The 144,179-nt window shown below is 39.0% G+C and overlaps 2 protein-coding genes across 12 annotated transcripts in view; both read left to right on the top strand.

Moving 5' to 3' along the window:
• Nucleotides 1-3,078, top strand: part of HINT3 (histidine triad nucleotide binding protein 3) — a 20,182-nt gene extending 17,104 nt beyond the window's left edge. The window contains exon 5 of the mRNA XM_014858308.3: nucleotides 795-3,078. Coding sequence (XP_014713794.2) covers nucleotides 795-827 — 33 coding nt within the window. The 3' untranslated portion in view covers nucleotides 828-3,078. The remainder of the gene's footprint in view (nucleotides 1-794) is intronic.
• An 8,940-nt stretch (nucleotides 3,079-12,018) lies between these two features.
• On the top strand, nucleotides 12,019-106,735 carry TRMT11 (tRNA methyltransferase 11 homolog). 11 transcript variants are annotated; one of them, XR_011497656.1, is made up of 16 exons: nucleotides 12,019-12,150; nucleotides 19,469-19,534; nucleotides 21,359-21,432; nucleotides 26,570-26,651; nucleotides 26,740-26,832; nucleotides 27,070-27,204; nucleotides 27,944-28,100; nucleotides 37,381-37,461; nucleotides 40,261-40,425; nucleotides 42,061-42,133; nucleotides 42,259-42,390; nucleotides 49,409-49,529; nucleotides 103,422-103,671; nucleotides 103,828-104,001; nucleotides 104,084-104,271; nucleotides 105,666-106,735. XR_011497656.1 is itself a non-coding variant. In XM_070496214.1 (13 exons), the coding sequence occupies exons 1-13, from the start codon at nucleotides 12,079-12,081 to the stop codon at nucleotides 93,858-93,860; spliced, it is 1,431 nt and encodes a 476-aa protein (XP_070352315.1). In that variant the 5' UTR covers nucleotides 12,019-12,078; the 3' UTR covers nucleotides 93,861-94,434. The 11 variants fall into 11 exon arrangements, 10 of the variants coding, with proteins under 10 accessions (XP_070352315.1, XP_014713790.1, XP_070352317.1 ...); XM_070496214.1 differs by lacking the exons at nucleotides 103,422-103,671; nucleotides 103,828-104,001; nucleotides 104,084-104,271; nucleotides 105,666-106,735 and adding an exon at nucleotides 93,681-94,434; XM_014858304.3 differs by lacking the exons at nucleotides 103,422-103,671; nucleotides 103,828-104,001; nucleotides 104,084-104,271; nucleotides 105,666-106,735 and adding an exon at nucleotides 69,614-70,167.
• Nucleotides 106,736-144,179: the final 37,444 nt, after the last annotated feature.

Here is a 144,179-nt window from a genome sequence, read left to right on the forward strand (position 1 = left end):
TTTTTATTTATTTAATAGATTTTATTTTTTAGAGTAGTTTTAGGTTCACAGCAGAACTGAATGGAAAGTACACAGAGTTCCCATACACCTCTGTCCCCACATACTTAAAATCTCTGTCACTGTCAACATTCTCCAGCACAGTGATACATTTGTCACAATCCATGAAACTACACTGACACATCATTATCACCCAAAGTCCATAGTTCACATTAGGGTTCATTCTTACTATTGTACATTCTATTATAGGTTTGGACAAAAGTATAATGTCATATATCCACCATTATAGTATCATACAGAATAGTTTCATTGCCCTAAAAATCCTGTGTTCTGCCTTTTCAAATATCCCTCCCACTTAATCCCTGGTACCCACTGATCTTTTTAATGTCTCTACAGTTTTTCCTTTTCCAGCATATCATATAGTTGGAATCATACAGTATATAGCCTTTCAGATTGGCTTCTTTCACTTAGTAATATGCATGTAAGGTTCCTCCGTGTCTAGTGTACTTTTTAAAGCTATAGTATTACATTTATTTTCCTTCTCTTATTGAAACTTTTTAATGAATATGCAATATGGATAAAAATCTGCTTATTTATATACAATCTAGAATAATACCTTTACTACAGTTTATAAAACTGTTACATTGAGAGTTTTTTTGCAAGATATTTTTAGGAACAAAATCCTTAGTATCTAGCTCTTCTGCTGTGGCTTATTATAATAGAAATGCCAGTAGAATTATTTCATACAGGTTATGATTACTAGAATAAAAAGTATGTTATATATTTTTTAATTACAGGCTGATTATTTGATTGAAAAATTAAGAACATGAAAATGTCAACAGTGGAAGATTTTCCTAATTTTGGCTCAACAGAAACTACTATTTTGGTCCCTTTGAAGTCTAATTATAGTTCTGAGGTTTCTTGGGTTTTATGAGAGGCTATCACTGGGTAGCCTTAAATCTTTTCTCAATGTCTATTTCTTGAGATCTGTAATATAGTTATGTGAATACTTTGTCATTGACTTCTTTGTTTTAATGGTTATTTGTCTAAGGTATAAGGTACTATAGATAAAATCCCTTTAAAACAAATTTTGTTAATCAGGAAGTGCTCTGAATTAAAAAAAAAGTACAAATATTTTCATTTCTCAGTAGTCAATTATAATCGTGATTTCTTTATGAATAATAAGCCAGTATAGAAAAATACTTTGTTGGAGGTTTTATTACTGTGAAGGAGAAAAAGAAATACTACTTCTTGACAGTTCCATAATTTTACACATAAAATTTCAAAATAAAGAGTTCCGTACTACACAGTGATCTCTGATCTTGTTGATGGAAAGAATTGTGTATGTGTCACTTTTTACTGAGATTTCAGATGCTTTTCACTTCTTGAAGCCTTGCATCTTTGTAATAAATTGATCCTGAAAGCTATATAATATATATAAAATAAATTCTAACAGTGAATTTGCAATAACAATCAATTTGGCTATTCAGGAGAATTCACTGCAATGGAGTTTTATTTGTAAGAACATAAATAGGAAGAAACATAAAGTGGTTATATTAATGTATTAAAACTGGTGGAAACTGTTGCTTTATGGCTTGTTTATTGTACCAAAGGAAAATTAGAATTAAAAATTGGTTAGACCTAGCTTTTCTAATAAAAAGGGCCTGATTTGGAAGTAGAGATAGATAGACTTGGATGAGAAAATTTGTTTTAATAACACAATGCTAATATTATTGATAGATCATTTCATGAGACATATTTCTTTAGGAATTGTCTTTTGATGCTAATTTACACTAACAATAGTGAATGCAAATGATGAGTAGGTGGTGAAAGCTAATTGTATATTGTGCCAGTGTGTAATAGTACCACGTACATGAATATAAATGAACCTAAGGATTAAAGTATTGATGTTGGAAACAGGCTGAGATGACTGGTTTTCTTTCTTTTTGGGGGGGCATGATATTAAACATAATTTTAAGTAATGAAATACTTATTACAATGTTTAGTTATAACATCTGGAATCACTATTGTTTAGTTTACTTGTTCATTTATTTATTCAGCAGACATTTACTGAGCATTTAGCATCTAACAGACACTGCCAGGATCAGGAAATACAGAAGTGAGAAAGGACAGCCTGCCTTCAATTGCTAATACAAGACGCAAACAAAACCGGTGAATACAGTTTAGTGTGTTAAGGGTTATAATGTCCAGAGAAGAGGCTGTGGAGAGGGAAACACTTGAGAGCAGGTGGCAGAAGAGCTGAGTATTCAAGACTCAGTGTTAGGCAGGTAGACAGTGGAAGATGGGGCAAGAAGAGACCCACATGTACTCTCCTCAAGTTCTGCTTCCGTTAGTTTTTACTTAACAATAGAAATGAATGTCCAAATTCCATTTTATTCACTGAAAGTGGAGAGAGGGATTTGGAAGTAGGGGTTATGGGCTCTCAAAATTAGATTTACAAGTTTTTCAGCACTGCTTTGTTAAGTAGATCACTGAGCACCTCCACAGATCAGCAGGTACAAGTTTTTATAAATCAGTTCAAATATGACCAGCTTCAGAAAAGGAATTTTCAGCATGAGCAACATGTTGTACTATGTGAACTTGCAATGATGTGATTGACAATATTATGGTAATAACATGTAAGGTATTTAAGGAATTCTCAATTGCTTGATGGACTTCTTAAAAAATGTGATTACCAATTGATTTAATTAATATAGGTTTATCCCTCTCATAGTAAGTTTTTCTTCTTGTTGGAAAATCGTTGGATCCTCACATTTTTAGTAGCAGTTCTTTTATATCTAAAGATTAATAATTAAACTACTACAATTGAAATTCACTCAGCCTTTTCAGTAGTTTAAGTATTTGGTAACTCTAGCTATCTATAACGTTAGTTCATCACAAAGCTAATTCATAGTCTGTCTTAAAAATGTTTAAAGTAGTATCGAGAGCATTATTTATGCATGTTGTGATACTATTTGTTTGTAATTGCAGAATTGTAAAATTATTAATAATGAGATATGTCAAACTATGCTTACTTAACTAAAAGAAAGCTAAATAAATATGGAAAAATACTGTGTCAAATTTTGCCTCTCCGGACTTTTTTTGTTTTTTTAAGACTATTTTTTTTAGAGCAGTTTTAGATTCACAGCAAAATTGAGAGGAAGGTACAGAGGTTTCCTATATATCCCCTGCCCTTATACATGCAGAGCCTCCCCATTATCAACATCCCCCACCAAAGTGATACATTTGTTATACTGATGAACCTATTACATCATTATCACCCAAAGTCCACAGTCTAAGTTCATTCTTGGTGTTGTGTTTTCTATTGGTTTGGACAAATATGTAATAATATATATCCATCGTTATAGTATCATAGAGTATTTTCACTGCCCTAAAAATCCTCTGTGCTCTGTGTATTCATCCCTCTGTCTCCAAACCCTGGCAACCACTGATCTTTTTATTGTCTGTATAGTTTTGCCTTTTCCACAATGTCATATGGTTGGAATCATACAGTTTATAGCCTTTGCAGATTGGCTCCTTTCACTTGGTAATATACATTTAAGGCTCCTCCATGTCTTTTCATGGCTTGATGGCTCATCTCTTTTTAGTGATGAATAATACTCCATTGTCTGGAGGTACCACAGTTCATCCATTCACCTACTGAAGGATCCTGGTTACTTCCAAGTTTTGGCAATTATGAATAAAGCTGCTATAAACTCTGTATGCAGGTTTTTGTGTAGACATAAGTTTTCACCTCCTTTGGGTAAATACCAAAGAGCACAATTCCTGGATCATATGGAAAGCGTATGTTTAGTTTTGTAAAAAACTGCCAAACTGTCTTCCAAAGTGGCTGTAGTATTTTTCATTCCCACCAGTAAAATGAATGAGAATTCCTGTTGCTCCACATCCTTGCTAGAATTTGGTGTTATCAGTGTTGGGGATTTTGGCCATTCTAATAGGTGTAGTGGTATCTTGTTTTAATTTGCATTTCCCTGATGACATATAATATAGAGCATCTTATCATATGCTTATAGAGCATCTTTTCATATGCTTATTTGCCATCTGTTGTAGTGTCTGTTAACATCATTGGCCATTTTTTAATAGACTTGTTTGTTTTTTTATTGTTGAGTTTTAAGAGCTTATTGTATATTTTGGATAACACTCCATTATCAGATGTGTCTTTTGCAGATACTTTCTCCTAGTCTGTGGCTTGTCTTCTCATTCTCTTGATATCGTCTTTCACAGAGCAGTAGTTTCTAATTTTAATGAGATCCAGCTTATCACTTATTTCCTTGATGGATTGTGCCTTTGGTGTTTTATCTAAAAAGTCATTGCCATACCCAAGGTCATAAAGGTTTTCCCCTATTATCTTCTAGGAGTTTTAAGTTTTGAATGTCACATTTAGGCCTATGATTCATTTTGAGTTAGTTTTTGTGACGGTTGTAAGGTCTGTGTGTAGATTCAAATCTTTGCAGGTGGATGTCCAATTGTTCCAGCACCATTGAAAAAGCTATATTGTGTTGCCTTTGCTCCTTTGTCAAAGATCAGTTGACTGTATTTATATGGGTTTATTTCTGGGCTCTCTATTCTGCTCCATTGATCTGTCTGTTCTTTTGCCACTACCGCTGTCTTGATTCCTGTAAGCTGTGTAGTAATAAGTCTTGGAGTCAGGTAGTGAGTCCTCCAACCTTGTTCTTCTACAGTGTTGTGTTGGCTATTCTGGATCTTTTGCCTTTGCATATAAATTTTAAGATCAATTTGTCAATAGCTACAAAATAACTTACTAGGCTTTTGATTGGGATTGCATTCAGTTTATAGATCAAGTTGGGAAGAACTGACATCTTAACAATATTGAGCTTTCCTATCTGTGAACATGGAATATCTCTCCATTAATTTAGTTATTTGATTTTTTTTAAATCAGAGTTTTGTAGTTTTCCTTGTGTAGATCTTATACATATTTTGTGAGATTTTTACTTAAGTATTTCATTTTGGGGTTTGCTAATGTAAATGCTATTGTGTTTTTTATTTCATATTCCACTTGTTCATTGCTGGTATATAGGAAAGCAATTGACTTCTGCATATTAACTTTGTATCCTGCAACCTGGCTATAATTGCTTATTAGTTTCAGTAGTTTTTTTAATTGATTCAGATTTTCTACGTAGATGATCATGTCATATGTGAACAAAGACAGATTCATGTCTTTCTTCCCAATTTGTGTATATTTTCTTTCCTTTTATTGTCTTATTGCATTAGCGAAACTTTCCAGTATAATGTTGAAAAGGAGTGGTGAGAGGGGACATCCTTGCCTTGTACCTAATCTTAGTGGAAAGCTTTGTGTTTCTCATCATTAAATATGTTAGCTATAGGTTTTCTTTTTTTTTTTTTTAAAGATTTTTTTTATTTTTTCCTTTTTCTCCCCAAAGCCCCCCGGTACATAGTTGTGTATTCTTCGTTGTGGGTTCTTCTAGTTGTGGCATGTGGGACGCTGCCTCAGCATGGTCTGATGGGCAGTGCCATGTCCGCGCCCAGGATTCGAACTAACGAAACACTGGGCCGCCTGCTGCGGAGTGCGCGAACTTAACCACTCAGCCACGGGGCCAGCCCCAGCTATAGGTTTTCTTTATCACAGTTGAGAAAGTTCCTTTCTAGTCCTAGTTTTCTGAGAATTTTTATCATAAATGGATTGTGGATTTGGTCAAATGCTTTTTCTGCATCTATTGATGATCACGTGATTTTTCTTTTTCAGCCTGTTGATGTTTACATTACCTTAATTGATTTTCAAATGTTGGACCAAGCTTGCATACTTGGGATAAATCCCAGTTGGTCATCTAGACTTTTTTAATATTACAGACATGCACCGCATAATGATGTTGGGGTCAATGATGGACTGCATATATGACGGTGGTCTCATAAGGTTAGTACCCTGTAGCCTAGGTGTGTAGTAGGCTATATCATTTAGGTTTGTGTAAGTACACTCAATGATGAAATTGCCTAATGGTGCATTTCTCAGAACGTATCCCTGTTGTAAAGTGATGCATTACTGTACTAAAAACAAAGTTTCAAATCAAAGATGTTTAGTAAATTGGCTGATCCTAATATATGAAAGGTTCGCTGTCAGAAATGGAGACATACCTCTTCTTTCATAAGAATCCAAAGTCAAGAGCACAGACTTTATTATTGCAACATCTTATACATTTCTAGGTACTGATGTCAAGAAGTCATCAATAAAAGTTGATGCCTACATTTTCATTAAGTGCCCACTACTCCAAGTCACTAAAATGAAGCTGATACCTGTTGACTTATCTGCCTATGGATCAGCTTGTATTCTAGCAATATAAATACAAAAAAGAGATCTCTGATTCAGCTTAAATAAACTTAATTAAAATGTCTAGGTCTACCTTTGATTAAGAAGAATCAGATCCTCATTGTATGATTAGTTATTTAAAGCCACAGAAGTAGAGATAGATCCACAGTCGACAATAATCCATTAATTAAACCAGTCCTGAAGTCAAATATCTTTCGGGTAAATGTATTGTATTTTCTGTTGACATAAAACAGGCGTCTCAGACTTAAAACATGTCCTCTTCTCTCCCCATTCCTCTCAGTCTTCCCGATCTTTGTTAATGGCAACTGTAAGCTTTGAATTGCTCAGGCTAAAAATCTTGCAGTCATCCTTGATTCCTGTCTCTCACACTTCATGTCTAACCCATTTGCAAACCCTATCAGTAGTACCTTGAAAATATATTCAGAATTTGACCACTTCCCACCACCTGAACTGTGATCTTGGCCATGTTCTCATCATCATGTGTCTAGATTACGGCAGTTAGCCTCCACACTATCTCCCACCTTTTGTCCTTACCCACTCTGCAGTCTATTCTCAATGCATGTATACATTCAATAAACAGAACACGGATGCCTGAGTGTTCTCTCAAGCTCACAGTTCCCAAGCACTTTGCCCTCAGACACAAAAAGTTTTGGCACCAGGATGTTTCCTTGAAGGGACCTGAAACAAAAATCAGTTCATTCCTCTCAGTACCCAGTGTCTCCGCCTTTTCAGACATATCCTCTCTTGCCTTGAATACTGCTAGAATCTCTTGCCTGGGCCCCATGCCTTCAGTTGCTTCCTTTCTCACACAGCCTCCATCAGAGTTCTTTCTAATTACTGACCTGATCATGCAATTTTCTTATGAAAACCTCACCATTTACCCTCAAAATTATTCATCAGTCTTTCCAGCTTTATTTCCTGCATTGATACCCCATATGTCAGCCATTTTTACTATTCCAACGCAACTGAGCACACCTTTGAAAATCTGTTTAGCTTTAAAGCCAGGTTAAAATGTTACTTCCTCTTGGAAGTTTTCTCTGACTTCCCATCCCTACCCATGGCAATATTTAGTGTTTCTTCAGCTCTGACCCATGACATTTTATTTTCCTAGCATAGGCCTTACACAGTCCAGCCAGGAAATAACGGGGTATCTCTTGCTACTGGATTTAGAATGCTTTAGAGCTGGAAGATCTCATTTTTTATTTAGCTTTGTATCCCCATTGCCTTTGCCCAATGACTCATTCATGTTACTGGTCAGTAAATATTGTATTAACTGAGCCCCTTCGAATGTTACGGTAACATAACAAAATTTGATTGAGCACTGCATGATAACCCTAATTTCAGGCAACTTTCAATCCCAAAATCAAAGAGTATAACTTAGATGTCAGCTGGATCCCCCTGATCTTATGTCCTTCATGGCAGTATCCATGACCAATATAACTCAGGTATGAAATCTCTTTGATTCCAAAAAATCCATCCACACCAAGCATTTCATAACTAAACTTTTGCAGGGCAATGGGAAAGTGTCATCTAGCTACTGCCACCTTGCTGACTTTCCCTCAACTTCTCTCCTTGCCTTTGGGACACATTTCTTTTTGCATTAGAATTTTCTACAATTTCTCTAAAGTCGTGGTTCTAACCAACATGCCTGACCCACAGGAAATCACCTTACTTAAGTTGGCTATTCTAGATATTTTCTCAGCTAATGAGATTCAAGATTCTCAATCTAGCTGGTTAGACAGGGTTGTTCTTGTTACATCTTCTGCTGAGAAAAATATTTGCAGCATTTTGCAAATTTATCACATAAATTTTCTCCCAAAAGCTGGGTAAGAAGGCAAAACATGCTATTTATTTGTGGTATCTGGGACTCAGAGCCCATCCATCCATCCCCCTCTCCCAGGTAGTGATTCTCAAACCTCAGTGTGCATCAGAACCACCTGGTGGGCTTGTTTAAAACACACTGCGGGGTCCCACACGTGAGTTTCTGATTCAGCAGGTTTGGGGGTGGGGCAGGATTTTGCATTTCTAAATGGTTCCCAGGTGATACTGATGCTGCTGGTGTCTGCACATTAAAATCAACAACTGAGGAGCTTTTAAAAACATCTATGTTCAGGTCACACCTCAGATAAATTAAATTTGAATCCCTGGGGATAGATTCCAGGCCTTGTATTTTTAAAAACTCCTCAGGTAATTCCAATGTGCAGCTCAATTTGAGAACCTATGCCCTATGGAATTGAATAAAACTCCTCTTTCAGGCCTCTTATAGTAGACTCTCAGGAAAATCCCTTTTATGGGACTTGAGATCATTGATACTATATATAATAATTTTCCTACTCATGGGGAACAAATAGGATCAAGAGATGGTAATTTCTTGGAACTGTGCTTAAACAAGAAGCTCTGTGTCCTTTCCTAGGAGGTAAGCTGCACACCTACTTTGAGACTTCATATTTGCAAATTACTTGCTAAAAGCCTTTCTTTGTTGAGAAATCATGTTTGCTTCTTATATTTTAGGACAGGGAGCAGGAAAGTGGGAAGGAGGCAGGGAGGAAGGACAAAAAGACCTGGCTAAAATGATGCAAATGTGCTATGAACTTATATCAACCCTGGTTCACAAGTTCTGCCCAAGACAAGTAAGTAATAAATGGGATCCCATCCAAACGTGTATAATGCTCCCTAAGATACAAAGCTGAAGCCTGGAACAGTGTGGATAATATCCAGGTTTTGTTTGGCCTTGTATTTGGAGTGGAGTAAAAGTAGAGTGAAACCTTTTTTGGTGTCTTGCAATCTCGATCTCATTGCAAACAAAAGAATCCAATTAAGGACTGGCCCAAGGAGAGAGGAAAGGCATCCCTAATTTTGGCATGCCCTAGGTTAGGCTCCTTTTGGAAACTGTTTCTATTTCAGCCAGTTGCTGAGAAATGGGGAAGAGTTGTTTTCCTCTAGCCTAGCTCAATCAGCCTACTGTCTTACATCTGCCTGGAAATGTATGGCCCTTGATTATTTGAATTGTGGCATCATTAGAGTTTAAGGATGACCAGGAGAGAAGGCTGAATCTCCATCCTGTTTTCCTTCACATTTTTTCTTTGCACAGAACCTGCTTCACAGGTGGCAACTTAGTGGGGCTAGTTTGCAACTAGGACTTCAGGTTCATTCTGGGTAGTCTTTTGACCAGAGGACAAGATCTTTTCTCCACTTTGGGAGACCTTGCTTTTTCAAAATTCGACCTCGAGGTATTGAGTAATACTTAAATTAACTGCAGCTGCTTAAATTTGAGCTGGTGCCTCAAAGTCCCAACTTGTTCAGTTTTGTTTCCAGAGGGCACCCTGTGTTAGTTCTCCCTTCGCTTCCTGAATTATCTTCATTAAGATTCAAGATACTGGAGACCCTTCTGGCTTTTCATGGAATTAGAACTCCCTCAGGAATGCTTCACTATAGTGAGGTTTCCATAGTTCTTATATAACTTGTCCCAATAAAACTTTATTCTCTGTTCAAAAGCCCCTAGTTCTTTACTCATTGCAAAAATCGTCTTAATACATATGAAGAGAACTTTTCTCCCTCTCATTGGTACACAAATCTCTATGGTTCTGGATGATACCCAATCCCTTTTCAAGTGTTGGATGCTCAGCCTGAGACACATGTATGGCAGTTTTGACATTACACATTCCCTCTGCTGCTGGGACCTGTTAACTCTCTACTCATTTCCTTTCTTCACTGATTCTATGTCCTACTAGTCTCAACACTGTAGTGGCCTATTATAACCAGAACTCAAAATTCTCCTCTCCAGTTCCTGGTCCTCACTTCCCAGGAATGCTTCTGGTTTTTTAATAATCAGCAGCCTATACCAGAGGCTCCAATGCTTGCACAATAGTAATCTCACAGGAGGAGCTGAGTCTCTAAGATGCCTGCCCTGGTGGATGAAGCACAGATGGAGCTTTGGGTCAGTTCCCAGAAGACAGACTGTGAATCTCCTTGCCCCTTCCAGTACAAATTAAAAAAAAAAAATTGCAAGTCTCTCGATGCTAATTTGAACACCAATTTCCAAAGTCTGTACTCTCTTGCTGCTCCTTAACTACTCTTGTAAGCTCAAAACATTGGACAGGTCTGGCTGTGAGTCCCTCAAAGGTTTAATTGAGCTGAGTAGTTCCACACTAACCTTAATGGCCGATGCAGGGTTACTTTCTACTTCCCCGGACCATGTATCCCCCGTTTGAGATTCATGACATAGATGTTGTCCTGTTCATTCCTGGAGCAGAGAATTAGTGGGGCTTTAGTCATGAACCTTAGCTCAAAGGATCCCATGTGAAAAATCAGTGAAACTTGAATTCATCTGGGTTCTCCTATGCCCTGTAATCTCATTTGCTGTCTCTGCACAGCATCATATTAACCCTAGCATGAAAATCAGCACCTCTTTGATATCCCCTAAAAAGTTGCCTGATCAAAATCTCAGGTGTTTGGTAATTCTGACAAGTTTTGGGGATGGGGCATATCATATGCTGCACATCCTTCCGCTACCATTCCATTGGTTCTCTGTCCCACCTGGGCCTCTCTGCTCAAGGAGGAAGCGATTTCGTTTTCACATGCCAGAGTACTTTTCTCCCCTTCTGTGAAGCCCTGGGGCCAAGAGACATCTATGCTCCTCAGATTCATTTACCGCAGGTAGAATTATCAAGACGTTTTCCCAAGAAAGGCAGATTGCTTGCTAGGAGGAATTCTCATATGTTTTAAGAGAAGAAAAGTCTCAAATGCCATTTATTGGCCCCACACAATATGCTAGGTGTTACATTAAACACTTTATGTACGTTATTCCACTTAATTGTAACGATCCCTTGAGGGAGGCGGAATTATTCCATTTTAGATAAAACAGGCTAAGGGAGGCTAAGAAATTGCTTAAGAGCATATAGGTGGTAAATAGTGGAACTGAAATTTGAATCAATACTACGCTGGAATGCAAAAGAAATAGCTTTCAATAATGCAAACGATTCAGTACTCTCAAAGCAGCAATACATATACACAGAATATGCAAATTAAAATTTACGAATACGCTACTTATTTTATGTGCCACTCTGAAATCTGTGCCAGGGTTAATAGTTAGAAGCAACTTTCATCATTGTTTTAGTATACACTCGGCTGAGGATTGGTCATGTGAGTCTAGCATCTCAACCTGATATTGAGTACTTTGAGGAGCACATGGTTTTGTTTTCTGTGAGGTAGAGTACGAATCAAGAGAGATGATCTCGGTCCTCAAGAGCTTATCCTAATTGGCTCATAAGGCGTGCATCCTTGAAAAGTTATTGGAAAAATACAAAAAGCATACTAAACGTTAAATGAGTGGCCCAGATAAGGCACTCCCCAAAGTCTGGAGCGGTCGGAGAAGTCTGCCCAGAAAAGGTGAAATTTCAGTCCAGTGCTGAAGAAGTGGGATTTTAAGAGTTGTAGAGAAAGGTGGGAGGACGTTCCAGGTGGGAGGACCACTAGGAAGGGCCCTGTCTTATCACAGCCTGCCCCTGAACACAGCGCGGCCCCTGACACCAGCCACTGGCACTTCAGAACCTCAACCAGAAAGCGCCGCGCAGCCCAGCCAACCCCTCCAAGAATGGCCGGGTTCAAAGTCCGCGCGCTAGGAAGCGCGGGACAGCGCCCACCTCGCCGCGCTCCCGCTTCCGGCCCTCAGGCTCCGCCTCAGCGGAAACGGCTTTGCGTGGGGAGAAGGGGCGGGTCGCAGCGCGGGCCGCGCAGGCGCACCGCGGGCGGCTGCTATGGCGCTGCCTGGCCCCCTGAACAGGTATCTGCTGCTCATGGCGCAAGAGCACCTGGAGTTCCGCCTGCCGGTGAGCGCGCCGCGCCCTCCTCAGCCTCCGACGAGGGAGAACGGTGCGGGGAGGGGGGTTCGTATGTGGTGGGGGCTTCCGCCCCGCCCGAGCACGCAGGGTTCCTGGGGGTGATATCGGGAGGTCAACCGTCCCCAGTCCTCGGCCCCCGGGACGGGTGGGAGCTCGGCGGACGGTGTGTGAGAGAGCAGTCGGAGACGGCCTCGCTCGGCCTTGCTAAGCTTTTTCATTCATTCCTCACCGTGAGCCAGGTGCTGAGGCAGGCAGGTGCATGTGACCGGTCCCCTCCCTCCAGGAGCCCTTCGTGTAGCGGAGAGTAGGGACAGCCGACAGAGATGCTCAGGCAGGGTTACAAGTGTCAGATATGCGGGACTGGTTCCGTGAGGGGGCGGGGCGGAGTGGTGGTGGGTGGTAGGGGTTACAGGATGGAGAAGCTGGGATAAGCGTTTTATTTATTCATTCAAGAAACATTTTCAGAGTACCTGATCGAATGTGCCAGACTCTGGGGATATAACGATGACAAAGATATTTTCTGTTTTCAAGGAGCTTACCATTTAGGCTAAGGGGTGAGCCGATGCAAAAACCAGCGTTATGAAATGACGTTAGTAAGTGCAGTGATAGATGCGCAGGGAAGTATCAGGGCCTATAGAGGAGAATCTAGTCCACCTGAGGGGTGGCGGGGATGCTGGCCTTAAGATGGCTTGCGTGAGGGTAACCCTTGAACTGTAACCTAAAGGATGAGTAGGAGTTAGCCAGGCCGAGGAGAGGGAAAGGGGGTAAATTAGAATTACAAGCAATTCATTATTACCGAATTACCAAGTATGTGGTGGAGAGTGACGAGAAGAGAGCAGGAGAGGTGGCTAGGGGCCAGCAAATGCAAAGCCTGGAATACCCTGGAGCTTGGAAGGGGAATTTATTGAAGAGCTAAGTAAGAAAGTGACAGAATCAGATTTAAGGAGAAAAAACCACTTTGGCAATATGGAGGATGAATTTGAGAGGAATAAGACTAGAGTCAGAGACCAGTTGGGGGTCTGTTGGAAGAGTCTTCTTAATAGATTAAGAAGGCCTGGACTAGGGCAAGGGGTAAATATGGGATAGACTGGGAAAATGTTTAGGTGGTAAAATCGTCAGGGCTTGATGACTGATTGAATGTCGGGGGAAGAGGGACCAGTCAAGGATGACTCCTGGGGTGGATATAAGGGTGTCTGCATTTAAAATACGGAGCACAGGCAGATGTAAGTAAGATTTAAATTTTGGTTATGCTGAATTTGGTGTGCTTGTGTGTCATCAAATGGAGATGACCAGGAGGCACTGAATTTATGAGTATGCATAGAGTGTGATGGAGTGGTCTGAGCTGGTAGTAAATGTTTGGAAGTCTTCTGCATATGAACACTAGGAGGGAAAATAAAATCATTCAGTGCAAGCATGCCATCGAAGAGCTGTGGGCCAAATATACATGCTTGGAAGCATTGATTTTAAGGAGAAGTGAGAAAAGAGGAGGTCATGAAGAAGATAGGCGAGTGTCAGAAGGGTGTGAGGAAGGATGTAAGGCCATAGAAATGAGGAAGGTAAAGGTTTAGGAATTGTACTACAATTGTTGTGTAGTTTTAGGGGGCAAGCCAGATTGCTTGGTTTAGTGGTCAGTGGAAAATGAGGAAGGGGAGATAGACTAGACTAGAACTTAAGAAGGGAAAGTAAGAGGTTGGTTAACAGTTTGGGGGGACCCAGGGTCAAGGGAGGGGATCTTTCCCCCTTGAAGAGAGTTTTCTGTTTATGGGCTGAAGGGAAGAGGAGAATGGATATAAGGCCACAATGGGAGGTGTTGGCCTTTCAATAGAAGGGGAGAATGGGCAAAGGAGAGTTAGGATGGGTTTGAGGTAGCTGCCTGAGGGCCTGTTTTCTAGGTAATTAATGAGTCAAGGTTATTTCTTGGGAGATGGAGGATCAAGGAGTTGAATGGAGAAATGCGGAAAATAGTAAAATTGGAAATGGTCATTGAGAACAAAAGAGGGAGCTGACAAATGAAATTGGGAACACAGGTGTTAGAGAAATGCTGAAACCCAGCTAAGGGTGAAGATCACGTCTTTGTGATTGTGCCAAGATTCTGTGATTTTCTTCAGTTGTACTCAACTCACTGGCCTTAGGAGTTATGAAGGAAGATTGTGGCGTTGATTCAGGATTAGTTTTGTTGGGCAGGTGCATTGGCAAAATAGGGGTGCAAGGGCATAGAGTTTCATGGAGGAAGTAGTATTTTAGTTGGATCTTAATTGATAAAGGAGATGTTCTGTGGTGAAGAGAACTGGAAAGCCCACTTCAGTGAGAAAGAAAGAAGAGCAAGTGTAAAGGCACAGAGGATGGTTGATTATGGTGGTGTGGGGTGTGTGGGGAGGCAGGATGAAATAGTGCACAGTGAGGCTAGAGAGGTGGGTAGGATCCAGATTTTGGAGTGTTTTGAAACCATTGCAAGTGTCGATCAAATCTGTAATTAATCTATAAATCAAAATTGGGGTGAGTTTATTATGAGCTAGATCTGAGGACTAGTCCAGGGCTTTCTTTCCCCAGGGAAGGAAGTGCACCGAAGAAGTAGGGTGTGTGGAGTGGTTATATACTGTCTTGGAACAAAAAGCATACATCACATATGATAGGAATGTCCGTTTTACAATTGTCATGAGATTGCTTTGCTGGCACACCATATTGGTGGTCACAAGGTGAGTGGTTACAAGGTGAGCACAGCAGGTCAGTAATTAATCCTTAGTTTAGGGAGAGATGCTCATCCTTAAAGAAACACTGATATGGGGAAGCTACATCCCTGTCTTTAGGGGCATCCTTCTTTGGGGCATAGTAAATATTTAAAGCAGATGTATAATGCATGATCAACGGGCCACATCAGGCGTTTTTGGAAAAAACAAGGTCAAGCAGATTTGGTTTTACATCAAATGACTTCCTCATATACTCCAATATATACTATTCCTTTTCATTTGTTTATCACAAGGAATTTGGATTTTATTTTAGATTTAATGGGGAGGGAGCCATCGATTCTTTTTCGCTTTTTTTTTTTTGGTATGCTTTTTGGTGACGAAGATTGGCCCTGAACTAACATCTGTTGCCAGTCTTCCTCTTTTTTTTTTCCTCTGCCTAAAGTCCCAGTACATAATTGTATATCCTAGTTGTAAATCATTCTAGTTCTCCTATGTGGCATGCCACCATAACATGGCTTGATGAGCGGTGTGTTGGTCCACGCCCAGCATCTGAACCTGTGAATTGCAGGCTGCTGAAGTGGAGCACATTAACTTCAACCACTCGACCATGGGGCCGGCCCCTCCTTATTCCTTTTTAAGCAAGGAAGTTGCAAGTGTTTTTTCTTTTTAAACCAGGAAATGACTAGTAATCATTTGTATTTTAGAAAGATAATTCTGGAGTACCAGAGAAGGGATACCACTTAGAGGATACTGGAGTGAAACCAGGAGAGGCCAAGGAGGCTGAGTGCCTATGGTCAGGCATGCAATAAGAATGGAGTAGTTAGGCTGCAGTCTTAAGAATAACATCCCTGGTACCTGGTGATTTTACCTGTTTCTTCTTCCTTAAGTTCTTCTTAGTCAGTGTCTTACCTTGGTGCCAGTTTAATCTCCCAAAAGCTCAGTTCTGTTTTGCGTCCTCGTTGTCCCAATGCTGAAACTCCTTAGTCTAGCATTCAGGGCCCCTCACTGCATGGTTCTCTCCTCTGTCTCCCTCCTCGCCCTCACTGCAGCCAAAACTCTGGACTCCCCATCATTCCCTGAATGATACGGGACCCCACCCCACCACGGTTTTCCTGCTTTGGCCTCTGCTCCCTGTGCTCCCTTTTTTCTGGTTTGGGTCTTTCCTATCACAGTATTCAATCTGTTAATTTTATAAGGTCAATTTCATTTAGATTTATGCACATAGTTATTTAGGTTTATATTTTTTACTTGATTCTTCTTTTTTTTTGGTGAGGAAGATTGGCCCTGAGCTAACATCTGCTGCCAATCTTCCTCTTTTTGCTTGAGGAAGATTGGCCCTGAGCTAACATCTGTACCAATCTTCCTCTGTTTTGTGTGGGATGCTGCCACAGTGTGGCTTGACAAGCAGAGCTAGGTCCATGCTTGGAGTTTGAACCTGTGAACCCTGGGCCACCAAAGTGGAGTGCTCGAACTTAACCACTGTGCCACCAGGCCAGCCCTCACTTGATTCTTTTCAAATCTGCAATTTCTTTTTAATAGTTTTTCATCCTCTGCCAATTCTTAATTGTCTTTTATCCCTTTCAATATCAAAAGCATAATTATGTTAAGTATGATAAAATACAGGCATATAGAAAGCACAGTTTATGTTAAATATGATAAAAGAGGTCCCGTGGGTCTGTTTCTTTTGCATATTATTTCTCTTGGTGCATTTTCATATATGTGCTGCGTTATTTCTTAAATATGTGCCAGATTACTTGAAAATTTATTTGAAGACATAATATGAAGCCTAGGATGATGTAAATCCTCTTGAGAAGATAGGAGCACATTGGAGCATTAACGGTCTAGGATCACTTGAACTCATTTTCAGGCATTAAGTTCTGTTTCTGTTCTGAGTCACACATACACATACTCCTAGGGTGTGTTGCTTTTTGGGATTCCCAGTCTAAACTGGGTGGTGTATCAAGCCTCCTTTCCCCCCCTTGGATGGTCCTATACTCTTTTTATCGCCCTCTCTCTACTGAGCTATCAAAAGGGCTGTCCACCCTCACCGCTGCTTTTGGAATTGGTAACTGTGCCAGGGAGCAAGTGGCTCCACCTTGGGATTTCTGTCCTCTCCTGGATATTGGTTTGGTAATTCTTGTGATCTCTCCATGTCTTCAAGCAGATGTCAGGATTTTCTGCTTCTTCTCAGCAGGAGGCATAATCTGAATTACCTAGTGTGCTGGTACTGGAAGTGGAAGTCCTCTTTCATCTATACACATTCTGTGTTTAGGGTTTAAGTCAGTTTCCGCTGAAACTTTTCTTCTACAGCTGAAGTAACCTTTTCCTCCCCTGTACTCTACTAGAATACTTTTTTGCTTCTTTAAGAGCACTCGCTGTTTTACACCTCACATTTCAGTTACTAGGTTAAGTGTTTTGTTAGTTCTACTGGACCTTAAGCTCCCTGAGGATAAATATATATTTCTCTTTACACAGCTCAGTGCCTTGCACTTATCAGTTGTTTAATAAATATTGACTTGAGTGAAAGGATCCCTTTGGGAAAGGTAATCAAAAGGATCAGCTACACTTTTGGACCCATCTATTGTATTAGAACTGCTAGGCAGAAAGTTGTAATGAGTAGCTGCCTTTATGATTAAAATAAGAGATTAGGAAGGTAAGTGTGGTCTGGTTTTACCTCTGTAGAGTTAATCAGGGCCAATTTTAGTTGGCAGCCGCCTTATTGTACTGAAAGTAAAGTTCAGCCACCTGGGTTTTATTGCTGGTTCTGAAGCAAACTAAACGGATGAAAAAGTGAGTGGCTGAAAGAACTGGAAAGCTCAGGTGAATTAATGCATCAGGCGTGCTGTAGATGGTGCCATAGTTTTGTATCCAATACAGATTCATTTGTTCCTAATGTAGAAAGATTCTCAACTAGGAAGTGAATTTACCATAAGATGAGTAAATATTTCGTTTTACTTTTTCAAAGTAGATTGATGGAGTAGTTTAATGTTTTGCTTTTAAATTTGGAGCTTAGGTTATCGCATTTACTCTCAGTCTTAAGTCATTGCGTGAGTTTTGGGTAGTGGGGCTAACTCTATACCATACAACTTCCCATAAGCCTTCACTTCTCTTTAGACTCATAGAGCCTTTGTGTTCTAGCCTGTTGCTGATTCTTAACGGTTTATCCCAGGAGCAGCAAACTTTGATGTTTCCAATGTAAAGCTGATTTCACAATATGCTTTAATAGAGAATGAACAGTAATGATTCTAGACCAAGTAACTTAACCTATAACTTTGTTTTTTCTTTTCAGTATTTAAACTCTGTCTATCTTCCCTGATTTCTTGAGCCGCTGGACTTCAAGGGCAGTGTTGTCATCGTCATCTTGATTCCCTGCTAACAGCCTGGGTTCTGTGCTCCCCTTTTTACATACCTGCTTACCTCATGAGATAGCTGTGATTCCTTTTTTGTAGACAAGGGAACTGAGAGCTGAAAGAGCTGATGTCCTGTATAAAACCACCGGCTGCTATTTGGAAGAGCTGAAAATCAAATTGTGGTCTGCCTGCCAGGTCCAGTGAGGCCAGCTAGTTAAATTTGTGAAGGCCATCTTGCAAAATGGCTTTTGGGCTACTTTCAGTGATTTACTGATAGTCCATGCTAATTCTTGGTCTGTCCATGTGCTTCAACTGAATTTAGCCTCTTCGAATACCAGGAATTAAAAACAAAACGATTTGTTACATAGACAAAAGGAAAGCAGAAAAGGCACTAGTTGCTCAAACCTCCCATTCTTTTTGATCCTGAGGTGGAGGATGTCCGCAGTCTGGGTATACTTTCTCTCGTGGTGGCTGTTGCTCATGATGGGCTTGGAGTTAAAGGCTCCTTCTCCTAGCTGGGAGGAAAGAGGATTGTAGGCACCTGGCAACGGGGGCACTTCTCTCTCTATTATATATATACATATATATATATATATGTTAGGTTACCTCCTCTCTAAGACCTACACAGAGGAGAGGGATTCTACCTGCTTTATGTTATTTGAGGAAACAAAATTTGTTAGTAGTACAAATCATAAAATTTGTATAGTCATCTTATGTTCATCCATACAAAGTGATTGCTTCATAGAATATACATACTATCTGAATAGGTTACAACTTTGCATACCTGATGAGTTTAAGTAGCTATTGTGTTCTCTTTCTAGTTCTGTAACTTTATCCAGAAAGAAGAGGTTAACTCAATATGGCTTGTGTTTAATGAACCCACAGTGATGCTCCCTAGTTAATCATTATTTCTCTTCTAAACATTCTGTAATCATCTGTTTAATTATTTTATTTTTATTCGTCAGTTGTCAGATTTACTAATCTGTAGTTTTTGTCATCTGTTTTTTTCCTTTTCAGAATCAGGGCATTTTCTAACCAAGTCTTTTGGCAGCTCTCCTGTTGTCTAAAATTTCTCAGAAATTACTTACTATGGTTGTGACTGTAAAATTTGTTCAGAACCCAGAGTTGTAATTTGTGTAGTGTTGAAATTTAAATGCCTCAGGTAGATCATCAGGCCATTGTTTTTTTAAAATCTTATTATATTGTATCTATTAATAGACTTTGAGTTCCCTGTGTTAAAGTATGTCCTCTGTAATATTTTCAATATAGGAGATAAAGTCTTTGCTTTCACTTTTTGGAGGTCAGTTCATCAGTAATCAAGGAACTTATGGAAAGGTAAGTTGAGTTTATAGTCTTCATTATACCATACGTAATATACTTATAAATAGAACTTTAGGTTTGAGGAGAACTGCAAATCTTAAATTTATATTTATATGGCTGCTTGTATTTCTGGGGGCAATTGAATAAAAAGGATATTTTGGGAAAAAATTTAGGTTTATTTCCAGTATTCAGTTAGTTTACTAGTTTTTAAAGATTTTTTTTTTCTTTTTCTCCCTATAAACCCCCTGGTACATACTTGTATATTTTAGTTGTGGATCCTTCTAGTTGTGGCATGTGGGACGCCGCCTCAGCGTGGGCTGACGAGTGGTGTTATGTCTGCGCCCAGGATCTGAACTGGGGAAACCCTGGACCGCCAAAGCGGAGTGAGCGAACTTAACCACTTGGCCACGGGGCCGGCCCCAGTTTACTAGTTTTTAATTTTTAATTCAACAATTGTACTATAATTCATATCTGTCCCTTCACTGAAAAAGAATATTGATGATGTGTGATTAGAATTCAAATTTAGAATTTAGCAGAATTTCAGACTTATATTGGGAATCATTTTAAAATGTGAAATTGTGCGTGTGTAAGATTGTGAATTTATTTTGTATTTGATAGTTTATCAGTGTATTAGAGAAGCTTGGAAAACAGAAAAAGAAAAAGAAAAAATCATTCACAGTTCTTCCCCCTTGACATGACTTATAATTTGGGAATTCTGCCTTCCAGTCTTTTTTCATGTACTTTTTTCGTTCAGTTGTAATGCTACTTAGGAACTTCTGCAGTCTCTTTTCCACTTCATAGTGTTAATTTAGGTACACGTTGCTACATAGCCTTCATCACTAACAGAGCTGTGAAATATTTTCCATTGATTAGCTCTACCATAATTTACCTAACAATTTCATTTCATTCAGGTTGCTTTTAAACTTTTCCTAATAAAAATAATACTAAGATGACCGTCTTTTTTCCTGTTTGTATTATTTTGAATTTTTCCGTAGAGTAGTGTAATATTGGAAGAAGAAAGACTGGGTGTGTAGGGAGGGTTTCTTGCAAAAGATGAGAGAACTTAAGTTGAAAGTCCCTGGGGTTGGACTTGTGCTGCTGAGTGACCTTCACTTATCGAGGGAGGAGAAGAGGGAGCCTAGATATAGTCGGGTGAGGGTGATGAACTGAGGTCAGGGTCCTGCTGCGTTTTGCTGTGCTCTGGGGTTCTCTGGGTGGAGTTTAAAAGTGCCTCTCATCTTGAGTGTTGACAGGGCATTGGGAACCCCCCCCCCGATGCACCTGGAACTTTTGTCCTTAGCTAAAATAATAGAAATCAGTGGTAATTTAATAATATACCCTATGATTTTCCATCATAGTTATTTCAAAGAGCCCCGCCTCCTCCCATCAGGTGGCTACAACTACCTAGAAAAAGAGGGATCATTCAAAAAAATACATTACTTAGAAGTTAAAAATAAAATAGCTTTATTTTAAGGAATGATTAGCAACAATAAAAAATTTGAGACTGTACTTTGGGTTATAATATGCATTCTTTTGGTCAGACTACATAAGAGAGCAAATACAAGATTAACCTTAAGTTTAAATAACCTTAAATTTGCTGATATTTTCATTTAGAGTCATTTATAGAAGTGTTCTGACATTGATATTATCCTAACAGGTTACCTACTAAGATAATTTACTTTTTTACTATTCGAGCAAATTTTTATTTTGGTTAGAGTCAGAGCAGGTGTCTTACATGAGAGTAACAAATAGGAATCTCTCCTTATTGACTTCCTGAATAAGAGCAAGTGAGGCCATAAAACCACTTAGAAGTAAGTTGTATATTGTTCTTTCTTTCAGTCTCCTTTTTGGATTCTTAGCATTCCCTCTGAAGAGATTGCCAGAAATTTAATGAAACGGACAGTGTGTGCCAAGTAAGAGACACCTATAATGTACACTGTACTTCTCATAACTACTCTGTCCTACTCTTTGCTCTACTGGCAGAAAGTGGAAGGTGGTGGTGGTTGAGGGGAACTCAGAGTTGCTTGCAGTTACCTGCATTTGCCACTGGATGGCGGTGGGAGAACAGAGAAGAGTTGTCTGCTGAAACTCCAGATGAGAGTCTCAGTGGTGAAATGCAGAAACACTTGTTTTGGAATAATTGTTTTAAACTTCCGTTTTAGGGAATGTAAGATGAAAATGCTGTGTTATTACATAGGACAAATGCCACATTTAATTATAAGCAAAGTATTGAAAATCTAAAAATGTGTTTCTTATAATTGGTTTTTACTTGGATGAGCAGATTGAAGTGGAAGATGACAAAAAGTGAGGCCTGCCAGGAATTATGTTTTGCTGTTTTATTTGTTAGAGGAATTCTGATTATCGTGCATTGGTATGGATTAATGTAATGAGGTCATTTATCGTTCACCCTACCTGAGTGTTTTCTAGGTTTTATTGTTGGCATCTGTTTCTTTTTTTCTTCCCCCCCCCACACACACTATTGGAAAATTTTATATCTTTGGGTTTGAAAATTAAACTGTATTTTCAGCTAGCATCTTAAAAATTGAACAACTTATCCTTGACTTGCTTTTTTTCCCTAACATGTTGGCAGATTGCTGAAAACCATGTTTTCCTTAGAAATTATAATATTTAATAATGCAGTACAAATAAGAATTTATATATATCTAGTTTTACTAACATGATTAGTAGTGTTTATAGCATGATATGTAATTGCTGTATTGAGTAGACTACAGCCCCATCTTCAGTTAAGTTCATGCTATTGAAAACTAGCCGCAGTACTAAATCTAATTTCCTAAAGTGAAGCTTGTTAGTGGATCTATCTTATTCAATAAAAATGGCTAGAAAATGGAAACATAAACTAGAAACACATCCTTTGAGTAATTATTACTTTAGATTAGCGTTTTAAAATTTATGGCTTTAAGAGGTATTTGGTTTCTGACGCTAAGTCTTACTACGTTTAAAATAGCTATTTGAGGACCAAGAACTTGTACACTTTCTTCAAATCTCATATCTTCTGGTGCATATATTTTATTAATGGCGGTACAAGTAGTAATTGTGTAATGATTGTATAATATTATGTAATAATTTCCTTGGCCACTTTTTATTCTCTATTTTGCAGAGCTGAGGTTATACCTTAAGGGTTAACTAGGTAAAAGGAGTATTACTGTAGAGGTCTTCTCTCTGTAAACTTAACAGAAAGCAAAGGAGGAATTCATTTGCAAAGGATAAAAATCACAATCCTAATTGTAGTGTTACTTGTTCCAGAATTAAAATAGACTATAATAAGCATAGACTCAAAACTAGCTTAAACTCAGATTTTTCAGTGGTAGACTAGGGATTGAAAGTTAATTTTGTTTGGTTGATTTATTTTTAATATGGAATATTTTGAGCATACCACAAAAACAATGAAAAACAAACCATGTTTACCTTGTTAGGTGTCAACATTTTGAGATATTTGCTATAGATTTTTTGTGTTTCTTTCTTAATTTTTAATTTTTTTATTGAGGTCATGTTGGCATTGACTTTTAGCATTGTGTAATTTCAGGTGTACGTTATTTCAGTTTCTGCATAGGTTGTATCATGCTCACCGTCACTAGTCTAGTTTTTGTCCATCACCATATACATGTTCCCCTTTCCCTTTTTGCCCTCCCACCACTGCCCTTTTCCTCTGGTAACTACTAATCTGTTCTCCTTATCTATGTATTTGTTTAGCTTCCACATATGAGTGAAAGCATACAGTATTTGTCTTTCTCTATCTGACTTATTTGCCTTAGCATAATGCCCTAAAGGTCCATCCATGTTGTTGCAAATGGCATGCTTTTTTCTTTTTTTATGGGTGAGTAGTATTCCATTGTGTATATATACCACATCTCTTTTATCCATTCATCTGTTAATGGACACTTGGGTTGCTGCCACGTCTTGGCTATTGTGAATAATGCTGTGATGAACATAGGGGTGCATAAATCTTTTTGAATTGTTGATTTCATATTCTTTGGATAAATACCCAGTAATGGAATAGTTGGATTATATGGTATTTCTATTTTTAGTTTTTTGAGAAATCTCCATAATGTTTTCTATAGTGGCTATACCGGTTTGCATTCCCACCAGCAGTGTGTGAGGGTTCCTTCTCTCTATAGCCTCTCCAACACTTGTTATTTCTTGTTTTGTTTTTTATAGCCATTCTGACTGGTGTGAGGTGATGTCTCATTGTAGTTTTAGTAATTCCCTAAATAGTGATTCATTTCCCTAATAGTGATGTTGAGCATCTTTTCATCTGTCTGTTTGCCATCTGTATATGTTCTTTGGAAAAATGTTTGTTCACATCCTTTGCCCATTTTTTGATTGAGTTGTTCATTTTTTTGTTGCTGAGTTGTGTGAGTTCTTTATATATTTTGGAAATTAACCCCTGGTTGGAAATATGATTTGCGAGTATTTTCTCCAAGTTGGTGGGTTGTCTTTTCATTTTGTTGATGGTTTCCTTTGCTTTGCAGAAGGTTTTTAATCTGATGTAGTCCTATTTGTTTATTTTCTCTTTTGTTTCCCTTTCCTGAGTAGACATGGTATTCTAAAAGATGCTGCTAAGACTGATGTCAAAGAGCTTACTGCCTGTATGTTCTTTTAGGAGTTTTGTGGTTTCAGGTCTTACATTCAAGTCTTTAATCCATTTTGAGTTAATTTTTGTGTGTGATGTAAAATAATGATCTACTTTCGTTTTTTGCATGTGGCTGTCTAGTTTTCCCAACACCATTTATTGAAGAGACTTTCCTTTCTCCATTGTATGTTCTTGGCTCCTTTGTCAAAATCAGCTGTCCATAGGTGTGTGGTTTTATTTCTGGGCTCTCAATTGTGTTCTGTGCCACAGGTTTTTTTTTTTTGAGAAAAAGAAAATGTTTTACAGAAACCATTGATGCTCCCTGTGCACCTTTCCCGATTCCATTTCCCTTCTTTCCTCAAAGGATATTCCCTTAAAGGATTTTTGTCAGAAAGTTTTCATTATTACTTCTTTAATCAGTGAAATATTTTAGATCATTATTAACCGTATATTAATTAGTTGACATTCACGCTTACTTGTATAGCACCCATGAGAAATGGGGCAATCCATATAAGCTTTATAATCTCTAAAACAGGGATCATAATAGTACAATTATATATATGAAAACTGTTTACGCTGAAAATCTAAATCATAAAAGGTGTTACTATAAATTAATGTTTCAGTTACAACTCAAGGTTATGTTATATGTCGAATGTTTATTTTGACCATTTTAATATTAAATGTATTAATATGTAAATTTTTTCTGGAAAGGAGGCTATGGAGTGTTCATATTTTATTGATTCTAGGTTATCATTACAAGCATTCATTTCTGTGTTATACTGTAGAATAGTTCATTAGGGATAATTACGATGTGTGGAACTGTGTGTGCCTTTCCTGAATGGCTTGGGATTCCTGGTCTTTTTGCATTTTTCTTTCTGAGAAGCAATGTATCATAGTGGTAAAGAGTATGGAGTTTGGAGTCAGAAGGATTGGGGTTGAATCCTAGCTTTATCAATTGCTGTATGACCTGAGATTAATCTCTTTGTGCCTCAGTTTGCTTGTTGGTTAAATGGATGATGATACTGGCAGCTCCATCATGGGGTTCCTATGAGGAATAAGTGGGTTAATATTAAATGGCCTTAGGACAGTTCCTTGTACTTTGTGTTATATTAGCTGTTAGCTCTTACTGCTTTTTATTATTTTGGTTTTCAGAGTTTTCCCTTTCCATAGATTGTGTTGCCTATGTTTTCTCTCAGTTTATTTGCCCAGTTTTTTCTCCCTTAAGTTTCATGAAGGCATGGAGCTTTATTCTCTGCTGTATCCCAGTGGTACCTAGAACAATTCCTCTCATGTAGTAATCCTTAATACATGTTTGTTGAGAGAATGAGTTGACCAAGCTTATAATTTTTAAACATTAAGAAGAAGACAAAAACAGTGAATACATGGAATTTTGGGATATTTTTGAGTAATTTTTTTTATTGTGTTGCTTTTTATTCTCTGTGTTTTGTGTAGCTGAGGTCACTGCTTAAGTGATAGTTAAGTCAGAGGAAAATTGCTGTAGAGGCCCTCTTTCTATAAATTTAAAGAAAGGGTCAAGGAGGAATTTGTTTTCAAAGGATAATGTTCTCAATCCTAATGGCAACATTGATTACAATTATAAAGTAGTTTGAATTTAGATGTGTAACACTATGCTAATGTATAGACCAAGTTCCATTATCCCTAATTCTAAAAACTGTTTAATTGATTGTAATGAATTTTTGGTTGTAATTGTTTAAATGTTCCTTGAAATTGATGGAAACTTGATTTTTTTTTTTACCCCTGAGCTAACATCTGCTGCCAGTCCTCCTCTTTTTTTGCTGAGGAAGACTGGCCCTGCGCTAACATCCACATCCATCTTCCTCTACTTTATATGTGGGATGCCTACCACAGCATGGCTTGCCAAGTGGTGCCATGTCTGCGCCCGGGATCTGAACCGGCAAACCCCGGGCTGCTGAAACGTGTGAACTTAACTGCTGTGCCACCAGCCCTGATAATATTTTTTTATAGTAAGAATTTTGTTTTTCTAAGTAATAAAAGTAACTAATAGTTCCTAAATGTTACTAAGTAATTTCTAGATATTAATAGTAACATTTTTATCTGGTCATTTTCCTTTTTGTTTTATGGAGAGGACACTGGGAAAAATTGGATTTCCTGCAGCTTTTCACTCATTTCACTAAAATAACAAGTGATTTTACTGCATCATTTGTATTCTAGTATAAAAATATTATGATGAAAACTTGGAAAAATCTTCATTTATGTTAAATTTCTCTTTCTGTATAAAGTTCAACTCCTATGCATAATTTGGACTTGTGACAAATGCTCTATTTGTTTCCAGGCTGTGTATTTCACATTTATACCTTAGAAAACTTAGGCAATTATTTTAGTGGAGTGAGCATAAGGAACTAGTGAAGTAGTTGTTACGTATTACTACTACATGAACTAATTTCTACTGAGGTTAGTACCAATCATTTATTTCCTAGGTCCATATTTGAACTGTGGGGTCATGGAAGATCTTCAGAGGAGCTGTATAGTTCTCTTAGGAGCTACCCTGTGGAGAAGATGGTGCGTAGTGAAAAGTGGTTTTATATAGACATATCTGCAGATACTGTAGAATTTCTAAGCTTACAGATTTTATTTGCTTTTATTTTAGGTTCCATTTCTGCATTCAGATTCAACGTATAAAATAAAGATTCATACATTTAATAAAACATTGACACAAGAAGAAAAAGTCAAACGAATAGATGTAAGTGAATTAGCACAAACCGAAAAACCTATGAGATTAGTGTCCTCCAGCCACTCTTGATATATAATGACACCCAGTGTCTGTGAGTGCTTATTTTGTAGCACATTGTGTGCTAAGTACTTTTCATGTTTTGTCTTATGTAATATTGCTACCAAACTTATAAAATAGGTATGCTTATATAAGCACTATTTTTCCTTTTAAATTTTTGTAGACATTAGGATTGCTTTCATTTTTTAGGCACTTGAGTTTCTGCCATTTGAAGGAAAAGTGAATTTAAAGAAGCCACAGCATATATTCTCTCTTTTGGAGGATTATGGTTTGGACCCAAACTGCATCCCTGAGAATCCACATAATGTTTATTTTGGTAGATGGGTAAGCAAGTATTCTTTTTACCTATTTCAGTTTGTTTCTTTAAAAGCTCAATGTTATGCCTTTGTATTTGACTCTTTATATGTAGAACTTAAAAGCAGCTGAAGAGTCAGAGCTACTGTATGAATTAAAATCAGTGAAAAGTATGTGGTTGTGTGTCTTGTGCCGTTTGTTTTTCCAGAGATTCCTGTGAAGTGCAAGAGATTTGTTAGATATAGGGCCTCGCTAGGAGGTGGTGGACCTGGAAGCATGAACACAGGACTTGTCAGAAAGTCTGAACTGCTTTTTAATAAAGCAGAGAAAAGGCAGCATGCTGTGATAGCTGAGGGGTCTCATTTGGGGAGCTCTTCAGTCTAGGTTTCCATTCTGAACAGACATGAAATACTGCAGGACAGTTCTGCCTGCTTCCCTGAGGCTGTAAGTGTGCGAGTGGAAGCTGTGGCTTATGTTCGAGAATATTGCTGTTTAGGAGAAAAAAGAAGTGGGTAAAGCTTCCTCACCACCAACCTCTGTGTTAATTGCAATCAACTTCAATCCAAATTTGATTTGAAAAGTCAAACTAAATGGGACACACTAAGAAATAAAAGATATTTCTCTGTAACTACCTTAATCACATTTTTAAAATTTAGGGCAGAAGTAAGTGGAAAGAAGTTATCATCAAAATACTGTGGTTTCACTGTGAGTGATTATCTTGAATCTCTTCTGTACAGTTATACTAATTTGAAAATTATCTCTGATCTAGATTGCAGATGGACAGAGGGAGCTTATCGAGTCATACAGTATCAAAAAGAGACATTTTATTGGAAATACAAGCATGGATGCTGGTTTATCATTTATCATGGCCAACCATGGAAAAGTGAAAGAAAATGATATTGTCTTTGATCCATTTGTTGGAACAGGTATTTTTATTTAATGGTTAAGCTAGTGTAGAGACATTCCTTGTTTTTATTAGTCAAAGTCGTAGTAATAATGCTAAGAGATTAAATGGATAGAGTAGTCTTTTAATTATCATTAGATAGTGGCTAAGAGACAACCACGTTTGTGTAATAGCCAATATTTAACACTTTTGTGACTTCAAAGATGATGCTGATAGAATTTTGTGGGGGTTTTCCCCCAAGTAAACCACTAGGGAGGAGTATACCATACATTGCAACAGCATACGTTGTCGAAATGTAAAGCTACGTATGTTACTTAAATAGGAAAACTCTTGAGGGGAAGAAAGACTTGAGTGATAAGATAAAAAAAAAAGTATCCATCTTTTAAAATTGATAACCATATACTTACATGGAGGAGAATGGTTAATGTGCCTTATCTTTGATTTGGTTTGTGGAGGTTTATATGTATGAAAATAAGGAAAGTGACTGAGTATTACTGGGCTAGAGCCTGGCTTCTGAGGCCACAACCTGGGTTCTATACATACTTGATTGGATGTCCTTGTCATTAACTTTGTGTAGAAGTTCTCAAATTCCAAGGTTATTTCATCTGACTCTGCACGGACATTTTCCTGCTTCAACCCATTTTTGCTCGATCTTGCCCATACCTAGGGAGTACTCATGTTTAGGTTTGTCTGGCTAAATTCATTGTGATTCAGATTGTGTGGGAACAAATTAGGCTGTGTTTAGAGTTTCACCCTGTAGCCATCTTTCCCCCTCAGAAACTCCCTAAGCAGAGATGCTGCAATAGCTAACACTGGTTGAATAGTGAACGTGTCAGGTACTACGCTCTGCAATCTAACGTTACTATCTGATTTAATTCTTACAACTGACATGGAGAAACTTTAAAAAATCTTCCTGAGGACATGATGGCACAGAGAGAGGTGAAGTGATTTGGCCAGGGTTATACAGTGTGTAAATTTCACGAGATTCACACTCAAGCAGTCTAACTCCAGAATTTCTGCTCTGCACTACTGTCCTAGAGCTGCCTCTCTCTGCATTAGGATCTGCCAGCCAGCTAGTACCGCATAAACCAACTTGAGGAATATGACCACATGTGACTAGGAAGAAATAGTATTAAAGTCGAGAGATTTCTGTGGAAAATCATCTCTGAAGGAATGATTTTCTGTGTGTGTTGTTGAATTAATCCACTAGCGAGTCTCTCTGCTCCCAGTCCATCATTGTCTCCATATATTCCGCCCCCTGCATACTACTTATTCCTTTCTTCCCTAACCTCATTATCCTTAGTGCTTCCTTCTACTTCTTGAACTTTTACTGGAAATAATGCCAAATTTATAGAAAAGTTATGAGAATAAAAATAGAACAAAGAACACCTACATATCCTTGACCCAGATTAAACTGTTGTTAACATTTAGCCTCATTTACTTTATCATTTGTTTTTTCTTTGTTTATGTACATAACATTTTTTTTCTGCACCATTTGAAAATAAGTTGCATTCATCACGTCCCTTTACCCCTCAAGTGCTTCAGTATATGTTTCTTAATAAGGATATTCTCTTACATAACCACGGTATAGTTTTCAATGTTCGTACATGTACTATTAACACAATACGTTAATGTTTATATTTCATTTTTGTTAATTGACCCACTAATGTCCTTTATACCATCTTTTTTTCTTTCCAGTCTGCCATCAAGTATTGTATTTTGTTGTCAACATTTCTTTGATCCCTTTGATATGGAACATATCCAAATCCTTTCTTTTGTGAAATTGGCACTTGCAAACAGTACTGTCCCTCTACCCTTTATTTTTTATCCATAGTGTTCCTCATTTTGGGTCGTTTGATGTTTTCTCATGGTTGGATTCAGGTTCCTGGCTGGACTTCTACATCAGTGATTTTGTGTCCTTCTCAGGGCATCCAGATGATGTCTATCTGCCCCTTGTTGATAATGTTAATTTTGATCAGCTGGGTCAGACAGTGTTCGGTTTTTTTTCCCCAGTGTGATTACAGTCATGTGCTGCATAATGACGTTCGGTCAATGACGGACTGCATATATGATGATGATCCTGTAAGATTAGTACCGTATAGCCTAGGTGTGTAGTAGGTTATGCCATCTAGGTTTGCCTAAGTATACTCTATGGTGTTCGCACAATGACGAAATTGCCTAATGAGACATTTCTCAGAACATACCCTCATCGTTAAGTGACACGTAACTGTACTACTTTTTTTCCTTTGCAGTTAACAGGCAGTCTGTGGGGAGACACATTAAGACCATATAAATATTCTTTTTCATATCTAAATCCCCCCTCAGTCCTGTCAGGTTGTCAGGTTTAGCGTCCATTGATGATTCTTGCCTGAAGTAGTCTTGACTTTGATGCTTACAAGGGGATGATTTTTCAACTCCAGCACTCGCGCCGCATTTACCAGTTGATACTCAGTCTGTTCTAAGGAGGGGCCTTTTCTTCTTTCCTGTGTATTTATCTATTATTAATATGAATTAGTAAATTCCCCCGTTTCCCCCCCAATGGTCTATAATTCATTACTTTTCTTAATTATTTTGTTCCTCAAGTTCTCCTAGATTTACCTAGTGAGAGCCCTTTCACATTGGATCTGTCTTTGTGACATGTTCCTATCTTCTTTTGTTTTTTTGAGCACTCCCTGGCTCGTCTTCTACCTGCCAAACCCTGGAGTGAATCATTTCTCCAGGGAACCCTTGTTTCTTTTTTCGGGGAATGATGTTAGAGACCAAGATCTGGATGCTGGTATCTTCATTTCTAGACCCTTTAGCCGATAAGCTGGGAAATATGTGTGTGTGTACACAATGTGCCTGTAAATGCCTGTGCAAATACACAGACACATGTTCCTACACATATACTATCTGTGCATGTTGACATATTTTAGAAATTGTGAGATTTTCACATATACTACAAATTCCAGTCTATCCCCACAAATTTCTTTCTTGCCTACCCCCTTCCATATTTACATGTACTTCCTTCCACTGTTAGAACCCTGGTTCCTATCAGCATCAACACACATTTACTCTTTTGCTCATTCCTATAATAAATTTAGAATAATTTCAAAATTGCTTTGCCTATACCACTAAAAAAAAAATCCTATTAAAAGATATGTTTTCAGGATATGTTTTTAGTTCCCTACTCTGCCTAAGGGGCAATAAAGTCAAATATTGTGCTTTCTTCTTTTCCCCCTTCATTTAAAATTCAGTTAAGTTCACTTTTTCCAGTTTGCCCTCAGTTTTAGATTTTTACTCCCCCTCATCCTTGTTGGTTTACCTTTATTTATTTATTTATTTTTGTGAGAAGATTGGCCCTGAGCTAACATTGTTGCCAGTCTTCTTCTTTTTGCTTGAGGAAGATTGTCACTGAGCTAACACCTGTGCCAGTCTTCCTCTATTTTATGTGGGATGCTGCCACAGTGTGGCTTGATGGGTGATGCTCCGTCTGCGCCCAGGATCCAAACCTGTGAACCCTGGGCCATGGAAGCAGAGTGCACAAACTTAACCATTATGCCACTAGGCTGGCCCCTTACTTTTATTTTTAAATATGTAGAAGATTAATTTGCTTCCAAAAGTCACAACTACACAAGAAGGTAGATTCAGAGAAATGTCACTTCCTTTCATATCACTCCCATCCTGCTTCCTTATCCTGTAGGTGACCAACTTCTTTGTTTTCTAGTTCATTCTTCCTGTTTTTTTTTTAAGATAAGCAGATATATGTACATTTTCTTATTTCCACTTCTTTCTTACACAAAAGATAGCATACTATATATGGTTTTTTTTTTTTTTTGGAGGAAGATTAGCCGTGAGCTAACTACTGCCAGTCCTGTTTTTGCTGAGGAAGCCTGGCCCTGAGCTAACATCCGTGCCCATCTTCCTCCAGTTCATCTGTGGGATGCCTACCACAGCATGGCTTGCCAAGTGGTGCCATGTCCACACCCAGGATCTGAACAGGCGAACCCCAGGCCCCTGAGAAGTGGAACATGCGAACTTAACCGCTGCACCACGGGCCAGCCCCTATATGTTGTTTTTAACTTTGCTTTTTTCGCTTAACAATATTTCCTAGATATCATTTCCTGTTAGTTCATAGAGGTTGTCTTCATTCTTTTTTTATAGTTATACTCCACGGGCGTAGGGACTGAAATTTTTTCAAACAATCTCCTACTTGGACCGGGTAGTTTTCAATATTTTGCAGTTACAAATAATTCTTGCAGTGAATAATCTTGTGCATACATGCTTTCATAATGTTGGAGATATAGCTCTGGGGTAAATTCTTGTAAGTGGGATTTCTGGGTTGAAGAGTGTATGCATATGTAGTTTTGTTAAATGTTTTCAAATTCCTCTCCATTATGCCATTTTGCATTCTTGCAAGCAATAGATGAGTTCCTTTTCCCTCACAGCTGCTCCATCAGGGTAAATTGTTAAGCTTTTGAAATTTTGCCAGTCTCTTGGGTGAAAATGTTATCTCAATGAAGTGTTAATTTTTATTTTTCCTATTATGAATGAAGTCTAATGACATTTTATATTTAAGGGCCATTTTTATAACTTTTTTGGAATTGTCTTTCATGTCTTTTGCTCATTTTTCTGTAGTCTTTTTGTTCCTCCTTATTTTTAAAAGTTCTTTGTATGTTAGAGACATTAACCCCCCATTTTAAAATGTTTTTATATATATATAAATATAAAATAATATATATAAAATATTTTCTCTCAGTTTGCCATTTATCTTTTGACTCTGCATGTAATTGCTTTTTGCCACACACAAGTTTTCCCTACATCCAAATTATAGAGGAATTCAGCTATGTTTTCTTCTAGTACTCTCTTAATTTTAATTTTTCCTTTTAGACCTCTGGTCCATTTGGAGTTTATTTTCTTGTATTTTGTGAGGAATGGGTCCAATTTATCTTTTTCTAAATGCTAAACTCTTTATTAATCCTTAATCTTGTTCTTGGACTTCTAAAAACTCTTTCTGTGAAGTGAGAGGAATTCTTTGAGTTATATTCATGTACGTAATGCTTAATATGCACGCATACATGTAGACCATACCGTAAAGTTTAAAAACAGAGTTCCTAGAACTATGGGGAAAATTTCCTTCCCTCGATGTAGATGAGGCTGGGTATATTGTGAAATGCTAACTTCCACAGCCATCAAGGTATTGACTACCTCTAGTGTGGTGAGGAGAGGGGAGACCTGCCCCTGATTTGCTTTAGGGCAGCTCCTTAAAGTGGTTAGCATATCTTAGTCATTGGGCAGTTTGTATAAGATAGTTAATGGAAAATTAATTGCAATATTTAAGACAGTTAATAGAAAATTGCAAGAGGTAGATCTCTGCAGAAATGCTGCTAAAATTTTGTAATTTGAGTTTGTATAAACGTAACTTTAGGACTGTACCTAGTTTTTGGTGCTTTTGTTTTGAAACTGATAATAGCCAACAATTCTGAATTGACACAGTTCTTAAGCACAGTTTATCCTCTTTCTTGGTCCTTTTGTCTGGTTGATGGGTAGTACCTTCTGAAGGATTGGAGAAATGAGTAGCCCTGTGCCCTCCTCCATGGCCATAGTTTTTCACAAAGTATTTTATGATATTTTTTCCTTCTGTTTCTTTTTTTGTATTTTTTTAATTCAAGTGTTAAAGTTTCAATTTTAAAGATTACAAAACTGATATGTATTAGTTTCCCCAATGCTTTACTTACTGACTGTTGGTGACCTGTGACTATCTCAAGGGTATAGACGAACTTCTGGGAAACTGGAAGGAGAGAGAAAATCTTCTCTTGCCTTAACACCTTTCCTTTTTCGTTTAGACAGTCTGCTGCATTATCTAGGATGACATTATGAGCTGCAGAAACACACTTTTCTTTCCATTTTAGCAAATATGTTGTTTTTCACTTTAGTAAGGTTTGTTTTTTCAAAGTTGTGTATCTCCGTTTTCCCAAGGGAGAGGATACATATCATGGGTCAGCTCTCAGTAGTGAGGAAGTGTCTGAACTGCCGCTCTGATTGAGCATCACTCAGAGTGATCGGCGTGAATATGTTGAACACTTACGATGGCACAGGCCTGCCTGCGATATGATACAAGACTTGTGGATGGTCTATAACTCTTATTAACTGAGTGTGCAGCTTTACTTACTTAATTTAATTCAATTTGTTGAATATGTTTATCTAATTGGTAAGCTAACGTATACTTATTTCAATTGCTGCTGACCCCAAAGGAGTGGTATTGTAGAGACTATCACAGAGCAAATAGAGTGAGTTTTCAATCCTTACTCTATCAGTTACTGTGTGACTTTGGGCAAGATTCTTAACTTGTCTAAGCCTCAGTCCCATCATTTGTAAAGTGGTAGTAAGTAATATATTGTGTGGATTAAGTGAGGTAATACATGGATATGAAATTCTCAGCAAGTTAGCTGACGCATTAGTAGCTATTCAGTGAACTGTATGGATTGTCATTATTTTTGAATTATTATTTTGTTAAGAACTTAGATGCTTTTTTGGTGATGAAAGATGTTAGATATAGCTAATTTTGAATGGTGATGGTGAACAATCTTGCCATAAACTCATTTTCTAGTCCCTTCTTTGGCTGTATTCCAAGATATTCTTAATTTGCAACTGTTGACAAATTATGGCAGCAGGCAAGGAATTTGAGGGTTAAAATTGTAAACTTCTGATTCTTTGTTTATAGTGAAAAATAATTTGTCCCAGTGTCTGCCAATGGCTGTAGTTGGCTGTGATATGATTTTTTGATGGAGCTCTGCAGCCATAGCTCTGATTCCTTTTCCCCTTCCCCTCTCTCAAGTGAGTCAGCTCCTTTCGTACTTGAGAGTGCACCCAGGAGGCTATTGTACGCTCCTTGGCCTCTCCTACCTTCACATAGCTCCTGGGTGTAAGGAGAGGAATGTGGCTCCTTTTGAAATTTTATCATTGCAGAATGATAGACACAGGAGCCAGGTTTTGGGAAACCAGCTGTCCTAGTTCTGGGAGGAGACTGAAGAGGAAAAGAGAAGTTAGGAGAGAGAGAGTGGATCTCTGTAGGTCTATATAGTAATCTCTGCTTCCCATTTTGTCCATGGCTATTTGTGGTCCCCTTTTCCTGAGTCTCATAGTTTGTCTGGTAGAATTTCCATTTCCTGGCAATACCCTTTTGCTCAGGCTGCTAGTTTAATTTATTTGAGTTCTTTTTTAAAAAGGATAAAATAGATGTAGTAGTATCACCATTTTTCCTCCTTTTCTCCTTTTCTTTCAGCAAAACCAAAGCCCAGTTCTTATTTCCATAATTTTGTAAAGCTTTCTACTTAACTCTCTAAAGATGAAAGTCATAAATTAGTTTCTATATCCTAAATAAATTCCATTTATTATATCCTTTCACCTGTAAGATATTACCCTAACCTTAAAGTGGTTACCATTTAAGTAATGAGAATTTAGAACACTGAATTGCTAGTCTAGATCACATACGTGGTATTCTTACACTTGATAGCATAATAAGACGTTGAGTGAGTCTCCTCACCTGCCCCCTCAACACTTTATCCCTTGTTTTTTTTATCACCCCTTCTTCCACCAGAAAGCTTCCAAAGAAACTGCAACTGAGGTATAACTAAAGGCAAAAAGAATTTTCAATTTAATTGAAAAAACAACTAGATGATTAACAGTGATTACCCAGTGACTAGTTCAGAGAAGCTAATTTATAATGATTTTACTTAAAAGTTGAAAAGCTTAAGGGCACTGAGTTAACTAACAGATGCAGTCTAACAGATTATTCATCTCCTTCCAGCAGTGTACTCTAAATTGGGTCTTCTCAAAACTCACTCTAACCAAATGGATAAGGTTCTGTTTAAGGAAGCACAGGAAAGCTTTTCTGTTTCCCTTGACAACTAGTTCTTCTAGGTGAGTATCTGCCTTAATTGGCAGAATTGTAGTAATTCCTCATAATTTGGGTGAAGTGATTTTATGAGTATTCCAAATCATCACATATAGTACCTTTCCTGAAGATGGACTGGTCCATTTACAGAGTAAGAATTGTGTGGTCCTCCTCACCGTACCTCTCGCACAGGTGCTTTTTTAGGTAGTGTAAAGGAACCTAGGTTTTGGTTTCTGCTGTTCTTTGGTCCTCCATTTCTCCTCTTCATGGACTCCAGTAGAAAGTAGTTACAGTATTTTTCATGAGCAAAGTATTTTTAAGTACATGTTACCAAACTATGTTTTAAATGGCTATGGAAGGAACACCATTAATTTATAGATCTTGACCCTCTGGAGGCACTACCCATCTTAATTTAGGAGATTACATTTTAAAAGAATATAAGGGAAAGAACCCTAGCTATTTTCCCCTGTGTGAGTTTGTGCATAATCGAAGAATACTTACTGATTTCACTCTGACTGACAGCCCTTTCTACAGTATAGCTATTAAGACTTGCCCAAGCATTGAGAGCATGTTAATTTGGATGATTTACAAAAAGTGGAGGTGAATGAAAAGTACAATTATTAAATTATTTAACTTTGTAAATTTTTTCTTAAATGATTTAAAAATATTGTCACCTTTTATTTTAAAGGAATTTCATTAATGTTTTAATCTTTATTAGATTTTTCTCCATGTGTGAGCTCGTCCCACCTACCAAATTACTTAATCCAATCAGATGGTTTTGAGACATTTGTTTTCACTTTGATCACAGCACTAAGTAAACAGAAGTCATTGTATTAATTATTTTTGTGTATGTTTGATAATAGTTATTCATAAATTCATATTTACGGTTTAAGAGATAATTGCTTCACTCTTATAGAAGTAACTATTCTTCTTCCTAATATTTTAATTGCAAAGATTAATGTCTTATATATCAATTGTGCCCTCTTTAGTTGTTTGAAACTGTGACTTCAGTGGCAGTTGAGCCCAATTATCAGAATTTATTACCAGCTGTTTGCTTATAGCAGCCTTGTATCCTCATTTTTAAGAAAGGAGGAAGATGGTTTGTATAGACCTCTGAAAATAAGGTGAAAATCACTAAATATACATTATTTTGACCAAAAGAAGATAATTTTCTCTAAGTAGTGCTGGTGAAAGTAATGATGCCAGGGCATACATTAATTCCTTGCTCTGTGACCAATGTAGTGAGCACAGTTTAGGGGTTTGTTTTTTCAGTTCTGAGGTCTGCTAAATATGGCCAGGACCAGTGTCATTCTAGGGTACTGTGCCTGCAGCTAGTTTGTAAGAATCTGGATCAGATTAAATAGGGGAAGAAACAAGAGTCTGGGACTTTCTGGTTAACAGATCATAATTGTGTGATTTTTTTTAGGTGGGCTTCTGATAGCATCTGCTCATTTTGGTGCATATGTGTATGGGACAGACATAGACTACAACACAGTTCATGGCTTGGGTGAGTAGAAGTTTTAGTTAGCATTAAAGTCTTTGCTCTTGTACCAAATGAGCCTTTAAAATAATTAAATAGTTTTATATGGCATTGTACATCTATTTCTAATGTTAAAATGCAGAGTTGTGATATAATGTAGTTTCACTTATTTTTACAACAATAAAACTTCATTGGGTATTTGCTTTTTATGAAGTATCCAGTATGTGCAAAGTGATCTCTTGGGGGAAACACAAAGATGGATAAGAAAAAGCCCTCCCCTCACAGGTATTTGTAATCTTAGTAAGAGCTATTTTTTTGGGTTTTTTTGGTGAGGAAGATTGGCCCTGAGCTAACCTCTGTTGCCAATCTTCCTCTTTTTCCCTAAGGGAGAGCGTTGCTGACCTAACATCTGTGCCAGTCTTCCTGTACTTTGTGTGTGGGACACTGCCACAGCATGATTTGATGAGTGGTGTGTAGGTCCCTGCCTGGATCCAAACCCATGAACCCTGAGCAATTGAAATGGAGCACTTGAACTTAACCCCCACGCCACTGGGCCAGCCCCGAGAGATTTTTTAAAAAATAGGCAAACTATAAGGTTGTGAACTTGCTGGGAAAGAAGTAGGAGAGAAGGGACTAGCCATTTTTAATCAAGATGTCCATGTTAATAAAATACACAGTTTCTACAGATTACGACCATTCTTTTATTCAGTAATCATACATTGAGTGTATGCTGGATTAATTTCTAGTCCTTGAGTACCATATACATTTTTAATTTCATAACTGACCGAAACATCTTTGAAACAGATAAGGTGACAATAACTTTAAAGATGCTGCATTAGACTCAGGGTAACTTAGGACAAGCATCTGCTTGCTTTTGAGGCAATTTTGGAAAATATTTTAAACTCTAGAAGCTTAGGTAATAATGTTTAATTGAATGGAATTGAATCAAACTGAACAAGTATTTCTTTATAGCTGAATGGTATTAAAAATGTCATATTTCATTGATTTTGAAATTGTTTGTGTTTATGTTGGTATTCCATTGTTGTAACTAAAATCAACCCTTAAAACACTCTTTTCTTTTTTCTCACCCAGTGAAGTTATTATATAGGTGAGAATTTCTTATACCTTTTCTTTTGCTGCAGCAATTTGATATATTGTACTTGATGGCCTGTCTTTTTTCCTACCTTGACTATAAGGAATTCAGTAATATTTATCATAAGGAAAGTGAGTTATGTTTTATCAAGTTCACCTAAATGGGCTAACCAGAAGACGATATGCTCTGTCTGCAGTATATTAGAGTAGACAGGGTGCTCAGAAGAATAATTCCAGTTTGCTTTTAGTAGAAGCAGTATGTTTGCTTTAAGAAAATAGTCCTATATAACTTATTTGAATTTTTATTTATGAAGTTTCTGTTTAAAAGTTATGTTATAACCTTTAGTCTACTTGGATAGAGTTCTGATTGAGGTTGAGTTTCCTTAGAGCCGATCCAAGATGCTGTTCGACGTGCCTGCTGTTTCCTGTGCTTCTCACTCTTTCTGTACTCTCAAGTAGTCTCAAGTTTCTCCTGTTTTGAAACCTTTTCTATCAATCGTGCAGGGGTCCTGTAGCTACCACTTTGTTTCCCTCTTCCTTTTGCCAAAGTGCTTCTTTAAAAACTAGTATTTATTTGCCATTTCTTCTTCTTCGTCTCTCTCTCTCTGCTGCCTGTTATTTTCTAGCTTCCGTGTCTGCTGAAAACTCTTACTAACCCACAGATTTACAGCATTTGGCAGTGTCAACCTCCGTAAAGCCTCCCTTGGTTTCCTAGACACTGCTCTCATCGGATGGTACTTTTATTTCTTTTACTGTCTGTCTCAGTCTCCTTAAGTCTGTGCAGTTTTCTTTGATGTCTGTTTGCATGTAGCTTTTCTCTGGGCAGCTCTCTTTGACTCCATCTCCTATCGCACTACATGTTGTATAGAGTCATGTCATTCTTCTCCTTTTGATTTTTAATTTTTGTTTTTATTGTGAGGTAGATCGTAATACAAAAGAGTTTATAAAAATAGAAGAATAATTGTAGAACAAACACTTATGTAACTGCCAGCACAGTTAAAATGTCATTCATTCTTATGGATTTAACTTAAGTTTATATACTATCTCCCAAGTGTATCTATTCTGGCCTCCAGCTGCCTGCTGAATCTCTTTTCTGAATGTTCTGTAGGAACCTCAAGGTATAGTACGATTGATAGATCTCAAGTGAGTCTCATCTTTTTCCCTAAGCTTGTTTTTCTTCTTGATTTCTCCAGTCTTAATTAACGGTGTCCACTGGTGTCTCCTAGACTAGAACTTTTGAACTTCTTCCTTGGACCTCCTCTTTAACTTTTCGTGTGTAATGCCTCCATTTTGCCTCTCTCCGTGGTCACAGCTCCTGCATTTCCCAAGTTAGCTCTTGTCACTTCTCTTGGTTTTATCTGATTCATAGGAGTCATATTCTGCATGGGACTGTTTTGCCTGAGGAAAGGGACCATGTTCTGTTCAACTCTGTTTACTGGTATATGCTTTGAACTCAGTTAAGTATTGAATGAGTGTTTTTAGGCAGTTTTACTTGAAAGGTGACTGGACAAAATCAGTTAGACATCAGTATATTTTACTGCTCAAAATGTATTTTTATAGTAAGTTGAAATAAAAATAATTGTTTATTTGTAGAAATAAGATTAAGATTTTAAATGAAAGCAAGTCTTATTTGAGAAGATGTAGGTTTAGATGAGTTAAACATTACTTTTAGCTAAATGACAAGAAGTAAGAAGGCTCTATTTGATTGGGTACTTTCTCTTTCTTTCCCTTCAGGAAAGGCTAGTAGGAAAAACCAGAAATGGAGAGGACCAGATGAAAACATTAGGGCAAATCTTCGTCAGTATGGTTTAGAGAAGTATTACCTTGATGTCCTGGTTTCAGATGCATCTAAGCCTTCCTGGAGGAAGGGCACGTATTTTGATGCAATCATCACTGATCGTAAGTTTATTTTTATATGAAAGTAGGAGTAGGATTAGTTTCCTAAAGTCATTTACATTTAAAGTACAAAATTTATCAACACACACACAGAAACGCCAACTTGTGCTAGTATCCCCCCTTCCCTGACTTCTTGGCATAGTGAGGAGGAAAAAATTATGAGTTTAGGGCAGGATACCAATATAACTAAGTAGTTAAAAGCTTACTATTTTGTTTCTTTAAACTACATAGATTAACTTGTCATCCTTTTTTTCTCTTTAGCTTATTTTTTGAGGCATATGTTTGTTTTTTATGCTTGTTTTATATTGGACTGTAATTGTTTACTGGTATACCAATTGGAGCCAAAATGTTATTTGCCATTATGGTGTCAGATTTTGGAGAGTTTCAGCTATCACACATTTCCCCACGTGGAAACTCTTGTGTTTTTTTTTTGTAGTGCGTGTTTTCACTGGCGTCTCCTTTCTAGAGCGACTTGAAATTTGGGGTTCTGCGAACCACTGGGCTTGTGAACCCACTGAGCTTCAGGGCTGTGCATGAGAACTTGTTTTCTCCTGCTCTTGAGTTCTTGAGCTCTTCGGGCCTCTTTATCTAAGAAGAGATCTGCCTTTCCTATAGTGTTTGGCAGTAAATCTGTAAATAGTGACAAAATGTATCTCAACTGTTCCATCTCAGCCCTCTTCAGTTTTTTGGTAACTTAGATGGTTTCAAATCTAAGAAAAGAAAACTTTTCAAGGTATTACAATGTCAGTGTGAATGTAATTCCTGAAAATTGGATGACTCTTTTTTTCCTTTGAGCTGTATATATATTTTTAATTTAGGTTACATTGGTTTATAACATTATATACATTTCAGGTGTACATCATTATATTTTGACTTCTGTGTGTACTACATTGTGTTCACCACCAAAAATCTAGTTTCTATCCATCGCTGTACAAACATCCCGTTTTATCCCTTTCACCCTCTCCCCACCCCCCTTCCCCTCTGGTAACCACCAGTCTGTTCTCTGTATCTATGAGTGTGTGGGGGGTGTTGTTGTTGTTTCATCTTCTGCAGGGTGACTTTTTATTAACAATCTACTTTAGTATTTGGTGTCACTCTGTGTGTATATTTATAAAAATACATACTTGTTTTCTTAGTCAATTGAGGGTAAGTTGTATATATACATTGTGGCTCCTTACCCTTATACTTCAGTATATATTTCCTAAGAATAGGGATAGAATCTTAGATAGCCAAAGTACAGTTATCAGTTTAGTAAATTGATACAGTACTTTAATCAATTCTTTAATAAAGTCATGTTCTTTATAGCAATATTTTTTCCCCTGGTGCAGTATCCAGTCTAGTGTCAGGTATTGCATTTTGTAATCATATCTTTTGGGCCTCTCTTAATTTGTAACACTTTCATGGCCTTTCCTTGTCTTTTATGACGTTGACGTTTTTGAAGAACACGGTCACCTGCCTGCCCTCTCAGTGTTTTAAATAGAATGTTCTTTATGCTATGCATTCTCAGCTAGAATATTGCATAGTGATGATGTTGCGTTCTTCTCAGGGTGTGACACCTGGAGGCACGTGATGCCCATCTGCCCCTCATTGGTCATGGGTGACTTTTGATTATCTGTGTTCCCAATGTTTTTTATCTAGCTCCATATGGAATCAGAGAATCTACAAGAAGAACAGGTTCACAGAAGGAAATACCGAAGGGGATGGAAAAATGGTAAGTGAGAGTTAAATGTGATATATTACTACTCTGAGAAGAAGCATGTTGCTTCTTCTTAATTAACTTAGTTGAACAGTCTTAAAGTTTTTCACTGATTTTGAAATTTTCTTTTCTTTGTCTAGTCCAGAAAGCCACGTTCCTGTTTCCTTGAGTTATCATCTGAGTGATATGTTTTTTGACCTGTTAAACTTTGCAGCTGAGACCCTCGTATTAGGTGGAAGACTAGTCTATTGGTTACCTGTGTATACACCAGAGTATGTAATATTAAATAATTTTATTTTTAATTTCATTTTCTTATGGTATTTATATATCTAGTGTAATTTTTTCCCTATCTCTAATTATATTCAGGGTAAATGTCTTTGTATTTAATGTGTATGATAGCCTTTATTTACTCACATATGTTTATAAAACAGGCCCCTTTCTCTTAATGATTGAGTCGCCCTGACCTTTTTATTTTATATCAGGGATTGGCAAACTATAGCCTGTGGGCCAAATATGATCCTTAGCCTGTTTTTGTAAGGCACTTGAGTTAAGATTGGCCTTTACATTTTTAAAGGGTTGTTAAAAAGAAAAAAAAAATAATAAGAATATGTGACAGCAACATATGTGGCCCACAAAGGCTAAAATATTCACTATCTGGCCCGTAGGAGGAAGTTTACCAACCTCTATTGTGTACCACACTTAGCTCAGTGCCTGATATGTCATAGCTGTTCAGTAGCTGTTTTGCCAGGCCACAAACGTGGGTAATTTTTAACGACTTAGCTGAACAATTCATCTGTTACTAGTTGGCTTTCATATATATTGGCTATTATGATCACCTTAAATGCAGTAAATCTTTTTTAAAAGCTAAGACTAAAATAAGAGCTGTATGTATATTTAAAGCCCTCATTGTGTTCCACATTATTGGTTTGGGTTTATTATTCACTAATTATTAATTATAAACAGTGATGTACATCAACAATGACAGACAAGATGTCTTGAACAAGACAGGATCTTTAGATTTGAAAGATAGTATCAAGCTCAAAATGTGGCTGTTTCTTCAATCTGCCATAGAAATCTATTTTAAAAAATTATTTTAATTCCTGTATTTGCTATACATAATTGTACAGAAGCGTTTTAGAATAGCCTTAACTTGATTGTCTTTTCATGATGCTGGTTGGTCCCCCAGCAGTTGGAAGCTTTGCTGTTTTTTGTTGGTTGTTTCGTAAATGTTGTATTGGAAGTTACGATGGTCTATCTTTAGTCATATGTTTGTTATCAGCTGTTAAGACTGTGCACATTAATGCCCAGACCCTTAAAACTAGGCTTAGGTTCTGTTGCCAGGGATGGCATGAACCTAATTCCATTTAACCTCTTCATTTTAGGAATAAGGAAAATTAATTCCAATGAGTGAAGTGACTTGTCTGAAGTTAAAAGCTAGCTAGCTAATTGGTTTCCTTATTCCCAGTGCGTTGTTCACTCAATTCAACATCCTACCAGATCTCAGGTATCTGGTATATGATGAGATAGATGGGATTTTATTAATATTTTCAGAGAAGAGCATAGTTGTTAATTTCTATGCAAAAGTGTTTCCTGTCTTAGAGAAGCTGAATTCCAGCAACAAGCATACTTGTCTTTTTGCTTTAATTCAAGTTTTAGGGCTAAAGTTTTTCAAAATTTATTTTGAAATAATTTCAGACTTACAGAAAAGTTTCAAATACAGTACAAAAAACTTTTATGTCTCCCCTCATCCAGATTTTCCAAATATGTGTTTAACATATACCTACTCCACCTCCCCTTGCCTCACCCATTATATTAATCACATTCCCATTATCATTAATCTTTTTTGGAACTCTTTGAGAAGTTTTGGATATGATGTCCCATCACCCCTATATACTTCATGGTATTTCTCGGATACAAGAACCTGCTTGTCAAATCACCATCAACCCCTGAAGTCTGGAAATCAGCATTGATAACACTGCTGTCTAGTTCATGTACCCCATTCAAATTTCACCAGTTGCAGTCCATCCAAGAAAATGGGCTGCATTGACCCATCATGTCATTCTCCTCCAGTGTGGAATATTTCCTCATCTTTTGTGTCCTTGACCATTTTATAGAATATGTGGTTTATATTCTGAAGGTTGACCCTTAGCCAGGATCCATCTCATGTTTCTTCTATGACCAGACTTAGGTAGTGCTCTTAGTAGGAATACCCCAAAAATGATACTGTGTTCTTCATGCGTTGCATCTTGGGGTGCACAAAGTCAACCCCTACTAGAGATCTTCAACTTGATAATCTGGTCGTGTTGTTCTCTGTCAGGTTTCTCCACTTTGAGTCATCATTTTCTCCTTTAGTTAGTATTTCATGGGGGAGATATCCCAAGATTATACCAGTATCTTGCTCTTCATCAAACCACTACTCAGTTTGACAGCTCCATTCTGGACAACCACCATAATGATGATTTTTCTCTTTCATCATTCCTTTTGCATTTGTAAGTTAGCATTCTACTGTAAGGAAGAGTTTTCTCTCTTCCTCCCATTAATTTATTGATTTATGTTGATGTGGAGTCATAGATTCCTATATTATTCATTGGGTTATAATTTATTAGTATCATTATTTTGTTGCTTTAATTGTCTCAGATTTGATCAGTGGGAGTCTCTTTGAGGTGGCTCGTCTGTCCTTTGGAAATATCCCCCTTTGTTTTTGTGTACTTCTTACTTTCTGGCATTTCTGACCACTACTTTGAGTTAATTATTTAATTATAATTGAAATCAAACATAATTAAGAATATCTTTTGTTGGGCCAGCCCCAGTGGCCTAGTGATTAAGTTTGGCGCACTCTGCTTCGGTGGCTCAGGTTCGGTTCCCAGATGCTGACCCACACTGCTTGTCTGTCAGTGGCCCTGCTGTGGTGGTGGCTCACATTTAAAAAAAAAAAAAAAAAATTTGAGGAAGATTGACAACAGATGTTACCTCAGGCGAATCTTCCTCACCAAAAAAATATATATATCTTTTTAAAATTTATTCATTTCTCTTTATAAAAAGTTAAATTTGAGATAATTTTAACTATTTTTAATACTCTTGAAGACCTTAACAAATGGATATTTCTTTGGTGGCTTCTCAATTTTAATAATTTTCAACAAGGGGAAATTTCCAAATGCGTGTAACCAAAAGGATATTTCAGAAGTATAAAAGGGAGATGTATTTTTATCACTTCTTTCTTTCTTTCTTTTTTAACCTTATATGTTTTATCAAGTGACAGATTTCATCTAGGTATATGGCTAGCACATAGACAGGAAGACCACTATGGCATTTACTTCCTTGACTTAGTCGTCCCTGGAGAGTTATTTCCAGGTCCTCTGATGTTCGTTACTAGACTTCTGTTGTGTCTTCTCCTCCCCTTCAGCCTAAGGTGATCTAATTAATGAATTAATTTTTATTACTAACTGTTAACTTATTAATGAACTTAGTTTGTCTTAAGTTTGTGTTAGAAAATGAACTCTTTTCATTTTTGCTGCATACATCATCCAAAATCTTTGCTGTTTTTAAAATAACACGTTAATGATGAATTTAAGACTAAAGTCACCTGCAAAAGTTTGAAATAATGTTCTAGCTTCTGAATTAAACAATTTAGAATTAGTTTGATTTTGTTGTATTGAAAATATAATTTTTTATTCGAGCAGAATAAAGAATTCACTTAAAAAGTATACCTTAGCACAAGTTAATTTTAAAACATTTGTGTTTTTGATATAGTGAATATAGCCTTTTAGTCCTACTATTGAATCAGTTTACTCAGCCAAATCCTGTTATATGATTGAAGTTTAAAAATAAGATTACATATTATAATCAAGTTCAGGTATTATTTTCTAAACCCAGGACATTTTGTAAAGTATAAAACATAATAAAAACAAAATACTATCTAAAAGCTTAGTTATTTGTGAAGAATGGTCAGAGCGGATGATTGAAAAGGATTTTCTCACTGTTTGGCATAAATTGCAGTGCAGAAACTGCTGCTCAACACGCTCCTGCTGCTGTTCTTCCTCTCAGCTGCCTTCTCCCCACTCCAGCGTGTGGGTTTTTTGCCAGCATCAGGATACTCTGTCCATGTTGTATCTTTTCACCTTTGTTTATTCTGTTTCCATTGCTTGATATACTCTTCCTTCTTTCTTCAGCTGGTAAAATTCTAGTCATCTTTCAAGACCTGGCTTAATTGTCACCACCTCTGTGACACTTTCCCAACCCTTCCCAGTGGAATTAATCCATCTTTCATCTGCACTCTCAGAGCAGTTTATTCTTATCACTCATAGAAACTTAGCGTGTAAAATTACTGTAGACTGTTGGTGTTTGTGGGTTTATTATTCACAATTTCAACTACTGTACTTACAGATGACCCTGAAGATCTGTGTAGTGTTCATTTGGACAGGGCATAAATTCAACTCATGTGTTTGATGTTACAGGAGTTGCTAAGCTACTGAGTGAGTGTAGCTGTTGCCCAGGTTCCACTATCCATATCGTGTTGTTTTCTAAATATTGTTACACACAGGTGACTCTGAAATGATTAGAAACTGTGTTTCTTTGTGAAAGATGTCCTTTAATAGAAATCTAGCTGCTAACGTTCATGATAAAAATGATGACAAAGTGAAGAAGACTAATAAAGTGCCTTGAAGTAGAATTTGGGGATAAATTTTATTTGTAATAAAATGAATTTTGTGGTGGCTCAGAGCAGTCAGGAGAACATGGTTTTCATCTCTCATTTAGGAAAGAGGAAAAAGTGATTCCTTAAACTGTTTTCAGTAAGGGCTCCAATCAACACAAAATCTGTTTCTCAGATGGGAGGTGAAATTCTCGTGACATTTGGAAATAGTTAGCTTGAGGCATGAAGATTCACAGGAAAATAAGCAACTGTCAAAATTGATTCATGGAAGAGCTAGGGGCTTATACACACAGTTTTTTTTTGCTTTGTTAAATAAGTTGAAATATAATTTGTATACCATGAAAGTGACCCTTTTAAAGTGTACGACTCCATGATTTTTAGTATATCCACAAAGTTATGTGACTCTCACCACTATCTAATTCTAGAACATTTTTTATCACCGCAAAAAGAAACCCTGTATACTTAAGCAATCACTACTGCTGCTGTCCCTATGTGCCACTTAATCCATCTCTGTGGATTTGCCTATTCTAGCTGATTGAGATTTTACGTAGATGTTTAGATTGTAGGGAGTAGTAATAAAGCCAGGGAATTGAGATAGGATGCTATACTATCATACCAGTCCAGGCATAGTACAGATTGATAGCTTCTGCTCAGCACTTTGCAAACAGCTCATTCGTATGAAATATATTAATAAATGTATTAGTAAAGAATATCTTGTTAACTGCTATTTTTTATTTTTTAGCAGGGTATTGTGGGAGTATACTATTAAACTGATTGGTTCATTAATATCATAGAGTAGTGGTTAAAAACAAGTTTGTTAATGATAATGATAACCCAAAATGATGTTCCTTCATGCTTGAACTTGCAGATCAAGTCAAAAAGGTAATCTAAAACTTGTAAATATGTTTTTTTGCTGTTAGCTGAATGCTGGTGACTTAATTTCACCAGTTTAGCATCATTCATGTCATAAATATTAATTAAAATTATTGGTTTTGTACTTTTATATTTGATTTATAAATTTCTTTTTGGTTTTATAGTTATATAAGGGAAATAAGTATAAGAAATTTATATCTATTTTATTTTTGTATATATTTAAGTATCATTTTAATAAAAACACTTTGTAGCTCCACCAGGAAATAAAGGGTTATTTTTCCTTTACAAAAGGGTACATTACTAAGTTTGACAAACAGTTTCAGACATCTATAAACCCTGTTGTTTGCAAGTTTAAGGAAAAGGCTATATCTCCTCTCTGTTAACACTTTTTGTTTTAGTCTGTCAACCATGGTGTAGAATGTATTCCTTCATATCATAAATGCTTTCTATGAAGACTCCAAGTTTGATGTCAACTAATGTAATAGAAGTACAACATTTCCAACTATATAGTGAACATTAGAGAATTATTAGGTAGAGTGAAATCTCAAATGGTCATTGCTTGTTGGAAAGCCCTAAGGAAGGAGGCAGAGAGTGACTTCAAGAGAATTCCTTCCACTGATAATAAAGTGAAGTGCATTATGAATGTTGCTTGGCAAGTGGGTGATGAAGGTTTTGAGCAGGTGGTTGAGGTAATGAGGGAGAGCTTGTTGAAGGTCAGAGAGACCTAGAGAAGTAAGTAAAAGAGTGTGGTGAGGACAATGTTGATGCATTAGAACTGGAAGCTGAGATAATGGTGGTCTTTTACATGAAGTGCTAATCAGCACCTTTTGCATTTTGGATCAGAGCTTTACATTTTCCCACATAATAAATGCTTGCAGAAGCTATCTAGAAAGGTAAGAAGATTTTCAAAGGAAAAATAAAAACTGGCAATCGGTATTCTTAATCATACCCATACCTAGTGAGCCCCTCCCCTGCTCTTCTGCCGAATTCTGCTCTCTATAGCCGTTTTCCACACGTCTTTCTCCTCTTTCTTCTGCCCAGATTGATGCCAGCAACCTGTCAGGTGTCAGGTTCTGAATGACTAGCCTGACTGTCCTGCTTTCTCGGTGTCATCATCTCCATTCACACAGGACATGTGCTACACAGCAGCAGTCACCACTGCCATCATCATGGCATTGGTTTTATTTCGTGGTTAAGGTGACCAGAGAACTGATGTCATCTGTAGTGTTTATTTTAGTAGTAGATTATTTGAACTTTTGTTCTGTATTTGCAAAGTTAATAGAGGTCTCAAGATGCCATTAAAATTTTGCAGGGGCACTTCATTTTATAGGGAAAAATGTGTTCTATAGTGGACTTTATACTGTGGGAATTTATAAAAATCTCCAGATGACGATGTCAAGGGGTTGCTGTACAATGTATTTCTGCCCATGTTACATGGTCTCGTGGGATCTTTAGGATGGAATCATTGTCTTGTATTTTTGTGGTTTAAATGCTTGGTGCTCTACAACAAAACATACTTGTATCCTCTCTCTCTTACAGGTAAAAAGTTAAAACTGCTTTTTCTGGATGTAGTAATATTAAAATACTTCACTTTTTAAAAATATGGCTTGTTTATGACTTATGGGTTATATGGGTTAGCATTTGTGAATTAAAATAGTACAGCATGTAATGGGAGGATGTCCCATACCACACTGGATAAACCCCATGACCATCCTGTGTGTGGTGTACACATGAGTGTTCTTAACAGTCAGCTGTTCTTTCTTCAGATACATTGAAGAGATGGTTCCCTCGCACCCTTGCCTGAAACTCATTAGCAACTGTGAGCAGAAGCTTTCCAGTCACACATCAAGGCGCTTGATAACAATGGAAAAGGTGAAGAAGTTCAAGGTAAATTATCCTAGTAGGTTTTGGATAAATTATGAAAGAACCCGAAGTAGATTTTTTCTAGTTTTCCTCTAATGGAGTTTGGGACTGTTAGTCCTTGATTTTTTAATAATTATTTCTGAATTCAGGAAGAGGCAGATATGAAGAGGTTTTTGGCACTTGGTGGGATTTAGAGGGTAGGTGTAAGATATAGAAGTTGAAGAGAAGAATAGAAATAAAAGTTGACTTTAACTTCCCAGGATTTATTTGACATCCTTGTCACTAACTCAATTATAAAGCAGAGAACTCTTAGTTAAACAACTATTTTCTAATTAGCAATCTGCTAGTTACTATTTTATCCAAAAGCTGAATCTACTTGATTGCAGACTATGCTGAAGAGAACATGTCACTTTATATAAGGAGAAAGTAATTTTCCCCCATCTGTTAGGGCCCAAGACTTGTTCTCTTTCCTTGTCTCACACACACACATACACACACGTATGCATAATTAATTTAAGCTTGAGAAGAAAGAACAAAACATCTGTTATTTCATGTCCAGATCAGAATTGATATGAATAATGCCTCATAATGGAGCTTAATTAAATCTACAGAAGGCTCCTTGGGCTCTGCTTATCTATATTGACAACCAGAGCTCTCCCAAATTCTCCAGGAACTTGGGCGAGCCCCATCTTTGCTTTGGATCTGTAGGGCAGGTAGAAAAGAATAGGGTGTTACTGCCTGAAGATTTTCTCATACCCATCTCTGCTCTGCATTTGATTTTTTTCATCTAATTCATAGCTTATGGATTCTTTCACAATAATGAAACCTAATATTTGTAGAGTGCTTTTCTATATATTGTTTTATGTATTTGCTTTCGTCTCCATTTGCTCTCTGTCTCTAATTTAGATCTTTATTACCATATACCTGGTTTATGCTGATAGTCTCCTAAATTATCTCGCTTGTTCCATTTTTCACACCTCTAGTTCTTTCTTGTTAAACGAATCTTCCTAAAACACCACATTCATTATGTCACTTCTTTATGCAGAAATTTTAGTGACTCATTTTTATTACTGAAAAAGGTTCAGAATTTTCAGTGTGACGTAAACTTTCCTCAATAATTAGGCTCCACTATCAGGGTATTTCAGAAAGCTAAGCTGTATACATATATAAGTAGTTGATTGGTGTCTACTTGGTGTGTGTATGTATTTGTATACTCACATACATATATATGCAAGGTATATGTGATGTAATTAAAATGAGAGTATCTGGTAGTCAATTTTAAAACAAATACTAGAAGTTTATATTCAAATGACATATATCCTTTGGGTGGCATCTTGTATTCATTACATTTATGTCATAATTATTCAACATGTTCTTGAAACTTTTAGATTAATATTTAAAGAAATATATTCATATTAAACAGTTATTTTGCTTTATAACACCACCTTGCTTTTCTTCAAATTGTATTTACTGGACTTTGCTGCTCACATTTCGTATACCAGAAAGGTTACTTAATTGTTGTGTTTTGGAAATCAAATCCTGTTCCAAGGATGATAATTACCATTAAACATTTAAAACAATAAGCAGATTCAGAAATCCCAGAAGAGGGGTTCCAAATTGTTTAACATAGTGATAACCTTCCAAAGTGACAATTTTGAATGACTACCATTTATTTGGATATACAGTAGAAACCGTCTCAACTAACCTCCATTTCAAACTTAGTTGATTAACCAGTCCTGGCTATTCCTGCTCTAAAACACAATGCCTAATGCCTGTAATATGTGAGATACTTTCAGCTGGTGAGTTGCTTGATCTTTACTATATCTGTACACTTCTGTACCTACTAGCTGCATTGTCTGTTTACCATGAGTTGGTTGTGTTTGTTCTATGAGCTGTTTATGCCAGTTATATTTGTTGTGGTAATTATGTAACTTAAATACTAGTTAGACCAGTGAAATATGAATGTGAGAATAAAGTTGTCATTTCTGTGGAAACTAAGTCAAATGCTGTAGAAAGATAGGATAAAGTGAATTGCTAAAAAAGAATCTTGGATTGGGAATGGGTGAGATAAACTATAAAAGTTTGGAGAAAAGTTATCACAGTCTAGGTTTCTGTACCCAGACTGTTTTGTAAGAGTCTTTAAGTTCCTGCATCATTTTGCAGAAGACCAAAACTGGAAATCTTTTTAAGTCTTAATTCTATATCAAAAGATTGACAAATGAATATACAATTTTTTAAGTTAAAATAAGATGTTTACTGTATTTACAAAGCATTTTAATTTTTCCTGCTTTTACTGACTTTTTCAATTAACCAACTGTAGTTAGGGCTGCCATAACAGAATACCACAGACTGAGTAGCTTAACAGAAATTTATTATCTCACAGTTCTGGAGGCCAGAAGTCTAAGGTCAAGGTACCGGCAGGTTTGGTTTCTGATAGGACTTTTCTTCTTGGCTTGCAGACAGCCGTCTGTTGCTGTGTCCTCTGTGCACACATGCTGGTGTCTTTTCCCGTTCTTATAAGGTCACCAGTCTATTGGGTTACGGCCCCACAATTATGACCTTGTTTAACTTTAATCACTTTCTTTAAGGTCCTATCTCCAGGTACAGTCATATTCGGGGTTAGGGTTTCAACATAGGAATTTTGAGGGGACACAGTTTGGTCCATAACACTAGTGATTACAAGTCTATAGTACATTGAATGAGAGGCTTCTGTTATATGTTAAAGTATACTGTTTTCATATTCTCCTAGTTAGTTACTTCTCATGTATATGTTTATCTTTTAGTATTTTGAGGGAAGTAAGGCATTTGATAATTCAAATAGTAACATTGTAGCGCTTAGAAATCACAGCACTTAATGTAATTATTTGAGTTAATAATAGTAATAGTAACTAACATTTATGTGCCAGGCACATGAGTAATACGCGTAAAAAACAAATATCACCTATAGATTTTGTAGTTTTAAGTCTTGATATTAGAAAATAAAGTGAAGGGCATCAGCATTCTTTTTCTTTGTTGAGGTATAATTGACATATTATGTTAGTTTTAGGTGTACAACACAGTGAGTCAATATTTGTGTACATTGCAAAATGATCACCACAATAAGGCTACTTAACAGTTGTCACCACACATAGTTACAAAGTATTTTTTCTTGTGATGAGGATTTTTAAAATCTACTCTTAGCAACTTTCAAATATGCAATAAATACAGTATTATTAACTATAGTTACCATGCTGTACGTTACATCCTCATGATTTATTTATTTTATAACTGGAAGTTTGTACCTTTTGACCACCATCACCCACTTTGGCTCACCCCCTACACCCACCCTGAGCAATCACCCATCTATGCTCTATATCTATGAGCTTGGTTTTTTTGTTTTGTTTTGTTTTTGTAGATTCTACACATAAGTGAGATCATACGGTATTTATCTTTCTCTGTCTTATTTCAATTAGCATAATGCCCTTGAGGTCCATTCATGTTACAAATGATAAGATTTCATTCTTTTTTTATGGCTGAATAGCATTCCAGTGTGTGTGTGTGTGTGTGTGTATGGTTATGTGTATGTATATGTATATATATATACACCCCACATTTTCTTTATCCATTCATCCATTGATGGACACTTAGGTTGCTTCCATATCTTGGCTATTGTCAATAATGCTGCAATGAACATAGGAGTGCATGTATCTTTTCAAATTAGTGTTTTTGTTTTCTTCTGATAAATACCCAGAAGTAGAATTGCTGGGTCATATGATAGTTATATTTTTAATTTTTTGAGGAATCTCCATATTGTTTCCCATAGTGGCTGTACCGGTTTACATACCCACCAACAGTGCACAAGGCACATCCTCACCAACGCTTGGTATCTCTTGTATTTTGATAATAGCCATTCTAACAGGTGTGGGGAGATACCTCGTTGTAATTTTCATTTGCATTTCCCTGATGATTAATGAGGTTCAGACTCTTCATGTGCCTGTTGGGCATCTGTATGTCTTCTTTGGAAAAATATTTATTCAGATCCTCTGCCTGTTTTAAAATCAGAGTGGTTTTTTTTTTTTTTGCTGTTGGGTTGAGTTCTTTATATATTTTGGAGCCCCTTATCAGATATGATTTGCAGATATTTTTCCCAGTCAGTAGGTTGCCTTTTCATTTTGTTGATGATTTCCTTTACCATGTAGAAGCTTTTTAGTTTGATGTAGTCACACTTGTTTATTTTTGCTTTTGTTGCCTTGGTTTTTGCTGTCAGATCCAAAAAATCATTGCTAGGACTGATGTCAAGGGGCTTACTGCGTGTGTTTTCTTCTAGGACTTTTATGGTTTCAGGTCTTACATTCAAGTCTTTAATCCGTTTTGAGTTACTTTTTGCATATGGTGTAAGATAGTGTAAGTTTCATTCTTTTGCATGTGGCTGTCCAGTTTTCCTATCACCATTTGTTGAAGAGACTGTCCTTTCCTTGTTTGTATATTCTTGTCTCCTTTGTCATAAATTAATTGACCACATATGGATGGGTTTATTTCTGCGCTTTCCATTGATCTATGTGTCTGTTTTATGCCAATACCGTACTGTTTTGATTACTGTAGCTTTTTAATATAGTTTGGAATGAGGGATTGTGATGCCTCTAACTTTGATCTTCTTTCTCAAGATTGGTTTTGCTATTTGGAGTCTTTTGTGGTTCCATACAAATTTTAGGATTGTATGTTCTATTTCTGTGAAAATTGCCATTGGAATTTTGATAGCAATTGCATTGAAACTACTTTGGACAGTTTAGCAGTATTAATTCTTCCAATCCATGAGCAGGGAATCTTTCCATTTATTTTTGTCTTCAAATTTCTTTCATCAGTGTTGTATAGTTTTCAGTGTACAGTCTTTCACCTCCTTAGTTAAATTTATTCCTAGATATTGTATTCTTTTTGATGCAATTGTAAATGGGATTGTTTTATTAATTTCTCTTTCTGGTAGTTTATTCTTAGTATGTAGAAATGCAACTGACTTTTGTATATTGATTTTGTAACCTCCAACTTTACTGAGTTCGTTTATTCTAACAGTTGTTTGGTGAAGTCGTTAGGGTTTTCTAAGTATCATATCATCTGTAAATAGTGACAGTTTTACTTCTTCCTTTCCAATTTGAATGCCTTTTGTTTCTTCTTCGTGCCTAATTGCTCCAGCTAGGACTTCCAATACTATGTTGAATAAAAAGTGAGAGTGGGCATGCCTTCTTCCTGATCTTATAGGAAAAGCTTTCAGCTTTCACCATTGAGTGTGTTAGCTGTGGGCTTTTCACATATGGCTTTTATTACATTGAGGTACCTTCCCCTATTCTGACTTTGTTGAGAGTTTTTATCATACATGGATGTTGAAGTTTGTCAAATTCCTTTCTGCATCCATTGAGATGATCATGATTTTTATCCTTTATTTTGTTAATGTGGTGTGTCACTTTGATTGATTTGTGGGTATTGAACCATCCTTGCATCCTTGAGATAAATCTCATTTCATCATGGTGTATGATCTTTTAATGTATTGTTGAATTAAGTTTACCATTATTTTATTGAGGATTTTTAGATCTGTGTTCATCGGAGATATTGACCTGTAATTTTCTTTTCTTATAGTGTCGTTGTCTGGTTTTGGTATCAGGGTAATGCTAGTAAAGCGTTCTCCTTGTCCTCTGTTTTTCAGAAGAGTTCAAGAACGATTGTTATTAATTCTTCTTCGAGTGTTTGGTAGAATTCACTAGTGAAGCATATGGTCCTGGACTTTTGTTTTTTGGGGGGTTTTTAATTATTCAGTTTCTTTACTGGTAATTGGTCTGTTCAGGTTTCTTCATAGCTCAGTCTTGGAAGGTTGTATGCTTCTAAGTTATCTGTTTCTTCTAGGTTATCCAATTTGTTGACATATAATTGTTTATAGTATTCTTTTATGACCCTTTGTATTTCTGGGGTATCAGTTGTAATGTCTCCTCAGTTGTAATGTCTCCTTTTTCGTTCTGATTTTATTTATTTAAGCCCTCACTTGTTTTCTTAGTCTAGCTAAAGGTTTGTCAACTTTATCTTTTGAAAGAACCAGCTCTTAGTTTCACTGGTCTTTTCTATTGTATTTTTAGTCTCTGTTTCATTTATTTCTGCTCTCATCTTTATTCCCTACCTGCTACTAACTCTGGGCTTCAGCTGTTCTTCTTTTTCTAGTTCCTTGAGGTGTATATTTAGGTTGTTTATTTGATCTCAAATAAAAACGTGTATTAAACACTTGTTAATACATGTATTTATTTTAATACACGTAAAAAACAAATATTACCTACAGATTTTTTAGTTTTAAGTCTTGATATTAGAAAGTAAAGTGAATGACATCAGTGTTCTTTATTTTGTGGGCTCCTTAAGCAGTACTTGCACCGTATAATGGTTATGATGGTTTGAAACACTGTTCAAAAGAATTGGAAAGAGGAATTTATAGAGAAAAGACTAATAATTAATGGAACCACATAATAAAATAGTCATTTCTATTTTGATGTCAAAATTAAGACCCACTGTGGACAATTTCACATTTGCTTTCCCCTGAGTTTAATTTAAGAAAGTCTGGTATTTTTTTCCAGACTTATAGTTTTCTCTAAGCAAATTTATTTGATACTAAGAACAAACAATATAGAATGATCTGAGGATGCTTCTGAGAATTTTTCTTCTGCATAAAAATGATAAATAAGGTCACTCACTTTAGATATTTTTAAACCTGTAAATGCAGTGCTAATCTTTGTTTGGTTGCCTTTTATCATTTTAGTTGTGTCCTTTCAAATTGATTTTAAAAAATAAGGGAAAAGCCTAATATCAAGTAATTTTTTGAAACAGTCTTCACTTTATAAAATCACATTTAATCAGTGAGTTTTAACTAATATGGAGTTTACTGTAACTGAAAATACTTTGTCTCATTAAATTAATCATGTTTGGTTTTTAATTAATTACTTCATTTCTACCTTTTGTCTGTATGGAGAGGAATGTATATAATTGCAGCAAGATCCTAGTCCTTTATAATGCAAGTGATGACATGAAATTGTCAAACAGTTCTCGTACGCGTCTAACAAATTATTCTCAGGCTTGTTCATGTTGTTGATTTTGGCAATGGAAGACGATTAATTTTAGATTTTTACACTTTTGTATTCTGTGTCTCTTCATTTTTGATTTGTCACTTGTTAGGTTTAACTTTAGTATAACTTTTGGCCCACTTGATACATTGTTATAAAGTGTTCTCCCTCTTCCCCCTTTTAAAATATAAACATAAGTTATAAATGCAAAACATTGTCTAAAGAATATGGATGTTTCATAAAATTTTGTATTTTTACATTATTGGTTATAGTTTTTAGGCTTGTTGAGCATTAGTAGTAAAGAAGAAAATTCTTGCTAACCATGTTAAAATTATGAAGCTGCCTGATAAGAAGAACCAGTTGTTTGTCATTATTCCCTCTTAATATAGTCTGAAAGCTGAGGAGTGATACTTAACACTTTTCTAAAGCTTTATTCTTTACAAAGCTTCCATGTGCATTTGACCGTATTACTTTGCCCGTTTTAGAGATGAGGAAGTAGCTTAGACCTTGTGCACTTCACTTCAATGGGAAGTGGCCAAGTTGGGACCAGAACTCTTTTTTGTACTTGAAATTCTGTATCCTTTTTCTACATTATATTATGTCTTTACCAAAAAACACATTTCTACCTGTATGCTGAGATTAAAGGGCAAATATGCTTGAGTGGCATATTATTAGTTTCTTTCAAAGATCGGCTTTCCTCATCGCTCATGGGTCCGTGGTAGAATGTGATTTGTTTTACTGGATACATTTTTCCTGTTGATACAACATCTAGTTGATGCTGCTGTGTATAGTTGTGGTCACGGCGGTTATTCTAATAAAACATTTTTGTCATATAAAATTCATAGGAAAAAAATGATAATCTCCAGAGTTGTCCAGAGCAGATCAGAGTACAAATGTAGTAGTTATGTTTTCAGTGAAAGTTACCTAAAACAATACTCTCTCAACCTTTTCTACCAGAATTCTTGGATAGACAAAAGAGTACCCGAAGTAGCCATTTTCAAGACTTCCTTGAAATCTTTTTTAAACATTCGTGCAACTTTTATACTCTGTAGTACTTGTTTAAATATAAACAATTGCACTAAATGGGCCATCATCTGGCCTATTTGTTTTGTGGCTTGTTTACTTGACGTGCTAGGTTAAGCACTGAAGTATAGGGAAGTGTAATTCTAGATACTATATGGACATTAATTTAGACTAAAGTTAAAATCTTGTGTAAATCAGTTGTCATTAGTTTTTATAGCTAGCCAGTATAGTTCAGATGATTTAAAATAGGGAGTATTGGGAGGTCATAGTCTCAGGTGATGAAAGTTAATATAATGTTTTATTTTGGACTGATTGAAAGAGTCCAGTAACATGAAGCTGTTGAATGTTTCATGAGTCAGAATGGAAGGTGGCCAAAATTGAGGGGTTTGACTAAAGGACGGAAAAATTTTGCAGCTATAGAGGGAGAAAGAACCATTAACATTATAACAACGTGTTTTAAATGAGGAAGAGAGAGAAGAGACACTGAGGTCACTTGTTTGAGAAGATGACTCCTGGATGACCTGAAGTGCAAGAGTTAGTCTTTGTGATGAGTAGGTTACATGTTAGAATGATAGTAAAGCAGAGTGACTCATCATGAACTGTGGTGTTTTGCTGAGATAATGCTGTGCCTGATTCTGTTATGCATTATCCTTTCTCAGGATTAATGTTGTCTTTTCTTTGGCAGCTATTTGAATTAAAGGTGGTTCCTTCTGGTTGACCTTTCTTTCTGAAATATTTTGTTTTTTGTCTATCTCTTGCCAGGACGGTGGGTATTTTCCTTTTGATTAGAGCTCTGAAATATTAGAGATTAGGTATGAAGTATTTCAATCATATAACATGCCTGGTGGGAAGTAGATTCTACTTCATTTATCAGTGAGAAAAATAAGGCAGGGTGACACTAAGTAAGAATGTGGTAATTGGATATGAACTTAGTCTAGGTCTTAATAGTACAATATGCGTTACCTTCAAAATGTTTGTGTGAGAGAGAGAGAAACGAGAGAGAACATTTTTAACAACTATTTTGCATAGCAAAGAAGGAAATTGCATTGTCTATAAATTATGTTTTAACTTGAGATTCAGTTTGAAAAAGGCTTATAAAGCAGATAGAAGCCTGGTGGTGCTGCATGAATTCAGTTTCAAGGATCACATCGTCTCCTTAGTTCTGAATGAATTGCTTTTGCTATTAGTGGTACTTTTCCTTGAATTTATGTCTTAGAGGGTTTCCATTTGACTTTTTCTTTTATACTTCTGCTAAACTAAATGATTTTGCCAAACAAACTGGATTTTCTTTTTGTCTTCTCCACAAAGTCCCCCAGTACATAGTTGTGTATTCTAGTTGTAGGTCCTTCTAGTTCTGCTCTCTGGGACACCACCTCAGCATGGCTTGATGAGCAGTGCTAGGTCCATGTCCAGGATCTGAACCGGCGAAACCCTGGGCCGCTGAGGTGGAGTGCACAAACTTAACCACTCGGCCATGGGGCCAGCCCCCAAACTGGGGTTTTTATTAAGTTAATGATGTCGAAATAGTTTTAAATTATTTTTTTCTGGTAAACCAAGAAAAAGCAAAAGTCTCTTCCCTACCAGCTCCAGGAAGGCAAGCATTTTAAGATACCTAGATCCTTTTACTTATGGTATTATTTGGATATGACTCTTATTTGCAGGAAAAAGCAGTTCTCTCAAGGCAGAAAGAGCATCTGTCTTTATGCTCCAACTCTAATGCTCATATTTTTCAAGCTATGACAGTAAAACAGTCTTTAGTATACTGATGATATAGAATCTTAGGCAGAGGTCAGTTGCAAAATATAAAGTATGATTTAGAAGTCCAAGGTAAGAATGGTTTAGGGAAATGGGAACTTTATGTGTGAAGTCAGCATAATCCTCTGGAGCTTCTTTTATAATTCTTGAATGACAAATTTTCTACTTTGTATTTTTCTTTATCATATGGTCATTTAACTTAGAATTATCTTTCCAGGGTTTTTTCAAATTCAAATATGAATTTGTATCTTCTTCCCACTCCATGACCCACTAAGACTCCAACCCTGAGATTTTAACATGTATTTTTTTGCCCAAAACGTAAGTGTACAGTTTAATGAATAATTACAAAGTGAACATTTGTGTAACCGCTGCCAACGTCAATATTAGAGCGTAATGCAGCACCCCAGAAACACCCCCTGCTGGGCTGTTTATGATTGTAAACACCTCCCCCTGCAGGTGGCCGCTAGTCTGACTTTTATGGTCATTGCTTCCTTACTTTCCTTTGTAATATTATCACTATTGAATTCATCCTTCAGGAAAGTAATTTTGCTCGTTCTTGATCTGTTTATAAATGCATGTGTATCTTTACTAAATTTTTCTTTTAATGGATTGTGACAGTTTAAAAAGTCATCTAGAAGATGATTAGTTTCCAAGTTAAAGTGAGAGAGTATGTAAACATGTGCCTGTGCATGTTTTGGTCTGTTTTTCACCCTGTGCTGCTTAGGGTAAGAGTCTTCTTAATTTTATTTAAATATCAGAAATAGTAACTAATAAGTGGTCATTACATTTTTGTCTGGTGTGTTTCCCCTGTGTTTTTTCAATATTTGAAGTAAAGTTTTGAATTTTATCAAGTTACAGATTTTAGTGGAGAGCATGTATTACGTACTTATAGTTCTGTATCATCATGATAGCGCGAATATCCATGATGGTCTTTTTACAATTACAAAGAAATTATGTGCTAACTGCCAGATGACTAAGTTCACTTGTTAAATGTCACTCACTTTCAAAAGTCTAGATATGAAGGTTTTAATATATATTAAAATGTTTTAATAGACTTTAGGTAACTTAATATCTTGCAGAGTAATGAAATTTTTAAAAAGTACAGATTGTATGTAAATAGCTAATTTAGGGATGAAGATTTCCAACCTCACCTTATTCCCATTAAGAATAATGCTAGAAGTTTCTTTTAAGAGTACTGGATGCCAAACTTTTGACCTGCTTGTCCTTGGTTTGGAGATGGCCTAGTGCTGTTTATAGTTGTGTAACTTTAGCACAAGTGGTTTCTATAGCTGCTGTCCAGTACCAGATGGAGAACAGTGGGGAGCTTTGATAAGGGGAGCAGGACTTTTAAACAAAAGCTGGACATGGGTAATTACCCTGAAGCTGAACTGCGGCCCATTATATTCAGCACTGTCATTTACATTTCATTTCACTCTCTGCTGATTACAAGAAAGAAAAGCTGCCCACTGTTTTTCTCTTCCATCTCTTTGCCTTCTTCCTCTCACCTTACTTTAGAGTATGTCAGCTTTAATCTGTTCCATGAATCCAGAAGTCTTTCCTGACAGAATCAGATGGGCATTGCCAGTTTGGTGGCTTTCACTCTGATGACAGCATCATTGGTTTTCACTTATCATAGAACAAGTTTCATAAGCCATTTGTATTCAAGTGTTTGCAATGAAACTACTGTTTTGTATACACTGCTGTCACTTTGAGAATATCAGTGACTTAAGATTAATACTAGTGAGGTAGGAGAAATCATTATCTCATTATCAGGAACTGTCAGTAAGTAAAAAGACAACTTAAACCTGACCTATAATTAAGATAGGAGCCATTTGGTTTTCTTCTGAATGGTTTTCAACTTCATCTCCAAAGTGACACCTTTCTAGGGGGAAATCTCTTGTTTTTAAACAGTAATTTTATAAATTGATGATTATCCTTAGGTATTTTCATCGAAGTTTGCAGGATTATATAAAAGTTACTCATTTGGCAGTAAAGAGACACTATGAAAGAATTTTGGCTTTAGTCAGAATGTGGATGGGGAGTGGTGTGAGAGATGAGGCTGTAGGATTAAGCACTGGGGGGTCAAGTTTGTAGTAGAGGATGGGTTGAGGGCAAGGAAGTTGAGGAAATTCATTCCTGATCACCTCATTTTTTTCTCTGTAAAGAAGGATGTAAGTTTTTTGTTTTGTTTTTTTTTGAGGAAGATTAGCCCTGAGCTAACATCTGCCGCCAGTCCTCCTCTTTTTGCTGAGGAAGACTGGCCCTGAGCTAACATCTGTGCCCATCTTCCTCTACTTTATATGTGGGATGCCTACCACACGTGGCTTGCCAAGCGGTGCCGTGTCCGCACCCGGCATCGAACCAGCGAACCGTGGGCCGCCGAGGCGGAATGTGTAGACTTAACTGCTGTACCACTGGGCCGGCCCCCAGGATGTAAGTTTTTGATGAGAGTGAATAAACAGAGATTATGTAAGGTTTGGAGGACAGGTGAAATTTTGGAAAAGGTGCTATGAGAAATGAGAAAGAAAACTATGTCTTTTAATGTTTTCTTACATTCATGTATTTTTCATCTTCTTATATGTTTTCTTTCTCTGACTTGATTACGTGTTCCCTGAGGGGAAAGCCATGGCTTTCATTCTCTCAGGCTGTGTTTATGGGACCATTTGTGTAAGGTGTGGAGGCTACACGGACTAATAAGGCATAGTCCTTATCCTTAGAGAACTTGCACAGTAAGAGAAATAGTCACCCAGCCCATCCCGCATGATGCGTTTGGTCATGTAGTGATCCCTGCAAGGTGCTACATGAAGAGCAGAGAGGACCTACCTGAGGAGGTGGTGCTTGAGTCGAGAGGAAGCCAACATTGTAAGCAAAGGTACAGAAGCATGAGAGGGGGTGTGGTGCATTCAGGGAACCCTAGACATGACTGAATACCAAGTATTTGGGTGGGGAAGTGGAAAACCACAGGGAGGCCTAGTGGTGAGGCTCTTTACATCCCAAAGAGTTTCACGTTCATCCTATTGGTGATGGCAAATCCATGAGGGATGTTAGGAGAGTGGCAGAAGTTCAGGTTTTCGGAAGGTCATCTGAGCTTGAATATGCAGGCGAGTTTGAGTTGTGGAAAGATCCCTGTGACACCAATGTGGAGGCTCCTGGCGTGGTCATGTGAGGATGATGAGGCCGTAAACTCATAAAGGTAGAGTTGGAAGTTGTAGAGGAGATAATGGAATTGAGAGTTTTGGTGGAGGTAGACAGGGCAGGACTCGATGACTGATTGGACAGCTGGGGTGAGGGAGACAGGAGTTAAGGTTAGCTTTCAGAAATCTGGCTTGGGGTAACTGAGTGGATGGTAGTTTTCTTGCATGTATTTTTTCCTTCCCCTCGCCCCTTGAAGGACATGGTGTGGTGTTGCTTTCTGGGCTACTGCAGTAGTCTCTGAACAGATTTCCCTGCTTCTGCAATTTCTCCTGCCATTACATTTCCTATACAGTAGCCAGAGTATCTTTCAGAATGTAAAGAGATAATGAAACTCCCCTCCTTAAAAGTCATCAGTGACTTTCTGTGTAATTTAGAGTGAAATTCAAAATCCTTCACATAAGCTTTAAGCCCAGCCTGATCTACTGGGTTTTCTCTCCGATTTCATTTTGTGCCACATTCCCTTTTGTTTACCAAGCCTTAGCCACTCTGGCCTGCTTTCAATTCCCAGAATGTACTTACCTCTTTCTAGTCTCAGAGTCTCTCACAATGTGTTTCTTCTCTCATGTGTTCCCTAGAATGTTTCTTCTCCTCTCTTTGTCTGAGTAAGTTTAATTCATCCTTGAGGTCTCACATAAGTGTCACTTCTCAAGGGAAGCCTTTCTCATCCATTCTCTTCACCCCATCTGGATGTCTCCTTCCAATCTTAGGGAACCCTTTTCTTCTCAGTGTTGTGTCACAGTTTGTAAGTATATATTTGGGTGTAGATTGTATAATGTCTTTCTGCCACTAGGATATAAACTCTGAATTCACAGACCTTGACTGTTTTGCTCACCACTCGATAAATATTTACGGAATGGATAATAACTGTTCAGTGAATATTTTGGACCTTTCTAGAATAAAAACAATCAAATTGAACAGTGTTTAAATCATCCCTTTGAAGGAAGAATAGGAACAGTTAGATATGGCTAGCTGAAAATTTTCTTTTTGAAAATACACTGAATTTCATCATTACCCTGGCATCACTCTTCAAAAATCAGTGTTACCAAACCATTTTAATCTCATGATGCCTAAGCCTCTTTTCTCATGAGAAGCAAACCAAAAAAGCAGTTGAATCGCCTTACTCTGGAAAATCATAACACCCTCCCTCTATTTAAGGAGGAGATGATAACAAAGAATGGCAAATTTCTGAGAGAAGGAAGAAATTGGAAGAATAGTTTTACCCAAGTGGAGTTCTCGATGACAAATCTTTAGTTCCTTTAAAGTCTGAGCAGTTCATGACACTCAGTTTGAGAAACACTGTTACATATACGTATTGTGACGGTGCCCAGTGTCATTCGTTCCATTTAGAGTGTTTCAAATCTTACTACAGAATGCACAGTTTTGTTTCTTTTCTTGAGAGTTTGTTCCCCTTTAGATTAATATTTATTAAAAATTATAAGTGGCTGAAGTACTTTCCTTTTAATGTCTTTTTTATTCTTTTTGATGCTCTATGTTTGATCCAGAGTTGTAAAAATAATTAAGGATTAACTTGAATAAGGTCTAGTTTATGTACTTTTTCTAGAGACTAATTTGCAATTTTAGTTTGGACATTGTTGACAATGATACACTTGAGAATCACCAAGGTGAATATGTATTTGTATATTTCCACATCGTTCTTTAAAACATGAAATAGTGTGAATAAATGCTAGTCTTCCCTGAAGGAAAGTGGCCATCCTGGTCATGTTGATGCTCTGTGACTCTAGACGTTTACAACAGTCGGGACTCACAAACAGTGAGGGAAACAGCGTTGCTGACTGTCAGATGTCTGGTCAGCTCTGTTTTAAAACTGTCTCTATCAAGAAGGATTTATCTGCTTCAGCCAGCAGAGGGCAGTGTACACATAAAAGTACACCTCCACTTGTAAGGCTTCCTTTGGTTTCTTTGGCAAGTGTGTTAAAATTCCTCGAGTGGTTTATGTTTAGAATTAGCAGTACTGATAGGACAGGAAATTGGCTGGGTGGGACAGTGGTTAAAGGGATTCTGTCTAAAAGTTCAGATCTGAAATATGTGCTACCATAGCGTGGCTTTTTAGTGAGGAATGTCCTCTAAATGTCAAACTCCATTTTGAACGACCCACTATCTACTGTGTGGGAAGTTAACTCTTTAACCAATGTTTTGATGTAATTTCTACTAAAGAAAAAGTGTGATGTTAAAAGCATGAGCTTTGAAATCCGATCTAGGCTACACTTCTGGCAATGCTACTTATTAGCTGTGTGACCTGTGGCAGATTATTTAAACTTGCTCAGTCTCCTTTTCCTTATCTGCAAATTTAGATAATAATCTGCTGTGAAAAGATGCAGAAAATTAAATAGTTGGCTTATGTAAAACACATAGTTGTTGATATATCTTACTGCTTTCTTGAATCAGAACTTGTGTATTTCTTGTCATAGTTACACACTGTTTGTCTTACAAGGTTACGTGATAGATCTGAAAGCTGTATATTTCCATTATGTGGCCATCTGTAGCTAGCATAAATTTTCCTACAGAAGCTCTTAATTTCTGGTTATAAAAAATGGTAATAAACAGTAAACAGTGTAATCAACAATCTTCATATTTTTTTCAGATCTCCTTAACTACTACCATGCTCCAAAATTTAACCAGTAGTTATGAAATTTGGGAAAGGTGTTCTGTAATCTTTCATTGCCATAGTTTTCTGTCTTGACGCTTCCTCATTCTTTGTGTGTTTTTATTTTCCATGAAGTATTTCTTGCTTACTGAAGATTGACAGAACTCAGGTTTTATGATACATAGATGATGTCATGACTGATAGTGATAGATTTGGAAGTGTTAGAGACACGAGCGCTCAAACACTGGAGCAAGTCTGAGTTAATGAGGGACATCTAGGATTGTGTTGCTCGAGGATACTCTTCTCCTTTTAGGTAAACACTTTGGCCTTTGAGATACTGAGTTGAAAAAAAATCTGCAGATATTCTTGGTTAAGATGGGCAGGGAATGTGAACAGAAGAGTCATGAAAAGGTGATGAAAAATATGTAGGGTTGCATATCATCATCTCAAGTGTAAGCCTTGATAAACTAAACTAAAGATAGTATGAAAGAAAGAAAAGAAAAAAACAGCGAGTTTGCGTTATTCTTCAGCATCGAGGTAACATAAATTCGGAATGCTGCAAATAGTATATTTCATATGGACTAGGGTGTATTTTAAATGTGTGTTGTTCATAGGAGATGATATTTACATGTATGATATACATGTGATGATATGTGGTAGACCATAGATATACTGAATGTCCTATGTGGAACATTTTATGAACCATGGCTTTTTCAGTTAGATGAAATGGTAGCCACGGTCCCTGGAGTGTCTGGCTTTCCCTGAAGAAGGACTTAGGCTGCTAGGTCATAGAAAGGCCCTTGCCAGATCCCTAGTACACAGGGGATTTGGAGCTTTTGGGTTCTCGAAGAGTTTTTGTTATGAGTGTCTTTATTTCACAATCGGGGGCAATCAGTCTTGTAGAAGGAGCCATTCCATCATAGGATCCAAACACATACCTCACATTGATTCTTCTCTACTCCCTGGGAGATGAAGGACATAGGAGTTTTCTCTTTTCCCCAGAGATTGCATTTCTAAGGGTAATAGTCTTTCCCAGCTTTTCCAGTAGCACATATTTCTCTGCGGCTGGGTCCCTGTAGCACTGAACATGTGGTCTGTTAGGGCTTATTTTGCTTTTACTTTATTCTGAGGGAATCTTGAGGTCTGAACTATTCAGATAGAGGATCTCATAGGTAGTACATAGTTTCTTGATAACCGTGCATTAGCATAGGTTTTAATCATTACTTTTGAGTTTTCCAGCCTTCTGCTGTTTATTCCATTTCTGACTCTGATCTTTATATTCTCTGTTCTTTATCACCAATTTGCCCTATTTATATCATTCAGGTCAAAGACAAGCGATTTTGCTAAGCTCTGTCTGATCTGTGAAGAAGGCTGTCTTCCCTTATGCTTTGGCCTTTGTCTGCTGCTTCCTCTGGGGAGCCACATGATCAGCAGCTTAGGTGGGCTGGGCACAACTGCGCCCCAGTCCGTCTCAGCGCCCTCGCTGTCCCACAATGCCTCTGCCTTCTGGAAGCACATTTCTGTCCTGTCTTACCCTCCTCACCACTGCAGCTCTAGAATATTCCGTGAAGTAGTCCACAGTGCATTCAACGTAGGGGTGATCTTGCATGGCCTAGAGGACTCCCAGGGAGAAGAGAGGACAGAGGGCAGAGCTGGAAAGGACCTTGTTGCCTGACAGTGTTCTGATCCCTCTTGTACAAGAGAGGAAAGTGAGAGGACATTCAGCAAACTGAATCCAACTCCCACACACGAAGAGAAAAGCCTCAGAATTGGGGAAAGTTTGAACCCATTTGGACTTTAGCCAGGAACGTTGGCATATTAGGTTTGCATTTGAATAAGTTGAGTTGGGTCTCATTAGGGAGAACAGACTGGAGAGGGAGCCACTGAAGGCAGGGCAACTGGCCATGTAGAAAAAAACAAGGCGAGATAAGGAAGGTATAAGTTATAGTACCGGAGTTACAGGTGAAGAGGAAAAATGGATTTGAGATATTTAGGATGCAGAATCTAAGATTTTAGGACTGACTAAATGTGAGATGAAAAGGGAGTGGTCTTTGACCAAGATTGCTGACTTTGATGACTGGGTGGAGAATGATGCAAAGAGCTGTGAGGAGAAGTAAAGTGGCAGGAGAGACGTCAGCATCTGGACAAGCTTTACAGTATAGCCAAGACAAGGCATTTCTGTGAGGATGAAGCTAATATAGTTCAGAAAGTGGAGATGTTTTCTAGTGATCTTATTTGATATAAGGGCAGAATTTAGGGCCCTTGGAGGAGTAGATGGTGGCATGTCCCTTCCTTTTGTATGACTCTTCAGTCAGACTTTTGATAGTTGAAATGCACAAGCCAAGGTTAAATGCTGGAACATTGCTCTGTGTTGCTGCTGTCTCAGGTACAGTCCTGAGCTGTGGACCAGACTGGAGACTTCCTCAGGTCGACTGTGCTCCTAGGGTTATAAAATCCCTCAGGCATCCCCGTGGCTCCTTCAGTCTCCTCCCGGTATGAAAATTTTGTGTTGTTGAAATAATCCTCTTAGTTCCTAGAACTAAGCTAGTAGTACTGCTGATCCAGTCTCTTCCTTTCTGGGTAGGCAGTGCAGCTATCAAAGCCTTCGTCCATCACCTGTTTATTCAGAGGTTCTGCTTCTTGAGTTGGGGAAAAAGTTAGCTCTTTTGGAGGAAACCTCATTCTCTTGTAGGTTATAGTCTCTGGGGTCAGATAGACGTGTGTTCAATTCCTGGCTCTGTCACTTAGCAGTATTATCTTGGGTCTGAGCTCTTAACTCATCTGTGAATGGGGATAATAGTGTACTTTTCTCTTAGAGCTGAGTTTATATTAGATAGAGCATATAAGGCATTTAGTGTAGTTTTGGGCCCATAATAAATACCTAGTAAATATTATCTTTCATTTGGTATTCTTTAATTGTATACCTACAGGTTGACTAGATAAAATTTATCTTTTATCTTTCGGGGATTCCATGGCCTGAAGTTAGTAACCATTGGCATGTTTTCATGTGCTTGCAGGAATTTGGAGCTGTAACATAGTTAGTGCCATAAAACTTAAGTAGCCACCTTTTTTTTTTGATGAATCAGGAAATCTGGATATGTTTAATAATTTATTTTTTGTGTAATTTTTTTTTAAGATTCTGTGACAAAATCGTTTCTGAATAAACAAATCACCCAATATAATTTTATTTTGGCTAAACCTGGGCTTTTATTAATGTTAGATACGTGAGAAAGGATGAAGATAGTCATCTCGTACAGAAATAAGGAAAAAATATAAAAATATCTTGAGGATTGTTATATTCCAGATGTATTTGTAGATATCATTTTGATACTGAAACCAGGATTAAAAATTAGGTTTCATATTTTCTAATTGTGTTTCTATACCTATTCTCAAAATCACATTAATCTGCGTGCAATTGAATATGAATTTGCAGAAGTACATGGGAAATGATATTTCTTTCTTCTTTTTCAAAGATTGGCACCTGAGCTAACAACTGTTGCCAATCTTTTTTTTTTTCCTGATTTTTCTCCCCAAGTTCCCCCAGTACATAGTTGTATATTTTAGTTGTGGGTCCTTCTAGTTGTGGCATGTGTGACCCCGCCTCAGCGTGGCCTGTTGAGTGGTGCCATGTCTGCACCCAGGATCCGAATCAGGGAAACCTTGGGCCACCAAAGCAGAGCACACCAATTTAACCACTTGGCCACGGGGCTGGCCCCGAGATTTATTTCTAATTAGATTTTTTTTCACGGTTTGAGATGGCTAGTGAAATTGGGTGAGAAGCTGATATTGTGGTGTTTTCTGTTAGTCTTCTTATCCCTCAGTTTTCTAAGCTGAAATAGGACATTCTAACTGAGATGGGTATTTCCAGTGTGCATATGTCAGTCTGAACTCTAGTCCTTACCTGGCACTGGAATCTAAACATGTGGAAATCACTTGTTTAGCCCATATCTTCATCTATTGTGGTTACTCTTACTTAAAGTTGCCAGGAATCATTTATTTCATTAACTGAAGGGAGGTATACCCCTAAACAGTTTTATTTATCTGTATGACATCATACAAATGCAATAATTTGTTGTTACACACCTTGGAGTAGAAGCTTCCCTTGTTTGATAGTTCTTATAGTCACAGATGATTGTGGTTCGTGCTGAACTGGGAGTCAGAAGGTGCCTGTGCTCGTCTCCGCTTGTCTTGCCTGGGATGATTCTCTTTGTCATCTCTGACTCTCTGTTTTCCCAGTAAAAGTATTGTCCTCTCTGTGCAGAAAGGATCAAAGGAGATGAAGTAGGTGGATACCCAAGCATGATACAGACATAAAGTGGTGGTACATTTCTAATTCAGGTGAAAAAGAAAAACAAACATGCACCAGAGTGAGATTTTGCTTCAAGTAAATGACCACTTTGGTTGCAAGCTAGCTGAAGAAGTAACTCAAATGTCGTTATTTTCTGTATTTTCCAACCAACCAGAACCGGGACCAGTCTTCACATCTGCCAAACGATCACTCTCTGCTATACCAAGGCCATAACTCCTTCCGGGAGAAATATTTCAGTGGGGTGACCAAAAGAATTGCCAAGGAAGAAAAATCTAGCCAGGAGTGAAAATTAAGATTTTGACAATGGAGAAAGAATAAAGATTTGATAGAAAAGACATCTGGATGTGAACTTTTAAGTATGATCCGGAAAACATGTACTGTTTTAAGTGATTTTATGTAACAAAATAAATGCTACAAAGTAAATTGAATAATTCTTGTAACATTAGCTTTTTTTATACACTATTTTGTTGTATGTGGTCTTTTGAACCTTATTTAATTTATATTTGTACTTTTAAGTATTATGGCAATTGAAAACAGTTATATTTTTGGTAACTAATTTACAAAGGGAATTAATAATGACTTTTTAAACAGGTATCTGCTGGGCATGTTATAGGCAGTCAGTAGTGATTGAGAATTTATTCATTGGATAGATTTAATTTGGTTTTTGATTGTAATTGATTTAATAAAGCTTACTGAGGATTCCTAAAATTGTGTAGTGTTCAGTGCTTTCCAGGGGGGATGTGATGAAGGAAGTGAATTTTTATTTATAAAATCCGGACAAGAAAGTAATAACAGTGATAATGGTAATGATGAGAAAGGCTAAGACCTGACAACCTTGAAAGATTCCAAGCTTCTTGAGGCCTGCCCACATCTGAAGCTCGTCTGTACCTTGGATTGGCTCCTGCATTCCTAAACCTTGACTGTCGGTCCAGTTAACTACCCACAATTTTTGGGTTAGAAAGTAACTGATAGTTAACAGCAGTAACAACAACACAAATCCTTGATGGTTCCCTAATGGTATTAAGCCTAATCAGAGCTCTTTGAAATAGAAGCTGTATTTTTCTTGAAGGAGAAACTTTGCTGAGTCCACATTGTGTCCATCATGAAAATATCTTGTTTGAAAACCACTATACCCATTAATTCAGGATGCTAACAGCTTTCTTGCTTTCAGTGGTCAAATGTACCTCAGCAGGGTGGCAGTAAATGAATCCTCTCCCTTTAACCAGAGCTTATTTTTATTTATGTTATTATTATTGTAATGTTACTGCTGGCTTTTATGGACTCACAGTTTGAACGTGCATGGCCTACGACCTCCAAAAAAACAGTGCTGCCCAAGCAGAGAGAGAGAGCAGGCCGTCCACTTAGTTCTTTCCTGTCCTGCAGCTCTGAGTTTCAGCAGTGGATCTCAAACATTTTAGTGATTGTTTTATTTGGGTTTCTGAATGTGATTTGTGGTACACTGGGGAAAATCTAAAAGTCTTCAAGGGTGATTTATTTTCAATATTTCTGTTATAAACCATCTTATTTAAAATATTTTGAGCTTATATGGGGGGTGAGTTTGAAACTTTGTAGCTGACTAAATTTGGAATATGAGATTTTAGCCTTGCCCCATTTTTTGGTTGTCACCAAAATTAGTCCAAATAGTTCTGGAAACATTGCAACATTAATTTTAGTCACTTTGTCCTTAAAAATTATCCAACATTTAAACAGATATTTCAGATTATTTCTTATTACCACTAATTGAGGTCTTCTGGTCGTTAATTCTTCTTCATTATTGTGAGGCTTATTTTCATATGTATCAGTAAGTTCAGTCTCCCATTCTTGAAATGTCTCTTGGCTCAGAGTGAAGTCATGTAGTTATTACAAAGCTGATACTCAGAAGTGAAAAAGAAACTTGGTCACTTTCAACCAATTTCTTTTTAAACTTTTTATTAAGATTATGATAATTTACAACCTTGTGAAATTTCATTTGTACATTATTGTTAGTCATGTTGTAGGTGCACCACTTCACCCTTTGTGCCCTCCTTCCACCCCGCCTTTCTCCTGGTAACCACCAATCAGTTCTCTTTGTCTATATGTTTAACTTCCACCCATGAGTGGAGTCATACAGAGTTTGTCGTTCTCTATCTGGCTTATTTCGCTTAACATAGTACCCTCTAGGTCCATCCATGTTGTTGTGAATGGGACGATTTTATCCTTTTTTATGGCTGAGTAGTATTCCATTGGATATATATACCATATCTTTATCCAATCATCGGTTGATGGGCACTTAGGTTGCTTCCACGTCTTGGCTATTGTAAATAATGCTGCAATGAACATCGGGGTGCATGGGACTTTTGGAATTGCTGATTTCAAGTTCTTTGGATAGATACTCAGTAGTAGGATGGCTGGGTCATATGGTATTTCTATTTTTAATTTTTTGAGAAATCTCCATACTGTTTTCCATAGTGGCTGCACCGGTTTGCATTCCCACCAACAGTGTATGAGGGTTCCTTTTTCTCTCCAACATTTGTCACTTTTTGTTTTGGTTATTTTTGCCTTTCTAACAGGTGTAAGGGGATATCTTAGTATAGTTTTGATTTGCATTTCCCTAATGATTAGTGATGATGGGCATCTTTTCATGTGCCTATTGGCCATCCATATATCTTCTTTGGAGAAATGTCTGTTCATGTCCCCTGCCCAACTTTCAAACAATTTTGATTTTAGAATGGAGGTTTCAAGTCCTCTTATTCTACAAAGAGAGACTTTATTTTCTGGCATCAGGATCTTATTCCTTTTTCCAAGTTACAGCAGATCATTTCCAGGAGTGCTTCAGTTTTATATGTATTCCTCCTGCGCTTATCAGCAGGAATATCACCCAGCAAAATGCATGCCTTTTGGATAGTCCTGGAGTATGAATTTACAGTATAATCTGTGAGTGAACCCTAGGTGGTCTGTGGGCTGGCCTATTAAATGTTATAATATGACGAAATCTATAATTTTGTTTCTGGCATATATTAAATACCCATAAAATCCAGACGGTTACCTTCCTGGTGTTTTATCAGAAGTACCCTCCTACCTATCCGTCTGGGTGGGCATGTTTTGCTGTGATAGCTGGGAGGGAATCGTGGAGTAGGTGGTCTTTGGTGTGTTTAGCCAAAGTGGCCAGCAGATTTAAAAAAGCTTAAAATCTGCTACAAATTTCTCAGCCACTTCCTGCCCAGGGTGACCCAGGTTTGGGCCAGCTCACCACTAACTTCCTTATGACTAATTCTTTAAATACAAAGATTGAGTAATAGAACATTTTCAAACCGTTTAAACTCTGGGAGGTAGGTCTGTGTTACCACTGTTTCCCTGTGGAGGAAACTCACTTAAAATTTGAGATTCCCTATATATTTAAGAAGAGTGGTGATTACAACAACTGAAAAGAACCTTATTTCAAGTTTGGTAAGGAAAAGTAGAGTAAGAGTTAATATATTGGATCTATTGTAGTGAATGTGTTTATATTATTGGAAGAAAAATATGCTTTTAAAAAGTTTGAGACATAGAAACAGCTTTTGAGGTAATATCTTTTATTACTCTTAGAATTAAAGAAGTAGAGATTTGATTTTTTTATCATCAGGCAAGTAGATGTTAAGATCATGTTATCTAGATGCCAGTATAAGCAAATCTGGCTCTTGACTCAAAGGCCTTAGTTGTTTTGGGTTAGAAGAACTGCTGACATACTGTTCTCAAAGTATTATCAAGTGTTGCTAATCCAAAGAGATATGGAATAAAACATAATGTTTATGTGTCGAAAATTGAAGGCGACGTCTTTTGGGGAAATGATCTTCTTTGTATATTTTAATAAATCTTCCTTGAAAAAGCACAGTGCAACTAAGCTGATGTTAATGGTTCTAACAGAAAAACAATCCTGTGTAGATAAAGCAGAGCATAAATAAATAAATTCATTAATGGAGCATAGGGGTGGAAATGGAGGTGAGTGTTGCTGAGAAAATTAAAGACTTTATTGTTGAGGCCGGCTCCGTGGCTGAGTGGTTAAGTTTGTGCCCTCCACTTCGGCTGCCCAGGGTTTCGCTAGTTCCGATCTTGGGCGCAGACATGGCACCACTCATCAGGCTGTGCTGTGGTGACATCCCACATAGCACGACCAGAGACACTCACAACTAGGATATACAGCTGTCTACTGGGGGGCTTTGGGGAGAAGAAGAAGAAGAAAAGAAAAAGATTGGCAACAGATATTAGCTCAGGTCCAATCTTTAAAAAAACTTTGTTGATTTTCCTGTTTGACCAAAAGGGAATAAATTTTACCAGAATAAGGACCTTGGCTCCCTTTGGAAGAGTATGGTTTTGTTCCATTATGAAGTTATTTAGAAAACTAAACACTTGTAAGAATCTTTTTTCTTAGAAGGATTGTATTCATAGATTAAGCGAAGTCTACTTTCATTTCCAACTCACTCCCATTTTTGTCAGATATTTATCAAGTAATGTGGTTTGTAATCCAAACAAAAAAAAAGTGCCTTAATCCAGAACATACACATGGCCACAATAACACTAGACTGATGGTGTTTGTACTTTATGAAAACATTGAGATCTTCTCTAAAACAGAGTGGTTGGAGAACATAAGGTCTAGAGTGTAAAGAGTTGTAATGGAATGATAAACATATCTGTGATTCTATCTAGCCATAGAATCATAGAGACAGCACATTCCTGTCTATCCTTTGGGGTGAAAAGCTTACTAGACAACTTGACCCTGTTCTCTTAACAGAGGTCTGCCTCAGGATGCTCAGAATTTTCATTGTACGGGATAAGCAAATTGACATTTAGACATAACTTGAGGCCAACCTGGAATTTGGCTCTTATCCCTTCCTTCCTAAGCTGTTGTAGACAGGCTCCTAGGGGGTTGGAGGCTAAATTGTCATGGCAATCTCTTAAGAAGCCTGGGTCCTGGAACAAAATGGGGCTTAATAGATGAATGTTAGCATAAGCCAGCTTCACTTTGTGTAACTGCTAGCCCTATTTCATGGGATAGTAGGATGTGCTTAGTATATTTTGTTCTGGAATTTGAATGTTCTTTCTAGGATAATCATATTGCAGTGATGCCAAACTGAACTGTCTAAAAAGGAATCTGCTTTGACCTCTGTGACTTTAAAATCTCTCCTTTAATCAAGGCTTCCTGACTCTCTCCTGAGGGCTTATCAGAAGAACTCTGTTTGTCTAACATCCAGCAGTGAAGATTAGCTGGGCTTATGTGTGAAGTTAGTCAAATTAAAAAAAAAAAAAAAAAGGTTGAGAAAATTAAAATTGAAAATGTAAATGGTACTTGAGTTGGACTTTGATGGCTTGCCCAAGTATTTTATCTAATGTGTTGTAGGTTTGTGAAGTGGATCAAGATGGTCAGAGTGGTATTGGTGAGCTTTGGAAATCTGGAAAAGCTCCTTTGTATTTGTTTATTGTTTATAATCATGGACTCGAGTATCTCATCAGAAGTCTGAGTGTTTCCAGCACAAACAATAAAACTTTTTTTTCCTACATTGTTTCATTTTTCTACACTTTATATCTGTTGGGAGATAATTCTCCATAAATGTCTTGCATTTCTGTGTATTGTTCTAAGGAGACGTGGACCCTCTGCATCCTAGACTGTCTTTTTTGGGGATGTGTTAGCACCTTTGAAAGATAGAGTATCTCCACCATCCCTGTCCCCAACCCCTTCTGAAAAGCAGTTATTAGCAAACTGCTGGGATCTTGTCAAAACTGAACACCTGAGCTATCCAACCTGCTACTTCTATTGTGGAGTGGATCAAACAGACTTGTGACCTCCAAGATGAGAAGGGCCCAACAAGCCTCACGTGTCAGATGGAATTGGTGTATTCAAGAATGCAGCTGGCTTAGCCCCAGTAGTGCCATGAAAAAGTGGTAGCTATCCATTTGGGGAAAACTTTACCCCCCATTCCACTATCTGAAACAAAGGCACTGACTCAATAGCATTCTTGATTCATAAAGGCTATATTTAGGGGGTTTAAAAATACATTTAGGTTGCCATTTAGGAGATTCCTCTAAATACCTGCTGCCTCTTTCATTGATGGATTGGCTAAACTGAAGCCCAGCGGTGTTCAGTGGGCTGCTATGGCCGCTCCATCTCAGCGCCAGATATGCAGAACCGAAAATGGATGTGGTTGGCCTGGTCAATGGGCAGCACTCAAAGCCATTCTCATAGTTCCAGCCAATACCCTCCTTGCTGAGCCTTGTTATATTTTTACTGAGTCTTATGCTGTTGCTATGACCTATGGTTTGGTCTGTCACTTGGAAAACTACAGACTGGCAGATTAAAGACACCCTTCCTTAGGGGCTGCAAACAGTGGAAGCAGGTTGTGACTGCTGACTGAACTGTGTGGGTCTTTCTCAGATGAGACCACCTAGATAGAGTAAAGCTGTTGGTTGGGCTGGCACCACCCAGATTGCCATCATTGTTGCCTTGATCCATCATTGTCCCAGACATGGCCGCACATCCACCATTATAGGTAGGACACAAAGTAAAGCACCATATTTCTGATGCAGAGCCGCCATTTGATGCTAGACTTGTGATTTCTGCCAAAAATTGACCTGGTTGCCTTGTGGTGAAGGAGACCACATTGCATGGAGTGTTGTCCCGCCTGCTTCTGGCAGATTGATTATTTCAGATCTTTGCACCCACTCTCAGAGCTATTGGTTGTGCGTCACTGCTGTTGACACTTTCTCAGGTTACAATGTTGCTGTTCCAATCCGATCAGTTGACTCCAGCCACACCACTTTGGCCCATGAAACTAATCTGTGCCATGTGTTTGGCTTTCTGGACCATTTGGTATAACAATGGTATAACAATGGTATTATAACCTTTATTGCAAAAGCCACTCAACCGTGGGCTGATAGTCAAGGTATTTGATAGACTTTCCATGCTCCCTACCATCCACAGGCATCTGGAATTTTTGAGCTTTGGAAATTTTCTCTACATTTACTCCATGTTTTCTCTGGCAGTCCTTTACCAAGCCTTCTCAGAAAGGCTCAGGTCATTGCTTCAAAGTTAGCTCTGAATAGTACACTGTTTTGCCCTTTGTCACACACCTAAGTCTTTTGATGGTTGGGTTTCAACTCAGAGACAATTGGTGATGAATATCGTGAGTCTCAGGCTGGGAAGATTTTCCAAAACCAGCACCAAAGAGGGAGCTATGACAATCCGGTCCAAAAGGACTCCCCTAGGTGGTATGCTTTATTATTGAGGTTGGAGCAGAAAATCAATATTCCAGCTGATTTATTGTCTTTAATTTTCTTCTTCTGTTTACATTTTCCTCTAGATCCCCAAAAATGTTAAAATAAAACCACACTTTCTGTTTTATTTTGGTGGTAACTGCTGTTCCCTTTAGAAGTTATGCTACTCTACTTTTCTTGTTACACACGTTCTAAGGCTTGCCTGCTGGTGATTGGTTGATGCAAAGGCATAGAAAGAGCGTGATGTGTAGGGGAACTGCATGCAGTTCAGAATCACTGAAGTGTGAAGTGTAAACTGGGGATCAATAAAGTAAGGCTATAGAGTGTGGCAGGCCGGAGAGCTTTCTACCCCCTCCCCCCGCCCTGAGTGAGGAAGGGAGCTACCTTAGGATTTTCAGTGGGAAGGTGATATTATCAGACTGGGTCTGACTCTTACTCTGGTGATAGTGGTTTGGAATGGAGGGAGAGAGACTGGAAGCTGGAATCTTGTCAGAAGGTTGATGCAGTCATCCAGGTTAGAGATGTAAGGATCACAACTAAAGCAGTGGTGGTAGGGTTGATTGGAGAATATTTAGAAGATTGAATGAGCAGGTCCTGGTAATTGATTGGATACAGAACGAGGAGTAAGGGATGATGTCCAGGGTTCCGATTGAGTGACTGGGTGGACAGCATGACACAAATGGGAATAGAAAATGGTGGAAAGAGGATGTGTTTAGGTTTGGACATCCTGAACATGAGGAGCCTATGGCACAGGCATGGAGAACTGCACAGCAGACTGTTGAGTATGCAAAACCAAATCTGGACAAAGATTGCATATGTGAGGAGCAGAAGGTCCCTGAATGGGACAAATAACCACTGAGTTAAGATACCCTGTACAGCTCAAAGATTCGTCATGTCGTATTTTTCCATATGTGTTTAGCAAAGCAAATTGACACAACCCAATGGGAATTCCAAGTTTATTACAAGAAATTTATACTGAATTACCAATAAGATGAAATTATTCCATTGCACTCCTTGAAGTTGCGGAGGACAACACTGGCTTTGGGGTGCTGTGCTTCTGCCTGAACTGGATGGGTGGATGTACTCCATTTGTTGTATAAGTTAGTGCTACATCATAGAGTTAGGACGTAAAGAAACTGACAAGTTTTTGTTAGTTGCCTCTAAGAAAAACCTGCTAAAGAAACACACAGGCCACCACTCTGAACTCATCCTTTAAAATTAAAAATACTTCCCCTCCCTTTCTCTTGTTTAAGTAACTACATAATAGCTTTTGGGCAGCAGTATAAAAATTACAAAGTAGGCCAGAATATGGGGAAAATTTTAACTAAATTGGGGGCTTCATTTGTTTTTTCATTTATTTTTTAATTTTTTATCTATTTATTTTTTGGTGAGGAAGATTGGCCCTGAGCTAACATCTTTTGCCAATCTTCCTCTTTTTTGCTTGAGGAAGATTGGCCCTGAGCTAACATCTGTGCCAATCTTCCTCTACTTTGTATGTGGGATGCCGCTACAGCACGGCTTGATGAGCGATGTGTAAGTCCATACTGGGCCTCCGAACCCGTGAACCCCAGGCCACTGAAGCGGAACACGCAAACCCAACCACTATACCACCGGGCCGGCTCCTTTTTTTTCATTTATTAAAAAATGTTGGACCAAAAAATCCCAATTTCCCCTACCCCCTTTTTATGTATCCCTATGCATTTGGCAGAGTTTATGACAAAATCTCTTCCCAGCTGTGGACCAGCCAAAAGCCTTTTCTGAAGCTCCTACTAATTTGGGTTAAACTGACTGGTTGAAAGCTTCACACAGAAATTCTGCCAAGAAATGTCATAAGGTCCTTTGACATTTAATTCTACAAACAATCTTATCTTTTGGAGCAAAATAAACGAATAAAAATTTATGTTTTGATTTTGCTTTTGTGAGCTTGTTTTCTTTCGTAGTTTTGGAGAAACAGATCAAGAACCTGAAAACAATAGAACTTTGTTTTTGCCTCCTTTCTGAACCCAAAGAGAGGAACTTTCAGGATGCTAAGTGGATTCCTAAGGAAAAAAGAACAAGAGTGGTGCTGTGTAGTTAGTAAAGCGTCTGGGGGAAGACATGACACATTTCTACTAGCTGTGAAGTGGTCCAGAAGACTCAGTCCTGCAGCAGGTGATGCCACCTCGTGTGTCAGAACCCAGGGCTAGACCTTGAAGCCTGTCAAGTTGACCTCTGTGTACTTCGTTGGCATCCTCAACAATGAGAAAGACACAGCCCCTGTCTTCAATGAGCTTATAGTCCCAGGGCTAGCGATGGCGGTAAACAAAAAGGTAAGTAGTCTGTTAATATAGTGGTCCATCTTTCCAGAAAGTAAGCCCAGGGTGAGCGTAAGAGGAGCACTTAACCACTTCTAACTGTGGTAGGGTATATTAACCCTGCCTTTCTGATATTTTGAGACTTGACAGCTTGGTGACCCTGGAGAGACTGCTCCTCCCAGGGTCAGCCAATTCCTGAAGGTAGTAAGGGGCTTGCCCGCAAGTGTGTCTTTCACATGCAAGCTAAGCAGTCCAAAGCTCACATTCTCCACCACTGCCTTTCTCCCTGTTACCCTCTGGGCCACTGTTCCCCTGTCCTAATCACTCCAGGGCCAGGTACCAGGCAACTAGGGACAGACCTTACACTCTAGAGCTCACTGAAACTATTCAAACTAGCCAATCCCAAGCCTGCTTACCCTGCCTCTCCCATTCCTTCCTGTGGGAACCCCAATGAAGACTCTTGCCCACATTTTACCCAGGCTCCCCTCTGCCTCCTCACCAACCATGTGTGACCCTGCATGGCAAGGCATACCCCTCTTTGGGGAGCATCAAGGAACAAACTGTCTTTTCAAAGGCAATTGTCTTCTGCTCTGTTGGTTTCACCAGACCTGAATAATCATAAAAGCTACATTTTAAAACTTAGGGGTGGGAGAGGATTGGGTCAAGAAAGACTTCTGAGACAGGATGCCATTTAAGTAGACTCCGGGAGAAGGAGCGGAAGTTGCCAGATGACATCAGGTGGTGAGGGCAGGAGGAGGATTCTAGGCAGGGGCATCAGCATCTGGAAAAGCACATTTGGATAACAATTCAAGCAGTTAGTCTGCCTGGAGCTGAACTAAACATGTTGGATAAAGAGAAGAAATGAAGCGGGAGAGGAAATGAGGGCCTGATCGGAAAGGATTTATCTGCCTTGCTACAGAGTCTGGACTTCATCCTGGGAGAAGCTCCCTCCCTATGATATTCTTCCCTTAATACGATGTCAATGCTCTTCAGGAAGTTTTAGCTTCTTACAAAATGGTGCCCTTTGGCTGAGGTGTTTGACTTCCTTGAGAAGGGGTCCTGTAGCGATGGGTTTTGTGGCTTTGCCACTCACTGCTCCAGGGACTGTTTCCCTCTTGGTTCTGGGTTCCAGTTAATGACCTCTGAGTTGGGCAAGCCACATACTTTAAGGCTGACTGAAGCAAAGTGTTATCACCTCGGAGCCTCAATTTCTTCATCTTAAAGCCTTTTTAGGTTCCCAATTACACTGTGTATGAGATTTCCCAGATAAGTGCTGCAGAAACCTCCCTGACCCTGACTGACAGATACTTGCTCCAGAGCCAAGAAACGGCCTCGAGTTGGCCTCCTGCAATGAGGGAGATGATTTTTATTGATTTCACTCTTCACACAGTACTGACTGTGCAGGCCTGCAGAAGAGCAAGCTGACGAAAATAAAGATCGTGGGTTGCCAGCTCGGGTTTGTCCTTATTTCTAAGGAAAAACCCAAACCCCGTCTCTGGGAGCTGCTTCTCTACTCCAAGACAAACGAGCTGCTGAAGTGTCATGATTTTGAAATCCTAGCAATATGCATAAAGATATTTTACTCATCAACCTCAAGGAATCTGTCATAAATAATGGTTTGTCCTCAGTCAAAGGCTGCTGCTTATTTCAGAACTTTGTCTTGGGGCCCATTGTACTGTCTTCTAAGACACAGAGTGTTCCCTGAAGGAAAATGGTTCAGAACCCCCAGAACTTCTCTTTCCCATCTCCTTGAAGTAGTCTGCCAAGAGCATCCAACTTTTTTTGAGTCACCATATTCGGATGACCTTTCAAGAATGCATCGATAATGGGGATGGGAGGGAGGACTTGTTTGTCGTCCTTCTTTCCTCCTGGCCCCTCCCTCTGTCATTCCCTGCTTGCTTCTCCTTCACTGTCTGCTACATGCCTTATATATACCAACCACCTTGGACCAAGTTTTATGTAGTGTTTGGTTAAATTAATTTTTGTTAAATTATTAAAAAATCCTATTTACTGAGTTCCAAACTCTGGTACTTAAGAAAAGAAAGCAAAAATGTCAAACAAAAAACAAGATTAACCAATTTTAATAGACTGTTCTCTGGGTGAGGTACTAGTGAGGCTGGGGATGGTAGGGAGGTAAAGTGGGGGGGATATATTCAGTCTTAAAAGAATTGAAAATTTTTCTCCTTTAGTGTATATTATTTCTTTTCATGCCTTAACCATTTTCTTTAAATGTTCTTGTTTCCTCCTATAAAGTTCTACAGCCATCTTTTTCATGCTTCCTCAGTGTTCCATAAAGCTCTGAAGTCCTTTTTATAAATTTTAAATTTTGGCAATAGGCAATAAATTTACATGGTTTGAAATTCAAAGCAGTTCAAAAGGGTATTACCAGTCAAAAATTTTCCTCTCTCTCTCTGCCCCTCCCAGGGAGTCCCTCAGATGCCCAGCTCTCTGCCCTGGGGACAACCACTCTCACAGACTCTTAGCTCCATGTCAAACCACATAGGATAGTCCAAATCTGAAGCCATAATTGCAACCCCATGTGGAACAACGGCAAGACCAAAGGATCAGGAATTAGAGGATCCGTCCCAGTCCTATCAGGACAGCGCTGACTTCATCTGTGTCTATTTCTCACCATTAACATAAAAGTAATAATAATGTTTCCTTAATTATCTTCCTTGGAATGAGAATCCATTGAGATGATGTGTATGAAAACATTTTTAAAAATTGTTCCGTAAGAGAAGAGAAAACCCGGAGCCTAAAGCTAAACCCATCATGCATGTTTGTCATGGTTAGGAGTGGAATGGTCCAGGATGCTGCCCGAGAAAACTTTTACTTTATTTTGAAGCTTCTGGTGAAGAGATGTGGAGAGGCTATTGGGCCCTGTAGGGAAGGAGACGAGGTGGATTTATTTCCTGTCAGTTTTCAGTTCCTCTCTTCAGTTCTCCCATCACCCAGGAGAAGCTATGGCCTCTCTTACATGAGTAACTAGACAACGAATGCAACTCCTTTTGTAGCTGCTGATCTGCCACCTTTGGGGTCAGCTGAGGCTTATTTCCTGGGCTGCTTGATTCCTTTCCGGCTCATGGAATGGTTTCCAATCAAGGAAAGAGACGGTCAAGGCCACTTTGAAAAATGTGTGAGTTGGGAGAAAATACAGGCTGCTTTAGGGCTTTTACTTCAGGACTGATGTCACCATCCTCCTTGAGGCAAAGCTTGTCAGTGACTTCAGAGGAAATTGTACTTGGGGAAGGAATGCAGACTCCACGTGCAGTTAAATGTGCATGTGTGAAGGGGAACTGGCCTGATAGCCCAGGCTGGAGCCCTTGTTTATCCAGAGAAGATAGGAAGCAAGGAGCGGAGATAAGGCAGGCTTTCACTTGTCTGTGCCTGCACCTGGCCCCGGAAAGGCTGTGTCTAGTGCAGATAGGAGCTCTGGGTCTGCCCGCCGAGTCTTGTGTGGTGCCAAATACAAAACCCTGCAGTAATATGGAAGGCCATTGTCTTCCAGTTAGTGAACGCTGGTGCAGTTTTATCAAAGGAACCCTAAGCTTATGCCCTTTGTAGGCTTCTTTCTTTTTTAAGAGACAATTATTAATTTGCAGAGACGATAAATGATAAACTTGTTTTGAGCATTATTGTTCTTTGACAAAGCAGCCTGAGTAAAGCCGCAGGATGCCTGGCACTGTGTCCACGGTTGGCAAGCCGTTGCGGCCTCCTCTCTGCCACTTTCTTCTCTATTCCTCTGTGGCCAGAAGTGAAGGTTACTCCACAGGTAACAGCCTGATGATGCCTATGGTCGTCTTGACTTTCTGTACCGGGAATTGAAGTCTTATGTCTTAGTTTGAAGTTACTTACCTTTCATGGATTAGGGGAAAATCAGATACTTTTCAAAGAGTGTGTTTTGGTGAATTATATTAGGATGTCTGGGGAGACACTGATTCTATTAGTTGCTCTGTTAAGGGAACTCTGGAGAAGTTGGGAGTCCCCCACTGATGGGAAGCGATTGGTAGCTTTTGGTCTGTGTTGCATGACAAATCAGAACTCTGCACCCTGTGACTCTAGGAGAAGGCATAATAACCAATGAACCAGGCTTGGTTAATTAAGGTAATTATTAAAATAGTTAAAATGTTTCTGCCCAGGCAGCAATTAGTCTTCAAAAAAAACCCAGAAAATGTATCATTTACACTATTGCCTTCCGTCTGTGAAAGCCACAATCTGCATGTGAGATGGTTTTAGATTTCGACAGCAATGGAACTCGAGGAACCTTGGTCAAGACCTAGCAGCCTAGTAGACCAACTCCTTATTGCCTTGGTTGTCTTCAAAGCCTTTCTACCAGAGCATCTTTGCTGAAGGGCAAGTAAGGCTTGAGAGGCTTAGCTGGGCAGCTCTATCTCCCGAGTGGGGTTTCAAAAGGATAGGGCAAGCAGATGACTAAGCTGGCTGGGTTTTGTTACTGCATCTCAGACAGGCCAAGGAATCTGCCTTGGGTCTTGAGGTAATTCCCTTGTACTCCTCTGGATATTTTGGCTCCTTGCACCTCTGCTCTCTGTCAGCATCACTCTGTCTCCCTGTTGATGGCCAAAGATGGGCCAGATAACAAACAGCTCTACCATAAACTGGGTTAGTTACTAGATTTCTAAGTTTCTGTTCACTTCTAAGATTTTTGACCCAGAAAGATCCCAGAGGTGGTGTGAGCCAAGAGCTTCTCTCTGTATTCAGGGTACTCCTTACTCTCAATATATTTTGGACCAGGCGCCATGTGGCTAAAATGAGTATCCATGACAGCTCTTATAAACAGAACAAAAACATGAACAGTAGGAAAAGCAGTTAGTGGATGGAAGGCAGAAGCTGGGAGTCAGGGATTCATGAGCTACAATACTGATGATAATAATTACCAGCATATTCTAAATATTTAATAGGCTGACATTGTGATAAGTACTTTTTATGTAATATGTAATCTCCATAACCATTCTATGCCCTAGGAATTATATACATTTTACAGATGTGGAACCTGAAATTCACAGAGATTAAGCAAAGTGAATGGTTTAATGATGAGTAACATTAGAGGTGGGATTTGAACCTACATCTGACTGATGAGGTCTGTACTACTTTTTTTTTTTTTAAAGATTTTATTTTTTTCCTTTTTCTCCCCAAAGCCCCCCGGTACATAGTTGTATGTTCTTCGTTGTGGGTCCTTCTAGTTGTGGCATGTGGGACGCTGCCTCAGCATGGTTTGATGAGCAGTGCCATGTCTGCGTCCAGGATTCGAACCAACGAAACACTGGGCCGCCTGCAGCGGAGCGCGTGAACTTAACCACTCAGCCACGGGGCCAGCCCCGAGATCTGTACTTCTGACCATTACACTCTACTACCAATAGCTATTAGCTCTCGCCTCCTACTGCTGACCATAATGTTTTCACGAGCCTTCCACTCACCAGCATTCTAGGGAGAATGAATGGACAAGGACCATCCAGAACCAGAGAGAGATTATATAGACCCTATGCATCTGTTTCAAGGGCTTTTCAACTTTTGCTCTTCATGAGCAGGTTCTGTTTTCTTCTTCCTTTCTTCATGTCATAGACCAACCTAGACCTGGTTGCAGGGTTTTTATTACACTTCTTAAATTCAGAAGCTTAGGTCAAGAACTCAAATTTAAGAATTGAGGAATTGTTTTCTCCTAAAGGTTAGCTACTCTGTTACCTACAGGCTCTAAAAATAATGCTTTGCCTCAGAACCTGACATCTGCTGCTGTGTCTGTTTTTCTTTTATCTTATCACTGGCTCTCCAGCTCAAGCTGTCCACCAAGGGAAGCAAAATGCCAGAGAGGGTATGCGAGGTGCCCCCACCTCTCCTTCAGGCAAGTAAGGCCAAGTGCTTTACAAGAACACTGTTGACTCTGCTGTCTCTACAGAGAGAATAGGCCATTCAGGGGCTGCCCTGTCACTCAGTGCATCTGTGACAAGGTGCAGATAAAGAACCTCATAGCACCCAGAGAGTCTGGGTTGGCCCTGCTCACAGGATGTGGCCAGTCACTGCCAGAGGTGAGGACAAGGCCTGGGCTTTGTCCAGCAGGCACACAATAGATTCATTTCAAAGTTTCCTTTTTTTCTTTTGATAGAGAAATGAATCCCCCAACTCTGATGAGAGACAATGTCCCATTTTAAGGGCTGGGGCTAAGTCAGTATATTAGATTTCAGAGTCAAGCAGCATTTTGAGAATGTAATATAGACAAGTTGTTGTCTGCTTTCAGCTCAGTGGACAAATGCATTGTTTGTGTAGTTCCTGTGCTCAGGGAAATGGGATCCCTTGATTTCTTAGTCCGTTTAGGCTCGCATAGCAGAATATCATAGATTGGCTGGCTTATACACAACGGAATTGTATCTCTCATGGTTCTGGAGGCTGGGCAGTCCAGGATCAAGGCCCTGGCAGATTACTGCCTGGTGAGAGAGCACTTCCTGCCTCAGAGGTGGTTGGTTGTCTTCTCACTATGTCCTCATACCATGGAAGAGCTGAAGAAGCTCTCTGGGGCCTCTTTTATAAGATCAGTAATCCCATTCCTGAGGTTCCACTCTCAGGACCTGAGTACCTCTCAAAGGCCCCACCTCCTGATACCATCCCACTGGGGGCTAGGATTTCAACACATGAGTTTTAAGGGAACACAAACATTCTGTCCATTGTACTTGTATAAATGAAATCCACAAGACTCATTTTAGTGGGCAGTTTCAATCTCCTTCCCCTCCAATCTCTCTAGGAGCTGCCAAAAGGTAAGTAGCCTCTTGATGCTGGAAGTGCTGGTGAGAAGTGCAGTGGCTGAATGAGGAACCGTATGATGTGAGAGGAGAATCACTGGCCACGGGCGATCTACAAGGTAGCGGCAGGCTCAGTCGCCTGGTCCTTTGCTATCCATCAGCATTACCCAGGCTTGTTAGAAATGCTGAATCGCAGGCCCCATGCCAGACCTGCCAAATCAGAATCTGCATCTTACTAAGATCCCCAAGTGATTTATATGGACATTAAAATTTGGTCAGCACTGCTCCAAACTCAAAACAAGTTTCCATTAATACCACATATGTTACAACTATTGTCTGTTAGCAGAGAAGAAAGATGACCGAACTCATTAACATAGTTCTTAAACTTTTGTTATCAAGGTTAATCATTTGTTTATTTAAACTAAAATGGCCTGCTTTCTCTGGAACCATTTATTGTGTATCAGTAAATCACAGGCTTCTTTTTTTTCTATATGCTTCACAGTTCTCAGAATGAACTAAGGATCAGTCAATTCTTTTAGCCACTGATGCCTATAGCCAGTTCAGGCTGACATATGAATATGTTGGTGTCCTTCTTTGCCCCCAGTAGCCAGTGTGTAGGCCGCAAGACTGTTAGAAGATAGTGGCTGTTGTGGACAGCTTTTGGTTTTGCCTGTCCAGGCACCTATTTCCCCTTCATTTTGTATCACCTTCCTTGTCAGAGGCCTGAGGGTTAGTGGGGCTGTCACTCAAGGTCCTCTCTCCTCCAATGGCCAAGAGTTGGCGTGTGACCACAGTGGGGCCAACTGGACACTCTCTGATTGTGAGACCAAAGCTCATTCATTTTATCCTAACAGCTAAAAGAACCGTTGCAGCCTAGATCCCAGAGCTTCTGGATTGCCATCCTGCCCAAGGCCTGGCTGTTCAGCTTTTTCTTTGTTCCTATTCCACGTTCTTACAATACAGTGCATTTTTGTTTGTCTAAGGGAGCCAGAATTCCTTTCTGTTGATTCTAACCAAAGAACCCCAGCTGAACGAAGGAATCTAAATATGGTGCCTGTTGTGGACAACCAATTTTGTTTTTAATGAGGAGGGAAGACATTTACGAACACTACAACTTTCCATTTTGTTTCATTGGTTGGGTTGTGTTCTGTAGCCAGGTATACACGATTTTAAGGTTGCTCAATGTTATTTATAATTTTGCCCCCTTACCTTACTGTAATTTATTATATATGTGTATATCTGTGAAAAGGCTAATATTGATTAATAATCACCAGGATATGGGTAGTCGATACTTTTGTGGCAATTTCAACCTTCACCTCAGTGGGTTCTTAATTTTTAAACTTATGACTTTGGTGTTCAGGTGCTCTTGGTACATCCTTAGTGAGTTAAAAAATGAGCCCCAGGAGAAGAAAGAACACATGTGTAATTTATCAATCTATCATATGGAAAACAATAATGTCAGTACAGGCCAGTCCACTTAATGGCCATCAAAGATATTACTTGATTGACAGATTTTAGTTTTATCTATTCATAGAGCTACATAAAAATTCACACACCTTCCCCACAAATGTATTTCTTTATTTTATTAGTGAACACAAAGGCCTGAAGGTGATACAGATTAATCAAATAAATAATTAATACTGCCATATAAAGAATCAATTGAATCAAGCTTTGAGGATAACTAACACATAGCTCCTATATTTAAAATGCCTTTGGAAAAAATACAAATGGATCCTGGTGAAACATTGGTTGATTTAATATCCTAAATAAATAGTCAGTGCTCTTTAGCCATTAAAAAATATTGTAGATTAATATTTATTGGACATATGTTTATACTGGATAAATGAAAAAGGCATATGTGCCATCTGACTGCATTTTATAATTTGTTATTTATATTAATGTTACATGTACATGGAAGTATTCCAGTGTCTTACAGTGGATATCTCTGGTAGTTTATTTTATTTTATTGATTTGTTTTATTTTCATTCCAACTATGCTTATTTTCTTATTTTTCTATAAAAACATGTTTTGCTTTTCTAACATGAAAAAAGGAAAAGGCTATTTCTAGTTAAAAATAAATTAGAGACTCTGGACTTTGTGTGTAAATTAATATGGGAAGATATGTCAAGGTTTAGACATCTAGACTAAACCTTGTTATACCATGGAGAAATTGTAGAGAAATACTAAATTTGCCTGAGAATTTGGGAAGTCTTAGTAGCTTTTATTTTTAATTAACCAAATTCAATGGAGCTTAAATTAAAAAAATACTTCTGTCACAGTTCTGTTTGATTTTGTATAAATGTCCTGCAGTTGGGAATTAAAAAAAAGAATAAATTAAACTTGTTTTATAGTAGACATTTCTGTTTTCTAGACCAGAGCTTCTCAAATCTTAATGTGCAGATGAATCCCCTGGAGATCTTGTGAAAATGCAGATGGGTGTGGGATGAGGCCAGAGATTCTGTATTTCCATCATGCTTCCAGGTGGAACTGGATGCTGCTGGTCCGTGGACCATGCCTTGAGTGGCAAATGTGGCTAGGCAGAAGTTCCATTCTTAGTGAAGTTGGGAATCACTCTGAGACAAAGAAAAATAAACAATCAGTGAGCAAAAACTTTTATAGCCCATGGCAGAAAGCTGGTAGGTTTTGAGCCTTCTGGGTGTGGGACTTGAATGTTTCAACAGAGTGGAATTGAGGTCAGAGATCTAGGAGCAGGAGTGAGGGAGGTGATGTTGGATCAGAACCTGTGGGGTTGGGTGGAGGAGGGACCAACGGGAAAGGGAGCCCATCCCAGTGACATGGCTGTTTCTTACAACATTATTTGAGATGACGTTCTTGATGATGCCACTGCTGGTCTCCTTCACCCAGTGGATTACAAAGAGATAGATGTTGGCACCCCCTGGAGAGGATACTTTGGGAGACGTGGAGGCTTGTGAGCATGGAGGGAGCGGAGGGAGAAGGTAGTGATGAGGTCTGAATGTTGGTGCTGACTCCTGAGCAAAAGTGGGCCTGCGGTGGGAGGAGAAAGTGACCATGCAGCAGTGTGGGAGCCTTGACCTCTGGTGTGTCTGGGGGCAGCCCAGGGCATCTCTGAAAATTTTGCCTCGGTGCCAACTGACACCCTAGATTACACCAGAGCTCTGTGGACCCCTTTTTAGAACAGGTGAACAATTCTAGAAGGATTAGTACTTTCTCTTCTCAAAATGGGAGTTAGAACACCTTTAATATATTGTAGCCAGAGTATCCAAAAGCCCTGGGCTCCTGGATTGAGGTTGTGTAGGGGAAATCGCTGCAGGAAGCATTAGATGGCGTTTCCCGATTGATCTGCATTCTGAAGCTGAAAAGGCTGTCTCATAAGAAAAAATTAATTTGCCTCCAAGATACAAAAAAACTCACAATTAAACATTAGAGACAATCTTTTGAAACTGTGTATTTCATAAACTGTGGCAATTTCTGACAAGATAATAATACTCAATAAACCATAAAGTGCAAATTCAATTTGGCCAGAAACATGGTTTCTGCAGGCCAGAAAATCACCTGAGTTAGGAGGCCCAATGGTTTCTGTTCCATCTCTTAGTCATTTGTTTAATGGCCTTGTTTTACATTTGTTTAGTACTGCTGGTGAAGAGCAAGGACAGTTCAAGAGGATCATTAGCTGCAATTACTTGATAGGAGAACAGAACCTGCTTTTACTCTAGAAGTGAAGGCTGATCCCCAGGCTGGTTAGGCCCCTGCCTTGAGTCTAGGAGCATCCAGAGTCATGCTGAGACCCTCCTCAGCAGAGATGGGCAGTCTCTACTCACACTAGGGGACAAAGATGATGCAAAAGGAGAAAGCAAGAGGAAAGGAAAGGAAGTTCTCAAAACTAGAAATCACTGACAATATTCCACTCACGAAACTGTGAATAATTTGCCTATGAAAAGAGCTCTAAAGAACTAATAACTGAATCTGAAGCTTCTTTTTACAATTTTAAATAAACAGCTCAATAAGACCACTTGCTATAAAAGGAATCTGTTAGCTAGACTAGTGTAAAAGAGAGAAGATAATTGGTCAAGTCATCTTGTTCTGTCATGGTATCCACTGAGCCCGGGCCTGGAGAAGCTACACAGCTCCCGTGAGATGGAGGGAAGGCAGGAGCAGAGCTGAGAGGTGCCCACGTGGAGCCTGCCGTGAGGTGACATAAAGGATGCTCCCCTTGTGCTTCACCCACTGATAGTGACCTTTTCTTGGTACATATGAAGATTCCAGATGTGAACACCAAATAACTTGCCCTTTAATTCTGGGCAACTGCTGGCTAAACTGTGGTTAGGCCAGGTTGGTTCAATTTCTGATGCCTCCATTCACTAATTATAACACCTTGAGCAAATTACTTAGTCCTCTCTGTGCCTCAATGTTCTTAACTGTGAAATGGAAATTAAAAAAAGTACCTATGAGTACTCTATGAGCGTTGTTGTGAGGATTATGAAATTAACACATGTAGTGTGCTTAGAACAGTGCCTGACACATAGTAAGTTCTCAATAGATGATACGTAATAATCGACATTATATTATTCTTATTGTTTAGCTATGCAGTCATGGGCAAATTGCACTGTTTCTCTGAAATTGTTCCTTAGCTGTACAATGAGGATAACAGCACCTATTTTATGAACTTATTATAGGTATAAAGGGCCTATTTTATGAACTTATAATGGGTATAAAGGGATAGATGCTGAGAGAGATGCTCCAACTATGGACAGGTGGAGTTCAGATGCTGTTGGGCAGAGTTAGGGAGATCCCCTGTGCCTGTAGTCATTCACCTTTACATGGAAGCCGAGACTCCTTAGAGAAGTGGACTAGGATTCAGACCACTTCCCTGTTTCATGGCTCCAGGGAGCCACAATCAAGGCCAGATTGTGAAAGCAGCTGAGCAAGGAAGTCCTCCGGAAGAAAGGCGCTTTGCGGGCCAGGACCACGGCGAGCCTCTGCTCCTGGGCCAGGGTGAGGCAGGGATGCTCTGGGGCCAGAACTCATCCTCCCGGCCTTGCTGTGAGAGGATCACAAGTTCAGGCTGCTATTGCATGACGCTTTGTGGATTGAGTATAATCCTCAGTCAGGATACTCCATTCTCTTGCTGAGAAGCTGGAAGCCCTAGGTGAATTTTTAGAACTACCCTGAGAGCAGAGCAGAGGGCAAGGTGTATGGTGCCACCGAGCTTGGTGAAGTGCCCTCCACCCAGAGAGCCAGACATTGGCTCCACCACCCACGGTGAAAACAAGGGTGCATTGCTCCATAGCTAGAATGTTTGGGGGCCTGATCAACAACTTTATTTTTAAAATGAAAAAACAATTGCTGTTTTGTGAAGATATATCATATACAGTAAAATGCATAAAACATAAGTATATAGCTCAATAAATTATCACAAAGTAAACACTCATGCAACCATCATTTAAATCAAGAAATAGAATATTGCCCAAACAGGGAGCCATCTGTCTGCTGCTTCCCCAACACAATTGCCTTGGTACCCGCTAAATGGAATGACATCCAACAATATCCTGACTTTCACGTAACCACTTCATTGCTTACCTTATGGTGTACCACCTGAGCGAATCTTTGCACATCACAGTTTAGTAGCTTCTTTTGCTCGATAGTTTTGTAGGATTCGTCTATATTGTTGCATCTACATGAGGTTTGTTCATGTTCTTTGCTGTGTGAATATACTCACTGTACAGTATTTATCCGTTCTAGTGATGATGGACATTTGGGTTATTTACGGTTTTGGTGTTCAAGACTAATGCTTCTGTGAACATTCTTTCACCTGTCTCCTGGTGAAAATATACATGCCTTTGGTTGGGTTTATACCTTGGAGTTTACTTACCAGATCATAAGGCGTGCACATTTTCAACTTTAACAGATTATGCCAGATTATTTTCCAAAGTGGTTGTACCAATTTACATTCCCATCAGGAGTGATTAAGAATTTTAATTGCTCCACATTATCACCAATAAAATCAATCTTTTTAAATTTAAGTCATTTTGATAGATGTGCACTAATTTAAAAAAAGTTAATAAATTCTATTGATATATAGTTCACATACCATATACTTCCCTCATTTAGAATGCACAATTCAATGGTTTTTAGTGTGTTCAAAGAATTGTATAACCATCACTTATTGTTTGTAATTTTTATTTTTCTGATTCCTAATAGATGAGCACCTCCTCATATGTTGATAGATCATTTGGATTTCTTCTTTTGTGACGTGTCTTTTTAATTCTCTGTCTCATTTTTTTGGGGGGTTGTCCATCTTTTTTCTTATTGTTTCATTAGAGTTCTTAAAAAATATTTTACATATGAACTTTTCTTAAATTTGTGGCTTTTTAGTTGTTTAATGTTACAGTCTGATGAACAGAAGCTTTCATTTTTGTTGTAATTTACACAATTTTTTTCTTTATGGTGAGAACTTTATGTGTCCTGTTTAAGGAACACTATATTGCTGACTCAGGTTGTGAAGTTAGTCTCCTATATTATCTTCTAGAATTTCTGTTATCTTGCTTTTCACATTTAGACCTATGATCCACTTGGAAGTGATTTTAGTGTATGGTGTGAGTTAGGGAGGTCAAATTTTATTTTTATTCCTTTAGGATACCTACTTTTCCTAGCTGTATTTATTCAAAGCATCTTCCATTTCCTGCTGCTCTGCAGTGCCGTCTTTGGCATAAATCAAGTATTCATGAATACATGGATCTGTTTTAGGGCTTTCTTTTCTATTCCATTGTTATAATTGTATATGTTTGAGCCAAAAACACACTGTCCTAATCACTGTAACTTTAGAATGTGATTTGATATTTAATATCTGGGAAAGCAAGTCATCCTGTCTTTTCTTCTCTTTGCTTTCTTAAATTATTCAAAAGCATCTTGACTATTTTTAACTCTTTGCTTTCCTCTATAAATTTTTAAATCACCTTGTCAAGTCCCACAAAAAAAATCTGTTAGAACTTTGGCTGGAAGACTTTCTTTATTCCCTCTTTTTTTTTTTCCATTTCTACTAAGTGAATCCCAGAAGATTATTTCTTCCTACTTTTTGAGTGACAATATTCCAGGTCTACTAAGTTCAAGTGCATTATAGCTATGACGGCCATGACAGCAGTCTGGCATTGGCTTCTGTAGGAAACAATCTCCAGACCAGCAGTTGTGGAGTCGTCCAGGGTGGAGGACTATCTGGGTTCCTGACCTATGGGAAGGGCCAGGACTAATTTAGGAGATGAGTCAGCGTATCTGGGGATTCTTGTACACATAAGAAGAGGATTCTAGGAAAAGACAAGAGTCTGCATATTTGGGGAAGGAGAACTTGGAGTCATTGTAAATTAAGGTATCAAGGTGTGTACCCGGGAGCTGGTGAAATCCAATCATTCTAGTTCCACGATGACTGAAAGAGTGAAGGATTTCTGTGAGCCCCTACCAATGCCAAGTCACAGAAGATGCTCATGAGCCACCTTCCTCCCTTCCCTTGCTTCGCCCTGACTACCTGTAAGACTGTGCTTGACCAAGCACCCAGGGGGACTAGGCTATAAACGTGAGGCACCATGCTAAGGCAGCAGTAGACCAATGGCTTGGTAGTTTGTGATTAGAGACAGGGAATTTCTTTTGAGCCAATATGTTGTCTCTGACACCAAAGAGACAAAGCTGTGAGCCACCATGAAAATGCCACTTGTATTGACTGCCTTGCTTTACCTTTCTGTTTCTGTGAGAATTCTGAAAACATCCCCAAAGCAAGAATCATTTGGGTTTCTCTGGTTTCTACCTCATTTTTGTTTTCTTAATGAAGCAAACTTCTCAAATAAAACAAAACTCCAACATTGAATTATGCTTGGGTTGAGTTCTTGCTGGTTTCGTTGCTTTGGATCATTGTCCGAGCCCTGTGGTTGGAGACCGCCATCAAGCTGTGAAGCTGGGTGTTATTCTAACTCCTCTTTGTTCACAGCTTCCTGCTGGGAACTCTCCATCTGCTGCTGCCAGCAGGGTGTCCCTGTTTCCGGAACTTGTCATCGAGGACCTGCCAGCATTCATGGGCATCGTCTTCTCTGGTTATTGGAGACTTCCAGGGAACAGTTTTCCTTTTGTTTTAGAAGGCTGTGATTGTGGACATGAGGGGAGAGATTGACTACAGTGATATTTTTGGTTTCTGTAGATGAAGCAGGCTTCTTCCCAGGTTCACTGAAACAAAAAAGGATCTGTCTGAAATGTCCTCTTGAAATTACCTTTATTTCTGAAGAGTCCAACAGAGGAATTAAGATATGGCTACTTCCCAACTGGTCCCTCCGGGAGACTTTGGGGTCATTAGAGAGTTCTACAAAAGCGGAATCACATGAATCAAAAGAAAACCAAACATACCGATGGTGCATTAAGTAGTAGCCATGGGCTCCCTTTCCTTTTCTGAGTTCTCTGGATGGAAGCTAAAATAAGAAGACAGTGACTGAGATGTGCTTCCTGCCAGAGAATGAAGGGACTTGCCCTTTCTTTCTGAGATTCTCTTCTCAGAATCAAAGGACATGCTGGTTTCTGTAGGATTTCCAGTTGTTGCTGGTGGTTGGAGTCCAGAGAACTCTGGAAGTGTGCAAGGCTGACCTTGCTGCACAGACCTCCCTCCTCTGGTTTTCTCTCTTTTTGCCCTCTCTCATGTGTCTGGTGCTTTCATGTGTTCTCTTTCTCCAAAATGTGAATAAAAAGTGACTTTGAGATCTTGCATTCATCCTAAGGGAGAGATGTTTGCCACACCAGACGGATTCACGAGATGAGAAACATAAAATAAAGGAATGAAACCCTGAAGGTAGAATTCCAGGAATTAGCCAATTGGTGGGAGAGTTTGAGTGGTTTTCTCTCCTTCGTTCCCTTCTCCCTTCCTCCTCCCTTCCTATGGAAGTCAGAGACCAAGTGCCTGTCTTCCAGGAGCTTACATTCTACTTGGTGACACCAACACACATAAGCCAAACTTGAGCAATAATGACAATATAACAGCACCATTTATTCAGCATTTACTTAAACAATGTTTTAAGCTTCTTATATCTATCACATTTAATCCTTAAAACAGTTCTGTGATGTGGGTAGTATTATTGACCACATTTGTACAGATGGGGAAGCAGAGGCTTAGAGAGATTAAGAGCTTGCCCAACACCACACACCTACTAAGTGGAAGAGCCAGGCTGGTCTGGCTTCCAGCCACTAGGCTCATTCAGCCCTATGCTGTGCCTCACAGGGCACAGTCATTCTGGTTGTAGGAGCAGGAAATAAAACCCCAGTGAAGGAAACTTTGTGGAGGTGATGGGACTTGAGTCAGTGAAGGATGTATGGAAGAAGTGGGCAAGTGGGTGTCACTGATGGCCTTATTATGACCTCAACGCTGATCAGTTCTTTGCCTGCAGAAGCAATAGTCATTCTCATCACCATACGTGAGTGTTTGGAGTGTAGTAGTTTTCCACTCTCAGTGGAAACTGGTTATCATTAATCGCTACAAGCAGCCCTGTTTCCTCTGGGGGTCTTCTTTCAGATGTCGATAAATCTTCCTAATTAGCTGTAAAAATCATGAAAAGTAGACGTCACGTTTTAATCGTAAGCCAAACAGAGGATTGGCATTCATGTGATAGCTTGAATTCTTATTTTCCTTTTCCAAATTGCTTTGAGTTTATGACATTTTTAGTAGATCTCCTGCAAGTCTCAGAGCTCAGGATTGCAAAAGCTATGAATTGTTTTCAGTAACTCAATCACAGAAGAGAAAAGCAAAAACAAAAAAAAGCATTGACACATTGTCAGTGGTTTATTTTCCCACGTGTTGGTGGGATATTAAAGATCTTTGCAGATAATTCAATGCAGGCCTGGTTCTAAGAATAAAAGCTGGCATACTGATCGGTGAGGGAGAATTGTTTTTTCTCAAAAGCTACGGTGAACTCTTCCAAGACTTGGGAAGAGTGCGGGATTAGAAGTCACACTATCTTTAGTGTTAAGACGTAGCATCAGAACAGGTTCAGAACAGAATGGCCACAGCTGGAAAAATCAAGACTCAGCTGAAGTTTTCTCTATGTCATTGGCTATCAGCGGTTCTCAAACTTCAGCATGTAGCAGAATCATTTGGAGGGTTTGTTTCAATACAGATTGCTGGGTCCTGGGCTGCAGTTTCTGCCTCAGTAGGTCTTGGATAGGACCTGAGATCTGCACTACTGACAAGTTCTTGGGTTATGCTGATGCTGCTGGGGCAGGTACCAAATTTTGACAGTCTAACTTCCAATCCCAGCTCAATGCTATCCAGTTGTGTAACCTGAGCCCTTCTCAGTGTCTTTCTTTGACTCAACAGCACCTACTCCAGAGCAAGTTCAGGAACTGCTTTAAGAACCACTGTGATGTATCTAATATCATCTGCTGGGATCCCAGCTGATAAAAATATTTATTTCATTCTTCCTTCCAGTTTGGTGGGATCTGCTTTGCTTGAAACTTTGATGGGGATTTTCTATTTCTGGGGATCTCTGAAGATGAACTAATGCTGTTCTTCAGCATCAGGTCATGTGGTGCATGCCTCTGAGTTGGATCCTCATATGAGTATAGAAGCTGCAACGTTGAACCTAGTAACGAAGCCTGATAATTACTTTCAGCACTTATGTTTTGAAGTGAAAACACAGTTGTTTTTGAAAGTCACATACTTGTGTTCTTGTCTTTGAGTACTTCACAGCACCTAATGGAATCTCTTGAGTTTGGCAGGTCTTCAATAAATGCTTGTTGAGCTGAAACATTGAATTTTAAATGTAAACCTGGTGCCAAGAGCTCATCTGTAAAATAGTATCCTTTGAGTAGGTGGAAATAATCCGAATTTTATACACTTTATATGTGACTTAGAATTTATACAGAATTGAGAGAACAAATTATCTGTCTTCCTCAATCCTTATAAAAGTTGACTGTAATGATTGAGCATTTGGGGCTCTGATCCTGAATGATCCTAGAAGAGGAGTGTTAGTGGTCCCCTGACCCGGCTTTCTAGGAGTAACTTTCTGGCTCTGTGCCCCTTTGGAAGGCTTTTCCCTTATAGCCATTGATGGCTGGGTTCTGAACATAGTTGAGAATGCAATTTTGTATCATAGCAAAAATGCCATGAACCCCAGCTGGGTACCACCTCAGAGAGAGCTTCGCCCACCCTTAACCCAGGAGAAAGAGCGCTCTCCCCGAGTCTCTACTCTCCTCATGAAGACGACCACGAGAGATCATCAAACTACTCTCTCGTATAATACAGTCTGAATCACTGGACTCAGCATGCCAAATACGTATTGATCGTACCACTTTCCATTTTTAAATGTCAGGACAAGTTCCTTTAATTCTTTAGTTAATAAATGAAGTCCTCTAATGGGACATTATGAGTGACCCGTTCTTGTTATCCATTTTCAAAGGTGGTACGTGAATCGCAAAGTCACAATATAAAACCACTTTGGAAATAGTTACTTGCCTAGGACTCAAGCAATTCATGTGACATGAATATAAAATGGTTCCTGTTTTATAATCCCATTTACAGTCAGTGAGCCTCAAAAGGTTGGCTGGTTAGATAATGAACCAAGATACTTTTATATTTCTTATGAGTGTGTTATATTCTTTTTCAATGTCTTATAGAGGTCTCTGGGAGATGTTTTCTCGGATATGGATATCAGGAATATAAGTGTTTCTCTTGAACAAATGGTTTCTTTTAATTTTAAACAATGTGAAATGTGTAGCTAATCAAGTTTCCTTTCTCAGAGTAGCCGTTAGACAACTTGGGGCCCATATGTGACTTGTCCATCAAAAGTGCATTTAATTTTATGAGACACATGCTTTTGCCTTTGTGTGTGTGTGTGTGTCCTATTCCTTTCTTATCTACTTTATAAAAAAAGACTTTATCATTGTAAAATAATTCATGTTTATCTTAGAATATTTGGAAAATGTGGAAAAGAAAAAACAACAAACCGAGAATATTTTTGCAGTCTTTTTCTATGTATATGTACATCTCTATTTAAATAAATTGACATAATAGGATGTAACTCCGTTGTAACCCACATTTTTTTTTAAACGGCATGACTCTCTTATCATCTCCTCTTAATTTATGCTATCCTTCTGTGTTTTATATATCTTTGTAGACTACCTAAAATCCTTTAAGAACAGGGGAAGCTTTATGTGAATAATCAAACTTAAAAAAACAAACCTGTATCTGGTGACTTGATTCAGATGATAGAGGAATAATGTGATTAAATGAAAGGTGAAAAATATAACAAAATTCCCGGCAGTTTCCCTAAGCAATGATGTTTGCGATGGAGAGGTGAGTAAAGTACATATCCTTCATATCGAAATATGCCATCCTTCATGTCAACATGGATTGCTGACCTATCCTTGAGAAAATACAGTCTTAGTCTGAGTGGTGTTTTGATGAGGGTGACGGATCTGTGCCACACTTAGGTTTGGACACAGCTGGGCTAAGGGTTCACTCTGCACTTGGGGATCAGCAGGAAGCCCACTGAACCCCACAGCGTTGAGGCCCTGTTTTGTTCTTATTAGTTGCAGGGTAACCTGCTGAGCCAATCAGCCTGAGCTGTGGGTCACCACCTGCCTCTGGCTGGCTCTCTTGGGCTCCCTGACAGCTCTTGCAGGGGTAACAATGTGAAATGCCATACCTCAGCTTCCTGGGATGAATTTGTGGGCAACGAGAGTTCTTCAACCAAGGATTCATACAGCACCCTGTGAACTGGCCTTCTGACAGATAAGGCACGACTTACCTGGTTGTTAAATCACATCTTTTGAAAAGATGCCCATGACTTCAAATAGATTCTTGAATATTCCATGGCTGATTACATTAAGGAACTAAACCAGCAATCCTCCTTGCTCTCTTTACCTCTGGGCCTGTGCTTTAGGCCCAGAATGCCCTCACTTTGCAGTTTTACCCAGGCTGTTAGCCTTGAGGACAAAGCTGAAGCGCCTCTTCCTCCCAGAAGCCTTATCTACATGCAGCTCCTGCCACGTGTGCCCCTGAGCTTGAGGCTCATGTAGAATTTAGTACTTATCACGGCATAATTGCTCACCGTCATGTGCTCCACTGGGCTGCAAACTCCTTAAACACAGGGCTTGGATTTCATTGCTTACTATAGAAGCACACTATTTCTTGAATGAATAAATGATAGCTAGATTTCTCTCATCAAAGTTGAGTTTTTGGGGTGTGGACAGAGATACATAAGCTAAAATATTTTGAATACTACCTATACCTAAAAATAATTATCAGGAAGACCATTACAATGGAGAGGAAAGACTTTAGGACCAAGGGGTTATCACTTAACTGTGTTTTTTGCTATTAGGCCCCTGAGGCCATGTCTGTTTTTCTACTGTTAGTGTAAAATGTCTTTCATTGATTTTTTTTCTTAAAAATTAATTTTTTTCTTTAATGAAGCTCCTCCTTTTTTTTTTTTTCCTGAGGAAGATTCACTCTGAGCTAATATCTGTTGCCAATCTTCCTGGTTTTTTTTTTTTATGTGAGCTCCCACCACAGCATAGCCACTGACAGACAAGTCTTGTGTCCTGCATCCAGGAACCAAACCCGGGCTGCCAAAGCAGAGTGTGTGGAAATTTAACCACTAGGTCATTGGGGCTAGCCTAAAATTAATTATTTTTACATGCTCTTTTCTGCAATCATAGAGAAGATGTATCCAAAATGACAACTTCTCCATTTCATATTTCAATGAAAATTAGATAAATAGGATTTATCCTGTTTTATCCTATTTATCCTATTACCCCACCTGAACCAGACTTTAGGGATAAAAGCAAATACAAAGGGCAAGTAATTAAAGAATCATTTTCAAGACTGACCACCAGAAAAGTCCAAAGATCAGTACTTGTTTAATCCATTTCTTCATTTATTGAAGCATATAAAAATAATCAATATTCACAGTGATGTTCCATCATCAAAAATTTTGGGCTGATAGGAATAATGCATTTTAGAAAGGTTCTCAATAGAAACTCAAAAAATCATTTCAATGTAAACAATGTCCTACTGAGGGAATTAAGTTTTCAAAATTAAGTCCTAAATGCCAATTAAAAGCTTTGTAAAAAAAAAAAAACACCTATGGTCAACAAATCAATCATGGAGACATGCAGGACACCTCAAAACAGCTGCTTTTCACTCTCTTATTAAAGGAAACTTTCAAATTTCCATGTTAAAGAAGTCAGAGAGTAAATGACTCTCTGAGGTCCGTAAGTAAGGCTTTATTTAACCGCCACTTCTCCTCTTTCCACAGGGGCTGCTGGGAAATAGTAATGTATTAGTTAGGTAATTATCTCTAGCTACTGCAACAGGCAAATCCACACGTCTCAGTAACTTAATGTAGTGAAGTTTGTTTCCTGCTCACATGGAGTCCAGTTTGGGTTGGGGAGTCCTCCTCCATCTGGTAACCATCCCACCTGGACCACAGAGTCTCAAAGTCTCTGTTGCAAAGGAGGAGGAAGATGGAGAAGGCACATGGTCTGTGATCGTTCTGGCCTAGAAGTGACATGTATCACTGTGGTTCAGAGTCTATTGGGCCAGAATCAGGTTCAGAGTCTACTATGTCTCATCACCGGGCCCCAGATAACTGCAGAGGAGCCTGAGACATGGATATGAGCACGTGGATGATTGCAGAGCATTAACTGCTTCTGCCACAATATCCTTGGCAATTGGATCTCACTCATCCCCTTTTTCTGCCTGCTTAGTGTGCTACCAAAATTCATGGGGTAGGGCGTAGGAGGAGGGGAGAAACTGAGGACAAGAAGACATATGTAGTAGATATCTACTTTCTCCTCTGGTAGCAGAATCCACATTTCCTTATGAGAACCATCTGTCTCCCAATTTCAGTTCACGTAGTTCTGGCTTGAGCTTTCCTTTTCCTCTAGGGCTGGGTATGTGCCCTACACCTGCCCAAGCAGAGATAGCCATGAGACAGGAAAGCCCTTCTGTCAGGTCTCCCTAGCTCTAAGGGTTACATATGCCTGCAATTCCAATAGCTGTGCCAATATAGTGCCACCACTGGATGTATCTGCTTGAAAATGAAGCCAAGCAAAGAGACCACAGAGCCAAAAGGAAAAAGACAGACTTTGGATGACATTGATAGAACCCTTGGAATAAGCAGTGCCAGTGTGTGCCTTGACTTCCCCAGTTGTGTAAACCATGTAGCACCTTAGTTTGAGCTGGGATGAGTTTGGTTTCTATAACTCACAAATAAAAGAGAAGACCTAGAAGTTATCACTCTACAAAACTTCAAAACAACATCCTTACACCCCTTTGTCTTTAAGCCCAAATAATTAGCAGTTGCCTAAGAAAGTACTGATAATTAGAACCTATACATTTATATCACAGAATTTTTGCTTTTGTAATATAGATACCATATAAATGAGGAGTGATTAATTGCCCTCTATGTGTTTCTTCTAATCCTACTTCAACTATTAGTAGTTTTGATAATCACCAGTTGGCTGATTATATCTGAATCAAAATGGATTTAATTTTGTCTGTTAATCATTTCCACTTGTGAGAAGTCAACTATTTAATCAGCTTTAAGAATATTGAGGGAGAAACTTCCCTCCATTCCTGTCACTTCCACAAAAATCAGACTATTAGTCAGCAGAATGTTTTGCAAATATCTAAAGTGAATCTGTGTAACATTTTCTCCAGCCTTGGCACCACAAGGGTGTAGATCCACAGCCAGACCCAAGCTTTGCAGATAGTGTTAAGGGATTTGGCCCAGTTGTGCTATTTGACCCAACGCTTCTAGAGAAAAGTCTGAAAGAATATACGCAATAACTTTCTGGTGACCCAAACTATGGTAACCTCAGTCTCTAAATCACACGACATTTGCTTACTTTCTTTCCAATAGGCTGATTAATTATTTGTCTTTATTTAGTGTCCTAAATCAGGAGCCAAAAGAAGTTGGAGCAGCTGGGGCCAATTTTTAGATTTAAAACCAATGGAGCAATTTGGCTGTCTGAGGTGGAACTGAAGAGTGACTTTTCTTTAACATTGTCATCACCACAGTGTCCAACCTACTCTGTTCCAGACGTGCAACATCTGGGCCTTGAGGAGTGTGGTTAGGAAATCAAACAAGACATGTGGACATCCAAAATGAGATAAGAGGCTCCGACAGATAGCTTTCCTTTCTTATGTAGTGTCTTTCATCTGCTTCTGTCAAAGTTTGCTGGAAACCTCTATCTGGAAAGCAGAATTTCTCCTCTTTGATAAGCAAGGCAGCAAATGTAAAGAAAGTTTTATTGTCCAAGATAAGTAAATGACCTGAATAAGAATCCACATGAAAAGTCTCTTAAATCCTCCCCATGGAATGTCCTCAGGTAATAATAAGGTGAATTAAACCAAAGTCCTCTTACTGGCCCTACAGGAGTGGCTGAGAGGAATCAAGTTTCTCCTTAGAAGACATTTCCTTTCTTCCCAGATTGCGCCTGTTTTTCCTTCGACATATCTAAGGTAGACATTGTTTTCTTCCCTGTGTTAGAGTGAAGACCTAACAACTCAGTCGATAATTTCAAACGACAATAATTGATACACTGCAACTTTGGCTGGGAAAAGCTAGTGTTAAGCTTTCAGTAGGGTTCTCCAGGGATAAAAAGAGGCTGATCATTTGACTATTAGCCTGTTCCTCATTAAAACTCTCCTTCTTATGTGGTTAACATGATCACCTCATGTCTAAAAAATCCTGAAGTAACATAAACAAAGTCTGGGTTGAAGCTAGGATTATATTAGCATAATCCTAACGATGGAGCAAACATCCTTTGTCAACTAACTATTGAGTATTTGTTGAGGATACTCTTTATGCTTGTGTGGTATTAAGTGAATGAGGGCAGCGGATCAAGTCCTAGTTGGTGAGATAATACTAACACAGATTAAACAATGTCCCTTCGTAAAAGGCAGCATACCATTAATACTATGTTATGTGGTATAGACTAAAACTCTTTAGGAGCTCAGAAAACAGGCTGCAGTCATGATAAATAATAGCAAGAGTGAGAGATTGTTCTGGGATTTAAGAAAGTTTTAATCACCGACCATGGACCTCACCCACTATATGTGCCTGAGATGTACACACACTTAGTCACAAGATAGACTCGTTTGGGAATATGGGTAGCTCTGTGCTAATGCATCATCCTCACTGAGGAAACAGCATTTGTAGCCTGCTTAGTGTGGCTTTGTTGCACAAATGTTATGCTCATTGGAGAGAATATTTATCCATAATCCATCCCGTCCTTTCTTATTCTCATAGAAGAGGTCTCTGAAAGGTAAGATAGTCACCTTCCCGAGGGAAGGACAGGACTCAGTGATGGAGAAGGCACTTTGGAACTGGGAGAATTGCCTGTAAAATCAAATTTAGGCAAAGAGATAGCCCAACAGCCATTCATAAATCGTTCCCTCATGAAGAAACAATACTGTGCACTGGATAATTCAATAGAAAACATTAGTCATTTATCATCCTTAATTATCAGTCATCTCTAACTGCATCTGGTTTGCATTTTTTATTTGAAAGGTTTTTTTTGAGTTGGACCCGGGCATTTTTTTCTTCCGTTCCTGACTTCATTTTGTTATTCTTTTTAAAATTCCATCACTAATTCCCATGATGTGAGGAGGTTCCTATTTCACCAGGCACAATAAATCAAGCAGCTCCTCTGTCGTAACATTGTCCTTACTGTACATTTGTCCTAGGCCCCGGATCGCTGAGTTTACTTAAGGTTAGAGAGTCAAGCTGCTTTGAGGACAAACTCAGCCAGCGCCGAGGGTATGCACGTAGCCCTGAAGGTACACAGCTTCAGTCAGCTTGATGGAGAACAGCTGCTTCGGAAAAGTCAAATGGCAAAAACTGACCCTGGGACGTTTTGAAGTTTGTGAACTCTTGTCCTACTGCTCTGGACAGCGTGTGGTGGCCGAGGTGCACTTTTGCCTGTGGAACTGATGGGTAATAGTCTTCTCTCATGAAATAATAGTCACAGCTAGTATTTAGCAAGAATGTTCCACATGCTCTGTGTTATACAATTTGCTTTTATGCTTTGTCACATTTAATATTCAGAAAAACCCTTTGAGGGAGGTAAATCCTGTTATTTACATCTTTCAGATGAGCAAACTATGACCTTGGAAAGGTGTAGTTGCTTGTTAAGTTCTCAACTGGGAAGGCCCTGGACCGTAAAGGTAGAATAAATCAGAACCTCAAGCCTGCATGAGGTAGGCCGATGCTATAAATTTCTCCAGAGAAAATCCTTTCTACCATGAAAATCTCAGGACAAGAGAGGTCAGCTCCTTGTTTTTCCTCTCCGCGGTATGGGGTTTCTCAGAGATTTTTGGTGGTGGCTAATTGATCATGGTGTCCCTAGGAATGAAACAGCTGGGCAGTCTGCTGGAGTATTGCTTGATCTGCAACATCGAAAAACTCTAGTTCTGGTGGCCAAACCCTGACTTAAGTTGCCACGATGGAGAGAAGGACCACTCACCAGGTTTTCTGGCCTAAGCCAATTCACAGACTCAGAGCCTCTTGAGGAAGGACTCTTCATTACGGTTTCAAGTAAGTACCAGAAATCTTCCTGCAAGTCTTTTGTCAAAAGAACCTGCTGCCATTTGATAGACTGTGTGCTGTGGAGAAGAAAATACCCAGATCATTCAGGACTTACTAGATACTGGCTCTTAACTAGGTTAATTCTTATAACCTAAACTACCCATTGTAGTCTACCAGTTACAATGAGAGTTTTCAGTGGTCAGGAGACAGATGAAGTCTGAGCCCAAATTTAACTCACAGTGAGCCCAGTTTGTCAACTGACCCATCTTGTGGTTATTTCCTCAGTTCCCGTATATGTATAACTGGAATGTATAATTGGCAATAGTCAGAATCCCCACAGCGACACTCTGACTCATGGAATAAGGGCCATTATGGTAGGAGGGGTGAAGTAGAAGCCCCTAGAACATCCCATCCCTACAAATATAGTAAACTGGAAGCAATGTCATATCCCTGGGGGAAATTGCAGAGATTAGTGCCCCTGTCACAGGCTTGAAAGGTGCAGAATGATACCTACCCTGTGCTCGTTTAACTCCCCTGTTTGGTCTGTGCAGACATAGACTGGATCTTGGAGAATGACTGTGAACCACAAGCTAAATCAGGTGGTAACTCCAATGGCAGTTGCTGGTATGGTATCTTTACCGGAGCAAATATACACAGGTCCTAGAACTTGGAATGTAGCTATTGACCTGAACAGTACCTTTTCCTGCAAACCAGTGGCAAGGCCCACCAGAAACAGTTCGCTTATGTCTGGCAGAGCCAGCAGCAGACCGTCACACTCTTGAGTCAGGGCCGCATCAGTTCTGCTGTCTGCCATAATATGGTGCACAGAGAAATTGTCATGACATGGCACAAAACTTCACACTGGTTCACTACAGAACATTGAGACGATTGGATCTGACAAGCAGAAAGTAGCAAATCAGATGCCTTAGTAATAAATATGTAAACAAGAGAGTGGGACATAAATCCCACAAAAATTCAGGGCCCACCACCTCAATGAAATTTCTGGGGGTTCAGTGGTCTGGAGTAAGGTGAAAGAGAAGTTGCTGCACCTTGCACCATCTACCAGGAAAGAAGAGGTACAATGCAATACAAAGAGGTATGCGGTTTTAAAAAAATTTTTGAGGTCACATATACCACATCTGAGCATGATGCTCCTAACCATGTGCGGAGTTACTCCATAACGCTGCCAGTTTGGAATGTGAACCAGAGCAAGAGAAAGCTCTGCAGCAACCCTGGCTTCAGTGCCTGCTGCTCCACCACCTGGGTCTTGTGATCCATCAGATCCAGTGACAGTGTGTGCATAGCAAATAGGGATGCTGTACAGAGTTTCTGCAAAGTAGATTTCTAGGCTTTTGGAGCAAATCTATGCTTTCCTCTACAAGTAATTATTCTTTTGAAAACAGCTTCTGGCTTGCTACTGCACCATGTAGAGACTGAATGCCTAACCATGGGACGCTAAGTGACTGTGTGGCTTGAACTTCCCATCATGAATTGGATGTTGTCTGACCACCTAGCCACAAGGTTAGGTATGTACAGCACAATTTGTCGTCAAGTGGAAATGATACATGAGTATGGAAGATGACCTGAGTGGAGCCATATTAAAATAGAGCAGAGCAGCCATTTCAGAGGAATTGCCTTGCACATTTTGTTTTCTTTATCTTCCAAACTGGACCAAACTGCCAATGTTCCAAGAAGTCAGTAAGGACAAGAATATCCTGTTTGTAAGGACTGATGAAACTGGACTTTGCTGATGACCGAATCGCTAACAAATCAATGAAGTACAAGCCTAGCCTTTTGCCTGATGATCAAATCTCAAGCCAATCAATGAAGTACAAACCAGTCTTACCTCATCTAGCCCAATGAACTCTTCTTAATACAACTTACCTCATCTCTCTCCTTTTTTTTTTCATAAAAACCCTGAGCCCCTCTCCTGTAATCAGAACACTGTTTGGGTTTGTACCTGAATCTGTGCTCCCTGAATTGCAGTTCCTTGATTCCAGATAGACACTGTGCCTCTTCAACTGGTTTCTGTTTTTGTAGGTGGACAAGAGACTGAGCTTGGGGAGGTCTAGAAGGGTCTATAAACTGCTCTAGTAGGTGGTTCAGACTCTTTCAAAACTGATTCCTGTTGCATTGCCTCCTCACCCTCAATTCATGCCTATGATCCCCAGAGGAGTTTCCTACAACCAAGCGAATGAGGAAGAAAAATCTTGAGTGTAGTTTATAGATGGTTCTGTGTGTTATGCCAGTACCACCAAAAGTGGACCTCTGTATAATTGCAGCCCTACTTAGGGGTGACGTTGATATATATACCCTACTGTTTCTGTTTCTCTGAACCCTGGATAATACAATAGACAATACTGTTGTGATGTAATATATTATCAATATATTTTGGTGTATTTTATTGTAATTTCAATTTTGTGCATTGTAATATCAAATTTGTAGTATAATATACATGTAATAATGTAATATCAATTAACCAGTCACTATGCGTTTTCTTTGAAGACTTGGTTGCCATCCTGTAGAATCCGACCCAAATTATTATCATGTTCTCTTTTTAAAATTAGCTTTTTATTTTGAAAATTAGTCTTTAGGTAGGTCTCCATTCTTTAAAATTCTTTAACTATTATCAGTTTTGATCTACTTTCAATCAGGTTTTTCAGTGTTCTGGAAATGAGCCAGGATACTCTTATTTCATTTTATTTTTTACAATTTTGGAATTTCATATCCTCTTATTTAAATTATTCTCTAGTTTTCGTTTCAAAGATCACTGTTTTCAACAGATAACAGAGAAGCAAGGGCAAAGATTCACCCTAATCCATTGACCTCACTTTTCCTCTAACTGTTTCTTGTTTTTAACCATGATTTTTACAGAGCATTCTTTTTGGAAGCCTCAGCTTATTTGGAGAGCTTCCCTTTTCTGATATACTTTCAGTCCTTGGCAAACCAATATCCCACCATTGTTTCTCTCTCTGAGGTGACTGAGGCACCATTATTGAGCTTACCAACAGTAGTTTCTAACTCTTCCTTCTTCTGGAGCTCTCTTCTTTTTCCCCGACCCCAGTTCACCTAAGTCTAAGCATAAACATCTTTTGCTCTGGGAGATTTCTATGACCCTTTGCACTAGATTTGGTCCCTTAAGGGAAGCCCTCTGCTGTTTACTTCCATGTACCCTGTACCTCCCTTTTCTGAATTTTTAGCAAACTTTCATCATTGGTTAAATATCTGTCTTTTTCACTAGTCTGCACATTCCACTAGGGCAGGAATCTGACTTGGTTCCTGACATAGGTACCAGTTAACATATGCCAGGAAGTGCTGTAGGCTCATTAGTTATTCATGAAATGGATAGTTACCCATTCTTATTTCATGCGAAAGCTCGTCCCTTTTACCATTTTCCTTTGGTCTCTTGCCATTTCAAATTCCTTTACCTTCTAAACATATCACAATGTCTGATATGTGAGGGAGCATAACATATTTAATATGAGAAGGCTATTCCCTGCCACCTGAATGCGCCTTAATGTCTTCTATGTTTTCTTTGAAGGTCCACAGCATCAGTGAGCTACCATAGGCCCATCCTGGACACAATGCAATTTTTCAATCTGTTGACATCCCGGCTGTGTTCAAGGTGATGACTGCCTGTTGTCTCTTTTCTAGCTGCAGAGGTTAAACAAATGGATGAGAAGTGGTATCAGAGGTCTATGGTTTTAAAAGTTGGAGGAAAATGTCCTTAGATTATTCACATCAAAAGAGCACCTTTTTCTAGCCTCTTATTCCTGTGCTGATTTATTTAAAAGTAATCAATTCAAATGAAGAACTATTCAATTCAGATATCATCCAAATATAACCACAAATGAAATTTTGCCCATTTTATTCACTGAATCATGAATGAATTACTTAAGCTTCCATTATTACTTTAACACATTTGTTTAGCTTAGTTCTTGGCAAAATTTACTTAAGCCACGATGAGTGTAAAAGAGGTCCATTTAGTTAGTGGCGTCATATCCATGCAGTTGCTCAAGCTAGAAACCAGACGTCATTCTTGACTGCCTTTTCTCCGTTCCCATATCTATCTGCATCAAAACGTTCTGTGTATTTTGTTAATTCTACCTCCTACTGCCTCTCAAATTCATCCCTTTTTCTACATAATGGGTTTCTACTACTGTGCTTCATAATCTCATAATTTTTCACTCAGATTACTGCGTCTGCTTCATCTGTTCCCCCTGTCCTCAGTCTGTTTGCCAATACCGGCCAAGTCAAGCCAGATCATGCATCTTCTTACTTTAAATACTTCAAGGATTCCACATTGTCTATGGAGTTAAGTTCTTGCTTTTTTGCTCCACACTCTACATCCTCCATCCCTGGCTCTGGTTCATTTTTTCAGTCTTATCTTGAGTCGCTTTTTCCACACTCAAAGCTTCATGATATCTTGTGACTTTAGGCCTTTGTACAAAATGATTCCTCTGCCCCAGCCCACCTTTTCTCTCTTTTTGGTGCAACTAAAACCCTTTGATTTTACTATAGTTGAGGCACCACTTAGGGATGGGCTAACCCTGCCTCCAGACTCCCCATAGCTCCCTGTGCTTACCTGCGTCACGGCATTATTCACGTGGTGTTGTAGCTCTCTCTTTGTCTGTCTCCTCCTCACCCCCCAAAGAACTGTAAGTTATTTGGAGGCAAGAGCTGAGCCTTACTTGTGCCTAGCATGGTGCCTGACACAGAGATAGTGTTTCAATGAGTCTTTGTTGAATCAAAAAATTAACGAAAAAAAGGAAAAGAGTAAACATCCAAAAGTTCCCTACTCTTTATTAGTTCACAAACCTAGTCAAGTTAGCAGTTTACCAATTACAAACCATCACAGGCTCTATGCAGGAACTCACTTTTGTTCTAACTGAATACACTGTTCTTCAAAGACACAAATGACATTAAATGTTTTGTAAATGAACCCACTGGAGTGCAAGAAGGAATATTATATTGGAAAACATTAAACAACCTGAAATAAAAAGCAGATCGTTTCCCAACCACAAATTGCAGATTAAAGAAGAAAAATCCTCAACCAATATTAAAACTTACTTTAAAGTAAATGCTGCCAACATTTTAAAGGGAGGACATGACCACATCCAGGGACAAGACTGTAGAATGAAGACAAATGGTAAACTAAAGAACATTAGCCGACAAAATAAAATGCGAGGCAGCCCACTTGGCCAACGAGTGAAAATGAAATAAATTCAAGAGTTTTAAAAATGCCTGATTTCTACAAGGTTGTTCCATTGTTTTTGGTGTTGTTTTTCCCTATAAGCTGAGCTTAGAGACTTTTCCTCTGCAGAAAGAGGCTTTGGCTGTCATTTTTTCATGGTGTGTGTTTGTTCACGTCCTACACAGGCACCGAAGTATGAAGAAAGGAGAGCCTCGTGGGAGGCCGGAGCAGGCTGGGCACACTTTTGAACTAGATACTGATCAATAGGCCCAGCTAGAAAGATGACTTGTAAACTGGATTCTTCCCAGTGTACATCCCCAAAGGGAAATGCTGAAATTCCTTCCCCTTTCCTCTCTGCTTTTACAAATCTTCCCACTTTAAGACCTGTCTCAGTTTCCCCCAGCTTCTTCGAAGTAACCTCAGAGATTTGGCCACTTTGGCCATTTTTCCTGACTTTCTTGAGCGCTTTAGAATCAGACTATTCAATTGTTCATGTTATTATATTATAGTTATCACTAATTATGTTTTTGCATGTAAATACTGTCTCCCTAATCAGATTATTCCCTCTGCCAAGAACTGTGTCATTGACTTTCAAAAAAATATTCCTGATAGTTATTAGCACAATGTACAGTGTACATAGCAAGCACTTAGTAAACATTACAGTTAAACTGAATTAAATGAAACAAAAGACATTTTATGACAGAGATTATTTTCCCCTTACAAAATTATTAATGGAAACAAAAATCAGAATTAAGCATCCCCGTAGCTACCAAGTGTTTTCTTTTCTCTTGTTTTCCAACTTATAAGTGGGCATTATGCCAAACCACTGGTTTTCAATCCAGGATGCACATGTGAAACACGTGGGGAATTTTAAAAATACAGATGCCAAGCTCACTACCTAGACCAATTCAACCAGAAGACACTAGGGAGAGGCAAAGGATGCCCAGGTGATTATAATATGCACCAGGGAGAAAAGCACTGTGCTAGTCCGTCAACTGTTGAGTCAGTCAGTTGACAGTGCTAATCTGCCAAGACGTCCATGGAAGCTGCTCCTTTGGGCTCCTGCTAGCTGCCTATTTTAAGTGTGCCATGCTGTTCATGAGTTTTAGGCTTCTCAAATATCCCAATATCCTCTTCCTTGGTGTGTAGGTATTTTTCTTTTACTCGTCTATTTATAATAAACAATATGAGCAACTTTTAACAAGGGAGTAAAATGGGGCAACCAAAATCTAAGAGATTTAGGGAGTTTAGTGACAATAGAAGTTTAGGTCAATTCTATACACTTACAGGAAAAAAGACAATTGACCTACTCTGCTGGAAAAATCAAACCCCATACCATTTTCATCTGAAACCCACTATTTTTATATATAAAATAGCTAGTTATTTTTGAGGAATGAAAATTAGTTCTTGACTATTTGGATAATTGCATAAAATCCAAATTTTGCTTGCATTTACAGACCAATATTCTATTGTCATGTTTGTTCTTATTTTAAAATTATTTATTAAGCTCTTAGTATATGCCAGACTCTCTGAAAAGCTCTTTACATATAATTTCCTTTAATTATCAGACTAACCAGCTGAGGCATGTGCTGGTATAATGCCTGTTTTATACACAAGGAAACTGAGGATCGAGAAGCTGAGAAAATGACCCATGGTCAATAGTTAGTGAGACACAAAGGCAAGATTCAAACCCAGGTCTGTGCAGGTCCAAAGCTCTTAACCTCTGCTCTGTGCTCCAGGAATAACTTCTACCACCAGGTGCCTCTGAGTGAAGTACAGAATGCAATGCTTTACCTGAAATCCAAGGGTGATGGAAAAGATATAAATTGTAGGGGGTTTCCTCTTCATTTAAGTTCAACTGTAAGTTATTTATGAATTTATGTCTACTGTAATTGAGTTTGTAATTTTCCACTAGAATGTGTTTTGGATGATCTTGTAAAATTTCCAAAGAAAATTCATGGGATTTTTTTCCCAGTATTAAAAGATGAGGAAGAGCAGCAATGTGGTTTTAATGCATAGTGTATTTATAAGGAAATTACAGAATATATTAACACAAACGTTCTATGTTTAAATCCAACGACAGTTCGACTGCTCATTCTTGAACATGCTGTGTTATTCCACGCCTTTGTGAATGTGCACATGCTGTCTGCTCTCCCTGGCCATATGCCCTCCCTCCCCTTGGTCATGTCTACTTGTCAAATTCTAGCCAGTCCTTCAAGATGCTCAAACATCTTTCTCCTTGTTGAACTCTTTTCACCAACCCCATCCCCCCAGGGAGCCTAAATAACCATTTTCCTTGGTCTCTCTACATCAGGGCAAACCTATGGCTTGCTCTGTTACAGTTTATACAATACTCATGACAATCCTTTCTCACTTCAGGGGAAGCTTCTTTGGGGCAAGACTGTTTCTGATCCTGTATCCCCAGTGCCTAGCACAGAGTATGTGGTCAGTAGACAGACGGTTAAATTTTTGAAAGAATTATGATTTAGACAAACTAGAATTTACTAAACAGGCTATGCTGTGAAAGTTGAGCAAAGCTTTCATCCTGATCTGATTAGATTTCTATTCCATTTGAAAACCTGTCACCTCCCAAAAATTTTAAGGGAAGTATAGGAATACATACACAAATAAACACATTTACTGTTGAACGAGTATAAAGCCTTCTCTGAAAGCAATTAGTTGTTTTGCATTGCCATTGGTAGCAGTATTTATGTATGTGGATGTATACGAATGTACTTCATCTTGTGTAGTCAGTTCTCTCTTGAAATGTTGATATTCTATGTAATACTAAAATTTAACACACTAAGATATCCTTATTTCATTACTTGCTCTAGTACACAAGACTGGTTCCTCCTGACGTTCATCTATGGGATTTCTGTAACTAAAATAGTCACTTTGGGAGAGAATTAATCCGAACGTGTGGGGTGTGGGTATTAGTTTGTTAAATGGGAAACAACTTCTGAATCCAGCCTTTCTTCAAAGCTTTTTTTTTTGAAACGGATGTGCTTTCTCATACTGAGGAAAGACATTTGGGGCAATGTCTCTTGGGTGTACTGGGTCAGGCCCCATCTGCCTGGCACTGTGCGGATCCTCAACCATGAAGGGCATGGTGATCACGTGTGGCATCTTGATTGTTTACATAGAAGCCTACCTTCTTTTGTGTTGAAATGGTGAAAGTCAAACAGTTGTCTCTCTGGCTAAAGAAAGCTGTGCATCTTGATGACACACTGATTGCTTTCCTTCAATATTTCCTGGTCTTAAAATGACCTTATGGAAATTCATTCTATTTCTTCAGGTCATTTCAGTTTGCCCAAATTCTGGCTTCTTAACTTGTTAATACATATCCCATGTGTTTAAATTACCCAGAAGAGAGGAGTGAAAAAAACTCGTCACCTACATTTATGAGTCCTAAGAAACATTGAAGTTATAAATGGTCATATGATTTCAAAATTTAAGAAGCTGTCGAAGAAATATGAAATGGCCAGTTAAGGTAGTTATTCAGATGATTCAGATTTAGTCTTATAAAAACATTATTTAGTATGATTAATCCTAATTATTTGCTCATAGTCATTGAATTCTCTGTGTAGATTTAGTTTTAATTGTAATTCAAGTGTCACACCTGGCTTTCTAACTTTGTTAGGAGGAACTAGAGAACACTGAATACATTCTGGGGCCTTTTGCTCTTCTTAGTGGTTGCTCCATATGTTTGTTTATTTCTTTATTTTTGTCAGGGTTTTTGGAGTCCATAGCAACTGTGAACTCCTGCATTTGTCTTCATGATTTCTAGAAATTTCAGGAACTTTGACCAATCCGGTGGTTCTGCTCCCAAAGATTTATTTGCTAGCTGATCAATTGGATATTGGAATTCTCACAAATAAGTAAAAATGGCACATTGTTAATTTGTGACTCAGAGAGTATGTGAGCTTTGCCAGTCTTGGTGGAGCCAAATGACGCAGTTCTAGAAACTGAGGAAGACTTCTAATTTTATCTCAATGTACTTTGGATCCCTCACTCAAATCTCTTATGTGCTGGAGTTTGTGTGAAAAAGAATCTTATATTTTAACCTGCCCCATGAACTGTTTCTTACTTATGAAATAGTTTCCACATTGCTTATTTAATGGAGGTGGAAAGAGGGAGATATTTTCCTAGGAAGGTATTAAATTATTTCCTTAGAAGTCCAAGTACAATTTTAAGAGTTTAAAAGTTATCTTCACATTTAGTCAGTTATAAATCCAAGTTATGTGGGTAAGATAAAAACATATAACAAATTAGGACTTTCTCCCAACGTGTTAACTCCATCATATGGCTTAGTTTGAACTTCAGACACCTGTGAGGCAAAAGTAAACACTATTGGCTCCTCTTGATTTCTGTGCTACAAGATAGCTTTCCTCATTGCACACTCTCTATATGCTATGTATTTGAACTGTTAAGATAAATTGACTATGAAGATAATTCCATTATAGGCATGTAGGATGAGACCAGTAGAAGGGACTTGTGACTACTTTCTTCTTATGAGTATAATAGGATTCCAGACAAACCAGGAGCGATGCCTCTTCAGTTCCCAGTACACTGGCCAAAACTCTTTCATTTGGTACCCTTGTGCACATATATTTTCCCTAATACTAGATCAGTTGGGTGCTGGCCTTGCTCAAGAACTTAGAACAGAAAATAAGATTAAGTCTCTTCAAGAGTTAAATTATAGAATTAACACATATTAGTGGTAGAGTACATTTAATCAGGCACTTGAATAGCTTGAGGCCTGCAAGACATATATATCACATATATATCTCCTAAAATAATGTTAACCAGTTCATAGGACATAAAGTCAATATGCAAAATAAATTATATTTCTAAATACTAGCAATGAATAATTACCAATTTTCTAAGGTGGGAGACTTATCCAGAATGCTTCACTCAGCTCTAGAGTTTTTCCAAAGTATGAGGTGAGCAGGAAGAGGACCGAATGCTTTCTGGAACTATGTTCTCGAGCTGACTGTCAGGGTGGTCTGTTCTTGAGCAGTTGGTCCTTGATTCATGGTTGTCAAGCCAAGTGGTGGAATGGAAAAAGTGATTGTGTAGGTGGGACATCACTAACCAAACTAATAGAGCCGTCTTATCGGGCTTGGCTCTTACTGCTCTTTTTTTTGGTGAAATGTGCTGGGGGCAGGGGGGCAGGCGGGTGGTATTCCTATGCATAATCATTTAATTTTGTTCGCGCTTCTCAAAGTAACAAAATCTCATGTGTCCTTTTGAGCGTGATAGTGTCCTTAAATCCTGTGTGGAAGTAGAAACTGTGTCAAAGAAGAGCATATGTCCACTCTCATGGAGGGGGATTGCTCATTTAGAAGGGCCATTTTCTCATTTAAAATTGTTGCAATATTTTATGGAAATATATCTCTATATAAATATACTGCCAAATTTATGTGTCAGTATTGACATAGTCTCAAGGAGCTTTAACATTACTTCCCTGGTTATCTGGATTCGATACTCGTGATTTTGCCATAGAGAAAGAGAAAACCTCTGGTCTGTTGTGTCTTCCAGGGGCTCTCTGCCCGAACCTTGGGACACAATAGGTATGTCAGAGGCAAGGTTATTCCCTGGCTGGTGGGCATGGAGAACGCCAGGGATCTCATCTAGGCTGGCCTGGATTTGAATATAGAAACAAGACAATGGTTCCCTTTTGTAGCTTTTAAGTACTGTATGTGAGCTGAATGTTCTAGAACTGCAGGTCACATTAACTGCGGTCTATTTTCTACTTAATTAATAACTAGTATATGATATAGAGGCTTTTCAAAGAACTCTCACTTGTGTCTGCTCCACCAACACATTCTGTCTTATGTTACCCTTACAATGATTTTGTAAGGCAGGCGGAGGTGTGCTTTTTGAAAGAGTAGAAGAAGCTTGGGTTGAGAATCAGATCTAGATTCTAGTAACTACTTTTGTGGCCTCAGTGTCATCATGTTTATAATAAGATGCTTCTAAAACTCTCATTATTTCTTCTTGACATAAAGGTAAACTCATAAAACACAGAAAGGTTAAGTTATTTCTTCAAGATCACACTTTTCCAGGTACTTAGGGTTGACTCTAAGCTTAGAGCATTCACCTGTAGAATTTAGGGACAACACGCTTGGAATGTCAAATACTGGTAATGTTTAGAAATGGATACTGGTAATAATTCACACGTGACGGATGAGACTGGCCCTCCTATGTGATCATTTAAGCGTCAAGTCTTCACTGAGGAGTAGAGACCTGGAAAATAGTCTCCTCACTTATGTTGCCTACAGAAGATTGGGAAGAGTTGAATTACTTGTAGGAAGCTGTCTAGGTTTTAAACATAATCCAAGGGAGAGGACGCTGTGGCCACCTGGGTCCTTGTGAGAGATAATGTCCTAGAATGAAGTTGACTGCATAATGCTGGAATTGCTGGATGATGTTGTTCATTAGGAATATTTAATTCCCTTGCTTCTTTTCTTTGTTTACCATATAACCTTCTGATACCAACTTGGCCTTCAGTGTGGACTCACTTTATTCAGTCAGCAAGCATTTTTGAGTCTGCCACGTGCTAGGTCTATCTACTCAGAGTTGAGAAATGTAGTCTCTGTCCTTGTTCCTGTGGGCTTCCTGGTCTACTTGAGGTGGGGAAGGGGGAGAGAAACCAAACATGTAAAAAATAATTATTTTTGAGTGGAATACCTGTTGTAACAGAGATATGAACAGATGGGAGCCAAGAACTCTTCCAGCCCAGGTTTTAGTGGAGGAGAGGAAGGAATCAGAAAATTTTTCACGTGGGAAGTGACAATCCATCTTGCAGTATGAGGAGAGAAGTGGGATTGGCCATTTGTTAAGGCATGGAGGCATGAGAAAGCATGCATTGTTGAGGAAAGAATGGCAGATTTGGTGTGGTAGAGCTTGATTTCTTGGGGATTATGGGCAGGCATGGGAGAAAGAAGAGATAAAACTGGAGTCAAGCAGACATCAGACATTGTGTGACTTTGATTGCCAGGCCAAAGTTTTTCTGCACAAAATGGTGAGCCAGCAGAGGGAGCAGTGTTTGCTATGTCTAACCAGCAGCAGAATTCCGGTTCTCATGGAAATTAACTCTTGACTGCAGAGTAGAGGATTTTGGTGTAGTTTTTCTTTTGGGCCAGCAGGCCCATAGAATTCCAGGTTCATTGGCAATTAACCTAATTTATCAGAGCAAATTGGTAAAGTTGTGACCATTCAGTCTATTTTAAGTCTTGTTTCAGTCTCCTCTGGGGCCTGATCAGTTCTGGGTAATTCCAGAATACTGTATTTTCTGGATTTGCACAATGGAATATCTTTCTGTGGATCCCTTTGTGATGTTTCTTACATCCTAAATCAGCTTAGCTCCAACTCTCCGTCAGCAGCAGCCTGAGGTTAGATTCCAGATCCTCTCAGTCCTAGCAGATTGTTCATATCATGGGGTCATGCTATGTCTAATTTCAAAAGCCCGGATAAATTAGATTTCAGTCTCTTTCTCATGAGAATCAAGTACTTTAAATAGCATGATGATCGTGAGCGCAAAGGCATTATTGCTGTTTGTGGCCTTGTCTTCAAACCTCTGTAAATCAGAATGGGTTTTGTTCATGTTTGTATTTCTCCATCAGGCCAAGAATGGTCTTGTGCGTGCAGTAGATCAGTGACTGTTCAATGAATGATGACTTCACAATCATATTTCTCCTATAAATAATTTTTAGGTTGCATCTGGAATCTGTCTCTTGCCATTTTGTGTTATCTATTAATCTGCAATTGATTTAAGTTGATCCAACTTCCTTGGAGAATTTCCTTAAGAAGCGGCTTGTTATGTCGGAGCTGTGAAAGGCTAAAATTTGAAGAACAGAACTCAAGGCTGTGAGTCACTGCTGCAGATATAAGCTTGGGGTTTATAACCACAGTCAATGGCTGGAATCATTTGTAATTACAGGGAATGTTATTTGTTTCATCAGACTATTCCAACTTGCAGACTTTTCTTCCTCTCAAAAGTCGTAACTTTTATTTGATGTTAATGTATCAAAACCAAAGATGACTAGATACAGAAATGGATGGGTTTCTATTTTCCCGCAAATGTGTGATTTGATGGTAATGGCTATGAAATAGAGGAATGTTCTGATAGTATTGTTGGGGGAAAAGTTATTAACTTCAGGGTTCTGATGGACTACCTAGAGTGGAGAAGGACTTGCCCTCTTGCGGAGAGAATCTCTCTGCCTCAGCCTCTCTGTTTGTCAGGACTGATGGTATCCCACTAGCTGTTAACAAGCAGCAATCAATAATGCTTATGTCACAGGACCTGCATTCTATGTCGAGAAGACCGTATAGTAATAAATGCTAATTATTTTAAATAATACTCAAAGGAAAGCAAACTTCCTGAGAATACATTTCAGTGTGTCAAGCTGATGAATAAAAGAAACATTTTACATGATTTTGGCTTTCCTTTCGGTAGGGCAATAGTATATTATGGTGCTTGTCTGAGAAATATGACCTAAGTTTTATTTTATTGCATGCGTATTGAGTGTGAAACTTTCCTTTATCTTTAATGGCTTCTGAATCATGATTCAGGAATCTTTCTTTAAAAAGAATATATATCCTGGGTGTTCTCAAAATTTTTAATCAATGGAAGTAAAAAAAAATCTGAAGTTGAACCAAAATTTCTTCATCTCGTCTTTATTTCTTTTGCGTCTAGAGATTTAGTTGACTTATGAAGGCTAAAATTCATTTAAGCTCTTTATTTCTGAACTCTCTCTTTCCTTTACATTTCAATATGTGTGTGTTCTTGGAGCAACGGCTGGGAGGTGTGGGCCATAAGGAGGGGAAGTGGAGAAAAGCACTTAAAAAGGCCTCTTACTGTTTTAAAGAAACATCTCCAAACTCTCTTTGTTTATTCTTATGGTAAGTGGTTTTACAAAGTGCTGGGTAGGATAATTTCCCTGAAATTTTCCCTGGATTTTAATGACCTGAAGGATTATTCAAAATTTCTTCCAGAACGCTAAATGGAAGGGCGTGTGGTCTAGTCTGTAGTTTCCCCACTGTTTTTCTGGACGGGTCACACCTCTCGACTCAGCAGGCCACCCGAGAGGAGCGCCCTCCCCTGCTCTCTCAGCTGTAATTTGTGGGAATTACTTGTTGTAGATGGTATCCACTCCCTTCCCATCTCTGCCCCCTCCACCTCTGCTTTGCTGCTTCCCTCCTCTCCTCAGTCAGGTGCAGCACAGCCCTCGGACAGGTGTTCCTACAGCGCTGCAGCAGGCTCTCGCTGCAATGCCTCCTTCACTCCAGCCCGTCCCTAACTTCCCCATCTGCATTACAACTTGTCTTCTCTTTGTTTCAGTTGCTGTTTAAATTATGAAGACTCATTCAGTGTAAATCGTGCATATGCCTCATAGATGTTTTGCATTTTAATTACAGGTACGCTTCAGATGAATTATCGTGATGCAAAGAAATAAATGATGGTTACTTTGGGTTCCTTCAGCTTTTTAAAAGTGTGCCCCATATCCCTCCATGTGGGCTACAGCTACTGCACAACCTGCCCCCACCTGCTTCTCTCCTCAGGAGCAATTCTCTGTCTTTCCCCTGACGTGGTTGCTATCACTGCCTTTCTTTATTCTTTTTCTTAGAGAGCTGAGAAACAAGGCTGAGGGGGCAAGAGCCACGACAAGTTGGAGAGCAGTACAGTTAATAGAAGCCAATAAGGAATATTAACACCTATGTGCCAGTCCCTCTCTTTAGTGATCACTTAAGGATCAGTTTCCCTATTTGTCACATGGCCTATGCTATGTTATGGTTTTGGATGCCTACACCCTTTTTGCTGTTTCATGTGTCAGTAGTCTAAGAAATTTCCCAAAAGGGGATTTTTAGCAAAAGGAATGGGTAAGAAATTATGGATTTAAACTACTAATTAATTTAGAAAGTGTAGGCATTTGACATTCATTAATTCCACAAATATGTATTGAGTACCAGCTATGTGCCAGATGCAGTTGGCAGATAAATAAATTAGGCAGCTGCTCGCTTACGATGAGATCTACCAAGGAGTAGCTTCTCACCCTCCCTCTCTTGGGAGTTACTTCTTATTGTTAGTAACTTGGTGGCATCTTTAAATTATTCATAGTTAGCTCCTGTCACTTGGTTGCCCTTCAGGAATATATTGCATTTGTATGTACTGCTTCAAATGTGTCATATTTTGAATTCAGGAGGGAAAATTTCCCTAGATTTCAGTAAAGCCGTACTCTTCGGTGTAGTGTTAATACTACATCTCATAGCTTTCACTCGTACATTCTCTCTGTCCAATCACAACATCTGTTCAGCACAATTCCCTGCCTGAAGTCTTATTCTACATGTCTTCTGCTGGAATGAAAATGCATTTTATTCTTTACTCGAAATTTGTCTACATGCATGTGAATCAATATGAGAACCAATTGACTACAGATAATTGGCTTTCTGTCTATTGCTAATTGAGACAATGCTGAGATATTCCAAATAATTCTGATCAACTTCATGGATGGCAAGTTGGATCCCATACTTGCCTGATAATGATGGCAATTAGAATTTATTGAAGTCATCAGAGCTGGGCTTATGTGCAGTATCTTGCAAGAGGAAGAAGCGTCAAGGACTGAGCTATGAGAGGAGTTTCCAGTTCCTGCCCTAGAAGGGGATGGGGAGGAGAATTAGGCTTAAGGCTTAAATTGGAGGCATTTCAATGAAGACAGACCAGGTAGCTACTCGGGGAAAGAGGTAGGATGAGGGAGGGTGGTACATGGATAGTTCCAGAATCAAGGAAAGAAGTGTAATAAGCCTTTTTTTTTTAAATCCTAGAGGTTGAAAAGGAAAGCAATCAGACTTCTGAGGTGATCTTTGGGATTGGAAAGATGTGTTTGCGGGTCTGGAAGAAATGGGCGTCTGCACCAGTCTGGGCATGGAGCCTGGGAGGCAGTAGGGACTTGAGAAGGGACTGGCTGAGCATGTGCCTGGCAGCCCTGTGCAGCCTGGCTGGAGTGTGGTGCTAAGGAAATAGTGCTGCTGGAAGTTTTTCCCTCTTTCCAGGGGCTATGCCAGCCTATGGCACATTTGCATGCTTTGGATTGGAAGTTAGATGACTCTCTTATTTGGTTTATTTAAGCCTCTTGGGGCTCTCAGATGATGCAGGGGAAGAAGTGAAGGATCAAGCCAGTATAAGATTCTTGAGATAGTTTTAATTAAATTTGGTAAAATAAGAGACAGGATCACATTTGTACCCCACGTCTTATGAGCATTTCAAACCAATTCCATTTTATAGATTAGGATTAAGATTGTGATTTGCTCATTGACTAGTAACTACAATACTGAGATTTCAACAGCTGTAACTGGATATCTTAGGTCTAATTTTTTATTTATTACTTTTCCTTCCTTTGATAATGTTTTCTTCCCTGTTTCTCTGTTCCCTTAACTTATTATTGTCTCTCAGATGGCTTTAGAAATCCTTCTTGTTGTGGAAGACAGAAACCCAACTTTAACAAGCTTGAGCAAAAAAATTTCCTATATAGAATTTGCTATATGGATGTGGGGTTACTTCACACACTTCGAGGGCAGGAATGTGGCTAAGCCTCAGGAACATTGTCCCAACCATCCGCGGCCAGGCTGGACTCAAGCTATACTAACATGGTGGCTCCCGCACTATTGATGAAGTCTGGCCTGGGCGAGTGAGACTGGGGAGCTGAGGTGACAGTTCCCAGAAGAAGGTATGCTCTTTGGCAGACAAAAAGTGTTTACTACAGTTAATACTAGTGATTTTGAAATTGATTATAATATATTCCCTATTTACTTACACGACTACTTGATGCAGTAAAGCACCAGGTGTGTCTGTTCCCATTTTATAGATGAGGAAACCAACGTACAGAGAAGTTACATGATTTGTCCAGGGACTCACAGCTGGTAAGTTATAGAGATGGAACTCAAGTCTTTTGCACCACCTCCTCCTCCTAGAGTCTTCAATTCTTAAAATAAATCACCTCTGTTGTTCAGGTCTTTTTTGTCTATTTGAAGGAAACAACATTCTGGATTAATTTTGAGTAAAAGTACCCTGAAGGCACACTGAATTTTCAGACTTGGACAGATGATCCTCTGATGGAGCTGTAGTGTTTCCATTTCTCTTTTATTTGGGAGAAAGGCTATTCTCCATGCTCCCCTTTTCTTTTGATTTCCTATTGGCATCTCTGTTTTGCTCCATGCTTTTCAACATTCAAGCCAGATGCTAACTGTCTGTGTGAAGACACACTACTTCTCAAATATACCAAGATGCCAAATGTATGTGTAATATTTGACCATATGTGAATATTCCAGTAAACTCCTGGGGACTTATGTTCCAGTGTCAACACTAAACAACAGAAAGACTATAAATTCCATCAGAATCCAACCAGAAGAGATGCATATGCCTCATATTTATAAATATCCAATAGACGTAATGCATTCTAAATTTAACTTTTTAGTATGATAGAGTTGTTGCATGCTATCTCCATGGAGCACAGCAGCTTGCAAATGTACAAATCGATGGGACCTCCTCAGGCTATTGTTGTCATTACTAATCATAGCAATTGGCTATTGTATAGAAACTTGCAAGCAAGGAACATTTCTCAAGAAGAATCCTAAAAGAAAAGAAGAGAAGAATGTGTGTTAGGCAAAAGATACATTAAAAAAATAAAGGATTATACTATCTATACTACATGAACCAGGAAAATTCCCCTGAAGCTGGACAGAGTGGCATTAAATTCTGGGACTTTAAGCAAAACATTTCAAAGGGCACACGATACAGGCTAGAATTTTGAGAAGTGTCTCCTCTGCTGCCCTCTCGGCCCCTGCATCCTCTAGAGATGCTGGTCTAATCATCATTAAAAAGCAAAAGCACAAAGCAAAATCACTTCAGGAGCATTTACTACACACAAAGCTTTGTTTTGGACCTGGTGGGAGTTAATGAGATGAAACAGACAGGGCTTGGTTCTCAAGTCACTCATGGTTTAGTACAGGGAATCTCCATTGTCATCAAAGTAACAGAATACAAGCCAGGAAGCAGGAGCAAAAGGCAACACTTCGTTGGAATGGTTCAGAATTGAGAGAGGCTGAGCCTCTTAGCTTGCCTCTGAGCTGGGGAAAGGATCTGGTAAAAAGGGGGCTCTCTTACTGAACTGTACTCTCTTTTTCTAGCAAGTATTAAGAGTCCTATTGGTAATAATAACAGCAAACATTTATTAGGTGCTACATGTGCTAAGCACTTTAATTCTTTTTCTCATTTGACTTTTAAAACAGCCTAATGAGGAAGATACTATTACCATTCCTGTATTACAGTTCAGGGTATTGCGGTTCAGAAGATAAAATAACTTGCCAAGCTCATATAATTGTTGAGTCATAAGATTGTTGATCCCATACAAAGTTGCATTTTCATTCTACAGAGATCAGTGGGTGTTAACCTTTTCTGAAGGAGGTGTGCTCCGAGTCACAATCGTGTCCTTATCTTATCTCCTTATCTCTGCCAAAGCAAACCCTACTCATCCTGCAAGAACTGTGGGACTGGCTCTATTCCCGTCATAAACTCTGAGACCCAGCGACCTCTCTTCTCAAAGCGCATCTGGAGCACTTATGCATGCCTCATTTGTCTGGCAATTGATCGTGAACTGCCCTGTGCTAACTCTCACTTATCATACAGTATCATTTAACTTTGTTTAATCTTTCCATCCAGGTTGTAGACTCCTTCGTGTTGGGGGCCTTGTCTTAGGGATTAAAAATAAGTCTTCTATAGCATCTACTGCCATGCATATTGTGATCAATTTTTTTGTACTTATCTGAATTAAAGTTGCATTGGTTATCTATTTCTGCTTAACAAGTTACCACAAACATTGTGGCTTAAAACAGCACATAAGTAGTATCTTACAATTTCTGTTGGTCAGGAGTTAGGCATGTCTTAACTGGGTCCTCTGCAAAATTGCAATTGAGGTGTGAGTCTGGGTTCAGTTCTCATCTGGAGGCTTGAGTGGTAATGTGTGTGGTTCTAAGCTCACTCAGGTTGTTGGCAGAAGTCATTTCCTTATGGCTGGAAGACTGAGGGCTCCAGCTTCTTGTTGTCTGTCAGATGGAGGCCACTCTCATTTCCTAGAGGCTGCCGTCAGTTCCATGCTACATGGTTCTCTCCCATGGCCCTCTTCCAAAATTACACATACTTTTTTAAAAGCCAGAAACTGAGAGTCTCTAGAGTGAATCTGTTAGTAAGATGGAGTCATACGTAATGTAACATGATTGTGACAGTGACATCCTATCACCTTTGCCATATTTTATTAGTTAGAAGGGAGTCACACATCCTGGCCACTCTCGAGGGGATAGAATTATACAAGGGTTTGAACAAGAAGAGTTGGGGATCACGAGAGGACCACCTTAGAGTCTGTCCACCACAAAAGGCAAAAAAGCAGGAAATGTGAGAATATTTAAGACTTTATCAAATTCATTTAGCAAATCAATAACAGCACCTGAAATAGAATTCAGGAATCTGATTCTGATCTTGTTCTAACTACTAAATCATCACCACCCATAGCGAGATGCCCTTGGCTACACAGAAGTTCTGGCTGGTGGAGATGGAGTCCAGGAACGAATTGACAAGGAGTGTGTATTGAGGGAGATAACTTGCTATGAATAGTCACTGGCCAAAGTGGTGGGATCAACTCAAACCTGACTCTTGGTGGAACTGAGATGCAAGGTCATCTCTCCAGGAGTGAGCGGCAAAGACCTGGGTGTGTTAGGATTGGGGTTCATTGAGTCTCTTGGAGAAAAAAGTTGGAAAGATCCAGGTAGTCTGTCAGGACCTCAGACTGGAAGGACAGGGATATAGCCTAGCGGGGATTCAGCTGCTAGTAGGAAGCTGAGGTGGAGCCACAGCTGTGAAGAATAGACTAACATGCAGGTGGAATTGCGGCCAAACTGACTCAGTGGGCCCATCCCTTGCTCACAGGACTAGCATTTGGCTGCATCTGTGGAGAGAGGGAAGGATCCTAATGTACTGCCTGTGGAAGCCCGCACTGAAGAAAGAGACTGAGAATCATCTCAAGAAATCTAGGCTCTGATTCCGTATTGATCAAATTTGTGGGATGGAAGTACATATTTACATTTTGCTTTTCCCTGAGGCACATTTTCTTAGTTATTTTTAATAAGATTTCTCTTTTTCCATCATCTTTTCTCTTCTTCCCCTATTCTTTGGACACTTTAGCTTTCATTAAAATCCTTAGATTTCTATCCAGTTAGTCTTTTTTCATTGAAATCTAATGATAGAGATATAATCCTATCAGTTGAACAAACTGGATCAGATACACTTTTTTGTATATTGCTTATTTATTATACGACTTCCTATGCCTTTTAAAATAACACATGTTTTATGGGATCTTTCTCCCGTGACTCATTTTTGGAGCTGATCCGAGAAGGAGTTATTCTCCAGACGTGGCACCATTGACCCTCATTTTGAATTACATTTTTTATTTATTTTTCAAAAGATATTTCATTCACAGAATCCCCACTGAGCTTTTTATTGTGGAAAATTAGGGCCCGTAAATCATCCCCCTCAGAAAACTATAAATTTTACACAATTGAAACATTCCATGGACTGAGCTTGGCACTTTGATGAAATCACTCCTTTGCTCCTCATAATTTATGAGCTTCCCCCATTCTCCTCCTGCCTCCATCATCACCTTGCCCTCCCAGCAAGAGTGGGGGTGGTATCATGCCTTTCAATTGCTCACTGGGGTTTATTGAGTATAATTTGTGAGCGAATTTATATGAATCCACAATATTGCAATTTATCCAAAATTATGAACAATAAAACTTTTCATTTTCTTCTGGCAGGCAGAGGGGACATGGGTCGATCACACAGGAGGTAGCTCAGCACATGCACTGGGGAAGAACAGAGTCCCTGGATCCAGATGACATGGGATCTGCTAGTAGTTTCTTGTGAGGCCGAGGCCTCAGTTTCTTCACCTGTGGGTTCTTGAGGGCAATCTTTAAGGTTCCTTTCAGCTCTCACCTGTTCTGATTCTGTGGATTGAACATGGTTCTTGGCATGTTGCTTCTTTTAAAGGATAATTAGGACAACCAACAGGCTGTATCTCAAAGCTTTGCTGTGCTATTTTGGATGTGGATTGTTAACTCTGGTTTTTCGGGGGAAAGGAGAGGAAGCACAAAGGTGGTAAAGAACAAAGCAGCCTGATTCTCACCCGCCAGGTTTGTGCTGGATTGTGAGGCTTTGGAAGCCAGTGGTTGTGTCTTATTTGACTTGAAACGCCTCACTCCTAGTACAGACCCCAAAGCCCGGTTTCTGATAAAAAACATTGAGTGACCACAGAGAATCAAAGGTGTGTTGCCCCCATAAATTCAAGTGTCCGGAACAGTGCCAGACACATGGTAGGTGCTTAATACATATTTGTTAAATTTCCGACGATTAGGCTAACGCCATCATTGGGATGTCGGAACTTCCCTGCATCCATTCCCAGTCCAGGTGACGTCTTTATTTTTATATCCTTGTGTTTTTCTTCACTAGAACTCCAGATGAGTGTTCTAAGAAATTGCTAGCTTTATGGCATCACCTAGCCTCACAGTTTTGGAAAGAGTTTTCCTGCTGGAGAAATAGGCTAGAGTTAGAAGAAAGGGGTGGTACAGCAAAGTGGCTGAGACAGCTCTGGAGCAAGACCTGGGCTCTACATCTTAACAGCACTGAGACCTTGGGTGGAATATTTCCCCCTCGCCTCCCCCTCAAAAGCTCCACTCTCTTTATCTGTAGAGTGTGGGGGTCATAATTGTACTTATCACTTAGGGTAGAAGCGAGGATTCCAAGAGGTCATCCATGTTAGGTGCTTAGCCCAGTGCTGCCGTAAAGATTCAATAAATGTCAGCTATGGCTTATTTTTAATTATTATTAATAGTATTAGTGTATACATCAGTAATTGCTACAGTTTTCACTTTTGTGTTAAAATTCAGATTCTGGGGGCTGGCCCCGTGGCCGAGTGGTTAAGTTCGTGCGCTCCACTGCAGGTGGCCCAGTGTTTCGTTGGTTCAAATCCTGGGCGTGGACATGGCACTGCTCATCAAACCACGCTGAGGCAGCGTCCCACATGCCACAACTAGAAGGACCCACAACGAAGAATATACAACTATGTACTGGGGGGCTTTGGGAAGAAAAAGGAAAAAAATAAAATCTTTAAAAAAAAATTCAGATTCTGTTGTGGCAATGTAACTATTATATTACATAAAATTTATTGCAGTTTTAACTTAACCATTTCTTTAGCTTTTCTGGGCATATTTTGAGATCCTTGCATTAAAAGGAAAGAGTATCACAGATACTTATTAAAAGAACCTGACCATTTTGGATGGAGAATGTCTCCTGGATTTCTGGTTAATCTGAAATATAATTTTTGGGATTCCAGGCTTACAGGAAAGAATGAGAATATAGTGCTGTATAAGAAGTGTCTGGTATCTCTTTTCTCACAAAATGAAAAATTTCCTCCTCGAGAGTCATCAGTTATGACTTTGCCTACATGCAACTGTGATATAACACACTGCTATTTAATGAAGACTATCACCAGGGTCAGACTGTAAAACGGTCTGAAATACTTGAAAATCAAAGTAAAGCTGATTCCCTTTGCTTTGACCTGCTTGCAGGATACCGTGACAAGGTATGAACTGGAATATGTGTCTTGGAACTATTTACCCCCTAAATATTAAAAATGTAAATAAGTAGTGGGGTTTTCGGTGACAGAGGATCTAAAGTGATGGCCATCCAGCCCTCTGCTGGTAAAATATGGCTCACTTAATGACATTTCAGTCCTAAATCACTCCACTGCAGGCGAGTTTGCGGCTGAGCGGGTTGCACAAAAACATTCCTTCAGGACCATTTAAAAAGGCTGAATAAGCAAAGTATCCTGTGTGACCACACTCCGAATATCAAAGGGGCGGTTCAGGTACACGTGTTATTGCCCATGGCTCCAGGCCCAATAACCTTTTCCTCGTAGAGATAGATTCCCCGGACAGAAAACAAATCTGTTTCCAAGTTAGAGAACTTTATCAGATTTATCTCTTACGGTCAGATCAGCACGCAGAAAACAAATGAAGTCTGCAGCATGATTCAGATTGGAAGGAGAGCAATTTATAGTGCTCACTGGCTTCTCATAAACCTTATTAATGTCTGGCATGGGGTGCCAAGGAGCCATAAAGAATCGTCCTGCTGAACGTTTCTATCTGCTTAGTTTCTCATTATATGTCCTCCGCACAGCTTAAATAACGGCAGCCAGAGCATCTCGTGAGCAGGAAATGAGAAAGTTACACATGTTTTTGTCTCATAATCAAATATTCTTCCCTATCTTTTAAAAATCTCCCACTGGGAGGCAAAGTACTGTTTTTTGGTTTCATTTTTCCTTAAGCTGTTGCCTGTAATTTCTACTTTGTTTTAGATTTGTCATAGCCCTAAAGTGGAATTAAGTTGCTTATTTATGCTCATGTTTTCTATTATTTTGGATTTGGGACAGTTCTCAATCCAGTCACGGCCCTACACTTTCTTGAATTTACATTTCCTTTGAATTCTAGCCCCTGGTGTCCTAATGATGTGAACACATTATGGATGGTGCCAACTTATTCATTTATTAGAGTTAAATTTCCTTATTTATTGAAGGTTCTCAGTATATTTGACCTAATAAGACAAATAGGTGACATTTATTGAGTACCTACCATGTGGCAGGCACCTTACATTTTTATTTTTTTGAATCATCACAGCAACCTCTTGAGGAAAGTACTATTAACACCTTCATTTTAGAAATGAAAAAAATAGTTGCCTTGGGTCACTTTGCTCCTCAACAAAAGAGCCAGGAATTGCACCCTGACAACTCACTCTTCACCACTACAGTGTGCCCTGTCTCCAAAGGTAATTTACAGTTCATTGGACATGACACCTGAGAAAGCACGAGTGTAACAGAGAAGAGAGGAGGAGGATGGGAAGAAACAAAGTTAAATGTAGAAAGAGGAATGACACCGAGTTTTACCAACAGTGGAACTGAGGGAATCTTAGTCACACAATTGGCTCTTGTTGAATTGAATTGAATCAGCTTCTCAGGTGCCTTGTTAATGGGCGGGGATGTGGGTGGACCATCCAAGCATTTTTTTTTTTTTTGAGGAAGATTAACCCTGAGCTAACTACTGCCAATCCTCCTCCTTTTGCTGAGGAAGACTGGCCCTGAGCTAACATCCGTGCCCGTCCTCATCTATTTTATATGTGGGACGCCTACCACAGCATGGCTTGTCAAGTGGTGCCATGTCCGTACCTGGGATCCGAACTGGCGAACCCAGAGCTGCCGAGAAGCGGAACGTGCGAACTTAACCGCTGTGCCACTGGGCCGGCACCCCAATCCAGGTATTTGAATATCTGGAAATGGACACTCTTCCACTATAGAGGATTACATATTTTTTGAAAATTTTTTATTTTGAAATAATTTTAGACTCTCAAAAAAGTTACAATCAAAGCACAAAGAACTTTCATATCCTTTCACCCTGTCTCTTCCAATTATTAACACTTTTTATATTTGTTTTAATCATTTTCTCACTCTATTATTACTTTATGAACCAGTTTTGGAACAAGTTGCAGACACAATGGCCCTTTACTCCTAAATACTTTGGTGTACATTTTTAAAGAATAAGTAAATTCTTTTACATACCACATTATGATTATTACCTTCAGGAAATTAACACTGATTCAATGCTAATACCTAATCTATAGATTTTATTTATATTTCACTGATTGTCCCAATAAAAATATTTGGGGAGGAGCTATTCAGGGACCAATCTAGGATCACGGTTGCATTTAGTTGTCGTGTCTCTTTAGTCTTTTAGTCTGGAATAACTTCTGTCTTTGTCTTTTTTTGTTTTGACATTATTTTTGAAACTACAGGTCAGCTGTTTTGTATTTGTTTTTTTGTTTGTTTGGGTTTTTTTTGAGGAAGATTAGCCCTGAGCTAATGTCTGCCACCAATCCTCCTCTTTTTGCTGAGGAAGACTGGCCCTGAGCTAACATCATGCCCATCTTCCTCTACTTTATATGTGGGATGCCTGCCACAGCGTGGCTTGATAAGCAGTGCATAGGTCCGTGCCCAGGATCCAAACCGGTAAACCTTGGGCGATCGAAGCGGAACGTGTGAACTTAACTGCTACGCCACGTGGCCAGCCCCTGGCTGTTTTGTAGACAGTCTTTCAATTTAAGTTTGTCTGATGTTTCCTCATGATTGGATTGAAGTTATACACTTTGGGCAGGAATAATTGTGTTATGTTCTTCTCAGTGCCTCATGTCAGGAGGCACATAATGCTAATTTCTCCCATTCCTGCTGATATTAACAGGTTTCTCTACTGTAAAGTTACAATTTTTCAATGCACTAAAGTCAAAATCTGATTTAGATGCCAGTTTCCTGGGACTTTCATTTAAAGCAGGTTCATCACCGAAGCAGCTTTGACTATTGTGAAAAGGCTGGTTTCCTGATCTGTGAGTCTCAGGACCAGTCTGGAAAGCGGTGATTCAGCTGAGATATTCCCTTAGGGAGAATTAACCTAGGTTCCATCCCCATCACTAGAATCTCCAAGTTGTGATCCTGTTTGTGCCTAGGAAAGTATCTTGATTTTTGGTGAAACTTTAATGAGATAAGTGGAATATCAAAATATTTCTATGTCAAAATAAAATATGATTTTTATCATAGATTCAGATTATGGGTGAGCAGAGCCATTTCGAGAGCAATTGCTCTCAAGGTGGGAATGGAGGGTGTGGTCAAATTAGCTCTCTGCTGTTGTTGGACAAGGAAGTAGATGGCCTCATATTTGTCCTCTTATCCAATTCACTGCAGCAGACTCGGGCCAAGTGGGAATGGCTAGCATCTGAATCTGCAACTTTCTCCTGGAGTGAAGGAAGCTCAGTTTGGCAGAACACGATCTCATATGATAGGCAGTAAGAGATAATGCTAATACATTTTCTCCTACGATGAGGCAATAAGGGATAGTGTTATTTGGGATCATTTGGTGATCACATTAAATGATGAAGGAAGCATGAGTCCAGAGAGCAGGCACTTGGATCCTTCACCAACCCACCAGTGTGTGTGTGTGTGTGTGTGTGTGTATGTGTGTTTGTGTGTGTCATGGGGAAATGGGTAGTGTGTCTAAGTAGGGGTGGAACAGCTAGAGAGGAAAATTAGAAGAGGAAAGACAGGTGAGGACCCAGTCATAAAGGACTTGGGTTATTAAGCATATGCACAGACTGGTACTCCAGCCCAGGGGAATAAATCAGAAAATTGCAGAATTGGAGTACTAGAGCAACTCTGGGCTGCTACCAAGTGTGATCTGAAGGAGGCTTCTGTGAGTGAGGCTAGAAGACTAGTGAAACTTTTAGCCTAAATCTGGACTGGTCTTGGAGACTGAGGAAGAGAATCAGAGAATTCCAGCCGGGGGAGAATTCCACAGGATCTGTGGACCAAGCCTGACAGTGTGACCAGCTTATCATGTTAAAGATCTGAGCCTCATAATCAGCAATCACGCCATTAGCCTGAGCAGTTGTACTCACCTCATCCAACCCACGTTCCCCTTAGCGTTGCATCCTTATTATTTTTTTGGCATTTTATGAAATTTTCTCTCTCGTAAGGTTGTTCTTCAGTCATATATCACTTGTGCACTGCTGTTGGGGCTGATTCGGTCTGGGCTCCATACCCTTCCAAGTGACACCTTAAGACTGAGAAATCTGGTCTCCTTTTCATCCTTCTGATTGGGCAAAAGTGGAAGGAGAGAATCAGAATGCTCAATGAAATATGTAAGCTTAAAGAACTGTGTCAGAATAAAATTATTTCAGAAAATAATTGCTTTTAAAAATCATCTCCAAGGGCTGGCTGGTGGCATAGTGGTTAAGCTCGTGTGCTCTGCTTTGGTGGCCTGGGGTTCACAGGTTTGGATCCCAGGTGCAGACTTACACACTGCTCATCAAGCCATGCTGTGGTGGTGTCCCACATATAAAATCGAGGAAGATGGGCACAGATGTTAGCTCAGTGACAATCTTCCTCAAGCAAAAAGAGGAGGATTGGCAACAGATGTGAGCTCAGTGACAATTTTACACACCAAAAAAAAGAAAAAAAGCCCTCCCATCCTTACCCTCTGTAATTCTATTTCCTTTCAGCTTCCTTTATTTTAATCTCTTTCTTCTCCCATGACATTTCCTATTTGTTTATTGTAAGCAATGTTCCTAGTGATCACAGCATTGAAGTGGGCAGAATGGAAACCTTGCCTATGGTAACAGAAACTATAGAACCATGTGTGTGTGTCTGTGTGTTTGTGTGCTTCCACGTACATGTGTATATGAAGCTTTGCAGAGCTCATGCAATTGGGAAAATGAAGTGTTTCATTGTGATCACATTGCTATTTGTGTCTATTGTTGTTGTCATCATGATTTAACATTTATTGCATGTCTATAGGCCCCTGGACAGACCCTGGAATTAGATGTCAACTCTGTTTAGTGGATTTATGCTTGAAATTGTATGGCAAAGCCACAACATGGAAAAAGATAGTAATTCTAAAAGAGAAATATTGAATAATGCATTCCCAGAAAAGGTAGGTAAGGAGAAAATGAGTTTGACCCAGGCAATTAGGAATGAAAGTAGTGTGAGAAGACTTAAATGCTAGCTTAGGGATGGTTTGCAGCCCTTTCCAAGAACTCCAGGAGGGACCGTGGAGTCTGTATGATCTAACACCTCAGTCCTCCTCTGCCACAGCTCAGACCCCATGGGGAGGAATCGGCACGAAGAGACTCCCTGTCTTGGATAATAATAACAAGCTGTCCTCTCTGTAGGCAAATTGTCTGCTGGAAGTCATACTCTACCCCTGGCATAACCAATGCAACAAATAATCAAATCCCCAAGGAGGGCTGCAAGGGAAACCCTGAGTGGATTTTTTCTTTAAGGATATAAAGGGCATTCAAAAATAAAGATATAGTTTCTTAGACTAACTTTTTTTCCCCCTTAACATGTGCCTCAGACCATCTCCTTTCTTTCTACCTCAGACACCCCCTACACTTGTTAATATTAAATGTCTCTTAAGAACAAAAGTAAGCTGCATGTTATTTATGGAAATTGCACGATACTAACTTTGCTAATTACATGGTCGCTCACTTTCCCAGGACCAGATCACCTCCCGTTTGTCTCCATCTGCTTTGGCCACCATGTGTTTTAAGAGTAAGACAGAAGTAATCAGCTGCAGGTTTCCAGAGTAATCCCATGTTCTTTCTGAGGCTCACATGAGGAATTCACCGTCTGGGTTTGAGGGCACATCAGCCCGAGATAGAGTGGAGTGAGTTGGCTTTCCCCATCACCTGTCTATATAACAAGTGGGGAAATTTCAAATGGAGTTTTGATGTCAAAACAAACCAAGTTCAGCAAATTCCTGAGTACGTGAAATCTTTGGCAAATACCTTCTCTGCCTCTTGGATCTCTGTATATAAATTGGGGATAATGTGTCCTAATTTCTAGTGTGACTCTGAGTCTTAAATGAGGCGATATAAGATGAGTAAATTGTTAATGAATGATGGTTCTTGGTTTCTTTTCCCCTCCATTTCATCCTCTTCGAAACTCCTGAATACTAAGCTGAGAAGGCGTAAAAGATGGCATACATACCAGCCTTGATCTAAATCCAGAATAAAAAGCTCAAACTGGGCTATATGCTGCAAGGTTATTTGCTGTGTTACGGGGGCTACTATTTTCCCAGTGTTAATCCTTCCTCCCATCTCTCTTTGGTTAGAGAACTGGTGCCACCACCTGCTTATTGGAGAACCGGGCTATTTGTTCAGTGATGCATGTCTCTGGACCCCAGAACTGAGCTTAAATAAACTGCCAAGTCCATCAGCAACCCTTTATTGATGTCTACTAGGAATGGCTGGATTCAGTACCTCTAGATCTGTGAAATAATTGCTGTGGTTACATCAACTGCTTGAGGCTTTGGATCTATAAATTCTGTCTGTCTCTTCTTTTTTCCAAGGGTTTTCTGCTTGAGTGCTGTTTCACCTCAAACAGCCAGTTCCATTCTGACACAGTGGAGATATGAAGCTTCCCTCAACTGACACGGCTTGGCTAGAGGCCAGCCAAGAGTTCCTCCAGGAGATTTTGGCTGTGGGATAAGTTACAGATAGCTTGGCCCTGCTAGTTGCGATGATCATTGGTTGGAGTAATAATAACAATCCCTGGGTACATAACTGGTTGTCTAAAAATGTGAACTTTATTAATAATCCAGCATTTCTGCTTGGCTGCTGGCAGCTCCGTCTAGACTCTATTTCTTGGCATTCTCTCATCTGTCATTTCTACCACAAATCCTCTACTGATCTTTAGTTGCCTACTTTCCTCTATTTTATTGTCTTTCTTTCAGCCACTGGCTTTCGCTGTGATTTTTCACTAAACCAGAGATTTAATGTCCTTCTCAGTTGTAAGGAAAAGAAACTGAGCCTCCTTAAATCAGTATGTCCCCATGTCTTCTGCTTTTCTGTGTGTGCTACAGCATAGACAACCTATTACTGAGGTTGTTTGTGTGTTTCTATATACCCAGTTCAGTATACCGTTATTGAGCCTGGGGCCTGAACTGCTCAGGCTGTAGGCTGGTAGCTGGATACACAGAGATGAAACCTCCTTCCTGCTCTTGAGGAGCTGACATTCCAGTTGGGGGGGTAGGCATCTAAACAAACAACCATGATACAATGTGCTCAGTGCTATTACTAAAGTACAAACAAGATGACTTTTGGTGTTTGACGTTGCTTCCACATGGATCTGAAGCAAGCTGTAATACTGTGACTTCTTCTAGAGTTACTATTTATCTGTTTGCCCAGGCTGTTCCAATTTATTAATAGGGCCCTCTTTCAGTCTAGGTGTCTCTATTTGGATGATAAATTGCGTGGTCTTCCTATTTATAAATCAAGGACCAATATATGAGGCTGGTTTAATTCGGGGACAAGCATTTTTGAGTTGCTGCCTTTGCGTCAGTGGTTGGGGCGGTGGGCTTGGCTCCTGACCCGGTTCCCCTTCCTCACCAGCAGCAATACCTCTACTTCTTCAGATCACAGCGACTGTGGGGTAACAATCCTTCGCCCCAGCCCATTTGTGTCTTTTAGTAAATAGGTTCAACAATAGTATGGGTTTTTAAGAGCATTTTTTTTCCTTTCCAATTTGAGTTTTAAAATCACTCCCCAACGAATTGACTAAATGTCTGAAGAAAGGATCCAAACCCAGATTTAAGTATTCTAAATGCCCTGTGCCACTCTGCCTTGGCCTAGAGGATGCCAGGGGGAACTGCTTGCTGCTATTGCTCATAGTTTAGCTTCAGTGTGAAGGTGAAAGCAAATGTTGGTCATGGGGAAATTTAGATCTGCATTCGAAGTGATGCTAAAGAATATGAGTTCAAGTTAGCATATACATGAGAGATTGTATTGATTTTATAGCCAAACTAGAATTCACTTATTCATTCATTCAGTCCCCCATCCACTGAATGGATAAAATCCATGCCTGCTGAGTGCTATGTGCCAGCCAATCTGCTAGGCACACAAGATGGTGATGAGTTCTGCAGACATCTCTCTGCCCCTAAGGAACTTAAAGAGTAAGAACCTCTAAAAGTGGGGCAGGCCTGGTGGTGCAGCGGTTAAGTTCGCGCTTTCCACTTCTTGGCGGCCAGGGGTTTGCCGGTTCAGATCCGGGGTAGGGATATGGCACTGCTTGGCAAAAGCCAGGCTGTGGTAAGGTGTCCCACATATAAAGTAGAGGAAGATGGGAATGGATGTTAGCTCAGGGCCAGTCTTCCTCAGCAAAAAGAGTAGGATTGGCAGTAAAAAAAAAAAAAAAGAACCTCTAAAAGAGATTTTAATTTTATCCACCTGCTTCGTGTCTTCTCTCTAGATCCTTGCGACCCGAAGTATGGTCCCGATATCAGCAGCATTGACATCATCTGTGAGCTTGAAATGAGGAGTCTTAGGCCCACCACAGACCTATTGAATCAGAATCTGAATTTTCAAAAGATTCTCAGGTGATCTGGGCAGATTCTGATTCAGTTGGTCTGGAGCAGGGCCAAAGATTCTTCACTTCTAATAAGCTCTGAGGTGATGCCCAGGCTGCTGGTCCAAGGATCACACTTTGCGTAGTAAGGGACTGGACCAATGTTTTTCAAATTTTGGGTTACAATTCAGCAGTGGGTCATGACATCAGTATAGTGGGTCATGACTAGCACGTTGAAAACTGTTTTTAAATAGAATCAAATAGAAGAGAAAAAAATCACAGTGCATTTCATGCCATGATGATAAGTATTGTTTCATGAAACGTGTCAGTTTTTTATACACACACACACAGGAATATGTACTGAGTCTGATGAAAATGTATTTCTTTATATGAGCCTTAGCCAATAGCAGTTTGAAAGCTATTGCTCCACACACAGTGAAGCCCTCAGAGCTGACTACAGGGTACAATGGAGAGCCCACACCAAAGAGATTCTGTTATGTTAGAACCATCCAGAATCCTAGTGAGGACTCCTAGGAAAAAGCAGAACATTGGTGCTATGGACATGCTCTATCGGGGTGCCAATTTATGTGCTGGTTGGATCACGAGATACCATGTTTAGTCACGTGTCATGGCACATAGTAGGTGTTTGCCTGATGCAACACTTTGGACTGTGAGCTCCTTGGAGGCAGGACCCATGTATTACTCCTAGAGGCCAAAACAGTGCTGGTCCCACAGCAGGAGTTTCCACAGTGTACCGTGACCTTTATTTCTTTCACACTACTCAACACACCATTGGTCTTTTCTGCCTCTACTACCAGGAACCACGTCTTACTTATCTTTGTTTTTTTCTAGTGCCTCATTCAACACCTAGAAGATAGTAGATATTCAGTAAATTCATTCATTCAATAAATATTTTCTCTATTACTCTACAGAGAGGATTATCTGTCAGCTGTGCTGTAACATTTCTAGAAGGCACACAGGTGAACAGCCTTAATAAATAGCAAAGCTGTGAAAAACAAACTCTCCTGTGGCCTAAATGGTGTCACATCTATATAGCTATAGGGTAGAAACAAGTCAGCCTTGGCACTCAGTTTTATGCTGTATTATTTTACTTTAAATTCCCTTATGCTCAAATTTTGGCTTTTCTCCTAAAATTTTGCATGTCTACCCATATCTCCCACCTCCAAGCATTTCTTGCTTCGTGTGTGTTGCTTCCATAGACTGTGCTCCCTAATTCCTAAGGAGCTGGAATAATATGGTCTAAATGTCCACTGTGCCGCTGCCCTTCATACAGGTGTCACTTCTATCCATGCTGAAGTCAGGGAATCGCCATGATAGAGTGCTTCCTCTCCCCACCAACCCCACCACCAACCCACTCCCACCTCAGTGATTGCTGCTGCTGGGCAGCTGTGCTCAGTATTATTCACCTTCCCTGTAGTTCTCAGCTGTGGCTGTCCGTTATCATCACCTGAGGGAATTTTAATATTGGCCATGCCCAGGTTGCACACCAAAGCAGTGAAGCCAGAATCTCTGGGGGTGGGACACAGGCATCAGTAGTTTCTAAGCTTCTCAGGTGACTCCAATGGACGGTGAAGCTTGAGAACAATTGCTTAAGCAGAGAATGCAGCCACTTGATATTTGAAGTTTAAGAATTTTCTTCATCCCTCAAAATATATTCATATCTCTTCTAGTCTATATTAGCCTTGCCCGAATCTGACAATGTTTACATTGCTGTTTGAGGTAAAGCAGTTGAAATGTGTGTTACCCAAGAGGTAAAAAATCATTAAATCATTGCTTGACTTACCACCTGTGCTGGTTATTTACTATTTTCTCAGCCTCGGAGTCATTTCTGTATTCTACTTTGTGATGCTGGGGCTGGGACTCTACAAATGACAATTCTTCTTAGCCGTCTGGCTCCTTGTGGGCACCAGAGAAAGACCTCAAGGCTGCGGGAGGGAGGAGGGACTTGCCCCTCCCTGTCTGCTTCCTGTTCCCATCAGCATCACCCCAGCAGTGACCTTTCACCCTGGAGTGGCAGGAGGCACTAGTTTCCGGTTTCTTTGAGCTCTCCCAGCATCAGTCCCACTGCCCCCCAAGAGGTACTGGCAGCAGTCTGGTGTAGGTCCCAGCTTGTGGCGCTCCTCCGAGACTCCTCCGAGGGTGCCATAACGCCCTCTACTTATTTATTGCTTCTGTTACCTTAGTGTCTTTTCTTTTTTCATCTCCTAACATTTGTTTAACCAGTTTCTTATATTAAATTACTATGTGGAAATATCTGTTCTTTCCTTCTCTGACTGGATCTGACTCTTACAAAGCCTTACTTCAAATTAGTCTTTGGGGCTGGCCCCATGGCTGAGTGGCTAAGTTTGCATTCTCCACTTCTGCGGCCCAGGGTTTCACTGGTTTGGATCCTGGGCACAGACATGGCACCGCTTGTCAGGCCATGCTGAGGTGGCATCCTACATAGCACAACCAGAGGCACTCACAACCAGAGTATACAACTATGTACTGGGGGCTTTGGGGAGAAGAAGAAGAAGAAAAAAAGACGATTGGCAACAGGTGTTAGTTCAGGTGCCAATCTTTAAGAAAAAAGAAAAAAAATTGTGCAACTATTCCTTTTATTAAAAAAAAAAATTAGTCTTCAGATTATCTGGTTTAAACAGTAGGCCTCTGCCACGAGGTGGGCTTTCTAGGAAGGCAGAGAACAAGCAGGCTCAGGTGGCCTGTCTCCATTTGGGGCAATGGGAGCGTGCTGGAAATCTTCCTAGGGGCCAAGGGTGGGGACGAGGATGCTAGAATGAAGAAGAGGTGGACAGCCATGAGAGAGGAAAGGACACTGAATTACAAACCTTCATAATTTTGCTAGCTCTCTCTTAGCTGAGAAACTCTGAGAGTATGAATCAGAGATAGATGGTAAGCAAGAAAGAATCTACAGTCATCCACAGAAACATTTGTTAATAATATAAACCTTCTGATCTTCATCCCCTTTCCTTCCCACAAGCCCACAGTTTATAGCTTTTTTCTGTTTTTGTGGTCTTGTCCTTTATTATAGGGTAATGCAAATTGTTAATCTTCTCTTGGGTGTGGGATTTGCTACTCCTACTGCCAAGAGTGGCACGTCTAAGACCATCCCGTCTGTTCTCATATAGCATGTAGTAAATCCATGCGCATAGAATTCTCCTCAAGACAACCATTTAAGTCCTGCTTTCTCAGATTTGTCCACTTGGGTCAGCAGTATCTTAACTCTAAAAATAAGGAGGTTTTATTTGGTCCAAGTGTCCCTGTTGTTCCCTTACAACCATTTTCATGCAAGCAGTGAGTTGACTCACGTACTGTAATGAGTAGACTTTGGGTGTTCACGAGGGAGAGTTAAATTCACACACCACATTCCTGCACTATTTCACTGTCTCGACACTTCGCTGTTATTAACTTTCTTTTGGGAGTTCTTTTGTGCTAAAAATGAAAAAATTTTATTCACCTCCTCAGAAGTTTGGCATATGCAACAATGTAAAGAAAAACTAAGTCTCACTAAGATGCAGAACTTTGGATCCACCACCAGCCTAGGAGTTCAACCCCAACCCTTGATTCAAATTATTACACCAAAAAAGTTACAAAAGTGGACTTTTGGGGGTTACTTAGCAATAACTGAACTACACCTATTAAATCTAACAATTCTGGCAGCTGCTTTACCAAAAGTGCACCAACCGTCATGATTATACGTTAGATTTTTAAGTTCCTGCTAAAGAAATGAGATAACTATTAGCCAGTATATTTAGGGGAAATTTGGTCCAGCCTGGATCCTCTACTCTGAATACTACATCTCCTGGTCTCCAGTGAGATCTTGATTTCTTGCTTCTGATGCTTATTATTAACCATAGAATATTTTAGTCTTAGTATCTGTGGAATTGGCTGAGTCATACTGCAGCTTTCTTTTCCTAACCCAATAAACCCCATCTGCCTTTTCTCTGATGAGTCTGTTTCTCTGTGGGATCAATGTTTTCTGTCTATGGTGTTAGAAGGGATGTTTTGTACCTTCTTTGATGGGGAGAGTCACTTCCCGTGACTTCGTCATCTGACAATGGCTTCCCTATTGTATGGTAATCAGCAGGGGACAATCATCCTTTTCCTCTCACCTGGAAGGGACAGGTGAAGCCACATTCTTAATATTGTCTAGTTTACTCTTATGTTGATTGACTATATAGTTAGTTTAGCGTATTTATGTAATCCAGACCTTCAACTGAACCTTTATTCCGACCCATGATTTTTCAGTAGGACCCCAGATCCATTCATTAACTTCAAAGGCATATGGGTGGCTAACTATAACCCTGCCATCTGATAGGGAAAACAAAATAAAAAACCAAACAATGACAATAAAACCCTTCAAAATATATGTCACCAGAAAGCAGTGAATAGTGGAAAGATCACTGCAAATAGAGTCAGAAAAAGTAGATTCTAGTCAAACCACTAACACTTATTAGCTGTGTGACCATGAGCATGCCATTTAACCTCTCTGAACCTTAGTGTCCTTTTTTATAATGCAAAGTGTGAGTTATAATATGCCTTTTGTCCACCTCACAGACGATGAACTCTTAAGAGCCTGGAAATTCCTCAACTCTTCTGTTCAGGTAGACTTTCTGGAAAAGTGCTTTGTTCTCAGAGGATTTGATGATTGACTTATCTTTCTCTTCTGCCGCTGTCAGTAGATTTACCATAAATGTTTCCTGAGAGTCTCTCTCTTGAAGAGATTCAGGCCCCAGTTAAGTTCATCCCTAGCACCTCTTCGACCTCTTCAAATGACATCGGATGACTAAGTGCCTGCTACTGTGGAGACAGTGCCCACAAAACCAGCAGCAGGCCCTCTCAGAAGACGATAACGCTCTAAGTGGCTGTCAGTCCTTAGCAAGGTCTAGTAGCCAGGGATGCTTCCTTATCTTCTAAGAGTCCTCAAAGTTCCTGGAGGAAAAAATTGCACATTCTTTATTTTAAAAAAATCTCCCTGCTCGTGACAACGAAACAAGACTGAGCAAACAGGGCTGCACAGTCACGACGAAGTCGACTGTCTGAGTGGAGTAGGGAGCAGTGGTGATGTTGGCATCTACAGGTTTGTGAGAAAGGGCTGATGAAGTGATTCCATTTAGAATATGAGCACTGATTCCTAGGGAGACAGAATTTACTTCCTTTTCTTCTTTCTTAATGAAATGGCTAGCTTTGAAATATATGACTCAAGAAGTGAATTCAGCTCTAATGGATTGTTTTCTGAGTTTGTTTCCTATTTTCTTTTGAGTCTTTAAGGAGTTTGAAAACAAATTTTCTTTATCCACTCTGTAATAGAAATTTCTACTATTAAGAAATAACCAAATGAAAAATTATAGAGTGTACTTTGTTTATAAGGCAAAGCTCAGGAGAAGATATCTTTATCATATTGCAACAGCTCTTCACCGTGGAGACAGTTCTTTTCCTCTTTCCTAAAGCTAAATTGCTGGTATCACTATTCATTAATAAGCAGAATGACAACTGTTTAGGCTGCCAAATCTCTTTTATAAACATTTCCTTTGGTAGGTAGGGTTTTTATACACTTTCCCAAAGGGCCAAGTTGACAGACATGGAGTTTTGCTTTATTTCCACAAAGCTCTGGATCCAGATCCCTAGGTCAAAATATATGCCACTCATTTCCTACGTTTGTTCATGTGACCCCTCTGAAGCCTGGCCCTAAAGAGTCATTTCTGATGAGACTTTCAGCATGGCCATTAGTCACTAGATAAACATGTGACCGTGGACCATTTGTAAAGTGAAAGCTCCCCAAATAGAGGCTTGTCCTTCACAATAAGAACAGGTCCAATTTTCCTCAAAAGCTCATGGCTGCCTATGTGATGTGGTTTGAGAAATCTTGAATCTTTTGTCCCAAATATTTTTCCTATTGAGTCCTACATTTTTACTAACAGTATTATCACTACTGTGGGTTGAATCTGGCCTTTCCAGGCCATTTTCTTTAAAATATGGCAATAGCTCTGGGAAAGGTCCTCAGACCTTGGTGTGCAGACTTTATAAGATCCTTTCTCCTTGGACAAAAGAAATAGAGTATGATAAGAAAACTGGATGGTTGGCAGGGAAAAGGTGTAGAAAGAAGAAAAATGATGCACAGAATGGAAGATGAAGTGCCCATGTGTCAGCAAGAGTCAACCTGATTCTCTATTAGATGTCCTGAATTTATGAGTGAGGATGCAAGGCACTGTGCACTGTGTTAACCTTTGGAATAGCCCCATGAGCATCCAGCAGAGTATAAATTAAGAATATCTTTCTGGAAAAACAAGTTGGAAACATTTATCAAGGGAATAAAGAACATTTATGTATATAGAACCAATAATTTCAATTGCAGGACTCTATCCAAAAAAATAATCAGCAATGAGCAAATTTGGACCCAAAGTTGTTTACTGGAACATTATTTACAATTGAAAAAATAATGCAACAATTTAAATGTTTGTAAATAGGAGAATGAATACTATGGGAAAGAATTTATGGAGTAAAAGTGACTAAAGCAGTATACAAAAGATACTAATAATATGATCTCAAGTGTATGAAACACATATGCATAGATAAAAGAATAGACTTGTAATTAGTGGTTGTCCATGAATGGTTGTTATTTTTCTTTGTCCCTTTTTGTATTCTCCAAATCTTCCACAATGGTCATTTATTACTTTACAGGCAGAAAAAATGTTATTAAAAAATTCATCCAAGAGCAAATGTTTGTGTCAAGGTTGTAAACCTAAAATATGGGTGTCCTCTGAGGAGGCTGACCATTGCTGTATAGCAATCTCCCTGTGGATAATTAAAGCTCTGTCAGCCTTCCCCTTATGTATGGGTCCTTTATGTTTAAGGGCTGTCATTCTACATAAAGATGTCTACATAGGATGAAATTTGGCACCTGATGTTTAACTTTGGATAGTATTGTAGCTTGCTGTGGCCAACTCTGAGATAAAAACAAGTTGGATGGAGTTTAGCACAGAGAGATGTTCATAAGCCATTTTCTTAGAAATGGACAATGGCAGAAACATGCAAGAAGCAGAGGAAGCCTTGAATTAGGTCCCTCTTAACCCAAACACACGTATAATAGTTTCATCTATTTACTAGACATTGACTTGGGTCATCAAACTCTTTTTCCTAAGTTTGGTTTGCTTTCCGTGTTTCAGACATATTTGATGTACCTGAGGAGGGGATCTAGACTCAGTATCTTGGGACCATTTGGTAGTCTTTTCTCCACCTGGAATGCCTAAGAAATATCGTTCTCTCATGTTCTTTAGGCCCACGTTATGTGAAAGCTCTTCCTTGAAGCCTCTACTGCTGCCCCCAAGAAGTGTGACCGCCCCTCCTTTGAACCTCCATGGTACATGTATAGCGTTTTTATATTAACTTTCTATTAGATTGTCAATTTCTTAAACACAAGAGCTGCTATGTCTTTTATCCCCCCGCCTTACCCATCTTGGCAGAATTGAACTTGTTCATTTAATGAATCAGGTGTTAATTTTGCTGGCCCAGGGTCTACCTCCCTCTCTTCATACACTTTAGATATGATGTCCATTGATCAGCTCAAAAAAATCGCTACAAGTAAGGGTAGCAATGAATTTTTCAAAACTTCTGCATGAGGTATCTTGCTAGAGTAAACTATTTATGGAAAACATGGAGCACAGAGCTACAAAGCACTCATGATGTAAGTTACCAGCGCTCTCCACCACGGTTTATTTAGCTTTTGCAGTATAGAAGAACGATGTAGGCTCTAGTGTTAGGAGGAACTGAGTTTGAACTTAACATTGACATTTATCAGAAGTAGGATTCTGGGTGAATGATTTAGCTTCTCCAAGCCTCAGTTTCCTCATTTGTAACATGTGGAATTAATTAATTTCTCTCTCCCAGCATTATTGTGAGGATTATACGGAACGATGGATGAAAGCACTTTACATAGTGTCTGGCACACAGATTTGAGTCTCTGTGCTCATGAGGACAGAGAATCCGTCACGTCCTAGACAATTTATGCCCTCTTGGAAAGCCAGGACTAAGCTCCCTAGACTTTGCAGGGCAGTATTTACTTAATATCTTGGTCTGGTGCTCTGAAATCACTAATCTATTTGCATAACATATGCCCCCAAATGGTGACTCCTTTGGAAATTTTGAGGGAATACTGAGCCGGAATATTGAATAAATTTCTGTAGTAAAAGCCTATTTGGCTATAAATATATAATCTATGAATCTTTTATATACTCAAGGCAGGAGAGTTTAGTGGGCTTCAAAGCTAGACCGCTTGGGTTAAAAATTCTCCAACTCTACTTAACCTGTCTGTTTCCAAGAGAGCTTCTTACATGTAACATGGAATAATAATAATAATAATACCTGACACACAGAGCTGCTTTGAGGATAAAATGAGCTTAGGTCTGCTGGGTGCTTAGAACAGTGCCTGGCACGTGGTAAGCAGTCAGCCAAAGCTAGCACCTCCTAATAAATTGATTTAAAAAGTAGAGCTCTCCAAGGGCCATGTTGAGCCAAGTATTACAATAGCGGAAAGAAGCTTTTGTAGTAGTTCTGGTGCCATCTTTGGGGGGAGGAAGGGAGCATATACTGTGGGGACTTGTGCCTCCCGGTGGCTTGGATTTGTTAACAGCACTAGTCAAGAAACACAGTGCACTGAA

Source organism: Equus asinus, chromosome 24, assembly GCF_041296235.1.
Source record: "Equus asinus isolate D_3611 breed Donkey chromosome 24, EquAss-T2T_v2, whole genome shotgun sequence".
Classification (NCBI taxonomy): domain Eukaryota; kingdom Metazoa; phylum Chordata; class Mammalia; order Perissodactyla; family Equidae; genus Equus; species Equus asinus.

Bases quoted from the DNA above. Each gene is read 5' to 3' on its own strand.
- TRMT11 (XM_070496214.1), top strand. From the start codon at position 12,079: ATGGCGCTGCCTGGCCCCCTGAACAGGTATCTGCTGCTCATGGCGCAA. The intron at 26,833-27,069 runs GTAAGTGAATTA...TTCATTTTTTAG, and splicing joins AAAAAGTCAAACGAATAGAT to GCACTTGAGTTTCTGCCATT. The intron at 28,101-37,380 runs GTATTTTTATTT...GATTTTTTTTAG, and splicing joins TGATCCATTTGTTGGAACAG to GTGGGCTTCTGATAGCATCT.